The following is a 144179-nucleotide window of genomic DNA, read 5'->3' as shown; positions in this document are numbered from 1 at the left end:
AGGTTTAACACAATATGATAATTATTAGAATACAACATCTATTACAGCTTGAACAATATTAAAACTCTGGCTGTTCGAGCCAGACCAATATTATAAAATATATAATAATAATAACACATTTATTCGAATCTAAGTAGGTAGGTACCTAATGGAAATAATACAATTCAAAGGAAGCGGCGATTAACGCCCACGATTAAATATTACAAGTGGTGATTAGCACACTCTTCGCAAAAAGTGAAGATTTGCGATCACGGATTATTATAAAAAAAGATGCAAAGATTCGTAAGTAAATAACAATAATAATAGTTTGAAAATTCGTACACGTAACGTTCGGTTTGACTAGAACAATATTATAAGAAAATAACTAAGACAATATTATAGTAAATGATAAAAACAAATAAAGTTTTAAAATCATTGTGTTATGTAATGTGTGCGACGTGTGTGTGTGTTGATCGGTAGACGGTAGGTGACAAATATAGGCCACTAAGATATCTGCTGCAGCGCATGGTAGTACCTACACGTTAATATGTACGCCGTACGGGACAATAAAACAAAATAAAAAAAATACTGAGACAATTTTTGAAAGCAATAATAACTAAATATAAATAATATAATAAATACAAAATTTACGGCAAAAGTTACATCAACCTACCGTAATACAAAAAGTAAAATAAATTACTTTTATAAAAATATAGCCATAGTAACATATTAATATATTATAATGTTATACATTTTTCGCTCAGTATCGTTTTTCGTACACAATGATATATCAATACATCATTGAATTCAAATTTAACTCATCATCTCATCCTGTACCAGTGGCGTATTTAGGATTTTGTCAATGGGGGATCTACGTTAACAAACATATAATTTCCTCGACAAAAGGAGGAGGGTACACTTATCATCACCACTGTTTCTAAAAAATGTTGAGAATTTATATAGGTACCTTTATTATCAATAAGTACCTACACATCATAAATACATAAATCTATATTCTTTTATTTTGAAGATTTATAAATCATAGGTAATTTTTTTTTTTATAAAATGGAGAAAACCATACGCAGTACCTATTGATAAATATACAAATTTATATATGAAGGACGAAAACAGTAAAAATAGTGTACCAGACAGTGTTCCGAACTTAAGGTTCTCAGGGCCTCAATACAGCTACTAAAGAAGGGCCCTTTTAACAATCGTTTTAGGTTTATTTGAGTTTTTGCTTTTTGGATTATTATTTAAATGTTAAAATAATTATTGGTACCTACTGTAAAAATGAGTTCAACTTAATGTTATAAAAAAATATTTTATCAATTAATTTTTAAAATATAACACATAAAAAATACAAAAAAAATACATGGCTCTAACTTAATATCCTGTAATTATTCTTGTCAATTTTTATTTTTATTTATTTCTATATCTTACCTAACCACGACGACTTTACTTGTCTAGATAAAAATAATTGCAGACAAAAACTGTGTAATTAAAAGTATGCTCTACCAGACAGCACCTGATTTGTTTTCTCTATAAAATAAAAATTAAATAAAAAATTATACATGAAATAAAATAGGTACATTTTAATAAGTATTTTGCACATCAATACATCAATGGTGTGACAGGTAATTGTGCGAATCCTTTATACCTAGGTAATAGTTTTATTGATAAATGATAGCTACCTAGTTAATGGTAACTCTTTAATTTAACCAGCAATGTATTTTTCTTGTCATGATAGCCAATTTCAGTTTTTTTAATTAATTAATTAATTAATTATTATTATTTATTTTTATCTATTTCTAGAAACAATAAATAAATTTGATGTACACAAATAAGAAAGCTCCATGTTAATATATCATTATTAACATTTAAAATTTAATTAACAACTATATTACGTTCTGAATTTCAACTCAAAACTTGGTCAAAATGAATATTTTATTAGTTATGATTAAACATAATTACTTTTTATGATAAATAGTTTTTATATAAGTAAAATAAAATCTAATTAACAATATTAATACATGAAAATAATAATAATAATATGTAGGTTCCTATACCTTTATGCTATATAATATGTAGTTTAAATGTACCTAATACTTATCTAGCCTCTTGATGTCAAATGTCAATTCAAATACTTCACTATCAAAAATATAAAAGAGCTACCTAAATACTTAAATCAACACTAATATTTAAAAGTGTGATACTTTTATAAAATTGGAATACTATCGCTTCCCAAATCTGTAAGTATATTACAAAATATAATTTAATAATTTATGTTTTTATATTATTTAGTCTATAGACATTTTTAAGCTTAACAATTTTCGAGCACAAAACAAGAACAGAAATATTAGTATTTATCTATTATAACATATTATATAGTCAGATAGAAACACAAAAAAAAGCTGATATAAAATACATTATTGTTGAATTGCAGCGTTAAGAACAAATCTAAATTAAATTAAGTGATATTTTTTTTTACGATAACCATACTAAGAAGGCAGGTTTGGAAAAAACGAAAAGTTATGAGACATATAAACTATGGGTAAAATAAATGAGACTCTAGACCTTTTTAAAACTCGAAGTATAACTACCTATTTCCTAAAAATAGATTTCTGGTTAGTTCACTTAGGTACTTCTGTCCGTATATACAGGGCGATTATTTTATCGAACAACCTACTCGATACGATACTTCAATCTATACGCAAAACATACAACAAACAAAAAATAATTATTACCTACCTACATTTATAAATAAAAACGGATCCGCTTTGAACCGTTCAGTAAATAGACAGAGACAGTATAGTAAGTTATCATACAGGTGTATAGTATATTAATTATATTTTATGCGTAATCAGACCAAAGCTACATGGCGCTGATAAACGTTCGGTTATGAGATAATATAAGCTTATAATTTTATTGTTATTTATAATTATAATACATAGATTGTTTTAAAATTTGAGATGTGCAACAAATCCGTATTATATCGTTTGCTTTTGATTTTATTTTAGATGATTAATCCAACAAAAGTACTATACAGTCTAGAAATACCAACCGAACTATTGTAAATATCTATATGGCTTTATACCTCTGAATATAATTGTTATTACAAGTAAGTAATAAACATAAATATACAATAATATAATAATATATAAAATCATATATGATCAATTACGAATATTACGATTACAATTTAAGAGTTGATATAAATCGTGTAGGTAATAATGATGGAGTCGTGATTTCTTAATATAGGTACTAGGTAGATAAGTAGCTAATATTATTGATTTTTAGGTATACCTATAGAATATTATACTGAATGTTTATTGTTTTAATTATTAATTTCAAGAAAGATTAACATTGGTACAAGTTACAAATGGTTAGAAAAAAAAGTTAAATTTATATGTCACCCACAAACACACAGATAATACACTATACACATACACACATATAACATAAGACTACAGACTATAGTGAGGGAATTAGAAAACTTGTGGAAGCTTAACCCCCTAGAAGTCATTAAAAGTGTTCAAGTAGGTACTTAATTCCCTTATATTTTATACTGAAATTATTTGTCAGTAAGTTTAAACAACACAAATAAAGGTGACAAAAAAAAAAAAAAAAAAAATGAAAATAAATTAGCAAAAGAAGCAATATTATTATTAACAAATTCATAAATTTAACCTGAATATCAATCAAGTCTGATGAATTCGGTCTTATAAAAAACTTGGAGCAATAGTATTAAAATATTTCAAATACTTTTAACTTTTAAGTACCTACTCATTACACATTTTAAATACTTTCTCGGTGTACAGTAGTGCATAGTAAAAGTACTAATACAATACCTACTGAAAATAACTTATTTTACCTACAGATCTCATTATTAGATTATTTTATACTTACTTAATTCTTAGGTAATCAATATAATTTTGTTTTAACAAACAATCGGTGAGTTATCTTTATGTGTGATTTTCACAAGATTCACTGATATTAATTTTAAAAATAAATCAACTCCCGTGGAAAAAAATAAAGTAACAACTGAAGTTTGAAGAAAATATCACTAACTAAAAAAATCAATTTTCAAATTAATATTAAATACTACCAAATCTCACATTCAAAATACATAATAAATTATAAAGTTATAAGTAATTGATATAATAATATCATATTAAATATTTTTAAAACATCCACTTATAGGTAGAGGAAAAGCTTATAAATTGTAAAAACAAATTGCATAGCTATAAATGCTTTATGCATTGTACTTAAGTTTAATTGAAATAAAAAAGAAAATACTTCTTTGCTAAATAAAAATAATAAGTAATAAATTATAATTCAAATTACTGGACATCAGTAGAAGCGTAGCCAGGATTTTTTTATGGGAAGGAGGCTAAATACTTTTAACTTCAGTTATTGAAAATCAAAAACAACAACAAAACAAAAATACTGATAACATATTAACGTTGATTTGCTGTTAACGTATTTACTATTTTAAATAATTAAAATTTATTAGACAATTTCTATATTTAAATTTAAATATTTCAAAATAATATAAAAAATACGGCCAATGGGGGGGGGGGGCTACAGCCATTGGATACCAGTTAGCAAAAATACTAAAGAAAGTACTGATCAATTTAACCAGAATTTTTACTTGTCACATGAATTACACCTAAGTAACATCAGAATCCTTGAAAAAAATAAAGTTATAGCAATGTACCTTAAAAATGAGTAAATTAAAAAATAAACTTTAATACATTATTACAATACAATACTTATTACCAATATCAGAGTAATAGGCAATAGCAATAACTATAAAATATTTTTGATCAAAAAAATTTGTTTAAAATTAAACACTCAAAGGTATTTCACTATTCAAGTAATTTTTACAAAAGGATATTCAGAAGCTACACGGAGACATTAGATAAATGTTTGTAAGTAAAATGTTATTATTTTCAAGGAATGAGAAAGTTCTAATTTTAAATACTTTCATAATTTACATTATTGATAATTTATTACTGTTGACAAATATATTATTTTACCGAATACAGAATTAATGACAATATATGACATCAATAATGTTAGAATTATTTACTAATAGTTTTTAATTTTTTAATTTTTTGATGATAATATATAAAATATCAAAATGGTTATACTGCAATTACTTTCAGAGAAATATTCTAATGGTTATCAACCTATGCAAACAGCAAACATTTGAAAATTCTAAAATTCTATATATTTATGCTTAACCATATATCTACATATCAAGACTCAGTAATATTGTATAAGTTAACTTACTACCTTTCATATAAATATACATGTATAAAATATAAATGAGTAATGATACACTAAAAATGATATCACCCTACATCCCCGCCATTGAAAATAGTATAAGTAATATTTATTAAAGAACAAAGAATATAATTATTTCCATTAATAAATAGTGGTAAGAATTAATGTTTGGTCGACATTGATGACTTTTACTTTATAAATTATATTATTATTGTGAGAAATACAATTTTATTATCATCATATTAATAGGTACTATGGACTTAGCAGACTCTGGTATTAAATTATATCAAGCGTACAATACTACTATTATTTGAGTAGCAAGGCAACAAAATAAACAAATACCATTGTTCTTTTTCCTTACATCCCAAAAATATACACAAAACTTAACATTTTTTTTCACATCTATTATAAAAAATTTAATATTGTAAATATAAAATATTTTGTAATACACATAAAAAAAAATTATAATATAATAAATCAAAAAATGATTTTTTCACATTTTTTTTTTATGTCACTAAATACAATAAAACAAATTTTAAATTTTAAATTTTAAAAATAGTGCTGTTATGTAGTTACATCCTGTTTGGATAATTTTCTATATAGTATATTATACATGTTACAGGCAAAGTAGGAAGTCGGGCACTGTGCACAGTGCCCAATTTTTAAGGGCAAAGTTGGAATAAGTTAACATTGTCTGGGCATTGTATATAGTGCCCAAATAAATTTGAACACTAGGTTAAATACCTATAATAAAAATTAAATAAACAATTTTACAGGGTACAAATAATCATAAAAAAAAAACTGAAATAGACGCTTCAAATATTAGTTTTTGAATCTATTAGGTATCCAATTGGGTTCTTATAACAGTTACAACTGATGAATTAATATTATTAATATTGTGGGCATTGTGCACAGTGCCTGGGTATTATTATACAATGCCTGGATTTCCTACTTTGCCCATAACATATATATATATATACTGAGGTAGACTTAAATAAAAAATAGCTGTTTTGTACCGATGAAAAATTAACAAATATGTACAAAACATATGAAAAGAAGAAATTTGCTAGAAGTAACTTTGGTTTAAACTGTTATCAATGCCCGTATCATTCTGAAAAATCAATTCATACATTCATATTACATCTATTTTGATAAAAAAAAAAATTGTTTATTTACCCATATAAGTAATAGAAAAACGAAAACAGATAAAATGATAATTTTATCCAACCCTCACGTTGATATGTATACAACTTGTCAGCATTCATAATACTTGTAGGATCATAGAGACCAAAACCAGACATAACTGGCCTATTATGATATCTAAGAAAAAAAATCAATACTTTAAAAAAAACAACACTACAGTAAAAAAATATTATATTTATGATAATTTTTTAAAAATATTATTACTTTTTTATATGATAAGCCATTAATGGTATATTAATAGCAAATGAAATCCATTGGCCTCCAAACAAAAACAAAATATTGAAGAAGAAGTGTAGCATATACTCAGGAATCACTAACTATAATTAAAAAGTAAATATTTTTAATTACAACATAATATTAATATATTATATTATAATAAAAATTATGGATTTTTTTTTTTTTAATGGACACTACATATTGGATAATTGATATGTTGGTAAGTTATGATAAACTTAAAGTTAGTAGTATCTATTATTTAAGTTTTTTCTAATTATTATTTCATACTTTTTTAATAATAAAATGTATCAACTTCTATAAAATTATTAAAATTAAAAATAATAATATAGTTATAATTTGTCCAGAACAAAAATTGTTAGAAATTATTATATTACCATAATAATAATATCTCCATAATATACCTATTTACTTAAAATAAATTAATAAAAAAATTAATAATAGCTATGGGTTTATACACAATATACATAATTTGAAGGCTAAAAGGCTGAATATAATACGTCCACTTTTTCAAAAATTGGTTTTATATGTCTAATCAAGAAAACTAGATGCTTTTTATGATTCTGCCAAATATCAAGTGTTCAAAATTATTAAAAGTGCATTATTTATACATAATAATATTTGGCATCATACAAACTGATCATATTTTTGAATGCACAAAAACTATGTCCAAAAAAATTGTGACATACAATTATTTAAAATAGATGTATTAACATTGGTGCTTATTTTAACCGGACAAATGTAACATGTCCAGACACACTATTTGGCTAAACTGATAAATTCAATTTTGGACCGTAGTAAGATATAATAACAACTGTCATTTGTAATAAATCCATTCTAATTCCACTAAAAAATTACTTTAAAAAAATATAGACAGTTTTAGTCATGTTTAGCTAACAATTTAATATTATACAGTAAATTAAACACCATATTATCAAGTTTACACACAAGTTTTACACTTAAAAAAACTATAGGTATTTGAAAAATAGTAACACTTTAAATAGCTCTCCTGAACATTATAGTATTTGTGACATCATATTTGGCCTTTTAGCCATCAAAATATCTATTTTGACTTATTAATGTATGTCAGAGATAATTTTAGACCATATTTTTGTATACTTTTATTATGCTTTTATGTTATATGGAACAAAACGTATTAATTAGTTAAATAAATAATATCTACAATTTATAAACAAAAAACTTTTGAATTCAATACAATTAAAAATAATGAATAAGTAAATAATATATTAAATATTATATTATTTAGTTTTATTTATACTCACTGGATTTAGACTGTTACATTGATCTATTGGATTTTTGCTATCAGTTTTAAGTTCATCAAATGCAATTATCTAAAACAAAAATAATTTAAATTTTGAAGTAAGCAGTTGTGATTAACTTAATAAATTAAGTGGTCTATAATAACATTATATATATATATATATATATATCATAAAATATATAAATATACATTCTTTAAACGTATCTAATATAATCAGGCCAAAATTAATATTAAATGAATAAATAATTCCAAACAAGCTTTACTCATTTAAAAAGATGTGTTATTAAATACAACAAAAATAAATGTTAAAATAGATATGGGTCTTTTACTGTAGATAAATTTAAAAGAAGTAACTATACTCTGTTCAGACAAAACACCTTGAAACTCTCCATCACTGCTACCGACCAATAGACTGATGCCTCTACTCACCCGTCGGTCATTCCCTGTCATTGAAAGTATATGTGAAACTAGACTCTTGTTTTAATTATTCTGAACGGTGTGTATAGTAAAAAATGACCAATAGAAAGCATAATATTATATTCAAAATATGGTAAGACATATTGAGTTTTGACAATCCAAGTAATAAATTCAATACATAGGTTATTGAAACATTTTTTTTTTTAAGAATAGCGATAGATAAGTAGAAATAACCCAGAAAAATATTATTGTTAGAACTAGAAGGGAAATAAAGATCTCTTTATTTAAGCACAAAACATGTTTGGTGAATTTCTCACATACCTATGCTATGTATTCTTTACAAGTTTTTAGATAGTTAAATACTATATCTGTAGATAAACTACCATACACTTTTTTTCTAAGTAGATTGCTTTATACTACTAAGTACTAAGTACTAGTACATCTTTAAACTTTAAATGATATAGGTAATAGGTACCTACTAAATAATACTATAAATTATAATTCAACTCTAATTATATTACATTACAGTACTTACATGGAATATTGAAAAAAATAATAAAAATGCATCTGATATCATGGCCACGATATAAGTGAACGCTGAGAATGTGAAAGACATTGTAGTAGTTGGCTGTACTTAGTTAATTTAAAATCAAAAAAAGCCACTAAATAAATCAATCTAGAACATCATAACCTCAACCACAACCAATGACGAGTATACTAAAAATACTATTAATACAGAGAATATAAATTTATTTTTTTGGCGACAAATATCATTGATCACTAGCGTTTAAAAAAAAGAAAAATAATTGTTCAATAAGCAGTGTGAATTTTCGATCGAATAGATCTCTGGTTTGTCAAAATAATATCAAAATGTACGTAATTACTGTGATAAACTCATATTATATACAATTTTAAAACGTATGTTACGACTTTTATTACAATATCGAAAATTAGATTAATTAAGTAATTAAGTATAATGATAACATATTATGCGTATAAGAACTAAGGATATTATAAATATTTTATACTATTATAATAATAGTGCTAGTCGAGTCACTCGTATGGTATAATTCGTCCGTGAATCGTAAATATTTGTAATCGTTTAAGATAATCGTTATACAATTGTATTATTGATAACAGCCGAGCGCTGGCGATAACGGGTTGGGCGATTGGGCTTGGTTTGACATGGATTATGGAGGTTGATCGCAACATTCGCAATACTTTGTAGTCATTTTACGTATTATTTTAGTCGTAATAGTCGTACATTCGTACTACGTACATAACAATTTACAGCATTGACATAATATAATATTATGTCAATGATTTACAGCCTATATTCTCTAATAAAATTATTATAATAGAAAATAGTATAGAATATCTATACAAATAAGTTTATTAGAATAAATACAAATATTTATCTAATAAAAATCGTAGTGTTTTATACTTTTATTACGTTGCATTGTTTAGGAAATTACCTACTAAGTACCTATTACTACCTATGTAGCCATCTAGGCATTAAATAAACTAAATTAGTGATAAACCTAATGGCTAATAGCGAACTAAAACCTTAAGAGATCGCTTATAAATTACTATTAGATATTATAATAGGTATAACAATTAATTTTAGTCGCTATAGTGACATATATGATTGTATTAGTCTTTGATGAACACTTTAGTGCCATTGCGGAGCAATCGGAGCATAATTTTGATTGTGATCTAAGTTCTAAATATGTAATACCTACGAACCTACCTATTTATTTACTATTTTGATGAGAGGAAGTAGGTACCTAGATGGCCTTGTACTTACTACGAATTTTAATTTCAAATGTGTAGAATACGAAATCAAAAAATATAGATAATAGGTACAACATAAGTACAGCAGAGTAAATAAATAAGTAGATACCTACGTAATGGTTTTCACGATTTATTTATCCAACCCTCACGTTGATATGTATACAATTTGTCAGACATAACTGGCCTGTTATGATATCTAAGAAAAAAAATCAGTACTTAAAAAAAAACAACACTACAGTAAAAAAATATTATATTTATGATAATTTTTTAAAAATATTATTACCTTTTTATATGATAAGCCATTAATGGTATATATTGGTGATATTTGGTGATTTTCAATTTTGCAAAGATACTAAGTGAAGCGAAAAATGTACCGTATAATATATATATTTTTAATTATTAGCTATTGTAGGTATGTTTAATGTTTAGATAAAGATATTTTTTTTCTTTTGTTTGTTTGTAAGATTTAGAGTAAAAAATTGGTGGTGGAGGATTGTGCTTTCTGGTAGATAATTTTAATGTTGTTTGTATTTTAGACAGATAATTTTTTTTTAATTTATCGTATTCATTCTACTGTATCTACTTAATAATTGGAAAAAATAGCGATAATACGGAAATTTACGTAAGTAATTTTTGACGAAAATAGATATTAATTTTTGTTTTATTTAAGAACAAAATTTTTTTATAGAGTCTTGAAATTTTCACAAACTATAAAAAAATATCAATACCGTGACGTACTGACGTACCGTAAAATAATTGTGGCAGCAGTTATTATAAATGCGGGTATACGTAAGTATTAGCTTACAATAAACTTTAAATATTTTTAAAACTGCATTGTACATAGAAAATAATAATAAAGTTAACATATTAATAATATATTCATCAATGATGAAATATTTACAGTTTTATTATATTAGAATTAAGTAGGTACCTATAGGCTATAATAAAATAGGTAAATAAATCATTATTTAATATTTTTCATTTAAAATGTTTAAATATCCAATTTTATGAAAGTTTAAATTACAAATAAGTACTTAATATAACAAAAAATTGCTGCCTATATATTTTCAACAATTTTAAATTACTATAAAAACAATTAATGATTTATAACTTTATAAAAATTTTGTGACTTTATTATAGGAATCCTGTATTTACTCAATTTTCAAAATTTTAATTCTTGAAACTTAGGTACCTAAACAATGTAAAACCATAATGATATATACATAGATATTGACATACGATAATAAATAATTATTATACATAATCAATTAATTATAAAAAAAAATTATATACCTAATACTATATTTTATATTTTAATTCGTCAAATGACAATAATAATTAAACACTATTACACATTTTATAGTTATTACTCGTTAGTTATTGATCAACGATAAGTATTTATATTAGTATGATAGTGTTAATTATTTTTTTTTTCGAATGCATTTAAATTAACCAAAGACTACTGTTTTTTTTTTTATATATATTATATTCTATGAAATGCGAATATTTGGAATAATTTTTTACGACTTTACTACAGGTCACAGACTGTTGGAGAATCGCTGCTATATAGTAGCCAGTAGGTACCCACTGTAAAAATTCTACAATCACAGCGTACACCATATATATAATATAATATTATACGTACAATATTCACCCCTCGTCGGAAAAGCTCGATCGTGCACACGCACACACACTTGAGTCACGAACTGACGCTTTTCCGTTGGCTATAATTATTGTTATTATCATTATTCTAGTAATTATTATTATTGCGCCACCATGTTCTATACATTGTAAAAAATGATGAAAAAGACGTTCGTTTGAAGTAATTTAATACACGTGTGTCTAGCTATACACCCCACGTCGTAAGCCTAAGCAACCACCCCAGGCGATACAATACACAGCATGCGGGACGGAATAAGGAAATAATGAGCTCTATATACGCACCACGAAACGTGCAGATTACCGCTTCCGGTAACATATTAATAGTATATAAACTATAAAGTATGCACAATATACATAAGTATATGTATAACACCGCTATTATAATATTTTAAAGAATTGTGTGTAAATAAATATATAATATAGTGTATTATAAACTTTAGTAAACCACCTCACAATATATCATGACGAAAACTAAATAATATTACTCTCTTTACGAGAACTGTTTGCAGATAGACCTGCAGAGATTGAGTTTTGATTGTTTTGATTATTTTTTTTTTGTTTATGTACTTAATGCTTACATAGTAGTTCGTCTCCCTTAATGACTAAACACACACACACACATATATATATAGCAGGCGTACAGATATAGGGTAGGTCCTATCTATGTGTATACAGTTATTGTAATGATAAATCGTCGTGTGCGTGTAGACTATTAATACTTATACTCATCTACGCACAGAGCCGTCTTAAAGTTTTATCGGGCTCCCAGGCCCAACATATTTCGGGGACCTTATAATACTAAATTATGAATATGATATACACATTTTTTAACACATAATGTATTATTATTTATTAAATATTATATTGTATTAGTAAAAAATGAATTTTGTTTAAATCTCTGTTATTTTATTTTTTATTATAATTTCAAAATATAGGTACGGTCAAAAAATACTTCCCTGTTAATTAAAACGTCAATAGATATCAATTATTCATTCATTAAATTGTATTATTTTGAAACATAGCTAATTTTAATATTTTATCGTTCGAAATTTACATTAAAAACATTTTAAGAAAAAAAATGTAAAATTATGATATTTATAATAATAATTAATGTAATCTATGTGAATTTGGAGCCCTTAAAATTTCGGGAGATGGTAAACTGCGACAAAATTACACCTTTTCTAAAAGTCAATATGTAAACTGCGCAAAAAAAAAAATTAACATTACACAAACTGCGACAATCTAACATATTTTACTGTAATATATATATATATATAATATATAGATACTATGTACATAATACATTTATACATAGCCGATACGAGATATATTACACATATATTACGTTAATCATTTAATTAAATATATAATATGTTATGGTATTGGTATAGCTATAGATTATGATGATTATATACCAAAAATGATTTTTCTTGTAGAGTAATATTTTTGATGTTTAAAACCAATTTGGCTTTGCATGTTTTCTTTGAGCAAATCCATGTCGAATAACCGCTTATTTTGGAATTATATTTAAATTTAAATTTAAAATTGTGAGCACCAATAATTATTTACCGTTTTGGCTAAACATTTGTGTAAGTTTCATTTTAAATATAATATTACACAACACAACACGTACTAACCTAACTTGTGATAACCTTGCAGTACTTGTGAAGGAGCCGACATTTAGTATATTGCGTTAAAGCTTAAAAATAAATTTGGATTTTCCTTACAAATTTGACTCCAACATAACATATTAATTAAATTTCATATGTACATAATAACACATATAGGTATATATCATGTATTTGTAATATTTATAAATACCTATACATATGTTATCGTATCGGCATGTACATAGTATCTACATATATATTATATATTTATATATATAAATTAAATTGTCGCAGTTTGTATAATGTATCTTATCGGTTTTGTTGCAGTTTAAGGCACATGCCTTAAGAAAGCACTACGCCCTTATTATTGGCTACCGGTAAATTAGACTACGTAGGTAAGTATATGCATACAACATAGGTACATAATATGTGTCAATCATAACTATACGCTGCGAGAGTAAGTTGTGTCATACTATCGTTGTGATGCTCAGAAACATAACTTATATTCAATCGAAAAAAAAACAAAAAAGGACTGCACATGAACTGAGTCACAATAATAAAACATTTTGAAACGAACTGAATCACAGGTTATTTTATATAATTTATATAGGTACTAATTAAATTTCGTAAAATTTTAAACATACCTAATACTCATTGAAATATTGATTCCGTGTTTTAATACTTTAATAGTAATCCCGTTAAACTTTTGAAAAAAAATCTTTTTCTCAATTTTATAGGTTTGGTATGCGAACAATTCTACACCTACTTATATTATTAAAAATGTTGTGTGTTTATTTTGTGAAATTTAATTAATATAAGAGTATGTGTGAAATATGTATATCTGATATCAATCAATAGGTAATTGAAATGTTTAAATTGGTTGATATAATATATATATATATATATTATTATTTAATTATTCCAAGTGCGAACTCAATTATTATACTTTACTTATTTGGAGCCATAAAATACGTAAGCATAGATCTATTTGTTTTTTTTCTGTTTAGTAAATTAGTAAATACCTATATTGCTTTAATTTTTAAATATTACAATATAATAATATCAATTATTTTAAGATTTTAATATTTTACACTTACAATTTATGTAATACATACCAATATACTCTATAGGTAATAATCAAATGTAAAAATATTTTTTTATTTGCCTATCATGTTAATCGTCGTCTGTTTGTTTGTCTCACATCTTAGTAGCCAGTAGGTAGGTAGTCTATAGTTGGTTTTATAAATTTATAATATTATAATAGTTAATTGAGTTAATCTAAAATAAAAATAAAAACGTTATTTTACTATGGAATTTTCCTTTCGGACACCAATTGTTTGATCAGTTTGATGTTGTATGTGTTAACACTTAACAATATTGAACGATATACAATTGAATCAGATTTGTAAAGTGTTCATTTTAAAATAGTTGATATATGTAAATAATACGATACCTAACTAATACTGAATAATACCAATAATACCATATGTATATGGACGTATGGTGTAAGGAAAAGTTCAATAAAAAAATCGTATTTACAAAACTATACTCATATATAATGAGTGTTTCTTTTAAAAATAATATTGTAAATATTTTTTTATTGTTATACTTATACATATACTCCAAGTTCCAATTTTACACTTGTAAATATGTGTGTATTAAATGCGATTACCCATTGGTGCAATAGTGCTTACAAACAGTGAAGTGAACGATATGCTACAAAATAACTATAACTCTAGTAAAATACATTTAACAATACTGTACAATGCAAATAAATACAAAAATAATTTGAAAAATCGATTATACCTATAGGAAATATGAGTTGACTAAAAAATTACCTAACACATTCATCTATACTAACAAAAAAAAAAATGATATAATAAACTTACACATTTATAAACAAAAATTTTAAAGTCTTGTCATAAAAAAATTATTTAGATTAGGTATCTTATTTGCCTCAGATAACCTTTTTATTTAAAAATATAAATAAAAAATACTTTAAATTATTTTTATAATCATACGAATTGTATCATTAGTCATTACCTACACTTACATAGTTACATATACGAAAAATATACCTATACTTTACCTACCTAGTATACCCAGTAATGACTTAAGTTTATTTCATTATTTGTAGGCACACATATAATACATACCTATAATGAATTTTTAATCAATACTACTGAAATAGTATTATTTGCTATCAATGCTATTAAATGAGCTAAAGAACAAAGATTAATTAATTTACACTTTGAATTCAAATAAAAATATGGTAGATACGTCATTACACCGTAACTGCATGTCTGCGTCACATGATAAGAGAGAGTTTCCGTATAAAAATATGGCATATCGCGTATTCGCGTATAATAATTTGCGAATAAAAATATATTGACAATATTAAACACTTAGCTAATAACTTTAGTACTATACATAGAACTTGAAATAAATTAGCTTATTCGCAAACTGCAGTACAGCAATAATGTTATTTCAATTTTCAACAATAAAGTTAGGTATAGCCGTATGGGTAACTCTATTGCGTAAGTACGTATCTACTTAGATACTGACTGCTACTGTGTACTGGCAAGTCGGTACCTACTATAGGAACACAATGTTTTAATTTTTAAATATGTTTAAAACATTTAATAGATAAGTACTTATTTGTTAATATTTAATACACATATTGTACTATTATTAAAAATCGTTTACATTTTTACAATATAGGTAGATACAATTCAATCTATAACTATACAATTGTATAGATTAAATATTAAAATAAATTGTTAATATTAAAAATCAACCACACTATTATATATTTATATGTAAAATTGTAAAACTATCATAAAGTAAGATTAATCATTACCTAATAATAATATTACAAAAACAAATAGTTAGAGGTAGATAATAATACTAATAATAAGAATATAAATAATAATTACTATTATTTTATAATTTACGATTTTTATATTCTTTATCATAATTATTATAATCGGACTACAGGTTAATAAAATAATGACTGTATAGTTATTAATTATTATATTATGTTAAAACCTTAGCTAGATGTTTTAGTGTTAAAGTTGAATGTTTAAATTTTGAATTATATCTATGATTAATAAAAATAAAGACAATCGAGTTACGCAAGACAATTTAATATAATTATAGTCTTATAGAAATATATTATAGTATATACCTAGGTATTAGATAATAGTAATTATTAATAAATCACTAAAATTATTTAGAAACTATTCGTATTTTTAATTTGTATGGTGAGTAATAGTGTAGTACCTAAATATTTTATTATAAGATAATATAGATATTTACTTATTTGATGTTATATATAATTAATAATGATAAATTGTTAAACCAAACCATCATATTTATAAAAAATAATAATAAAAAAACAATATCTCGATCAGTTAAATCAATAAATTAAAATGAATAGGTACATGTCCAGTCAGTATTAAAGTCAGTTTTATTAGCAGTATTAAAGACTTGATATTAACATGAATATCTGCCACCTATGTAGATACCTAACCTACTTATTTACATTTACGTAGCGTCCTAGCATAGTCGCAATAAGAAAAACAATTTATATATTTTTTACATAAACAACAGGCATCGTTTCAAATAGTTATACAAACTATATTTAGCCCATAATATTATATAACGTTTAGTTAAATATTTATAAATTATAGGTACCTATTTCGTGTGATTTGGCATAATTTCTACCAGGTGACATTCGTATATTATGTAGACAATTAACAAATTACTATTTCCTTAAATACGAGTAGTAGGTACCTATAATATTGGTCCTACACTGGTTGTAGAGTATAGTAATGTTAATTCAGTTCTCAAGATGAAAGCGGATCACAACGAAAAATAAATAAAATAAAAATAAAAGGCGCCTACCGGCTTACCGATTGGCTACAATACTTATGTATTATAGCCGTATAGATTCGACAGATTCAAAAATCAAAAATGATCGCGTCGAACTGTTGACAGATCCGCACGAGCCCGTTGAACGAAAAGGATAATATTATAAATAGGGCTCGGATTTATATGTATTTATGCTACCAAAATATGTACATAAATATGTGCTAAAAAACTCAAAATATGTATTTTACTAATATGATTAGTAAAATTATTTAAAAAAACGTATTAAAAATTATAAAATATGAATAAAAAAAAGCTAAAAAATAAAAATATTAATTATCTTGATTACAAATTATGATAACATGCATTTTTAAATTTTCAAATTCAAAAGAACATAATAATCAGCGACATAATTTAACCAAGTTTACAATTGGTTGTGGGCGAGGCTTAAATCTTGGTACATATTTTTAAATATTTCGATACGGCTATCGAATTATTATTTTGAGAAATATGTATAAACATGTACTTATGGAAAAATATGTAAAAACATGTAAAATAAAATATAGTTAATTTCATTGAAAATCCCTTGAAACGAACTTATCACTCACCTAAATTAATTTATCAAGTCACAGTAAAAATATGTATTTACAGATAAATCCGAGCCCTAATTATAAATAACAAAATATTATCGTATTATTCGTTTTCATTAGTACTCAACGTGTTTTAAAATTATTAATACGTGTATAAACCAAGCCCCTCTCCGAAGTTCGAACGCCAGCCGAAGGACAACACATGCACCGTTCCTCCTCCACCTCATTACTACCTCCAGGTACGTGACTATCAGCAGAAAACAAAAGAATAAGACCGCCGTCGTTGGAGGGAAACGTTTCGGGCGTTGTAACAACAATAATGTATTATATAACATACATGTGCATTCCACAGGTGGGCAGCGTTTGTGGTTCGTCACAGCAGACGCGTCTACACAGTACCTACCAGTTACCACTACAATAACACTATAGTTATTATCTGCTTCTGAGACGGCTAAACGACGCTCATAACTCATTAATTCATTAGTCATTCTTCAGCGCGCGTCGGTCGAATGGTGTCCATGTTTTTTTATGTTTTAGTTTGGTAAACGATTGCGACTGTTTTTTTTTTTTATAATAAAATATTGTTCTCGTCCGTTTGGCGTTTGATCGATTAACGTTGTAAAGTCACTGTATTTTATTCCCTGCACTTCGTCCCGCCCGTGCGCGGAAAAATAACCGCCATTTTCCGAGATGAAGAATGTTTACAGCGTTCTCGTTGTACTATGCATCAACCTCGGTGAGTATGTTTGCACATATCGATAACGGCGGTGATGACAGATCGACAGACGGCCCGATTGCGGATCTGCTGTCGACTGAGTCGGGTTGGACGTTTGCACGACCGATTATAAGATCGGGCGTGAACGCGTTATTTGGCGTCGTCGAGTGACCCGCTATCAATATGATTTTCTATATATTATATTCTAACATTAAGAATGGTGAGAATTACCGAATCAATTATGTGATGCTGTTGGCGTTAATATCTTGTGCGATATGTATTATGAACATAATTCTATATGTTTATTACTCCAGACTTTGTTACTAGTTCTAGTAAAATACTTTGTTTGTCCATTGAATTCAGTGTCTGGTGCTCTAGTAATGACAAACCTGTAATTGTATTTTCAAATACATTATAGACAAGCTTAGACATTTTGTTATTCCAATTATAAGTTACCTAGATTTGAGGTATCTATAAAAAGTTTATTTCTTTTTTCAGTTTTCAATGTACATATAATCATACATTTGTCACTTTTACTTATATATTTTTATCGAGACCTTTTCAATGATGAATTTTATCACAACGTTCAAAATAGGTACCTATAGGTAAACCTATTTAATACTTTAAAACTTGTGTAAGGAAAAATGTCATCTTAGACACATAAAATATTAAAGCGTCAAAAATTCATAGTGTTTAACTCAAATTTTATCATAATAATTGTTAAATATGTTTTTTTAGAAGTATTCACCTTTGTTTTAGGTATGAATCTATCTTAGAACTGTGTTAATAGGTAGTTGTATTAGAAAATTATCACTATATAATATACTACTATGTGTTAAGAAAAAATTATAATAAAAATATAGCTAGTGGATCTCAAATTTTAATCAGAGATAAATTAAGTTAGATACCTATAACATTTTATATTTTACTTAAATTACTTATTCAAACTATAGATAATTATACAACTTTAATTAAATATTTAATTTAATAGAAGTTTAAAGTTTAAGTTTAAGTTTGAATTATGTATGAAGAATGTACATTATAACTAGAGCGCAGATTTGTATGCACTTAAAAGTATTGAAATATGCCATATAATATGCAGTAAGAATTATGAAAATATGCAGTTAAAATCATGAAAATATGTAAAAAATATGCAGTCAAAATTATGAAAATATGTAAAAAATATGCAAGAATTTATTTATTTAAAAAACTTATAATAATTAATTACTTAAATACTTCATAAAAAAAATTTAGGGAATTTTCTGAACTTAATTTATTTTTAAAATTTTATTTATTATTATAGTGAATAATTATATGCATTTCAAGTTTTTCTTCCGTGAAGCTATGTCATTTATCGATTAAAATATTTTTAAAGACTGAGAACGAACGTTCGACGTCAACTGAAGTTAATGGGGTATATTTGAAGATTACGTCGTAATTGATTATTTATCTTATAACTAAATATATATATAAATTATTATTTAGTGACTATGAAATTTAGTTTTAATTTTTCTACTTGATAAAATATTATTTTATATATTTTTTAAATTTTCATTTCAATATGCAATAAATTTTGAATTTTTACCAAAATATGCAAAAATATTCAATAAGCCAATAACCTCGACAATAACCTTTAAATATGCAGAAATTTGTAAAAAAAAATTTCACCGTTAGCTTCAAATTATGATGATTTGTGGAGATAACTGACAAAAATCCAAAAATATTAAAAGGAAAAAAATATGCAATTGCATAGAAATCCGCGCTCTTATTATAACATTATGTAACTATAATCTTGTCCGAAAACTAATACTATTTATGATTACCTATTTGATTTATGTTAACCCTAGAGCATATGCTTCACGGTATAAAAGACCTGGCTTTTAAAAATTTGTTCATTGTTTCAAAAATTAGAAATGTTTATGTATCTAACCAAAGTACCTTCTAATTAAGTGATAAACTAAATTTAGATATGACTCCCAATTGTATACAATTTGATGTCGGTAATAGAAGTATTCAAAATTCATTATCTATTAAAATACAGTTTAAAAGACTGTGTGCTGTGATATTTATAAATAATTTAATCTTATAGAAATTCAATTATGGGTTATTTTTAAATTATGTTTCCTAATAATTACTGGCCGATAATAGAACAGAATTATTTTTTAGAATAAAATAATTTATAATTAATAAATTAATAATAAAACATAATAACATGTATATAAAAGTTTTATTTGTTAATATTATCAGTAAAAGTATTTGACATTTTTTATTTATTTAAGAGCAATAAAATAATTATCATTCAAATTTTTATGAGTTTTAATTGAAATATTTTAATAAACAGTCAAAAATACTGTATGCGTGAATTCTCGTTAATATTTTAAATGCATGTAATCTAGAGTTAAGAAGATACCATAACTGCTTGTTTTATCTCTATACAAAATAGCAAATTTGCATAGAATTAGTTTAGTTAGTTAGTTTTAATATTTTATTAAATTGAACTATTATAGAATTTAAGATGATAATGTTATCTATGTTGGTTTATTTTTAAATTTAAATTTGGTTATATTAATTATTATGGTATAGATATACAAATAACTCACCTTGTCATTAACCTATTTAACAGCATATTTTGTTCTTAATTTTTTGTAGATCCTAATAATATTCATCTTTTAAGTTGTACAACTTCTCTTCTAATCTCATAAATTGTATCGTTCACCATCAGTAAACAAGTTTAAATATAAGACTTGTATAGAAGACATTTTAGTCTATATGGCATTAGTTATTTTTAAATTAAATAGTAGTAAATTATAATAGGTTATATTTATTTATAAAGTAGTTCATACTTAAATGAAAAACTTAATATTTAAAAATTTAAATTAAATGTGCTAAGGTCCTCAAAAAAAAAAAAATTATTAATAAGAAAATCATGGGCCTTGCTACAATTCTATAGAACTTTTATGAGATCCTCTTTCCATTTTGTTTCAATGGTACACTGTGCCCAACTGTGCCTATCGAAATGTATCCAAATTTCTATAAAATTTCTAAAAATAACAATAATCATTTAAAAATTATTAATACATACATATGAAATTGTATATATTGTATATGAGTAAACAATTGAACAGTTTATTGGTTTCTATAACGAAAGAATGGTGGAGTGATACGGGGATACGCTACAAAATGCTGGTCTACTACCTCACTCATCTAAACTTTAAATACATAGACCTCATAAATTACTCGTCTGAATTTCGATTTTAATGTATATAAATACTTCAAAAAATATTGTGACTCGGACAATAAAATTAAAAATGTATCTTCTCATTAATAGACATAGAATAATAATAAAAAAATACTTAAATTTCAATTAGTACTTACTACAAATATAAAATAGCACTTTTAAATATTAATAACCAAATATTTAATGCATTCATTAAAAATATATATTTAATAAAGTGTTCTAATGGAGGGCATGGTCATTGTGAAATATAACTGATATAAACCTGGGATATATGTTTTATTTTCAATCTTTGGTTTCTTCCTTAAATTTAGCTAAACTTAAAACATTTATGCACTGTTTACAAAACTTTTTTTTTTAATTTGTCAGTGTTTAGCTCTTTCTTAAAGTAACATAAATCCAATGTATAAAAACTAAAAAATATAGTATTCAAATACATCTATACGAGTATTCATATATATATATTATATTCATATATAACAGTTTAAGTTTTTCTGTTAATATCTATTTGAGTATGAATTTTCTAACTTATTTTTCAATAAATATATCCTGAGTTTTTAAAATACAACATATTTTAATAAAATAGTAATAGAAATTGTCATAAAGGTATGAATAACTTATTAAGCTCAATTTTGTGTTATGATTATTTAAAACAATATTATATAGGCCTATATCGTTTATGAATCCCTGCTTATTGAAATAAAAAAAAATCTAAATTTTAAAAATTTGAATTTTGTTTTATACCTTTAATTAATTTTAATTTAATGGTATTTTTTTAATAATATTTAAAAATCAGTAGTGGCCTTGAATACAATATTATACATGTTATATATGTTACCTATCGATTTATTATACCTTATATTTATAGCTGTATTTACCTACTCATTACTGAAAATATATTCATTATTATTAAATGTTATTAAAATTTCTATTTTCTGAAGTATCAATACACTTATAGTTATACCTTATACAGTGCCATATTTGGTGCTCATATTTATTACCTATAATATAATATTATACATAATAATATTGCATAATATAATTATAAATATTTAATTTTAATTTTAGCTTTTTCTCAGAGGACACCCACAATATCTCATATAACTCAAAAACCAATAAAAGATATTGGTGGTACAGCGGAGATGACATGTTCAGTTTTATATGCCATGGATTTTCCTGTTTTATGGGTTAAGGTTGATAAGGAAAAAATAACTGAACCAGTTATGCTTTCATCTGGAAGTACACTGATTATTAAAGATTCGAGATTTTCTTTGAGACAAGACATCGACAGCACTAGTTACACACTACAGGTATTTCATTTAAATCAGTACATTTCCGTTATAAATTAAATGTACTATACTTTTCTTGTATTTGGACATTACTCAATAATCTATGCATTAAGGTATGTGTTTTGTTTCATTTTATTTAATTATAAAATTTGGAAAAAATTAAAATTTTCAGATTAAGGATATTCAAGAAACTGATGCTGGTTATTATCGTTGTCAAGTGTTGCTTGGGTTGAACAACAAAATATCGGCTGATGTTGAGTTAGAAGTGCGTAGACCTCCTATCATTTCTGACAACTCAACTAGATCATTGGTTGTAAACGAAGGTCAACCAGTGAAACTTGAATGCTATGCTGGTGGATTCCCTAGTCCAAGAGTTTCTTGGAGACGAGAAAATAATGCTATTTTACCCACAGGCGGATCAATTTATAGGTACTAACAATAATAATATAATATATATATACGTGTATAAATTAAGTATTAATTTCATATTTTAGAGGCAACATTTTGAAAATCCCAGTCATAACAAAAGAAGATCGTGGAACCTATTATTGCGTAGCTGAAAATGGTGTTGGAAAAGGTGCCAGACGTAATATTGCCATAGAGGTAGAATTCGCCCCAGTTATAACTGTTCCTAAACCTCGTTTGGGACAAGCTCTACAATATGACATGGATCTCGAATGTCATGTTGAAGCCTATCCTCCACCAGCCATTATTTGGATAAATAATGGAATACAACTATCTAACAATCAACATTATAGGTAAACTTAGTTGTTGAGAACATGAATTTGATTATATTTTGATAAAAATATTTAATTTAATTTAATTTTTTCTTAGAATCTCGCATTTTGCTACCGCAGATGAATTCACAGACACTACAATACGTATCATAACAATTGAAAAACGTCAATATGGTGATTACATTTGCAAAGCATCAAATGTATTAGGAACCGCTGAAGTTACAGTTAATCTTTATGGTAAATATTAAGGCCCTCTTAATTTAGGGCGCCATACCCGCATATTATGTTTTCTATATCTTACTAATATACACCATAACAAATTTTGTGATGTTAGCATTAATATTAGAGTAATTATACCTACCATTAAATTTAAAAGTAAGAATATTATCTAGAATATAACATGCTTTTATTAATATTATCATTTTAAAGTTGTAATATTTTACATAGCTATAACTCACTTAAAAATGATAATATCATTAAAAGCATATGTTATATTCTAGATAATATTCTTACCTTTAAATTTTATAATAGGTAAATTTACACTAATATTAAAGCTAACATCACAAAAGTGTTCTACTGAACAACAATTTGTTATGATGTACATTAGTAAGACATAGACAACATATACGGTGCAGATATGTAGTTCACTTAGTTCATTAACATAATGTGTATATAAGATAGTTTTCAACTTTTCAACAAAAACGTTGATTTAAGTGTTTTTGATAAAATTAAAAAATATTAAGTATTATAAAAATAAATTTTAATATTGTTTTTGTAGTATTTTAAACTTGAAGTGTTTCCCTTTTTTTAAATGTTTGATTATCTTATTTTTCAGAAGAATATACATTTTCAAAAACATATTTAAGATATTTCATACATTTTAACCAATGTTTAACATAATCTGATAAAATAAACATGTTCTGTTTATTTTGTTATTAAGAGTATGCTTTCTTGTATGTATGTTTCCATTTTACAAATGTACTACATAACAAATTCTTTATTTAAAATAATCCATTTTATTCTGTTATTTTTAAAATTATTATGAATTGACCTATTCTAAAATTTAAAGGTGTGATTATCTATGATATATCAATAAAAGCCTCTAGATGCCTAATCTGGTAAAATTTTAAGAATTCATGTCAATTCACTCAAATTTAAAAAATAACAGAAACATGGGTTATTGTGAACGTAAGGTTTGCTATGTTGTATAGTTGTTATACAGAGATGATTTATGTGTGTATGGCATCTTGTTGTTACTATTACTAATATTATCATATAATATTATTCATTATCAGTGGTATCTTTATGTTTAAGTATTGCAATACCTTATCTATATGGGTGGTGTTATGAACTTATGACGGACAATGGTAGTCCATAGGATTTAGATATACAATTTATAGATATTTGGATATAACTACATGAAATTTTCCCATATTTTAGTATAACAAATTCACTGTTTATTATTACTTAGATTTATTTTTATTCAATACCATTTGAAACTGTTTTGATACCACTGTATGTGTGTAATAGAAACAACCTTTGATTGCTGTAAACAAATTTAATTAGTTACATTTTTTAGTGTGTATAATATTAATTATCAATCTATTTTTTGTTTTTTCTATAATTTTCAATCTTTATATTAGTTATAATTTTATAAACAAAATTTAATTTTTATTATTTGTTAATTTTATAGAAACAATAATACCAGTGTGTCCACCAGCTTGTGGCCAACCATCTTCACACTTAAGAAGCTCCAGTATCAAAACTGCTACTGTTAATGTTTCTTTTTTGATTGCTACATACTTATATTTTGTTCATTTATATTTTTAAATAAGTTGTTCATCAATGCAGTGACATGACCAGGAAGAATTAAAAGCTATACATAAAGTGCCTATATTATCACATTTGTTTGATAACCCCATTTTTTACTTATCTCGGGCTATGTCACTGTATGAATTTATTACCTAAGCATCACAACTGCTAGTGGTTATATTTTATACTTTATTACTGCATACATTTATACCTAGATTTAAAAATAATTATTCCGTCCAAGAACAAATTATTAACGTGTAAACACCATTATTATTGCTTAGTTATTATCACATTCCTATAATTTTGTTCACTTTTATTTTTAGAATATTTAACGGTCCGTCCAATAATATATATATTTATTTATATATATATTATACTTGATTTTATATGTTTACTATTATTTAATGTAATTTTATACATATTTTTATAAATAATAAATATATTTATTTTAATTATTAGAAGTATAAATATTTTACTTGAATTTATTTGGTGTAGCCGATTAAGATTATGTAGTAAAATTTTCAAACACTTGCTGCAATAATTACAAAAATATCTAGTAGGTTATCTGATTGTATTTATGAGTATATAGGTATATACTTAATTTAAATGATTTTCTTAAAAATTGTATATTCAGTACATTTATCATCTTAAGCTATAGTCAAAGAATTCAATTTTTATGCAATTTTAGTAATCGCCTAGACATTTAGTTAAATGTCTAGTCATTTAACCAAATGCCTATTGTAAATCATGCAAACAATAAAAATGAAAGATTTTGTATTATTTTAAAAATTGAACTATATTTTCTATAATTATTTATTGCTATTTTATATATAAAAAAAACTATATATTTATTAACCCTACACTGCGCATTTCCATATAATATGAAACAGTTTATATTTATTATCATAACTCCTAAATTATCCTTAGTATTTCTATCAGAGCTATTTAATTTGAAAGTAGACATGTTTATCATAATTTAATTATCACCACGAACTAAGATATCTTATCACGATGAAACGTTTAGATAACGTTATGTAGGTTTAAATTTGTTTAGAACATTCTAAACCATGGATGGCCAAGCTGCGGCACGCGTGCCATTTGTGGCACATTTGTTGTTATGGAATGGCCCACTAGAGTCAGATAAAATAATATATAATTTTTAAAAATAAGTATTATTAAATTAGATTATATTATCGCAGTGGAATTTTCCGATTATTATTCCGATACGAGAATTGTTACGGTACGTGTGTACTAGATTACTACAATAAAGTTAGTCGTATTAGAATCGCCGTGCCCGTGCGTTAACGAGTAGTTTGTGCCGTTGTGTGAAATCGTGAAATCGTGAAATGGCATCTATTAAACCAGGAACTTCAGGTTTAGGCGTAAAACGAAGTAAGATGATATTTATTCGCGAATTTTTAATACAGAATGGATAGAAAAATTTTTATGTATAGAAGGGAATCTAAACCATATGCTTGTTGGTTACAGTTTTACTGTGATTACACAGAATAATTATTCTGTGGTGATTATATAAAATCAAATTTAATTGTTAACAATCCGAAAAAGTATGATTGGATAGGAAATATTCTATTTAATTGATAACCAACAACTGGGTTTGGCTAAACATAATTTTGACCGCCATTTAATTAGTTGTTCAACTGTTCCATATACGGAACTAAGCGCTTATAACGGTTAAAAAAACGCCATACCCGCACGCGTTGTCTCTGTCTTGCTAACGTATATCATGGCAAATTTTGCGTTCAGAAGAATGCATTTTGTGATGATAGCTTTAATATTACAGTAAATTTACTTATTATCAAATTTAAAGGTAAGAATATTAACTAGAAAATGACATATTGTTTTTATTAATATTATCATTTTAAAGTGCGTTATGGCTATAACGCAAATTTGTTATGATATACGTAAATACGTTAGTAAAACAGAAATAATGCATGCGGGTATGGCGGTTTTATAACCGCTAAGCGCGCATAGCTCCATGTATGGAACAGATAATAATTTTGAATTTCTAAGTTCAAAAATTATAGTTCAATCAACACGAAAAAAAGTTTTTTGAAATTAAAACTAAAATGTTTTTAATTTGCGCAGTGTAGGGTTAATATGTTTAACACGTAGATACTTACATGAAATATGTTTAATTTCGTGTCCATCGGATTAAAATTCTAAATAATATAACACGAACAAGATGTTCATCCATTGGTTTATGAAATTGTTGAATTGTGCATATTTTATGGTTTCAGAATGAATTACTTATGAGAAATCTTGTATTAAATGTTTAAAACTAAGATATAAAACGAAAAGTTTTTATGAATTATTAAATTGAAAATTGAAGTATTTTATTGACTACTTATCGTGTACATCTGTATAGGTACACAAAAAACACACATAATTGTAGAAATCGATAGACATTCATCGCTCCGTTCAAAATTTAATACTAATTGAGGATCGAGGTGCTAAGTATTTAATGTTGTATGTAATAAGTTTTTAAATACAATTATGAAACGCTCAGGACTTGTTAATACTATTTTTGAGTTGTAATTTTTACCAGAAATACATTGGCCTGGTGTTATAATTATTTAAAATTATTTACAAAATTTGAAAAAAATAAATTATAAAATGAAATTGCAAAGGAACATAATTATATAGGTAAGTAACTGAAAATATAGTCCTTTGCCTTTGGTATACTTAAAAATTCCAAAAATTAGTATTTGAATAAATTTATTATTACAGAAAACAATATTTATTTATCGAAATATAAATCTACTAAAACTTATTGTTATATTACTTAATTATTCGTATAATAAATACAACATAAATATTTAGTTTTGATTAAAATTAATCAAAACTTTCACTATTCAATGTATTTTATTCGTATAAATTATTTTACATAATTTAACATCAAAAATTAAGTTATTATAAAATTTGGCATCCAAACACATCTTCGCTGCCAGCCGCTGTCAACCGGTCACGTTCCTCGTCCACTTCTTTCAGTTGCTGCTCCAGACGGTAAATATCGGTTAGCAGAACGGCCGCGACCATAATTTGAGGCGGGGGCAGCAGCGTACTTCTGGAATCATCAACGTATACTGCTGTCGGCGCTTCCTCCTCTCCCTGCACAGCCGCCAAAGTTAGGGCCACGCGGGGCAAAAGTTTCGCATAACGCGTCTCTATGGACTTTCGGCTGCGGGGCGGCACTCGGTCGAGGACCAACGTCTTGATTGATCTCAGTATGGACACGCGCATCTTTCTCAGTGCATGCCCCCCTTTTTTTAGTGCTTTTTTCGTCGACGACGGCCCTAAGTCATGATGACCTTCCGTTTCCGGTCCCGACGATGACATAACGTATAGTGCAGCGGTTTGGTAACGCCAATGAAAACACGCAGTTGGTGTATCGTTGCGCAAAATAGTCGTTGTTTATCGATAACGTCGTCCGAGATACCGATGCGATTTAATATTCACGAAAGCCAAGCAGTCATCCCATCTGTAGCTTTTTTTTAAATGTTCTCAGTTTTTTATAATTATTTATTTTTTCTGATTAACTATTTATAGTATATTGATATTTTTTTACATGAATGATTAATACATAATAATTAATAATATAAAGATTAAAGGACTCTACATGAATACAAATATTTATTCATTTATCGGTGTAAAACTAAGTTTAAATTAAACTATTATATCTGCAAAGCCATATCTAATCATTATTATATTAATTTCCCATGTCTTTGTGATTCAACGAATCGACAGTGATCATTGATCAGTTCTCTAACTAGTAGTTATTTAAAATATTATTATTTAAAATTATAAGTTATTACAAATCTATTTAATTGAGTGAGTCTTTTCGTGCCAAATTTGGTGATTTATTTACCTCAGCACAACCAAATATTGTAGTTTTTATTTAAAAATGTATTGGTTACGCAGACAAATTATTCTTACATACGAGTGAATTCTGCCAATAATAATGAAAGTAAGAGAATTAGAACTAAAAAAAAAACTAATATGCAATTTATAAATAAAAAAAATATAATCATTATATAATGACAGCCAAATTGATAGATATAATTTTGTAAAAAGTTTATATTTTAAATTAATAATATTTAATTTTAATTTACATTATAATCTTATTACATTTAATTTTATACAGACAACGACTATATATATTTCGTTGTATGTATTGATTATTATTATTTTTATTAAATAATTAGTTTTTAGTTATACCTTTAGATTTAAAATGATTGATATGTTTTTGTGATACAGTGACGGCGCCAAATATTTTTTTATTGAGCGGCGCTTCTGGGCCAATTTTCTTTCTGTTGGGGCCTTTATATATATTACGGCTACTCGATCACTCATTAATTTGTTTATAGTGTTTATATACCACATTTTCAGGAAAGTATTGCTAAAAATATTTAGGTTATATTTCTAAACAAATAAATAAATAATAAAAAAAATACCTTCTATATTGTCAATATTATTATCATAAAAATCCTACAGTAAAACTTCAAATTTCTTCCGTTTTCTTTTATTTGTATGTAACAATGTAACAATACATACATTTTTATTTTTTTATGTATGCGATTTTAAAAAGTGTGCAATTAGTAGGTATTTAGTTTATTGAGTATTTTTCCTTCTGTATAGGAATTCGTTTAATAGGTACAAATAATCATACAAACATTTTTTTCGTATTCTAACACTTATAAAGTTATAAATAAAATATTGCGACTGTGTATTTTTGATATTTTTTAATTTATATAAAAAAATACATCTTTAAAAATGAATACATATTCCGATCTCCGCTTAATTATTTATTGAGTATAAAAATATTTTTAACTTGTAACACGGTACACCTCAAACTATTTCGGTATCATCATATAATGTAATTCTAAAGGGAACCTAAAATAGTTAAGGTAATAAATAAAATACTGTTTTGTAATGCCTGACTTATTTGATATGTAAATACAAAAATAAAAAATGTAGATCATTTCAATGTAATTTTAGTATTTTTATACTATTTTAAGATGAATATTTTAGAAGTGCTTCAGAATTATTTTCTTTTCTTGTCATTATTTATTTCACTTATTTATAAAGCATAAAATTCAGTAAGTTAAATTAGGTATTGATACTTAATGAGCTATCTGAATCAAAAAGTCTTTTAATTGATTTTGACATGTATATGTCTTATGGTTGGGAGTCATTCTAATTTTTATGCGACACGTAGGGCGTATTACTAAGATAATCTATCCAAGATTATCACCACTGACCCCTCTTTGGTCATCTCATTATCCTTATATATTAATTATATTATATTGTTTATTTTATGCTTAGTTTAGTTATCTTATTGGCTATGCATAAAATTATACAAATTGTAATATTATTGGTTAGTTTACCCTATAGTTGCAATATGCTTAAAAATGATTATACTAGCTATTATGGTGTTACACAATTGTTTTATTAACCTAGTTTTTAAATACTAACATTTCTTATCACTACCTATTTTAATTTATATTTCCTTAAACGCTTAATACAAAAATACACATTGTTGTATATGGCATGTGCCAACAAATAATAATGGGAACAATATTGCTTATTTTAGTTAAATGTTTAATTGCGTAATATTAGGCTAATGAAGCAAATGAGCTGAGGCAGCACCTTGTAAAATAATATTTAAGGACGTAAGCACCACAGTAGGGGGTCAGTGCGGGTTTCGAGTGAGAGACGCATATATCTTGTGAGCGATTCATAGAGACCCGTATTTTTGTGTGTTTGTTTTATGTAAAATAAAGTATTTCGTGATAGTGTTAATTGTTTATAGATCTTTTTGTGTGCCTTCGAGAGATAGGTATACTACAGTGGCGCCCAACGTCATTCGTAATCCACTACCCGAATTACTTTTGAACATTTGTGTTTTTGTTTGTTTTTGTGTTGATTAAATACAAGTCATTTTTGTGTGTTTTACTTTTACACATATCGCGTTTTAAACTTTATCAGATTGAACTCTCACGGCAGGAAGACTACGACCAATTGGATCCACAATTTTTGTGTTTTACACACTCGAGGTGAATATTTGTGTTTGGTTATAACTGATATATTCATGATCTATATTTACAAATACTTCATTTATCAATATTTTTTTTTTAAGATTATTTTTAGCGTTAATTAATTATATTTTAATTTTAGTGAGGGTAGTAATTATTTAATTAGTTTTATAGTTTAATATAATTAATCTAGTAGTATAAATTGGCTGTGTGAACACTCTAAATAAATTTTTCTTGCAATATATCTAATAAAACTTTTACTAATTACCTTTTTCGGGATTTCAAAAATGTTATAAATTAAGTATATAATTTTAGTTGTAATTAATTAATTACAGTTAACACATTTTATATGACCAAGTATATATTTAGGATTATTTAAAATAATTTTTTAAATTTATAGTTTAATGAGTCAACTTAAAGACCCTAGATCGGATCTTTCTATTACGATAAATACTGCAACAGATATCTATACTCTCAAAAAACCATTTCTTATACAATATTGCGTAAATAAAAATCTAAAATCTACTGGAACTACTACCGAATTAAGATCTAGACTAAGCAGATATTTAAGAGGAGCTATAACTTTGGAAGACGTGGATGATTCTTTAGACGTTGAAAAACGTAATATAATTCTTAATAATTCGATCACTAATAAAATTGATTTAAACACTTTACTGAAAGACGCTGAGCTATCCGACTCCAGTCCCGATCAAAAAGACAGTAATAAAAACCCATCAACTACTTACTCAACATCATTAGCATTATACGACAACTTAAACAATAGTTTAAATTCATTTTCAAATAGAGTTGAAAAAATCTTAGAAAATTCAAACACATCTGGTAGTAACTCTCAAGATCAAAGCACACAATTATATAAAAATACCTTAATACATTTTGAGGATTCTATTACTTCTCCCGAAAATTCAAAACACATATATCAGGAAATAGTGCTCAACAAAGATAACTCAACAAATAATCAAGCTAATCCTAATTTAAGCATCAACTCTATTCTACCCCCACCAATTGCACCGAGCAAAAGGAGAATGAATGAAAAAACTCTTATGATTAAACCTGATAATTTTACTGGGACTGAGGACGTTAGAAAATTTTTTAAACAATATAATAAGATTAGCGACATTAATGAATGGAATGAAAACGACAAACTAAAATACTTTTCAATTTTTGTAAAAGGCACAGCCAGTACCTTTTTAGAAAATCTTGAAGACCAAAAAGGAAATTGGTCATGGAAAGAATTAGAAGAAATTTTTTTAAATGAATTTCAACCCATAGGACATGACACTATATTGCAAATCAAACTAGAAAAACGTAGGCAAGGGGAAAATGAATCTACCACAAGTTTCTTAGCTGAAATAGAAAGTTTATGTAGGCAGGTAAATAAGCACATGAGTGAAAAAGATATTTGTGGATATATTTTAAAAGGTTTAAAGGATAACATTTTACAATCAATTTCGATGCAAGACAATAATAGCTTAAAAAACTTAAAAGAAAATTTAAAAAAATTTGAACTGATGCAGTTTAGGATAAAAAATAAAAAAGATGATATGAGTGAATACACAGAAATTCTAAATGAACAAGTATTACAATTAAACCAAAAAACAAAAGATATAGAAATAGAGAACAATGAATTGAGAAGGCAAATAAAGGACAGTTTCTCTAGAGATCGAGAGAATAAAATAAATATAAACAAATTAAGTGACGAAATACAAAAAATAAACCTTTTAAGAAATAGATCGGTACATTTTGATGGCAACAATAAACATAAAAATAATAGTCGTGATTATAATGAAAACAGAGGACGAAGTTACAATAGGAAAAGAGACTTCGACGATGATAAACGCGAGTACCGAAATAACAGTCCATACCCATATAGGAGAAATGATAGCGAAGAGAGGAATTACAATAAAAGAGATAATAGTCCTTACCCCTCTAGGTCGTATAATCGATATTCTAGAGATAATAGCAAAGACAACAATTACAATAGAGACAGATCATACTCAAGAGAAAGAAAGAACAACTATGATAGTTCTAGGGAAAGTAGTAGAGATAGAGGTTATGACAGAGATTTTATAACGTATAAACATAGAGACGATAAAGACAGGGAAACAAGAGGAAATTATAAACAGTGTAGTAAAAACATAGACGAAGAAAAACGATTCACAAGAAACCGGCAATACAGCAGAGAGAACAGTCGAGAAAGAGTACCAGGAAAATATAGAGAAGACCGCTATGCGAAAGAATCCGAGAGAGTTACTTGCTATAGGTGTAACGAGCGAGGACACTACGCGGATAATTGTAAAATGCCAAAAAACGATTAAGGTCCGAGTTAGAAAAAAAATCGGATCAGCTAACTCGGATAAACACTTATGAACTAAATAATATAACTTATAAGGAAATCAAGGGAATAGAGAAAAATAATTATATACATTTTATTAAAAAATGGTACGATCATAAATTAAATAAAACTATTGTTAATCAAAATCTAGATATAAGCGAAACAGAAATTGAAAACATGTATTTAAAAAATAACCCAGAACCAGAGTCAGAATTTCAAAACTTCTTACTCAGCAATAATACGAATGCTACTCGAGCGTGTGACTATTTAGAAGTAACCGGAGATATTTTTTTACTAGACAAAACTTGGGCAATAGGCCACTGCGTCAGCAAATGTCTCACGATGTCCCCAGAAATAACGTTAAAAGTTAAAAACAAATTTAATAATATAAAACAGTTAATTAATCAAAATAAAAATACTAACGAAATAGCTCACCTAAAAACAGACGATCAATGGTTATTATATCTGATTACAAAAGACAATTATAATGACAAACCTAAGTATTCTAATATTTTTAAAACTCTAGAAAACACAAAACAATTTTGCATAGAAAATAAAATAAAAAAATTAGCGTTGCCAAAAATATGTTCAGGCTTAGACAACAAAAAATGGGATATCACTTCTAATATGATCAAATTTATATTTCAAAATACCCCTATAAAAATTAAAATACTATCACTACCCGAAGAAAAAGATGACAACCTTTTACAAAACGATGAAAATATATATCCTATCAATGACAACAAAAATGACGGTTCTGCAATTGAAACAAATAAAATTAAAGACATATATCTAAATAACTCTAATAACTCTATTAACAATGAATCAAAAAATATTAATAAATATGTCTGCACCTATGTAGACAAACATTACAATACAAGAGTATTATCAATAATAGTAGAACATGAAGGTATTGAAAAATATGCAATAATTGACACAGGATCTAATATTTCGTGCATAGATATGTCTTTAGTTAACGATATGGAACTCGCAAAAAAAGAGGAAGATATTGTGATAACAGGAGCAGATAATACCAAATTAGAACAATTAGGCAAAATAAAATTAGTGGTAAAAATAAATGGGAACACGTACTCTATTGATGCGTACGTAATCAAAGGATTGAACTGCAAAATACTACTGGGAAATGATTTCAACATAAAAAATAACTTAATCATCAATTTTAAAGATAAAAATTTAGAATTAAATAACGATGTCTTAATACCTATGGATAAACTATGGTATAATTATAACACACAAAGCAAAAACAATAATATAGGAACAAAATATAATATAACAAGCATAAACTTTGACAAACAAAAATATATAGGAAAAATTGTATCAAATTACAATATAAATATTCCACCGAAAAATAAAATAAATATTAAAAACTTCGACATAAACACAAATATAATAGGCACAAGTTACGTAATAGAACCAATTGATCGATTAACCAAAAATAAACTTCTAACATTAGAATCATCCTTTGTTAATAATGAAGACGGTATAACTCTTTACAATTTTTCAAATCTTCACAGTAACATTCCCACAGGAATGACAATAGCAAATATCGTAAAAACAAATACGCCAAATATAAAAAAAATTACAGAATTTGCAGAAAAAAATATAAAAACAATATATACAACTAAGCAAGAAAAATATAATAACGAAAATATTAATGAAGTCACCGATAAACAAGGAAACGTAATTAAAATTTCTCAAGAATTAAATAACAAACAACGTAAAGAAGCCCTAAAATTAATTAATAACTATAAACACTTATTCACTTCAGACCCACTAGATATAAATTGTGCTAACATAGAACCATGCGAAATCAAATTAAAATCAGATAAACCTATATTTCAACCACCATTTAGAGTTTCTCCGATGCAAAGAGAAAAATTAAAAATATTAATTGACCAAATGATAGACGCTGACATTATTGAACCCAGTAGAAGTAGTTACGCTGCACCTGTTTTCTTAATTCCAAAGAAGGAAAAGGGGGAATACCGATTCTTGGTAGACTACAGAAAATTGAACAACGAGACTATAGCTGACAAACACCCAATACCACGATCACAGGACCTTTTTAGAAGTTTAGAAGGAGCCAAATACTACTCTTCTATCGACATGGCCCAAGGTTATTTTCAAATACCAATAAAACAAGAGGACCAAGATAAGACAGGATTTATTACAGATTTTGGACTATTTAATTTTAAAAGGATACCGCAAGGGTTTAAAAACTCAGCTCCAATCTTTCAAAGAATCATTAACAACGTGTTTAGCGACTATTTGTATAAAACCATGATAGCGTATCTTGATGATATATGTTGTTTTGGAAACAGTTTTGAAGAAGCATTAATTAGATTAGAACAAATTTTTATTAGACTAGAAGAAACCGGCTTAAAATTAAAAACAAATAAATGCACCTTTTTAAAATCAGAAATTGAATTACTTGGCCACACAGTCTCTAACGTTGGACTAAAACCTCTCGGAAAGAATACAGAAGCAATTGTAAAATTTCCAATACCAAAAAAAATTAAAGATGTACGAGCTTTTGTTGGACTCACTAGTTACTACAGAAAATACATTAAAGATTTCGCAAAAATTGCAAGTCCTTTAACTAATTTGACAAAAAAAGAAAATAAATTTATGTGGGGAAACGAACAAGAAATATCTTTTGAGACTTTAAAAAAGGCGATAACAACCGCACCGGTTATGGCACATTTCAAAGACGGTTACCCTGTTTTTGTTACCACCGACGCCTCATTAGAAGGACTATCTGGAATACTCGAACAGGAAGATGAAAACGGAAAAAGACACCCGATTAGTTACGCGTCTAGGAAATTGAAAGGGGGTGAAAAAAATTTCACCACTACAGAATTAGAAATGTCGGCTGTAGTATTTGCAACTAATTACTTTAGAGAATACCTTATAGGAAGGAAAATAACAGTCTTCAGTGACCACTCAAGTCTACAATTTTATAAAACAATGAAGAATCCATCTTCTAGGATAACTAAATTCATTTTTAAATTATTAGAATTTGACCTAGAAATAAAACATCGCCCTGGCTCATGGAACACGGCGGCAGATTGTCTCTCACGTTACCCCGTTCATACAACAAAAATAACAGATATATTATATGAGAACGATAAAGACGAAATTAATGCTAACTCTACAAATTTCGAAATTAGATCCGACAATATAAAACCGGAGACATTAAAAACACTACAGACAGAAGACGAATTTTGCAACGGTATAATTTTATCATTACTGGGAGATAAAAAAAATAAATATTTTAAAAAATCAAGAAAATATTTAATAAAGCAGGAACTACTATATTTTAAAAATTGGTCACCTCACGGAATTAATAACCTATTAGTAATACCAAAAAAAATGACTAACACTATTATTAAATCTTACCATGAATCAGTTTTTAGCGGACACTTCGGGATAACAAAAACCTTAGCTAAATTAAAACAAAAATATTATTGGCCCACAATAATAAAAGACACCACAAATTTTATAAAAACATGCATTTCTTGTCAAATGATTAAAAATCCAATAGGCAAAGGCCACGGTTTACTACAACCAATACCATTACTTTCAGGGAAGCCAATGCAAAGACTAACATTCGATTATTTAGGACCGTTGCCCACCTCTAGGGGGAAAAAATACCTCATTGTTGCTACCTGTAATGCCACAAAAATGGCTTTCGCAAAGGCAGTTACAAATGCAAACGGAGCCGCAACAATAAGTTTTCTAATGGACTTAATAACATCTTACGGGGTACCTAAATATTTTTGTAGCGATAGGGGCACCCATTTCAAAAATAAAGAGGTAGACTATGCCTGTAAAAAATTAGGTATTTCACAAATTTTCTCTAGTGCGTATCATCCACAGACACAAGGTATGACCGAACTTATGAACAAAATCATCTGCAATAGTTTATCACATTATGTAAATGAAAATCAAAAAGACTGGTCATTATATTATAAAATGATCATTTTTGCTTATAATACTAGCCCAAGTTCGAGATTAAAAGTAAGCCCATTTTATTTACTCCACGGTATAGAAGCAAACCAACCTATAGATAATAAATTAACTACAGAAGACGAGTTGTTTGACTTTACTAAAGCACTAAAGCAACTTCAAAAAATTAGAGACACTATTCCCAAAATTGTCGAAAAAGAACAAGCTGTTCAGAAAAAACAATATGACATAAGTCACAAAAATATTAATTTCAAACCGGGACAAAAAGTATTAATAAAATTTGATTTCTACGAAAAAGATAAATCAAAGAAATTAGCTAATAAATATAGGGGCCCTTTTACTATTATTGAAAAAATATCTGACGTAAATTACAAAGTAGATTTAATCTTAAAAGGAAAAAAAACCATAGATATCATACATGTACAAAGAATAAAACCTTTTTATGAAGCAGCAGTATCAAACACAGGGGAAAATAATATACCATAATCAAACTTAACACTAGGCAAGTTAATATAAAAAAAAAAAAAGGTTAATTTTTACACAACACTAGCTAACATTTATTTTGGTTTTTTTTTAACAAACCAAAAACTAAATTGTAGACAATAGTGTTCATAAAATTAAAAGCTTATACTGCATTTTATAAAGTAAGTATTTCATTGAAGTAAACTTTAGTTATAAGTACTGTAAGTAACTAGTTTAAGTTATAAAAAATAATTAATACCTAAAAATAATACATATTATATTATAATAATATTTGCTGATGTACTCGGGTATATGTATAATGTATATGGGTGATAATTTAACGTACAGAGCGATAGGAAATTATTTTATAATTATGTTTAATTCAGTCTTTGGTTCTAGATGTTTTTTAAAATCCTCACAGTCGTTACAGTACTCATCAACGCTAACGCAGAAGAAGATATAGCTGTAATTTTATCTCCCGGAGCCTTTTTTGACGAGGTACCAGAGGCCATTCTATATGACAAAAGCATTCCTCTAATCTATACACAGGAATTGCAAGACGATTACCCAGATGACAATTTGGAAAATATAAAAAATAACTGGGGGGTTGAAAAATACTGTGAAAATAAAAACACAAACTACTGCAACATTGTCAACCAAACAATAGATATATTAAGCACCATAAATAAAAACATAAGAGAAAGCGATACAAACACATTAGATTTAAATAAAGGCCTATTAAACAGTAGATCAAAAAGGGGAATTCAATTTTTCGGGAATTTATATCACTTCTGTTGTAATGTCGCAACAGAAAAACAATTAAAAACTTTTTACACAAATGAAGAAATGTTAGATCAACAAATTAACAAATTTAAAAACGTTTTCGCATCAGACCATAAAGATCTAACAAACATAACTACAGAACTCAATAAATACACAAAAAATACTAAAAACAATATCAAATTATTAAAAGATAGTTTTTCAAAATTTATAAATGAAGAAAAAATAAATAACTTACTAGAAAAAACAAATCAGGAGAATATGATTCAAGGTATCCAAGAAATAACATACAATTTAATTTCAGTAATTCTAAAATTTACAAATAATGAAAGAGATACAAATATTCATTTACACTGTAAGCTACATAAAATTCCAGCAAGGATCATAAAATCAAAAATACTGTATAACGACTTAATAAAATTAATAAGGGCAATCGAAAGAGATGGATATGAATTAACTATACCATTAGAACATTTTCATACATATTATAACTTACCAATTACCGAATGTCAATTTTCAAAATCAAAAATTCTAATTAAAATAAAAATACCTATCCAAGAAAAATCTGCAAAATGGAAACTATATCAATACATTCCAACTCATTTTAAGTTTCACGAGTCTACTTGCATTATATACTCAGAAAAAACATATATAGCGATAAATACCATGAATGATGAACACAGGATAATATCAGGAATCGGCCTACAACACTGTGACCCACCAATCACGGACCTATGTTATATTCCAAAATTTTCATCTGATATTACCCTTTCCCCAAAATGTGTGGAAGCAATCTTTAAAAACAAAAAATTAGATATAATTAATCAATACTGCTATTTCCAGTGCATTAAACAATATGATGACGACTCTATAATAATAAAACAAATAGGAATAAACACATACGTCATAACTAACCCACAACCTACCTTAAGCATAAAAAAAGAAATATTGAATATAACCAAAACAGAAGAACTTAAATTAAATTACAATCACCCAGGTTTAATAAAAATAACCTTTCCGTGTAACTATGAACTATTAAGAAATGATATCATTTTAATACCAAAAATGTACCCTTGCGAAACTAACAATTTAAATACATACTCAGTCAAAAGGGTATTACCAGTATCATGGACAAAAATTAAATCATTAAATATAAACCACGAGAATAAAAAAGAAAGTATATCCTTTTCAAATTTGACGGAAATTTTAAATCAAAATTGGATCGATGAAATTCCTAACTTTCACGTAACAAAACAAATACGAGACCCCGAAAAATACTTTAATGATATAATGTTAAAAAAAATACCACAACCACTTATTGATGATTTCTTAGGTGACATAATTTATATAACATGGTTAACCATGCTTACCATAATAATAGGGTTCATAGGATATAAAATATACCCAGCTATTATCAAAATAAACATGTTAACCATGCCCCCTCCTATTCCACAAAGATAATTATATGAAGTTAAATAAACAAATAATTAATAGACTGGTTACACATTAACAAAACGAAATTGGTTATATATAAAAATCACAATGTAAGACCAACTACAAAATACGTTCGAACATCATAATATTACAATAAATGAATAAAATATAAACAATACAATCTCCAATACATACTCAAAAAAAATAATCCATTTCGCACAAATAAAATCATTATAAATTAATCCAAGAAGCTACTGATGTTGTTACACTTATAAAATCAATTTCACAAAAATGTAAACAGTGAGATGAAAAAAAAAAAAAAAAATAATGTATCATAATAATATAATACCTAACTAATATTATTTTGTTAAAAAAAAAAAAAAAAAAAAAAATAATAAAAAAAAATGTAAAACCAATTTAACATAAAATCGGTATCAAAACAAAGGTATAAACGACGACGGTAAACCAACACATCACCAAGACTACTAAATATTAACATTAGCAGCCACAAGAGGATTCAATCTACACAATATACAACGAAGGAGATGAATAAAATAGTAAACTCAGCAATAACCTCCACACTTATGTAATTTTTTTTTTACTCCGTCTAGCGATCTTTTTAATTTTTCCCCATCACACTGCATCCTTTTATAAAAAAAATAATAATAATAACAATATATATATTATGTATAATATACACCTACTCTATAATTTCGAAAACCGCTCAATAGACAAAACAAAATAATCATTGTGTAAACACCTCAAACAAGAAGATGAAAAACAGAGATACTACAATTAAGCATTTAAATAATAAATATTAAAAATAACTAAATATTTCTGATGACAATCAGCATGAAGCAATCACATAATATATGAATGGACAAAAAAAAAACGAATTCTGGTCACAACAGTTATAGAAAGTTTTGAAATATTATAAATTTTACCCTATCCCAAAAGTTTTCCTCTCAGAAAATATAATATATGCTATTCCTATTTACCTTTCCACACTCCAAACACTAAAAATACGTAATACAACTAGTTTTTTAAATTTAATATTATAATTGTATACAATTGCATAGTTTTAAATGTAAAATATGAGGACATATTTTTTTTTAATAACATTAGGGAGTGTTGTATATGGCATGTGCCAACAAATAATAATGGGAACAATATTGCTTATTTTAGTTAAATGTTTAATTGCGTAATATTAGGCTAATGAAGCAAATGAGCTGAGGCAGCACCTTGTAAAATAATATTTAAGGACGTAAGCACCACAGTAGGGGGTCAGTGCGGGTTTCGAGTGAGAGACGCATATATCTTGTGAGCGATTCATAGAGACCCGTATTTTTGTGTGTTTGTTTTATGTAAAATAAAGTATTTCGTGATAGTGTTAATTGTTTATAGATCTTTTTGTGTGCCTTCGAGAGATAGGTATACTACAACATATTACTTGTATCTATCATCGTTTGTTCACCAAACATTTAATTTTTATAATAGCAGTTAAAATGTTTGAGCTTTGGGTATTTATATCACATCAAATAAGTTAAAGTTATATAAAGTAGTACGAATAATAGGTTACAGTAAAGAATAATTTTGGGAATTAAGTAATCGAAAAATAATGTAAGATAATTGAGTTACATACAACATTATTTATTCTAATTCGTAAATTCGTTGTTTTTGAACAGTAAAATATTATAATATTGCAGTATATTAGTATATTATATACTTACACTTAGGTTTATATAACATTATATAGTATATCTATTCTGTATAGTATGATTTCTGTGAAAAATTATACAAACAATTAAAATATTCTATTTTTACAACAATGATCATAGATTTAAAATTGTACTTAAATATCTTCATATTGCCGATAAAACGTACCTAATCAAATTGAAATGTAAGATTTACTGCATATGTTTATGAAAACAATATTGACCAATAAACAGTAGTTGTTACTTATAAGTTATAGGCGCATAAATGTTACTTAGGTTATTCAATGCTTTGTAGATATAATTAACAAATTGACGAATTTAAAAATGATAGATATATGCTCTTCTAACTCGACATAAGAAATTATGAATACATTATGAATACATATGGCCAGGTGAAATTTGAAAATGGCCTGATTGATACCTCGCACACCAGAAAAAAACGAGAAATATCAAATAACACTCCTAAGGTGAAAAACGTTAATGTTCGTAAAAACCTATTAAAATTGTTGCAGTCATAAAAAAAATTATTTTTAAATATATATAGAAATTTGAAAGTACGGTTGTTGAAATAAACTATTTACATTTTTATTAATTTTTGCACTTTTGGTTTTGATTTAGTGATGTTAATACCTATATTAAATAACTAATAAGTAATAATATGTAAGTTATACTTGTTAATATAATGATACCTGTAGGTTGCGATAAACTAAAATTTAAATTACGACCTTGGATGTTAGGTATTATAAGATAATAGATATAAACTATAGAACCTATAGTTTGTAGGTTCACTATATTTTGCGTAAAACGTTAAACATCAGTTACATCTTAATCTCAATTTCGACGTGATATATTAGAGTAATATTTTTTGGAAAATTTGGAAATTATAAAATCAAACAAAGGTGGGTTCAAAATTTCTTGAAAAGGATATTCACTTATAATGAAACATCAAGGACGCAAGCGATTAACATGGAGATGTACGAAAGAATCGAGGAAAGAATGTTCGTTGAAATGTCTATTGTAGGTATTATTCGATATCCATGATTTATTTTTATTATTATTTACTTATTTAACTTAACAATTTACTTATAATATATTTATACTTAAACTAATGAAAAATGCATTTGATGTTTTTTACCTGTCGTTTTTTTTTTTAGAGTACCATATTTTCAGGAAAGTATTGCTAAAAATGTTTTGATTATAATATTTTATATTTCTGAATAAATAATCAAAAAATATACCTTGATTATTATTATCACAAATGTACTACAGTAAAACTTCAAATTTCATTCGTTTTCTTTTATTTTATGTAACAATACTCGTACATTCGTACATAACTTTATTTTTTAATGTATGAGATTTTAGAAAGTGTGCCGTTAGTATTAATTTTATTTAATAATAATAATAATAATAATAATAATGTTTATTTGCAAATAATTTTTCTTTTTACATAGAACATATCTTACAGAAAATTTTAGATTACAATTAATAATGAGTTAAAATAAAAAGATATATTAAGATAATAAGAGTCTGTGTAAACATGTACAACCTCCCGATAAGCTGACAGCTTGTGATGGAGAATCTCTTCATAGAAGAGTTCACAAAAACACTAAGTATACAAATAATAATAATAATGCATAGTCATCAAGTTTATACAATATCAATTTCGTTTAAATTTACAAGTTTTAAAAACAATATAAAAGTCATAAGTTATGAAGTACCTTTACAAATGATAATAATTTATAGTTATAAACTTATAAAGTTTATATAATTTCAATTTCATTTAAATTTATGTGATCTAAATATAATTTAAAATGTCTTAAGTTATGAAAATCAAATATATTAATTTTTAGAATCCTACATAATTGTATAGCAACAAGAATAGCATTTTTGCACCAAAATGTTCATGCAATGTAGGAATTTTTATGTTAATTACTTTTTTGTGTCTAGCGTAATAATCATTCATTTCTAAACGTACAAAAAAGCATATTTAATTTGAATATAAGCCAAACTTAAAATAATATAACTTAAGTCTAAAAATTCTTTAAAGTAATCAATACTATTTTATACATAATATATTAATAATAATTAAATAATTTATAATTTATTTATTTACTTACATATTTTTAACATAGAATTATACAGGAAGAAATGGAGGGGAAAATTAAAATGTTTTGGGGAAGGGCACTAACCCACCCTAGGCCCAGTGTAGCGCGGTCCCTGGGTGTGGACAATTCCAAATGAAGAAAAAATTATTTTAATCCCAGCAGATGAGGTAACTGTTGAACGTAGTTTCTTAGCTATTGTAAGCATTTCATTTGATATATTTTGTTTTGTAGAGATAACTACCAAGTAAGTGATGTTACTTGTTTTTTTGTGTTTTCTGAAAACAAATAATTCTTGAGATGGAAATGCTATAGTGCTTGAATTACCTCTGTTATTTAATTTGGATGATAATAGTTAAAATAATTCATCAATTCCTGAAATCTGTTACTTAGTTTCTTATTCATGTGATAGATTATATTTTAAACTTTTTTATTCTATTTTAATCTCTTTGTTATCATTATTATTTCAATTATCCTAATTATCTAACAATATAATTAACGATTCACAATTTTTTCTTTTTGATTTACTCGAAAAAGCTAAAAGTATTAGTTTTTGTTTCAATCCAAGTACCATCTTTGAATAAAATAACATTTTCACATTCTTCACTTAAATTTTGATTTTGAACTATTTTTAACAAATATTCATCAATTTCAATGTTTTCAAATTTAACTTGTTTGTTACATATTGGACATGACCATATTAGCTTTTGTTCATTAATTTGTAAGAAACTTATTGCATCAAAACATTGTAAATGTACACATTTTACTCCTCGTGCAGGTAGTTTCAATCTTAATTTAGTTAATGGATCCATGATAGTAATAAACACAGAGTCTAAATTAAAACCGACTCTTTTACTCATGAATTTTTCAATAAATTTTAAAGTTATTTCAGAGGTGCGTATTGGTCTTTTTTTAAGTTCTACAAGTAGATGTTGCCAAGTTAAATTTTGAACTACAAAAACACTAGTTAAATAACTATATGGTTTATTAGACCATACAATTTTTAATGTGTTCTGTAAACATGTTCTTAAATCCATGTATTCATTTATATCTATAGGAACATAGTGTTGCCATGAAGTGATTTGACCTAATTTAGGGACGTTTAATATAGGTAACGTATATTGACGATCATTTACAAAAACAGTAATATTGTGAGGTAAACTACCATTGAATGATTTCTCACCAATTTGTTCTAATCTTAGAAGTATTTGTAATTTATATTCTTTGTTATTATTCCATGATTCAATTATCGAATTTTTAGCCATTTCTGTCAGATAATAACAAGCAGTAAAGTTGGTAAAATCAGCATTAATAAAATCATTAAAATCATAGTACATGGGCCTTAGAACTGGCGCTAATGTTTTAAAATAAGGTAGGTTATGTGCAAAAGGTATTGTTTCATCTGGGATTATAGGAATGTGTTGTATAAGATTTGGTCTGAGTGGTCTATTAATTTGATTGAATAATGCAAGTTGATTCTGTGGCTGTGTTGATCGAGACGTATAGACTTCCATAATTTTTTTTTCTATATTATATCTTTGAAATGAACCAGATGATGTTAATAAGTATAAAAGTTGGTAGCGTAAATATTCTTTGTTGCCATATTTTATCTGATTTGATAAGCTTCTTAAAATATTTTGCAGTTCATTAGAATTAAATGTATACACCATCTTGTGAATGAGACAAGTATTCTCCTAAAATCAATAATAATAATAAATTATAATTTAATTAGTAACAAGTATTAAAAACTAACTAAATATTATATGGACACTTTTATGAATTACATGTAATTTAAGTAGATAGGTAGATGCACCATACGATTTATATTTTATGATAATATATTTTACTTGGTAGATTTAGATATAAAATAGTTACATTTGTTCAGAGAAGAAGCGGCCGACGGCCGGTACTCTTCCGAACCGACTTGTCTTCCCGTCCCACTCTGTGCCATTGTGGCGTGGAGTGAGAGTCTACGGCAGCGTTTCCCAACCTTTTTCCCTCGCGGCACACTAATCCCAACCCATATTTAGCCGCGGCACACTTGTCACTGACTTATTTATGTATACACATTTTTTTATACTAGACTTTCATCATATTAATTATTAATACCAAAGTAGTTGTATATCAGTATAATATTTCTATCAAACATTTTAAAATGGTAGGATAGAAAAAAATATTATTACAATTATCCTAAATATTTAATTTATTGTAATGGAAAAACAAGATACATAACAATTTTTATAAAAAAACCTAATCTTAGTGAGAAATTTGGGACTGTTTTCTCTTCATTATTAGGTTCCTTCGTGGTCGAATGATTGATAAGCACACCTTCATGTCGTCTTCCAAGTTCTTCAGTTGTGATCGATTTTTGGTTTTGATGGCATTCGTTGAAGAGAATGCTGCTTCACAAATATAGGATGTAGAAAAAGGCAGTATCGCATTCATAGCTTTTCTTGAAATCTTGGGATACTCATGCAATAGATTTATCCAAAAAGATGAGACATCTACATTTATTTTGATTTTTTTAACTTTGACTCTCTCGCAATATCTTCAACTAGAGTACTGTAGCTTAAGACCACGGTCATTTTTTATATCAATCAATTCACTTTCTTCATCAGTGGTAAACAATGCAGTCTCATATGCTGAGTCAATGAAAGGATTTCTCACCCAGTCCATCGATGAGACATCCAAAGACGGAAAATACTTTTTTATATTTTCATAAAGCAAATGTAGACTTTTTAAAAATAAGTTTGTAAGATCTGAATTAACGTGACAGTTCTTGACAAGATAGAACATATCCCAATTTGTCTGTTTTTCAATTTTTGAAATCCATAGTAACAACTTCTGTTGAAAAGAACTGATCTTATCTGTAGATGTTAAAATGTTCTCTTGCTTTCCTTGCATGCTCTTGTTTAAGTAATTCAGTTTTTCAAATATATCTGCTAGAAAGGCTACTTTGGCACACCAGGAATCATCACTGAGAAAATCAGCATATTTTGATTCTTCACAAGTAAAAAACAATAATAACTTTTCTCTAAGTTCATAAAATCTTTGTAGGACACGTCCACGAGATAGCCATCTTACTTCTGTGTGAAACAAAAGCTGGGTGTGCTCACTATCCATAGCAGAACAAAATTGATTAAATAATCTTGATTTCAAAGGTTTACTTTTAATGAAGTTTACCATTTTGACAACAGTTTGCAATACTTCATTGAGCTCAGGCATCAAAGATTTAGCAACGAGAGCTTCTCTGTGTATGAAGCAGTGAGTGAAAATAATATCCGGGTTTTCTTTCTTAACTAATGCCAAAAAACCTGTTAAATGACTAATCATTGAAGGGCTACAGATGGGTGCTTACTCAAACACTCAAACAAAACTTCCATGATATATTGGCAGTAGTAAAATAATTGTTAACCAAATTAAAAATGCCTTGTCCACTTGTAGTTTCAGGAAGGTCTTAACAAAATAAAAATTGTTCTATCAACTCATTATCGCATATAAATCTTACGAATGTCATGACTAGAGGTTTTCCGGTTACATCTGTAGACTCATCTAATTGAAGGGCAAACAATTCAGCTGCTTTAAGTTTTTCATTCACGTGGAATTCAACATCTTTAGACATGTCTTCAATACGCCTTTGGACAGTGTTATTAGATAACGGAATTTTTCTAACTTCTTTTTCAAAATCTTCACCAAACAAAATTTTAACGATTTCACAGCATGCTGGTAAAATGGTTGACTCGGCTGTTGTGTGAAATTTCATTTTTTTTGCTATCAGTTCCGCGACAGCATAGCTTCCTGTGCCTTATCTGATACAGTTGAGTGTTTTATAAACTTTGAAGCCTGTCTATTTTGATCTGAGGCTAACCTTTTGAAAAATCTAGAGGCTTTTCAGACGCAAAACCATGTTTTGTAAGCAGGTGCCTTTTCAGCTTACTTGTTACCATACTTTCATTAGATAATTTTTCACTACACATGAGGTATTGAGGTATAGGCATTTCTCCACCACTCGACGTGAAACCAAATGATAAATAGCTTTCGTGATATTGTCGAATAATATTTTTTGATCGTACGTTAGCATTTTTACTCGCACTCACCTCAACGTTAGGAGGATTGAAACTAGGACCAGGCAATTCCTCAACATCAATTCTATGAGCATTATTAGGATCATGCAATTCTTCGCTTAATTTACTTTTCTTAATTAAAAAACGATCCATCGTGCGCTACACGTAGTACGAATGATAATCGTAAAGCGAAAAGAAAAAATTTCCGTTAAAATAAAACATGGTAATAATAAATGTACTTCATACGACATTCATACGACTGCAAACGACTAATTAACATTTTAAATGAATTAATAAGAAATAATGAACAATAGCCCCGATAAGAGAATCGTTAAAACTATTTTAACCAATTACTGAAATTTTACGGAAACGTTTATTAATAGTCATGAAATTTCGCGGTATACCCAGATGGGCCTCACGGCACACCAGTTGGGCAACCCTAGTCTACGGTGTCGCGTCGTCGTTGCCCATGGGTCACCGTCAGGTTGTTAGTAGGGTGTAGTCGCTGTGGTGACTGTACTTTGTACCATCAACGTTGCGTACTGTGTTACAATACCAATGGCATAGCCAGGGGTGGTTTGGGTTTCCATGATCCGTTGGTTTAGTATATTAACACAATAATATAATAAGTAGGGCTCGAAAGTTATAAACACTTAATATACTTACAAAATTCATAACAAATATAAATATATACAGTCGTTGCCAGATAAATTGAAACGGCGGTGGCGCTATTCATCAAGTGTAAGCCAAACTAGTAGTGTAATGGTTATTTTATTTTTTTATATTATTATTAATTAATACAATTTTTATTTTTTATTACAATCAGAATATTTGATTTTAAATTAGTAATGTAAAATCCGTTTTAAAATGTTTATAAGTTTATACATGGATATTTTCGGTAATAATATAGTACGGAGAACCTCTGATTTCTCGTTATCGCGCCGCCACCGCGGTCTCAATTTATCTGGTAACGACTGTAATACTATATTTATTAATTTACTAATTATTTATGTATCTATTCTATACTTATTTATTCGTGCATATTTTGCCGATTTTAGGTCCTGCAATTTCAGAGCCCTAATAATAAGATAAGGTACTTACATTCATACGTCGCGTAGAGTAAAACATGGTTTTTGATTCAAGGATGGCCGACAACTCCCTGATGAAATGGTTAACAACTAGTAATGTTGAACCGAACCGATTCGAAAACTGACGATATTGACAAATGTTGTTTTACAATAGTAGGCAGTTCACGACTGATGGAGATGCGAAAATGCGATTGAAACAGGCAAAAACAAAAAGCTGAAAAATATAATACTATAATTTCGACTTTAGTCGGCGACAGCAATAGTGGCCCCTGACCGTCACGAACCTAGCGGTCGTTTCGCCGCAGGGGTTCCGTAATTTTAATAAATTAATTTCCGCGTTCATAGATGAACTTAATTTCGTAATGTCAGTAGTAATATCGATATATATGTATATATTAATAAACTTAATTGTCTTTTAAATATGATTCAGCGCAGGGCCAAATTACATAATATGTTTGTGGCTCTAGGTCCAAAGTTTTTAAAGGGCCCCTAGAAAAGTTGATTTTTATCAATATTTTTTTCTGAAACAATTTTGTTTCTATTACAACTAAAATAAAAACTTCATAAAAATAATACCACAGTTGCTTTAATTTATTAGTTTTTATGTATTTTAATCTTGTATATTATTACTGGGGCTAGGAGAATGATGCATTGAAAACCTACAATAAAGGCATTAAAAAGTTACAAATAATGCTACAAAACAATGCATTTTAACCATGAAAATGCAACAACATAATAACTAAAATGAAAAATTTAACAGAAAATATTTTTTAAAATCGAAAAATAACTGATTAATGAACAAGTTTTTATATTATAGTATTAGAAATTAGAAACGGTTTTATTAAATTTTGGGTACCCGTTTATTAAATAAATTCTCGAACACAACACGCAATTATAATAAAATCTATGCAATGACTACTCGTCATTCGTCAACATAACGTATAAAAACTATACTGAATAGTGGTTCCGCGACAATACGAGCCTTATGGTAACACTCGAATAAAGTAAACAAGTCAATAGATATCATTCCAAAATATTCTCGAAAGTCAACGTAACTACTACTCCCCATTCGGTCAACACTATGACAAATCCAGCGCCATGGTCTTTGCGCAAGCTAAGTAAAAAAAAAAATATAATGGTGGCACGACAGTGTATATTAACTATATTATCTCGAAGCAGGAGTTTAAACAGAGTACATTTTGGTGTTTTTTTTTAACCGAACCTAACTAATTCTCTACTGAATTAATTAATACCTAATAAATTAGACAATATCAGACGGATTGTGCAAATAATCATTTTGAAAAAATTATCGAAATCGTATGATTAGAAATTAAATTATTAAAGGAGACGTGTAAACTTTTTAATGAGAAATTATAATGAAATCTTGAATCACGGCGGCCGTATCTCGCGTCGTCGCACTGTCCTGTTCTCATTATGACGCATTTCATTATTACTATTTCACATTCGCGTATATTATGATTATTATTCAGGGGAAGGGCGATACCGGGCGAAATTTTTTTCTGGTAGGCAAATAAGATAAAATATGTTCCGGGCATAATATGTAACGTTTCTAAATAAATAATTGAAAAATATACAAGACTAGACACGACAAGGTTGGTGAATGTGGGGTCGACCACGAAATGTTATAAAACAGGTGGAGTACAAAGGGTATTTTCCTTTTAGCATTACTAGCGCCGTATTAGTGGATACTTTTGGATCTAGATCCAATAAGATGGTTTTTTTGGAATTTTCAATTTTCAAAGCAAAATAAAGATATTTACTTTATAGTACCTATTTAATTTATCATACTATAATAAGTATAATTATTAAAAATTTTGTGATAATGTGGTCTTAGTCCGTGATGATAACACTGAAGGGGAATAAGTGTACAATAGAAAAAACACAACATTCACGTGACTTCAATGACAATAGTCTCCGCTTGTTTAAGGTTAAGTGACCGCGACAATAGTACCACTGGTCTACTGACTGCTCACGTATATTACGTTCAAGTGGCAGTGCGTAAAAACGAGGGTTAAGCGCGGGGAGGGGGGTACGCGTAAATTTACCGGACAGGACTGTTCGCGTCAAATACACGACAGCATGATACGAGCTAAGCAAATCGGTATGTCGATTGCAATAGCGGATTCAGAGATCACTGAGGGGGGTAGGCAAATTAAAAAAATTAAATTACCTACTTTTATATAACCTGTAATTTATTGAAGGCTAGTTATTTGCATTATTTCACCTATACAACTAAATGAATCTGAAATTAACGAACTTAATAAACAATAACAAAATGAAAATATTTACTTTTTATTCATTTCAACGAGTAACAGTAATGACTTGTGGTAGGTATTTGTCGTTAGTCGATAAATCGGATAAATTAAAAGTAAAACACATAGAAAACTAATAAAAAAATATATAATCGGCACAACCATTTAAATTTGTGATAAGCAGACGAAAACAACCATAGATAATAAAGAATGAATAGGCCATTGCAATATTAACCAAATAGAGGGACGTGTGCCCGAATGGGGAAGAGAGAAAGACACATTCTATCAATGCCTCTCATTCTAACAGCAGTCTTATCATAAATCATATGTTGTGGTTATTATTATATCTATAGTGTTTATAACCTCAAAATATTTTCTTATTCATTCTCGTATGAAATGCACAAATGGCCTATTCATTCTTTATTATCCATGAAAACAACAACGGTTTCGATAAGTTGATAACAACATCCGCGGCACCCATTCGAGAAGCACCGTTTCTGTATTATTATGGACATTGAACAGCTGATTATGAAGAATCGTAACAAAGGACTGTAAAAATGGGAAATAGTTTTACGCGGGCCCGCCATAATTTATGGTCTGTGTGTTATTAGTTGTGTCAAAAAAATAAGAAATAAAAATATATCAGCTTTCAGCTCGATTTTATAATATGAAAACGCGACGACGGACCGTAATCTGGCAAAGGTCGCGCGAACAACCGACTCGTCTATTCGCCTTGCGCGTAGACGCACAATGGCGGCCGACAATACAACCACAGATGATGAGGACGGGTGTCGTCGCTGAGCGCACTATTCGTGCGTGTGCAGTTTGCTCGACTTTTGATAACTCGTTTACTCGTGCGAACGCAATAATAATATTATTATCACAATTTCATTGTACTCGTGTAGTTGTATATTACCATTATGTAATATTATATTAATATTATCGATTTCTCAAATTATTATTCTACTCACTGTACCTACTATCGTTACCAAACAGTAGGTGCCTACCTCGGCTTATAAACGAATACATCAACAGCAGTACTTACAGCCGAACACCTACTGTACCGTACTAACATTTGTTATTGGCTAAATTTAAATATTATTTCTCGTCGCAGTAAACAGCCTTGTCCGAACGACATTCGTGACCGTAAACAAATTGTTTTTTTTCCACATCGAAATCGCTCGCGCCATCTGTCGGCACTGTACGTTACTAATTGATTTGTTTCAATATCGTATTATGCCATTTATTATCGGCGAGACCTACCCACAGATATATAAAATATATTTATTTATGTTTATTTTATTTTATATATCTGTGGACCCACCAGATGGGCCCGTCTATGTACGTCCTAACGTTCAATTCTGTTCAGCATAGTGTGTTTGTCGGGCGTTTTCCGTTGGAGACAGTCGTGTTAACGTTTCTCGTAACGCGAACTGCCGAGGACGTCGTTTACCAATGGCGGCAGTCTGATCGTGTAGTTTTTCTCGCGATGCGGAGGCAAACTACCGGAGCGCTACAGGTGGTTGTATAATCGCTCGGCATGGAGGAGGTAAACATTGGAGTACGGTTCGTACGCATATTCTCACGACGTCTTATCTTTTATTTCATTGTGTTTTGTCTACGTGGAAGAACGCGCGGTTTTAACGTTTGTTGTTTACGTTTTGTCTGCGTCGTAGCGTGTGTCTTTGTTGAGTCGACCAAGCAACTGCACGTACAAATCACTTTTATTACACTTTTGTTTTCGTGCTCCGTTTGGCGTCTGGACGTGTGAGTTTTATGCTACGATTTTTAAACGAATCCATTAATTGATTTTACGAGCACACTACACCCGTATAATTACGATTACACGGGCTACGTATACATAACCTATAACTATTATGATCTACGGTGAGTACGAGCATCGAGTGTGCTTTTAATTTTTTCGACAATAGCAGTTTCAGGAACTCTGAAACTTCAAATGTTATTTTCGTATTATCATTTGTAATATTTTAATTTACAGCGTTGTGTGGTTTTTTTTTATTTGCTGTTCGAATTGCTTGTCCATCACAAAATATAAGAACTGTATATCATATTACAGAATTATACACTATCCGTGATTGGTTTAACATAAACAATTGTTAATCTAATGATAGTTTGGACAAAAAGCAATTTCCTGATTTTATCTTCAAGGATTGTCGTTCTCTGTTGAATCTGTTACGACATATTAAACACAATGAATTCTTCTATTAGAATAGTAGTAAGTACCTTCCAATACAGAATTAATATAAAAATTGTTTTGGTTATTTTATATTTTTAAATCTTTATTTATTTCAAATCTAATAATATGGATGTTTATTTTTTAAAATATGTTTTGAAAACTTAAAATTTGGAGAAATATTATTTAATTTAATTTCATATGTTATGTCTTTTTTGTATCAAGTTTTAAAACCTTTTTGTTTTACCAATATACAATTTATTACAATTACATTTAACTTTTTATACACCAGCATTATCAAAAGAAGGAGATATTTTTGTAAAGTTTTCAGCCAAAATATTATATTATTGTTAAAACATAAATACTTAATCAACTGAGCATAATATATGAGTTACTGTGGTGTATGGCTAATTATAATAATTATATATAATTTTTAAGATTGTGCTCTATGCTGTCTGAATACTTGTTATGATCCTCCCTATGCTACAATTCCATATTCTATTAATGACTGAGTTGGTGCGTGTAATAAGTATTCTTTAATATTTTTAGAAACTGCTTAGTCATATTGTAAAAAAGTATATACTTTACGTAGCTTATAAACTTTCTGGGAAATGTGGAAATTCTAACGCAAATGTTGGTCAAATATTATTCCTAAATATTAAGTTGATGTTTCTCTTTTTAAGAGAACAATTACAATAAGTTGTAGATGGGCAATTTGTTTTATATGGCTCAAGTTCACAATATCTAGAATTGTACTAATTGAGTTTGATATAGTTATAAAATTGTTTTACTTTTGTTCAATATTAAATTATGTAATGAGAACCATTAAACAACTTTTTTTAGAGACAGTTCAGTTTTTTGTATTGCTGAGTACCATGTCTCTCCAGTTGTGATCAATGCTATATCATCTGCATAAGAATATAAACTACCAATTATATTTAGTTTGGTTTAATTCAGAAACATATATAAATATAATGTATAATAAAGGGCACAGCACTGTACCTTGAGACATGCCCGTATGTATTCTCTTTTTTAAATGAGATTTAAATAATGATAATGGTTTGCCTACAATTCCCATTTATTTTTATGTATTTAATTAACTCGGGATGCGACACTGAATCAAAAGCTTTACTTAAGTTCATGAATATCCTTATTAGTACTTAGCCTTTTTTTGAATCTGAATTGCGTTTGAGGAAGTAATTGTTTTTCTCGTAGAAAATTAGAGTTTTATTTTTATTACCCTTTCAAAAATGTTTGAAAAACTTGTTAATAAACTTATTGGTCTTTAATTTTCTACATTATTTTTATTTCCTTTTTTATAGACTCGATTTATTATTGCAAGTTTGAAACTACCAGGTATCTTACAAAGTGTCTATAATGTTATTAATAATATGTACTAATGGGTTGTAATGTAGTTTCATCAAATAATTTAATAATCTCAGTGGATATTTCATCATGCTCAAGTTCCGTGCCGTTCTTTAAGAAACATTATATTTTGAAGTTCTTTTATTTTAGTTTTTCTTTGTAATGACTGTTCATAATTTATTTTTTAGTTTTTAAATTTTGTATTTGTTTTATTGTTTTCTAGGTTAATTGCATGCATTACTAGTTGTTTTTGAAAAATATTTATTAAAATGTTCTGCTATTTTAATCGAGTGTTCTGTATCTGTATAGGTTTTTACACCTAGTTGTATTTGAAAGCGATTAGTTGTTTTTTTTTTTTCTGTTCTTAGGTGGCTTCATTGATAGTGCTCTACATATATTTTGGGTCATTATTATACTGTTTTACTTTGTTGCTATAGTAATGGTTTTTGGGGTTGTTAAGAATATTGTTTAAATTATTTCTATACTTATACCTTATGGTTTTCTTATTTAAGTTCTCGTTCTATCTAGAGTCCTTGTTATGTTCACCTACGTGCTATCTGAGGTGTTGTTCTATTTGTCATGGTTCATGACCTATGATCGATGCTTACGCTTTCCTATAATATGGATTCTAGCAAAGTCATCGAATGTCAGTGACTTTAAATATATATAATATGCACATTACAGATATTATCATAAAAATAAATTTAAGGTTCATGAAATTAAACATTGAAGATCTAATATATGTTTTTTTACACTTCTAATGTTCATATGTATAAAATTATAATTACTTCTATTATGGTCTTTTAATATGTTAAGTTGATGAACTTGTAATTTATTATTCTGAAATTGATTTGTTAGAAAATTAGAAAATTATTCAATAAAATATTATCATTTACCATAGATAAGTTATTTGGTTGTTATATTTGCATTCAATTAATTCCAATTTGATTGCATACACAATTTATTAGATTATGTAATAGTATATATTAATTATAATATGAATATTACTATTGTAGTTATAGCCAACACAATATATACCTTACTGGCATCACTAATAGAGAATATAAATATAATATAAGTAGTCGGACAGTGGATTGTAGGAAAGTAATTAACTGCAATTACCATAAAATTAATATTAATACATTTTAATGAGATGTTTATAGTATTATGTGCATTAGTTTTTGGAAAAGATAAAATATGTATATCGAAAGGACTTGTATATAGCAATGCTATGATAACAGATAAAAATTTGTTTCAAGTAGAGGAGAAAATATAAAATATTTTTTTTAAAGCAAATAAAATAACTATCATTTGATTAGAAAAAGAAAAGATAAAACATTGTGATAAATTATAATGAGATTAAATCTAGTTCCGATTCAAATTTTCATCCCTATGCATTTTTATCTCTGAACTAGTATATCTGAACTGTTTATACAAATGTATTTTCTTTCTCTTGCTTTGCTATACAGATGTCTTCTTTGTTTTGTGTGATAGTTGTTAAGTTGTTAATATATAAACGTTTTTCTTTTGGCCACTGTGGGTGTAAATTGGACTGATAGAGAGATTTATTACGTTTGTAGTTTGCAATAATGGTTGCTTTCTTAAATATAATTTTATTTTCATCATTTACTTTTATTGGAAAGTGATAGGCTTCTTTTATATTTTATGATGATATTTAACTGCTTAGCAATACTTAATAAGATGTCTTTACATATTTAATTTGGTACTGTTGGAACACCAACTATTTCTATAGTAGAGTTAAAATTATTAGTAAATTGTCTATATATTTGAGTAGCTGTAGATAAAGCTTTTAGACCAAGTTGTTTTTAAAAATAGGTATACAAATATTGAAATGGGTGTTATATGAGTGATTTATATTAGCTAAGTTATGCTTAAGCCTGTAGAAACTTAATGATTTATTTATAAAATATAATTTTAAAAAGTTAACAAAGTTATTGCTTTAACACATAGGTTTCAACAACAAAAATTGTATTAATCTATTAAGGGTGATTTTTAGTTGATAAATCATAAGTATGTGAATCATACTTGTCTCCTGATACAAATTCTGTAACTAACAATAAATTGAACAAAGGATAAAAATAAAAATAAAAATTGTTTTAAAAAAGAACCAGACTTCCTGAAATATATAAAAAAAAAATTCTAACAGTATTTGTTAAGTTATTTATATGAATTTTCCATTTTATTTAATTTTCAATGGTAATATCTAAGAATTTTATAATATTAACCTATTCCAATTTTAAACAGTATAATTATACAGTTTCTCTTACATTATATTGTTGTTTTTTTTTATTATAAAATTAGTTAACCTATACTTAACAAATAAGTATTGTCTTTAATGTTATTAATATGTTGCTCAATTTAAATTATCATTATTGGCCTATGAAAAAAAAAAAAAATGAATCCTTAATATCACAGTTATTGTTTAAAAACTTCCAAGGTTTTTCAACAACTTAGTAGATTTAATATTATTTTCAATATCGTTACCAACTGATAAAAAATCTATAAAAACATCACAGATGTCTTTTCATTTTCTATTAGATTATCAATGCTATTTATGCCTTTTATGATATTAATTATTATTTTAACTAGTAACTTCCTTTCAAATTCTCCAAATAAATTTAGATTTCTTACCAGCAGCAAATATTTTTTTTCGATAATTGAATATTTTTGCTTTTCTTATTAATATATTTAGTAAGTTTTTAACTATAATAATATAAAAAGGGTTTATGTTAATTTCAAGTTTCTATCAAAAGGTCTTTTACATAATTTAATGGATAATAGATTACTGTTTTTAATTAATAATCTTCGAGTTATTCATTCTTTAAGTTAGTTTTTTTTTTTTTTTTTAATATGAATTTTAAGTGAACCAGTAAAATTATGAGATGAGTGCAAAATAAGTTGTTTAATTGTGTCATTAAATTGTTATATCTAATATTATTTAATGTGAGTATATTCCCGATATGATAATTTTTGATCTTACTTTATATATTTAACAAATATTTACTATAATATTACAGTTTTTAGTCAGACTTTTAGGTAGAATAAAATTTATTATAAATATATTATAAATTATAAATACCTTTTTACAATGAATAGGAAACTTTTTATAATATAGATTTTTGATAAAAATGTATGTGTACTTAAATTTGTACATTACATTATAATTGGTATTTTGAGTATAGTTAATTATAGTTTAACATAAAGATTATCAACATCAATAATTAAACAAAACAATGTCAAATTAATAATTTTATCTTGGTAATATTCACTATAGTTTTTAAATAATTGTATGAATAATTCAATCTAACATCAGATACAATACACATTAATAAATAATATAATATAAATAATACTATTGTATAATATAATTATTTTTCTTTTTAAGTGTTTTTAATTTATCTCTATATATAAAGAAAAGTGTACTTTATAATAATCAACGTAGAGCCGAACCTATTTAAGTTATCGAATTAAAATTTTGAGGATAGATTAATATTATAATTTCACCGAGCACAAAGAAAGGATTTTTCTAAATTTTGATTTAAAGGGTTGAAATCGGTAAAAATAAATTTGTACGTGTAATTTGTATATCTATATATTATATTCATAATATAATAAGAACAATAGCAGTCGGCCGATAACGGGAATACGGTACAGACGGCACAGCGGCCCGAGGGTCTTACTTTATGGTTTCGTGCTTGCAACCGGACATTTTTTCGTATGTGTATTTTATCGGCGTGTAGATATGAATTGTTCTGAGGCGTAAGACACCGAATAGCTCAATTATATTGCCTCTTTATTATGTTTATTATTGTTTACACTCAACAATTAATTAAACAAAATCAATAAATCATATAAAATATAAATAATTAATAAAAAGTCCTATTAAATAAAAAATATTGGTATAGATATTAATAATATTATTACATAGGTAAGTAGATAGTAATCTACAGTAAAAAAAAGTAATAAAATTACATATAATATAATAGCTGAATTATCCGTCGTTGCCGGGTTTAAGTATAAAAAATGTCTACAGCCCAACTTTAACCGGACGGCCGTAGACCAAGACAGACGATTAATATAGATATATAAATTGCATGTAAAAATTTATTTTTACCGATTTCAACCCTTTAAAATCAAAATTTTGATAAATCCTTTCTTAGTGCCCGATGAAATTATTATAAAAATCTATCCTCGAAATTTCAAGTCGATAACTCAAATAGGTTCGGCTCTGCGTTGATTATTGGTAAAGTACACTTTCCTTTATATATAGAGATAATTATGCTCTATAGTCTATGGTAATCAAACAATACAAGTAAAATCAAAGATTTATAATAGAACATGGATATACGTTGTACATTAAAGTCAATATATAACTGATTTGTTGGATATAAAAAAACGGCTTCGAGATAATAACTTTTATTAAACTATTAATAGTTGTATTAAAGAAGTCAAATAATCTTTATAGGGTCCACCCCAAAAAGGTAATCCATAGTAAACTAAAGATTGAACTAACAGCATATGAATAATTCTCAAATGTTTAATATCAAAATATATTTTAAGCTTTTAAAGTTATAAATAATTTCCTGATAGTATTTACCAATTTATCTACATGATAATTCCATTTTAGTTTTTCATCTAATATTAACCCTAAATATTTAATATGAGTTACTCTTTGAATATTATGTTGACAATTACAGGATACAATTTTATTTTTACAATTTAAGGAATGTGGACAAATGAAAAAATGATGTAAGGTAGTTAAATTAGATACAGGTTTGTAGGTAGTCTTGACAAAAATTTGGAAGTACCTACTTGAAATTATAGAGATGCTTTTATAAATATGGCTACTCCTCCGTATGCGGTGTTGTCAGAGTAATTAGTATTTTGTATTTTGTATTGGTATTTTTTTTTTTTGTAATCAGAAATAATGAAGTAAGAGTTTTTTGTGAAGTGCGTTTCGGTTATTATAGCAATGTCAATTCGTTTATTGTGTAAAATTATTTGTAATTCATTTATATGGTTTCTTAGGCCGTTAGTGTTAAATTATAAAATTAATAGATGCGTTGGTGGGTAAAAGACTAGTCATTTTTTTATTCAATTAAATTGGATACAACTTTAGTAAGCAGAACTAATAAAGGATGAATGAATGCATTGAATTTATCTAAGAAATTTGATATTAATTTATTAATATCAGATGAAGAGGATTCATTGAAAATTGTATGAATGCGATCGTTGGATGATCGTGGCTTGGGCATATGTTTTCTGAGAAGAGGAAAGAGGAGTGGGTGTTAGAATTATTATTGCAACGATTATTAGTTGCAGACTTAAAATTAACATTATCATGTAGAAAGTTACTTTTATTGTTAGGCTTAGTTCGGCGTTGCATCCTTGATAATTAGCTGGGTGATTGTCTAAGCATAGGGCGCATTTGGGTGGACTGTCTCTTAGTTTAGTGCAGGATGAATGTGAGTCTCCGCAGCGGACAAAACGTGTTGAGTATCCACAGTCAGAACGCGTGTGACCGTAATCTTGGCAATTAAGACATTGACTTATCAACTTCAGCTTATAGGGTTCTTCAATTTTTGTTTTGGTATGAAGTATGCTAGATAGTTTGAATATATCATTCGACTGGTCAGTGAGTTCCAACTTTCCAAGTCAACGAAGAAAAGGGGAAGTGGGCATTTAGTGGTTTTGTAAAGTACGTTAGTGATCTGCCTGACCTTAAACAGGCGCAATTCTACCTCAGATTGAATTAGTTCTGTGGATGTAGAAAGATGTATATTGTGGATGACTACTCTAATAGATTATCCTTTTTTTGTTGATAAGTGTGGTATTGGACATTCTGTTCTTTTAGAAAATGTATCAGAGATCTATATATGATTTGGGATTGGCCGTTTGTATTTTTAGGCGATCTGAAGAGGATTTACAATAAAAATTGTCAACCCCAATTAGCTCAATTAAGGCTTCACACATTAGTAAATTACGCCTTTTACAAAAATCGGCAACAGTGGTTTAATTTAATTTAGAATATTAGGAAATTTTCAAGCACTTATTAACGGGTAGCGTCGTTTCCTTCTGAAGATTAAAGTTCTTCCAAGGAGTAAAACAGATTTTTACAAACATTTTCAAAAAAATCGAAAATTGTAAATCAGGTTTCATGCTCATATTAAATGAGGCCGAAAATAATCCAAATCAATAATTAAATAAATTATCTGCGTATCTCGGGGTGTTAATAACATTTCTATTTTTTCTATTTATGAAAATGTCTTCTTCCGCATTTTCCAAAACCCCTAACATTAATTTTTGTGAATATAGATAGAAAAGAAATGGCGAAAGGATACACGGTTGTTAAACTTCTCTTCTAATTCCAAAGCCATTAGAAAATGTATTATTTATTTGAATATTAGCTTAGTGACGCCAATAAAGAATTCTTATGAATTGTAAGTCTTTTCTATCTATACCAAGTTTTTGCTATTCAGCTGTAAAAACTCACAGCTTTTCATGTCTCACCTCGTCAAATGATTTCTCTAAATAAATCGTTGAATCACAATTATTCTTTTTAGTTGATATCTCTTCATCTTTGAACAAGTATTTGTGTACTAATTAAATTCTCTCTAGTTCCAAGTCCATTATGAAAGCCAAATTGTTCTCGGCTCATATATTTTCCCGCTTTTTTTTAAATTCTATAACTAATATATAACTATTAATCTAATAAAAATAATAATGGGATACTGTCTGGCTTTTTACTAGGTTTGTTACTGAATGGATAAAGAAAATCAATAAATTTATTATCGAATATGAAACCATTAAAAACTAAAACTTGTTGATAATATATATATTGGGCAAAACATTTAAATGGATATTGATAGTTATTAGTATCATAAATTAATGAAAAATAATTAACAAATACATTAGTTATATCATTCAATTTATCAACTCTGACATATAATATTCAATAAAAAAAAAAGAGGGGAGAGAGAAGGATATTATAACGAATTTCTCAAAAAGTATTAATTTAAATCCAAAACGATTATAATTTGATATTAATGTCGTTTACAAAAATTTTTATTATAGAGTTATAATATATTATGAATTATATTTTCAGCTATCTTGCAATGCTTCGTATAAATATTATAATGGAATAATGTGAAATGTATTTATAATTATTACTCTATTATAAGTGTTTTAATTATTGGTGATTTTATTCGGGCTTTCCATGATCTGATTATGTTTTATATAATGATCTAAATGTTAATGTTCATAGGTTAGGTTAACAGTTAACCTAATGATCATATTTATTCTTTTTTAAGTTTAAAACAAGCATTAACATACTTTTGTAATAATTTTAATGATTTTTTATACACTAATACAAATATACATAATATTGGAAAACAATTATTTCTAGAAATTATTATGTTGTAAAAAAGGTGTTTCGATAATTTAAATTTAAGAACAATCTTGACTATGATTAACTTATTAAAAGTAACTAAATAATAAATAAAGAATAAAAAGTGGCCCTATGTTTATGAAAAAATATTTTTTACTATTAATACATTACAAATTATTTATTTTTTTATTATGTTTTTAATTACCTACTAGTTAAATTATATTTTTATGTTGTTATATGTTTTTAGGTTGTTGATGACGCCTTACATCATATTGTGCGTACATTTAGTTCAGAAGATATACGAAGAATTTTATGTGTTTTACCAAACCAGGTAATACATGGAGACAAAACGTCATTATGTAACCGTCTTATATATTTTTTAACATCATCTGCTAGTCCATCTCAAAAATCTTTGGCAAAAAAAGAAATTATAAAAGTCTATAAAGCTCGATCAAGACTGATAAAACAACGTAGATTATTCAACAAACCTATACCTACATCGTTAATTCCGACGCCTGCCATTATACGCCCCACTACATCCATAACATTTGAACATGATCTACCATTCTTTAAGATACTAAAAACGGTGTTAGCACCATTATACTGCAGTTCTACTTCTGCTAAATTATTTAGCATCTATTTTATAGAAAAACATATAAAAGATTTTATTGTTCAATCGTGGGATAATCAATCCAAAAAATACAAGCATAAAATTATTTTAAGATTAGACCAACTCGAAAGGAAATCATTCATTGAACGTCTACCTAACAACATTGATGTTTCTCTGAATGGTCGTCAATGTAAGTTACCTGAGTTAAATATGGGTGAATTAGAGGTGGAAGATGAACTAAAAATGGCTGCAATACCTGTGTTAAACTCCCCAACATCAACAGACGACGACAGCATCATTCCATTTCCATGGCGACACAATATTCCTATAGAGTTCACTGAATATTTGAATTTACAAACAGGTATAAATGATGTATTATGTGTGTCATGGTCAGATGAACCAATTAGTTATATTGTTGGTATTTTTGTAGTCCAAAAATTAACTTCGGAAGATCTGCTTGTAGAACTTAAAAAAAGACCGATACGCGCCTATGAAAAAACTATCAAGTTTATTAAGGAACTTAATAAAAGTGATGTCGATTTTAGAGTTAACACTCATTCTGTTACTATCAAGGATCCATTAACTATGCAAAGAATGAAACTGCCTGCACGAGGTGTAGAATGTGTACATTTGCAATGTTTTGATGCAATAAGTTTCTTACAAATGAATGAACAAAAGCAAACATGGTTATGTCCATTATGTAAGAAACAAGTTAAATTTGAAAACCTTGAAATTGATGAATATTTTTTTAAAATAGTTCAAAGTCCAACTGTAAGTGAAGAATGTGAAAATGTTATTTTATTGAAAGATGGTACTTGGGTTGAAACAAAAACTAATGCTTTTTCAAGTAACTCAAAAAGAAAAAATTGAATCGACAATTATATTGTCAAATGATGATGATAATTGAAATAATAACAATGGTGAAATATAGATCATACCAAAATCCAAACGTTGAAAATATAATCCTCGAAAAGAAGAAGAATCTAAGTAACAGATTTGTAGATACTGTAAATAAAAAAAAATAATTTTAACCATTTTACGAAAAGTGATCATTTCATCAAAACCGAATTAATTGTAAAAATGTATAAAAATTTGCTCTTATTGAACTTAATTATTTGGGATTTAATAATTAAATCATATTTTTATTTTTTAGTTTATAAAGATACAGCTTACTGTAGGCTATTGTGATTCCTTCTCATTAGAATATAAGTCTCATTATTGATTTAAATAACATTAAAACTGTCAATAATGTAATAAATATCCATAGGATAATTTATATTAAAAATATATTTTCTAACAATATTTTTACATTGACAAAACTCAATTTAATGTTTTTTATTTAATCAAATTTATATCTAAAATATTGCAGCAATTCTAAATTTTAAAATAGCTTTTAGTTATAGTTATTTTAATTACTGTAATATTTTATTTTATAATTGAATCAAAATCATTTTATAAGAATAATATTAATTTTAACTATTTTTGTTAAGTTTGTATCCATTTTTAATTTAAAACATTAAATATTAAGCTAACCATGCATTATACATTTTTAGTTTATATTTATATTGTAGATAATTTTTATAATACCAAAATGAATATTTGCGCGATTTTTTCTTCTCCGTTTATAACCATCGAACCTTAAATGTGTTTGATTTTCTTTAGTAAGTTGATGTCTTGTCGACGGTGCTCATTTTGATGTTCTTGTTTTTGCTATTTTCGTATGGTATTGAATACATTTTTGGGTTTGGACCTATTTTATTAATTGCTTTATACATTAAATATGTCTGCCTTCTAGAATTTTTTGCAACATTTATTGTATCAAATCTGCCAACATATGTATTATGACCTTTTCAATGCATAATGATAATTTACACGTATACTTTCAAATTTCAATGACTTTGGCAATAATGAAATTATACGATTTAATAATATTACTATCTTCATCAGCTGTTCCCAAACAAGGCTGGTGGCACCTTTTTAAAATTAAGTTTTTCTCAAAGCGCCCCTCCACAAGTCATAGCATTACTATCATAAGACTAAAATGTTAAAAATGTTACTATTTATAAATTACTATTTACTATTGTTATTTTTTTTACATAAAACATTTATTTAATTTATTTTTTAGAAAAAGAAATAAAAGAATCGTTTATGTTTATTAAAATTGTTAAATATTATTTATTACTTAACTTATTGACATTGTTATTACTTTTGAATTAAATTTATAATATTTTTCTTATTTGTATAAATAAGATTAAATTTTCAAATGGGAAATGGACAATGGTTGAGTAATCAAGTTTACATTTTATATGTAATTTAAAATTTGCATATCTTTTAATACAGTATTTTAAACCGCATAAAATGTGTAAAATACGGTAAAATACAAGAAATTATTATACCATAATTAAATACAACAGTATTATACAAAGTTAAATACACCTATTGTTTTACACCCATTCCCTACTGACATATGATTGCAAGCACCCGGTACTGTTGGCAAAAGAATCACACTTTGCTAGGTTACTATGCGAAAAGTGGCACAAATTAACGTGTCATTCGGGACCACGGGTGATGGCAGCTATGATCTCACGACATTTTTGGGTAGTTGCACTTAGGTCGGTGTTGCATGGAGTCATGTCCCGGTGTACAGTGTGTGTGCGGTTGAACGCTCGACCTGTCCAGTCGTTAATGGCCGATTTACCGGCTGCGCGTGTACAACAGTGCAGGCCGTTTGCTCGCGTAGGCGTCGACTTTGCCGGGCCGCTGCAAATGCGCGAACTTAAACTTCGAAAATCACGCACGTTCAAAATATACATAGCTGTATTTGTTTGCTTTACCGTGAAGGCGGTACATTTAGAAGTGGTCACTGAGCTTTCCACCAATGCCTTTTTGTCTGCGTTCGATCGCTTTGTTGCTCGACGTGGCCTACCTAGCGACATTTATTCGGATTGCGGGACAAACTTCGTGGGGGCCAATAAACAATTGCACTCTTTAATCAATAGCCCAGAGGGTCAGGTCGCTGTCGCGAATTTGCGCCCCGCGTGTGAATGGCATTTTAATCCACCAGGCGCCCCGCATTTCGGAGGCCTTTGGGAGGCTGCCGTACGTTCAACTAAAAGGCTGCTAACCCGAATTATTGGTATTCATATTTTTACCTATGAGGAATTTACAACAATACTGACACGCATAGAGGCGGTGCTTAATTCTAGACCATTAACACCCGCGTCCACCGATCCCCACGATTTGGAGTGTTTAACACCGGGACATTTTTTGATCGGCCAGCCTTTATTAGCCGTTCCCCCGAGATCTACTACCGACGCACAGCGAAATATCCGAGATAGGTGGAAATTACTCTATCAGTGCCATCAGGCGTTCTGGAGGCGATGGTCTACCGAGTACTTGACTACTCTCCAGGAGCGCTCAAAATGGACCCAAAGGGTTAACAATATAAACGTCAACGACATGGTCGTAGTTGTCGATAACCATAGCTCTCCACTAGTGTGGCGGCTTGGTCGGGTCATAGAGGTAACTCCCGGGACTGACAATGTCGTACATGTCGCTAAAGTATTGACCAGTACTGGTCCTATAACACGACCTGTGGTCAAACTAGTGCCCTTACCCGTCGATGAGTAAGCGCAAAGGGTACCGTAAGAATTAGCGACCTTAATATAATTATAATTAATATATTTTTTTATTGTCTATTGTTTATTTATTTATCTTGTATGTATGCACTTTGATTATATTATTTAATTGTTTTATTCAACCGGCACTGTTGTCTTATGCGAATGTCTGTTATTTTAAATTTATAATGCCGGTAAAATGTTTGTTTGTGTATACATCATGTTTGTTATTATTTTTGTTTACAAAATTATCAGCTTTTGATTCTCATTTTGTACGGACCATATGTCCATTGTTTTGTTTTTCTATTCTTTTCTATAGTCACCATACTAATGACATATTGTATCAACTTGACCTGAGACCGGTGTCGATCACGCATAGTCTGGTTCACTACTTGTCGCCAATCCAGTATTCAGCTGCGGATCCAATATCTAATTCTAGCAACGTCCAGTGATGCAGAGCCTCACAGGGGGAGGATGTTCGAACACCGATCCTCTTGGCGCGTTTCAGCCGGGTCAAAGGCCACTGCAACACGAGTGACAGTCCGGTCATCACACTTGTCTATTTCCCTACCGAGTGGTCAAGCTGTGATCGCCGCGAACTTGTCGCCGCCGTCTCGGTCGACGCGTGAACTTGCGCCAGTTTTCACACCTTTTCACTTTTTCGTCAACACCGGTTGACGTGTATTGTTGCCGTGGTAAGCTCGACACATTTTATTGTATGTCCGTGTGTGTCCGATTTGTGATACGGTGACACGAAAACCACGTGCCTTTTTTTATTATTATTATACGCAAATGCGCGTCGTAAAGTTACGGTCGCCGATTTATTTTGTTATTGCGTTGGCTCTACACGGTGTACGTGTGTGCCCGGTTGGTTGTCCTGCAGCGACACCAAAAATCACGTGTTTGTTATTACACATTATCCATTAGTACATATGTTACTTATGTCATAATATTATATTTTGCTACATCGTTCAGTCATATACTATCATACATTCATACCAGTGAAGATTGCCAGTTTGAACCGTGGGATCGCCACAGCCACCGCAATCAGGTCATTTATTGTAAAATTCATATTTTAATGTTATTTATAATTATTATTATTTATATGTTATTATTATTTTGGGGCCCCGTGTTGTTATAATATTTTTTATAGCAGAGTGCGACAGTGTCGTCTTTATTATTATATATATATATATATTGAGACTTCACAATTGATTTGTTGTCATAATAATTAATTATTCTATATTGGTAACCTAATTCAAAGTCCACGCGAGTCGCGGCAAACAACTGCTCATACATCGTAAGATTTGTCGCGGCGACCAATCACCTATAACACAAAAAAAATATTTAAAAAACCGCATTTTAACATCACTAGATGTACTGATTATGTTATATACTTGGCTATTTTGTTTGAACATTGGTTATAATTCAATAAAATTAATAACTTAATATTTTCTGTTTAGAATACTTATAAAATGTTTGAGATAAGGCACCTAACTATCTGCTAGTCCATCTCAAAAATCAATGACGAAAAAAGAAATTATAAAAGTCCATAATGCTCGATCAAGACTGATAAAACAACTTAGATTATTCAACAAACCTATACCTACATCGCTGATCCGATGCCTGCTATTATACGCCCCATCACATCCACAATATTTGAACATGATCTACCATTCTTTAAGACACTGAAAACAGTGTTAGTACCATTATACTGCAGTTCTACTTCTGCTAAATTAATTAGCATTTATTTTATAGAAGAACGTATTAAAGATTTTATAGTTCAATAGTGGGATAATCGATCCAACAAATATAAGCATAAAACTATTTTAAGATTAGACCACATCCATAACATTTGAATATGATCTACCATTCTTTAAGACACTGAAAACGGTGTTAGCACCATTATACTGCAGTTCTACTTCTGCTAAATTAATTAGCATCTATTTTATAGAAGAACATATTAAAGATTTTATAGTTCAATAGTGGGATAATCGATCCAACAAATATAAGCATAAAACTATTTTAAGATTAGACCACATCCATAACATTTGAATATGATCTACCATTCTTTAAGACACTGAAAACGGTGTTAGCACCATTATACTGCAGTTCTACTTCTGCTAAATTAATTAGCATCTATTTTATAGAAGAACATATTAAAGATTTTATAGTTCAATAGTGGGATAATCGATCCAACAAATATAAGCATAAAACTATTTTAAGATTAGACCACATCCATAACATTTGAATATGATCTACCATTCTTTAAGACACTGAAAACGGTGTTAGCACCATTATACTGCAGTTCTACTTCTGCTAAATTAATTAGCATCTATTTTATAGAAGAACATATTAAAGATTTTATAGTTCAATAGTGGGATAATCGATCCAACAAATATAAGCATAAAACTATTTTAAGATTAGACCAACTTGAAAGGTAATCATTCATTGAACGTCTACCTAACAACATTGATGTTTCTCTGAATAGTCGTAAATGTAAGTCACTAGATGTACTGATTATGTTATTTACTTGGCTATTCTGTTTGAGTATTTGTTATAATTCAATTACATTCATAACTTAATATTTTCTGTTTAGAATACTTATAAAATGTTTGAGATAAGGCACCTAATTATCTGTTAGTCCATCTCAAAAATCAATGACGGAAAAAGAAATTATAAAAGTCCATAATGCTCGATCAAGACTGATAAAACAACTTAGATTATTCAACAAACCTATACCTACATCGCTGATCCGATGCCTGCTATTATACGCCCCACCACATCCATAATATTTGAACATGATCTACCATTCTTTAAGACACTGAAAACAGTGTTAGCACCATTATACTGCAGTTCTACTTCTGCTAAATTAATTAGCATTTATTTTATAGAAGAACGTATTAAAGATTTTATAGTTCAATAATGGGATAATCAATCCAACAAATATAAGCATAAAACTATTTTAAGATTAGACCACATCCATAACATTTGAATATGATCTACCATTCTTTAAGACACTGAAAACGGTGTTAGCACCATTATACTGCAGTTCTACTTCTGCTAAATTAATTAGCATCTATTTTATAGAAGAATATATTAAAGATTTTATAGTTCAATAGTGGGATAATCGATCCAACAAATATAAGCATAAAACTATTTTAAGATTAGACCACATCCATAACATTTGAATATGATCTACCATTCTTTAAGACACTGAAAACGGTGTTAGCACCATTATACTGCAGTTCTACTTCTGCTAAATTAATTAGCATCTATTTTATAGAAGAACATATTAAAGATTTTATAGTTCAATAGTGGGATAATCGATCCAACAAATATAAGCATAAAACTATTTTAAGATTAGACCAACTTGAAAGGTAATCATTTATTGAACGTCTACCTAACAACATTGATGTTTCTCTGAATAGTCGTAAATGTAAGTCACTAGATGTACTGATTATGTTATTTACTTGGCTATTCTGTTTGAGTATTTGTTATAATTCAATTACATTCATAACTTAATATTTTCTGTTTAGAATACTTATAAAATGTTTGAGATAAGGCACCTAATTATCTGTTAGTTCATCTCAAAAATCAATGACGGAAAAAGAAATTATAAAAGTCCATAATGCTCGATCAAGACTGATAAAACAACTTAGATTATTCAACAAACCTATACCTACATCGCTGATCCGATGCCTGCTATTATACGCCCCACCACATCCATAATATTTGAACATGATCTACCATTCTTTAAGACACTGAAAACAGTGTTAGCACCATTATACTGCAGTTCTACTTCTGCTAAATTAATTAGCATTTATTTTATAGAAGAACGTATTAAAGATTTTATAGTTCAATAATGGGATAATCAATCCAACAAATATAAGCATAAAACTATTTTAAGATTAGACCACATCCATAACATTTGAACATGATCTACCATTCTTTAAGACACTGAAAACGGTGTTAGCACCAATGATACTGCAGTTCTACTTCTGCTAAATTAATTAGCATCTATTTTATAGAAGAACATATTAAAGATTTTATAGTTCAATAGTGGGATAATCGATCCAACAAATATAAGCATAAAACTATTTTAAGATTAGACCAACTTGAAAGGTAATCATTCATTGAACAGAACTACCTAACAACATTGATGTTTCTCTGAATAGTCTTAAATGTAAGTCACTAGATGTACTGATTATGTTATATACTTGGCTATTCTGTTTGAGTATTTGTTATAATTCAATTAAATTCATAACTTAATATTTTCTGTTTAGAATACTTATAAAATGTTTGAGATAAGGCACCTAATTTTATTTGTACTTTATGGTTAAAATGTTTAGTATGTATGTCAAATTTTGTAAATTGTCATATTGTAATAAATAATTATGAGTAGCTCTAGTACAAGTAGTAGGTACATATGTATGAGCATAAATTACTCAGCCTCCCCCGTAATTTCACCAAATTTTCCCTTATGTGTTTAGTTCTATTACATTTTCATGGTATCATTTTTTTTGTGTACGGTTAGGTTTGCCAACTTTTATAATTTCAAAAATTGGACACATCCATAAAAAAACTTTTTTTATGAGTCATAACTGTTAAGCTATTGATATAATTTGACAAATATATTCTAGTTGTAAGGTAAACTGTACATTGGACAGGTACTAGAACATCTGTACTATTCAAGTTTCACCTGAATTGTTGGCAACCTATGTGCGGTATATGCATTAAAAAAATCAAGTTAATTGAGGTTTTTACTGTAAGTTGGGTTTACAGTTACACAAATGTTAAATTAATATCCTAAATATAAGATTAAATTTATATTTTTTCCATTTTGTTTGCATTTCTTCTTTAAGTCTAGCAAGTTGAACACAATCTAAAAACTAGATACCTACTTCAATGTGTTGGATGTAGCAATTGGTTATTTTATTTTGATATCCACTTTCAATAGATGAACAAATTTGTATTTTACTACTGTAAAAAATTTCTAGAAAATAAATATTTAGTACAATTTTATTCCTTTGCCAAATACAAAATCACATGGTAATTACTAATTACACACAACATACTTTTCTGATAATATATACAATATACATATATATTATGTTAAATTTATAAAAATGTGAAATATTAAAAAATATCACAACTAAAAATACTTTAAATTAAAGATTATTTTACATAAATAATAATTTTATCTTATTTGATAAATCATTGAAACCAAAATTTATATTATTATATCTAATTTTAATTTAATTTATGAATTTTAAAATACATAAAAATAATATACATTATTAGACTACTTGGTAAGGTTAAAAGAATGTACTAATATTCATATTTTGAGTATCAGAGTGTTTAGTGTTTTTTGTGATAACTGAACACATGTGTATAGCGAAATTATTGTAAATTGTATAGTAACATATCAAAATCGTATATTTTTTAAAGTCAACCTCAATTTATACTGATCGTCAGTGAAGAAATTTAATGAATTTAAGATTTTGGTATTGTTACAATAAATAAATAAATAATAATAATTACATTTTTTTTCTTTTAATGCCAAACACATGATAAATATTTTACATTTGATTACTAAAATATATTTCATATACTTAATACTGAATGGTTGTGTTGTACATGGACTTAATTTGTTTGTCAATGATATTATAAATTTAAAATTATTTAATGATATCATAATTAGGGCAAATCTATTATTTAGAAAATTATTTATAATTTTATCTAGAAAAATGTTTGTTTCTTCAAAGGATAAAAATAATAATAATTTTACTTCTTTTAGTTAGAAGTCAATTATTAAAAGGTTGGCTTCGGTAATTTTTATGTTCTTAAATTACTCTTTGTTTATTACGTGATCCACTGATAAAAAATTCAATAAAATAGAATAATATATCAAATTAATACTATAATAAAGTATTTTAATAAATATTTTTATTATAAGCTCGATTAATTTAAATATAATGCAATACTGAATAATGAATAGGTACTATTTGCGCTATATTTAGTTTTCTATAATCATTTTGTCTTAAGTGTCTATTATAGTTACTACAAGTTTTAAATTAAAAAATTAAAAATAGATAATCATTTTTTTTATACATCATATGAAATTTCAGAACCCTATATACCTTAGTAATTCAACATTTCTAAGACAATCTATCTGAACGAATGTGCAACTCCCATACTCGATTGGTTTAGTATATTAACACAATAATATAATAAGTAGGGCTTGGAAGTTTGTGTGCAAATGGAGGGGGGGTGTAAAAAAAAATGAATATAGGTACTTACAAAATTAATAATAAATATAAAAATATAATACTATTTACTAATTTAATAATTACTTATGTATCTATTTTATACTTATTTATTCGTGCATATTTTGACTATTGTAGTTCCTATAATTTTCGAGCCCTAATAATAAGGCTACATATACAACAACATACAATAAGGTACATACATTCATACGACGCATAGAGTAAAACATTATTTTTGATTCAAGAATGGCCGATAACACCCTGATGAAATGGTTAACAACTAGTTAAGTTAAAATGAACTGACTACGATATTGACAAATGTTATTTTACAATAGTAGGCAGTTCACGGCCAACGGAGATACGAATATGCGATTGAAACAGGTAAAAACTAAACGCTGAAAAATATAATACTACAATTTCGAGTAGAATAATACACTTATTCACTGATATCACTTGAAGTGTTCTGTAAAGATGGTTAAAACCTGTCAACGCATAATTGAAAAAATGGTCGCAATGCCGTATACATTTGAAAGTAAAAACGATTTATTATATCGATATCGTGGAAGAAAAATTCGATCGAAATTAACAACTATAGTGCCACAGCGAAACTATAGGAGCGTTTCAATCACGATGTAGAAAAGAGAAAGTAATAACACTTCCTGAAAAAAGAGGCACGATTTTACACGGCACTAATTTAGCTAACATGAATACAGCCAGACACCGCCACATTACTCGAAGGCCGGTTACATCAATTATTTACTATTTTTGTGTATTGAATATAGACTTTATAATATTATAGTATTATTGCTCAAATTTCATATGAAATATGATTATATCATACTAGCAAGTTGAAATAAATAAAAATGTTATATATAGGCACGAATTTAATAAAATAAATATATAGAGTAGAATCCAGACTCCAGTCATAAAAAACAGTATTTAAAATACAAATCACCTCCAAATATTGTTCCAAATTTATTAGAATTATTGTAAGAACTATGACTTTAACCATTTAAACGTTTGTTATTGACTATTAAACAATAATTTATATTTTTTTCAAAAGTTTAATAGGTAAATTAATTAATTAAAAATGCCAAATAAGTGTTTTGTATCAGACTGTAAATCAGGATATGCTAGTGAAAGTAAAGGAAAAATATAACATTGTTTCGAGCTTCAAAGGTACTAAGACCACAAGACAAAAAAAATGTAAATAAATATTTTTAAATTTAACGTAGATAATTACTAAATAGTTCCACAATAATATATTATTGTATGGTATACTAATAATTTGTAGTATGATGAATTATTTGTACATGTGCCCTGTTAAGCTTAAACAAACAGTTTAATACGGCCAGATCAAAAGACTTGAACTCGTGCCACAAAGAGTCTAGGCCAGCAACGTAAAGGGAGTACAGGAGAGCTAAACTTAAAACTATTATCGGTATACAGATATCGGTACCGACACGTAATGCCACATCATGTGTACTTCGAATTTGCGCAATCACAGTCGCGCGCTTCAGAGTAGGTATTCAATTTCAATTATTTCGTAAGACGACGGAGACGCTCTTCATCTTCGGCCATGGTAGCGGACACCGAATCCCGGAAAAAAGTCCGATTTTTATTTTATTGGAAAAAAAGTCCTACCAGAAAATAATTATACGGAAAATAAGTCCGGTTTGATTTATTGTTCATATATATGATTTTGTATGATGTAATAATAATTTAATATTTATATAATTTAGAACATTAAACTACAAATAATTAGTTAATAATAATAAAAAAAAATAACTAAAACTAATATTTATTTCGTTCCAACTCTCAAATAGCTTACTAATTATAATTATATATATAATATATAATTACTACTTCTTCCATTTTGATGTGAATATTTCGATGCGAATAACTACGAATGTGGACAACGACTGGATTTCTTATGCATTATCGTAACATCAATTTTATATAATATGATATATATTGGGGAATTCATACTTAATCTTATAAAACAGATTAATTGTGCTATCTTTATTACCGTACCTTCTAATACACATGATTTTTCTATCTATCGTACCTTCTATTTCTGTATAGATTTTATTACCGGACTTTTTTTCCGTATAATTATTTTCTAATCGGACTTTTTTCCCTACTCCCAGCGGACACCACCCTACGCTTCTATGAAAGACTACAACCGAATAAATGTTGTTACGAATTAAATCACAACACGGTATAAACAACCGGAGTGAACGGATAATACCCAAAATGTTATATAAAATATTTCACAGCGACCGGTGCGAATAATAAATAATAATAATGAATAACGATATATCGCTATAATATATGCCATATCGGAGATATCACTTCAACGACGGACGCAATTACGTAGCGTACCTACAACGTTAGTGCAATTGATATATCGGAGATATCAATGCCGCAACCGACACGACTAATTAGGTGTTGTAGTTTAGATATATCGACGATATCAAAACTAACGGCCGTCGCGTATACGCACTAACTTATTGAATATATCGACGATATCCAAGTAATGCGTAGAATTCCCTACAACGTTAATCTAAAGTACAGCTGATAGCGACACCACGACCAACGCGGTTAACTTAATGTTAATAAATACCTATATCAGCTATATATATTATCTGCACTATGCGCGCATCACACATTAAATTAATTTAATTTAACAATACCTAAATAATAATAATAATAATAATCACACACGGGGAAGGCCGGTCAATTAATACACGTATAGACAATAAATGTCAACGTCTGGTGAACACCCAAGCACTGTACTCTGCACCAAAATAGGTACCAGGGCAAAACACAACCAACACACCGCTACCGAACCCCCCAACTGAGGTCGGATAACCACGCTCTGCTACCAAATGTTGGCGCCGTGTCCGATCCTACTTTTGGAAAGTCGCGGTTATCGGACACGACTCGCGAGGTGTTGGAAACCGGAAAAGGTTACCCGGTATATATATATAATATATAATAGCACTTCAATGGTAAAACGGGTGCATATAACACCACCAAAAATGTATATTAAATAAATAGAAAATAATAATTGACACAATCGGACTTAGGTTTCCTAATAAAGGTGGGTGTCCATAAGATACTAATAATAGAATTAATCTTACAGGTATAATAATTATATAAATTAGAACAATGTAAATACAAATAATACAAATAATAATATAACGATACCGACACCACTCGATCTTCGCCTTGTAGTCCGGACACCGCACCGATACACGACACACACCAACGGCGGCGCGAATGTATATAATATAATATATATATGTTACGCCAAATTTATGAAATTGCTGATTTCATGAAATCAACAACGTTGTCACCGAATACGTGAAATCGGCAACTTAAAGTGCATAATACTGCCAATTGCGTGAAATCGGCGAAACCCTTCTTAAAAAATTATAAAACATAATTTAATTTAAATAAATGTATAAAACGCCAGAAATATAATAAAATCAAATTGTAATAATAAATATTATATGTATATAAAAAATAGTTTAAAAGTTAAAAAAAAGTTAAAAAAGTTAAGTTAACAAATCTTGTTAAGTTAAGTTATTGAATGTTAAATGTAATATTAATAGTTTATATTCATAAAAAATAATATTCTTTATTGATTAAAAAATTCCAAATAGGTAAATAGAAAATACTAATTTCCATAAAAAATATCCTATTTTAACCAAAAAATGTTGATACCAGTTACCAGCTAACAAACGTTGCTAATTGGCTGCTAAATGATGGTTCAAGAAAAATTTGAAAATATGATTTCAATGATATGGGTGGGGCTGGGGAAATGTGTCTCCAGCCCCACCCTAAGTTTTTTATTTTTTCCGATTAAAAAATAGGCTTGCAAATTGTTGCTAAATGACTGCTAAATGTTGACTTGAAAAAAATGTCAAAATTTTGAATAGGTGGGGTTGAGGACATGTGCGTGCAATAAAAAGACCTCATTGACCAAGATAAAATGCTTGTACGTATCATAGCGTCTATCATCATAAGTAATAAAGATTACGGCGTGGTAATGCCGATCAGCACGCGTGCAATTATTGTTTATTTATAATCCACTATTTGTAATTATGTCATAATAATATGTTACCGAATTCATGCAATCGGCAGAAAAAAGTCTGCCTAATTCAAGAAATCGGCAATCAAAATTTGCCTATTTCGTGAATTTTGTAGCCAAATTGCCGATTTCACGTATTCGGCGACAACGTTGCTAATTTCATGAATTCGGCGTAACATATATATGAAGATTGTGTATCCACACGTATTATACGTGTATACGTATATATTATGCGTGTATTACTCTTATAATAAGAACGACAAAGCGACTAGATATAAGTATATAACTATGATATATATATATATATATATTAGGTTCTGTGTGTACGCCCACAGACGGCGGCGACGTGAATATAAATATAATATTATTGTATACGCACATACGCACGGCCAAACGGGGCAACGACGTGCAGATAAACGACTGACGACTCGGATCGGCCGACAATGTCCGAAATATCGGGACGAGGATCAATTCGAAATTGGTCACTCGACGGCACACGCGATCGGAGCAAGACGCACAAAAACACTACTGCGGCGACGATACGCAAAGCACACGGGCGGCGAAAAAGTATACCACACGTTGCGGTCAACCGCTGGTAAGGAACGCGTATAAGTTAGAAAAATGGCACAACGGCTTAAAATATGCATACAAACGGGTTGACCGCACACGCGGTTATGCCGCACTGCAACACAGCGCGAGGCGGCGAGCGGACGCAACGGTGCGCCGGGCTCGAACGCCAGGAAAAAAGTGTCATATAATAGGTATCTATGTTGTAAAGGCTGACGGCACAGCTTAATATATAAATTAGCACTCACGGCAGACGGTGGCGAACTTCGAAGAGGGAAGGGGTAAAACCGGCTCGAGAAGATTCGCCACCCGTTGCACGATCTGGGGGGAATTGTCTAATTTCGATAAGGCGATAATCGATCCGCGTTCGAACAATCTGTGTATTCTTCCCGTATTTTTGGCCATATTTTTTCGAGCCAATTTTGTGTTATTTCAGTGTTGACCGAATTGGATTCTCCACTTATTGTCGAAAACACAATATTATGTTTTGATCTAAATATTTGAATCCAACCAGTGGAACAATTAAAATTATGCTTACCAAGACCTTCAGCTAATTCTTTGGCTTTCTGTTGGTCCATTTATTGGAATGCATAAATTTCTTTGATTTTTAAACCATCGTAGTAAAACCGTGTCTAAAATCGCGTACAATTTCTAAGTCTTTTAACTGATAATTTTTCGTTTTGAAACATTTGTTCTAATTTGTCTCGAGCTTTCCATTTGTTAGAAATTGTGGAGTGACCTACGCCTAATTCATTAGCTACATCGGAATTTTTTTCACCCTTTTTTAAACGAAAAATTACATTAGCTTTTTCTTCAATTGTAAATTGCTTTTGTTTACTGTTAGCTTTATCGGTTGTTAAGACCTTCGATAAAATTAATAAACTATAAAGTCATTATTATAGATAAAACCTTTTTCCAATAAAATCAAAAATAACCGTCATAACATCCGTATAGTCACTATACAGACGTCATTATAATCGATACAAATTAGTACATACAATATACGAGTTTTGCTGGGACTTGCAATCTAAGGTCATTACACCTGGTATGTCATTACAACCGGTGTCATTATAAACGGTATTTCTACTGTAAATTAAATTAGGTATTTATTTATGGGCCTGCAGCCCCTATAATATTTTAGACCTAGTTGCGCCAATGCCAAAATACATCACGCTAACACACCGTCCGACCAGTGTATGTTATGTATACATATAATATGTTACGGTCCAAATGGATAAATCAGTTATTGTAATACAATGCCCAAACAATGTACACAATGTCTAAGATGTTTGGGCAAACTGCAAAGTAAATAATACATAGGTATGTAATTCCCATAAAGACTATCACTGTATACAATGTCGTAGTAAACAATGGTAATACTGGGGTGGGTAATGTAAATATAAGAGTAATCTTTAGTATCTAATAATAAATTTGTAAATCGTTAAAAATAATATACAATATTTTTTATAAAATAGTTTATTTCCAAATTAAAAATATCGAACATTTAGGTTAGGTATTCTTCTGTTTATACCAACGATTTGAAAATATAACACTATGGTCTTTATGTTCCTTGTTTTATTTTTTACACTTTTTCAACTTAATTAAAAAATAAAATTTCAACCGCAAATCAAATTAATTGTTTATAATCGTTTCAAATTTGAACTGCTTAATATCTTATTGTCAATTCTAATGCTACTTATTTTCTATAAGTATTTTGACATAGATGATGGGAACGCCCATTTGTTATTAAATGTTCCCCTGATACATTTTTGCGGAATTTATAACTGCCTTTACAAAATGTATGTTTATGTATTGTGGATCTGAAAAAAGACTGTCACCACTCTCAATACTTTATATCATATATAATGAATAATGATTTATAATTGAATCCAAATTTAACATTATTTGTGGGGACTTAAAAATTGTACAATATACATTAACTTACAAACTCAAAATTGTATAATAATAATAGTCAATAATAAAATATCATAGAAATATACAATATTATAATAGTTATTACTTAATTGAATATTAATCATTGTCCCCATTTACCCAACTTTTTTTTAATTTTGCAAAATTTCATAATAGGTTACTTTTTTTGATGTACTACTTTTTTAATGAATATTTGATAGTTGTTTAGTACATTATTCCTTGCTTGTTTTAGTACTAAAAGATATTTATAATTTATCAAGCCAAAGAACTATATATTAATTCCCTAATTCCTGTAATTTATCACGCATCTCAAATTTTTTAAATTATTTACATTACAATAATTTGGTGTAATTAGAATACTGATGCTGGTTTAACAGTAGGTACTTATGTGTAAACATAAGTATAGATGACTTTCATATCACATAACAATATGTTCAAATTATGTTGTTAACTTGACCATTTTAAATTTTTTTGCACATAAAAAAAAATATTTGTATGATTTAACTACAAATTAATGATATTAGAAAATCCATTTTAATAAATAAGAAATTAAGAAAATATAATATTTTAGACACTTGATTACAACTTCCACAGTTCGAATTATAAGTTTGGCCAACATTTTTCAATATAATGCAATTGTTTTCAACATTATTTTATAAAAATACTTTTGCATATTATATAATCGTATGCGGCATTAAATTTATATTTATTTAGACTGGGCCATTGTTTTTGATCAATTCAGACACGTACTTATAAATTGTTGGGAAGTGGGTGTGAAAAATTCTTGATATTATTATTATCTTTTAAAACTCATTTGTGCATTTGTATACACTTATATATTGGTGTTAATTTATAATTTGTTATTTAAAAATAAAAGTAATAAAAATATACAAATGAGTATCTAAAATTCAATAATTTTTAATGTTTAAATCAAAATTTAAGCTTCTTTGATTCTATAATTCTAAATTTTAAAAATTACTAAAATTCAAACAACTAAATATATTTTTTAATGTAGTATAACTAATGAATTTTAATGTTATATAAATCAAGATGATATTTTAAAAAGATAAAAAAATATTTATAAAACTATAATATTAGGTATCATAACATGAAACCATTTTTTTTTTAAATTTTTTAATTACTTATCAATATCAATATTTTTTGCCTTAGTATATGTCAATAAATGAAAGCATAAAATTATCGAAACACTATTTTATAGTGGTACAAAGCTTAGTTTTAACATGTATAACTACAGTACCTGTATTATTAAAATCGAGGCCATATAAGTTCAGTGAAAGCAATAACAAATTATAAATAAAACATTAGAATTTTATTTGTACATTCTACGTTATATTAAATTTAAATAAATACAATTTTCAGAATTACAGATACTTTGATAAAAATTTCAGTTAAATTATAATTGATTATTGTTTTAGTAAGAAATAAATCATAATATTTATTTTGAACATTTTTACTTTTTTTAGAATATGTTTTTTGTACAATAAGTGATACTATTATGTATTATAATTTATTATTACATAATATACTGTATAAGACAGAGTATAATTTGCTTGAGTCAACATCCAGTTGAGGCAAGCTATAGTTCCCACTATGTAAGACACAGAAAAATAAAAACAATATAATTGTATATGTATAGTATTTTATAGTATATCTTTTAGTATATTATACTCCTTCAAGTTAGTATAGGAAAAGCTATTAATATTTAATGTTTTTTGATTTTTAGTGCTCTCATAGTCCATTGTCTAACAAACATTAATGTTTAATTACAGTTTTTATGCTTTAACTTTTGATTTTATTTCCAATCATTCACTAAAAGTATAAAATAAATAAGGGCATTTATTTAATCAAAAAATAAAAATAAATCAAATATAATATATGCATGGGAAAATTGAGCAATAATTTTGGTTTCAATTCATTAATAAATTGTTTTTTAGAGGGTAAAATAATTTAAAAATTGAAATTAACAAAAAATAAATAAGCAGTAATTAAGAACAAAACATTAGCACTTGACATTTTGATAGTTGAGTTTTTCAAGTGTGATGATACTTGACCACAGGCTGGTGGACATACTGGTATTATAGTTTCTATAAAATAAACAAATAGAAATATTAATAGAAATTAGTAGTTATTGTAGTTCAGAAATTCCCAACCCATGGACCAAAGGCAGGCAGTGTGGAACTGGGCTGGGGACCATATAATATTATCATTACTATCGATATATTTAAAATATGTATATAGGTGTGCTATAAGTCATTAGTGGGCCTCAAAGATTTTTTTACAAAATTGGTGATCTGCACAACTAAAAAAGTTTTATACTATAAAATTGTATTGAAAATTAATATATTTAAATATTGAAGACTTGTCTAATGTTTTTTTTAACAAAAAATATTCTGATAATGTGAAAACATAAGCATTTTAAACACTGGAAATAATTGAATGTTGATACAACAAAAAAAGTACATTTTAAGTTGTATTTATATTTTATTTACACAGATTAAGTCAATTAAGTTGAATCACATACAATCTTATGCATTTATTAATAAAATCAAAATTTACCGTAAAGAGTAACTGTTACTTCAGCATTTCCTAGCACATTTGATGCTTTACAGATATAATCACCATATTGACGGTTTTCAATTGTGATGATCCGTATTGTAGTGTCAGTTATTTCATCTGTAGTAGCAAAATGTGATATTCTAAATGCCAAAGAAAAATTACATTATATTATATTATATTACATTATTTTGTTTTCATGTGCTCAACAAGTGAGTATACCTGTAATGTTGATTATTAGATAATTGTACTCCATTATTTAACCAAATAATGGCTGGTGGAGGATAAGCTTCAACATGACATTCGAGATCCATGTCATATTGTAGAGCTTGTCCCAAACGAGGTTTAGAAACAGTTATAACTGGGGCGAATTCTACCTCTATGGCAATATTACGTCTGGCACCTTTTCCAACACCATTTTCAGCTACGCAATAATATGTTCCACGATCTTCTTTGGTAATAGCAGGAATTGTCAAAATGTTACCCCTTGAAGACAAGCATGTCAATATTTAATTTATATATGTATTTATTTTTATTATGTTAGTTGGTACCTATATATTGATACGCCATTAGCTAAAATTGCATTGTTTGCTCGCCTCCAAGAAACTGTTGGGCTAGGATATCCACCAGCATAACATTCCAATTTCACTGGTTGACCCTCGTTTACAATTAACGATCTAGTAGAGTTGTCAGAAATAAATGGACGTCTACGTACAACTAACTCGGTATCAGCTGCTATTTTATTATTTAACCCAAGCACCACTTCACAACGATAGAAACCAGCATCAGTTTCTTGGATATCACTAATCTGAAAATATTAATTTTTGATACTTGGAAGCAAATGTTATTATAAAACTATATACCTGTAATGTGTAACTATTGCTATCCGTGTCTTGTCTCAATGATAATCTAGAATCTCTAATGATAAGTGTACTTCCAGTTGAAAATGTAACAGGTTCAGTAGATCTTTCTTTGTCAACCTTAACCCACAAAATACTGAAATCTGAAGCATATAAGACTGTACATGTCAATTCAGTCGTTCCACCAATATCTGTTATGCTTTTTTGCGTAATACGTGATATAATTGGTGTCCTCTGTGAATATACTAAAAATAAAATTATTAATAATTAGATTATGCAACATTAAAACATTAACATTATTAACATTTAAATACAATATAATAATATACATTCTATTCATAAGAATTTAGTAGTATTTATAATACATTAAATGTTGACAAATTTTTTAATACATTTTTAATAGATCTAGTTAAAATAAAAATAAAATTATATATAATAATAATTTAATCAGAGAACAAAACAAAACACAACATTTAGTGTGTTTTAAACATAGAACACTATATTTTACAAAACTATCTACATAACAAATTAATTTTGTATTATTTTTTTACAAATTTAAAAACTTTTGTATTGTTATAATGTTGATAAAGTACATACTCGACAATCAAACTTATTTTAAGTGAGAACATTTTTAGTCAGAATGGGATAAAAGTTGTTTAATGAGATATTAGAAATTCTTAAAAAAAGGAATAAAAAAATATATTTTTTTATTTTAATTTATTTATTATTATTGTACATACATATACATATTATATACTATTATTTACATATATTTTGTACAATAAAGATGAATTTTTAAGTGAAAAAATATTATTTCTTTTTAACAAAATGTTTACAAAAGTACAAGATCTATAAGAAAACTTAAGTTTCTAACGATGATATTGATAACCTACTAATTTTTAACGTAGTTAATTTGGTCAATATTCATATGGAACCATATGGAAGTGTGGGCGAGTATGTTATCGAAATTAATGGCAATTAATACAAATAAAATTGTGTTATGTCTATGAAATTAACATTATATTAACTATTTTGGTAAATAATTCATATCTTCTTATTTTGCAACATCATTTACAAACATTATATTATATACATATATACTAATTATATATTTAATGTCTACCAATAAATATCTCTTGGGTTTCAGAGAAAAATATGTTAACTTGTTCCAGGATTAGGCTAAACAAGTCATACGAGTATGTAGGTATTAGCTTTCTGCTATGGTTATCTTTGAAAAATAAGAATACACCAGTTTTCTGGAAAAATTATCTATTTATAGTTGTAAATCTAAAATTAATTATAGAATATGTTTAAAATTGTCTCTAAAAATTATTTATATTAGAAGTTATGAGATGAAATTTTTAAAATATTTTGGAACTTTTGAGCTATTCAGAAACATTTGAAAATGTAATATGAGGCTCTTTAAAAATGTTTTACAGCAATTCAAAAATATCAATAATAGGTATACCAATCATATTTTTTCTAAAAGTATTTTAAGTTCAAATTGCATTTATCTTCTGGTTAATTTTTATAGCTATGGCTTGAAAAAATAGTAAATATGGAAGTGGTTCTTACTGGAAATATAATTATAATTGTTATATAATATATGCAATGTTTTTGGAAAAAATAAGTTAAACATACAATATTACTATTAGGAAAAAAATATATAAATAATAATATGAATTATTATTAAATATTATTAAGAACAGAGGTTGACTTACTGACTTCAACTAACATATCTATTACTGGTTTACGCAAACGAAAAGGTTCACTAAAAAATATTATTACACCTCTTAACTGGTTTATTTTTATTATTTAAGACTTACCTATTTATTAATATTAAAATAAGGTTATTAGATAAGTATTTTACATAAATAACAATTGTAAAACAATTATTTGATATTTATAATAGATACGTAATATGAATTAACTAATTTTTTTTACATTTTATAGGTATCCATGATCCATCTATTACAGTATATTTTTAATAAATTAATATTATTTATTTATTAGAAATTAATTTAGATTTATGTTATAACCATTATCACACCCCATTACTAGTTTGTATAGCAGCTATATAATAGATATATTTTACATAATATTTATTAATATCAATGGTAATCAAGTAGGTACTATATCTATATTAAAATTAATATAAAATGTGAATAATTTATTTGTAGTAAACAGATTGTCTATAGTTGTCAAATGTCAACTTGCTGTAAAACAATCATGTTCTTTAGAATCCATTAAATTCAAATTCAGCAGACGTCAAATAAGTTCAATAATCATAGACAAATTAAGTCATATCTAAAGCCTTTGGCTAAGTTTGCATGGACTTTGTTGTTTTTATGTTATTTAAATAATATTATATATTATACTTATATCATTAATAAACTAAAAGCTAAGTGATGTCCAAAAACTTTGATATGTCAAACCTTTTCTTTGTCGATGAGGTTATTTTTTTAAATGTATAATAAATATAAAATAATAATTCAAAACTACAAAAACATTGTTATTGGTCACTGTTATTCAAATTTAATTTTTGTTTTCAGATACCGCAAGCATGAAGAAAAAAACTTCAAATCGTATAACCTATGCGTATACAAAAATCAATTCAAATTGTTTCGTAGAGAATGATCAAGTTGGTCGATCGCGCACAGGCTCGTTGCACGGAGAAAGAATCGGCGCCTCTCCCTTATTCGACAACGCACGCAGAATGAAATGTATGCACAAACATTGTCGTTCGTACCTACATTGTCAACGGATTTGGTATCTGACTTCGATGTCATCTCCGCTATTAGCCTGACCTGGCAAAGTGGTACTCACCGAAATTAATACACAGCACGACGAGGACTCCATACACGTTCTTCATCTCAAATAATTCAAATCCAGGTTATCGACTAACGCCGAACGGACGAGGAAAAATGTATTGATTATACGGTCTTTCGGTTCCACAGAATGTGGAAATGCAAAAACGTTGTTTCGGCGCTAACACAAGAAGTACAGTCAGTCACCAGTGTAGTGCGGTGCGTCTGACCAACGCGCGTTTATCATTTGATCGGGGAGCATCGTTTTCGCATTCGCCAAATTGGTCGGTGGGGTAGGTAAGGGTTCCAAAATATAGCAGTCACAGTAATTCGTAATGTCACAGTGGTAGTACTGTATTTGAGACATTAACATTAGTAACGCCGGTAACGGCGGTAACGATTAACCAGTAACAGCATTTTCAACATCTTCGGTTTTGAATGTTTTGATTTATAAATCAAAAATATCAGGTATCAACAGCTTTACCCTCGGGTCTCGACCTCTGTAAACGTGCGAAAGATAAACGATTAGCAATTTAGTATTTATTGGTTTGTACTTTGTCATAACTGATTAAAAACATCATAGTTACTACACTATAGTTAGTATAATTTTATCATGATTTAAAATAAATTATATATTAATTGTCAGCATAATATTGTTATTGTTGCATGATTAATTTACTGCTAATATTTAGTAATTACAACTGTTAACTGTACCTGATTTAAATTTCTATGTAATAATATTTTTATTAAATGCAAATAAGTTGAGATAACAGTTAGTATATTTTTCATTATTATTACAACATGAATATTTGTAGCAAAAGTAGGTTAACTAAAAACACTTAATTGACTATGATTTAAATGTATAATATTGTATGCTAACAAAAAGTGTTAATAGTGGGAGTGATTCCGAGAATGTTTAATGTAAAAATGTGTAGTGGCTCTTGCTAGCCTTGATGTGTTCAAATTTAAAGTATAAATGTGTTTAAGGCATTTGTTTATTTTATCTTTTCTTGTGTGTATTTATACTGTATTTGTTTATGTATATCTACTAGTATAAGTGAGAATACAATATTTAGTTTTATACTAAAATAGCTGACTATAAAAAAAATTCGACCCAGGAAATTTAAATTTGCCCTCAAATTTGTTTTGTTCTGGATATATTTAGTTAGGATATACTTCGGTACCATAAAAAGTAAAGCAATTGCACTAGTAGAATGGACAGCTTAATAATCACACACAAAATGTTAAAGTAATTATTTTTAATTCATAAATAACTAGAAATTTAGTAGAATTTTATGTAGATACATGTTTTTTCACCTTATCAATTTTGAAAATTTTACAATTTTTAGAGCATATATTTTCTACTATACTATTTCTTAGTATGTATGGGTTTTTGATGATTAATATAATTTTTTGTTGTAATATAAGAAAAACTGGTATATTATATTTTTTCTACCTACTTTAAATAAAATTGAGTTATTAAAGAAACTTTTTATTTAAAATTAGGCCATTTAAGTAATTTTGAATTTTCATGTTAAGACTGTTTAAGTAAACACAATTCTTAATTTATTTGAAAAATTGCATGGGCAGTCTGCCAACTAAAACATCTTCACATTCTTCAGATAGATATATTTGTTTAAAAGACAATATTCTGTGTAATATTTATTACTGGGTAATGGGTATAAATGAAAACGCCCAACATGTTATAATGAATATATCGCCTTAGTTACCTATATGTATACATACATAAATTTTATCTTAATATTGATATCTATTAGTGTTTTTATTGAAACGCTAGATTTTTAGTTTCTGATTTTGGTGAATTTTAAAACAATGTTAAATTTAAAACTCTCGTGAAGAAAATATCATCAATAATTAAATTAATTGACATATACCACTGGGCACTGTTTGATATTGTACGATCTTAACAAATTATCAGTATAAGTATAACAGCTTATTAATTTATTTGTATACCTAGATAGCTAGGTATGATAACTAAGACGTAATGTGATATTATGATGTCATTTATTTTTACAAAATATTCTAGCTATTAATGATAATAATATTTAGTTAAGAACTTTGCTTTAGGCAGAGAAATGCAGGTTGCTAACTATTTCATAAATAATGAATTTGATTTCACTATTATTTTGCGTTGTTATGGTTTATTGTATACATATAGATGATACTATTAGGGTTGCTCCACTTTATTTATGTTTCGCGTTTCGTGTTTTTCGTTTCGTAGTATTTCGAATAATTCGTTCAGTTGTACTGTTAAGAAAAAAAACACGAAACAATACGCAATTATTGAAAACGCCATACACACACTTTTATCACTAGGTAACCATGAAATTATACGTGAAAACACGAAATGCGAAAATCTGTCAAGAAAAAACAATTGTTACAATATTGTTTAAATAAGGAAAATAAAGCCATTGTTAAATAATTGTAAAATAAAAAAAAAATATACGAAAGAAACATGTATCACGTTAAATCGGTAATCAGTGACTAAACAGAAAACACTACGTCTATACACGATGAATAATTGCTTTGACAGTTTTAATAAGAATGCGTCACATCAGCACTAAATACAAATGTTTAATTCTATTTATTACTATATTTAATCTACAGGATGACAGTAATACTTACTCATTAAATATATAGGGTCATGAATTACAATTTAATACTTAAACCATTTACATATGTATAGTGTTTACTATGTAGTTGTGTACTGCCACCAACCAAAAAAAAAAATTAATAGTGTTAATTATTTTGTATATTACAAAATGTATAGAGAACTAGCTAATTGCCCGTCATTACCGGGTTAAACTAAAAAAAAGAAGAACAATTTATTATAAAAAATGTATGTGTAAATAAATATAAAAATAAATAGTTATTATAACGCAACATTATGTGTTTAATATTTAGAAATAGGTAATATACAATAGAAAGTGATTTAGTTTCTATTGTTTTAATAATACTTTATATATTGGAATTCTAAACAATACAAATACTTCATCCGAAATTTTTAACAAGCAAAATAAAATTTAAATTAATTTGTATATTATAATATAGGAGGCAGCAGTAGACGTAGTGGGAGTCATAAAAATACGCATGTCGCTATGTATAGTTACATAGAAAACTAATATTATATTATATTTATAATTATTTTATCACGGTCGGAACCCGTTGTCCAAGAAAGCCAACTATTTTTGAATTTTTAATTACGCTTTTATGTATGAAGTCTTAAATTAGTAAAGTTATAACACTAATAACGAGTAACCGAAGCACAATATGCTAATAAATAATAATTTACAAAATTTTTAAATTTTTCTACGCGTATCTAATCTATACATACCAAAATAATTTACCTAGAGAAGGTACTACAGAAAAATCTCCTTTTTGTAAAGTAAAACTTTTAATCAGTGGCGTTATTTGGGGGGGGGGGGGGGTGCAACTTGGGCATTTGCCCTAGTCTAACATTTACATCAACCTTAAGTCAACACATTAAAAAATTATAAAAAGTCGTATTTTTAACTACTAAGGCCATTGTCATAAATCATAATATTGATTATTGATATTTTATAAATAAAGATTTATTGTTAATTTTTTAAAGAAGTATATTATATTATTAATCAAGATGTTTAGTACCTATTTACATTATGTGACTGTAAATACTGCTAACTACTTGTAAATTGGTATTAAAAGGTACCTATTACCTATTTATTATTTATTTACACATTACTCAATTATTCTATTTGAATTCTTAATTCTAATAAATATATGAAAAAATTGTTTATATTTAATACTTAAAAATCCTATGTGTGACGTTCATATACCTGAAAATTTACTTCCCTCACCTACTATGGCGCCATCCTATGTGAATCTGCGTGGAAAAATATTGAGTCGGCAAATCAGTGAGTAATTGCCCTATAGTCAAACGAAAACTGAAATGACGCCACTGCTTTTAATTTACAATATGGTAATAATGTTGTACTTTTCGTGTAATTTTATTCTATAATTTAATGTGTTCTAACGTTAAACTAGTGATATTTGAAATGATTAATATTTATATTGTATATTTGTATACTTATTTATTTATGTTTATATAATTCGTATTTCGTTTAATATAATGTATTATTTCGACGCTCTGCTAGTGAAATTAATATGATATAGAGCCAATACTATAGGTGAGGTGAGACGGGTATCATTAGAATTTTATAGATTTAGATTCAAGGGCCACAATAAAAAAAATACACATATATATAAAAAAAATGGACAAAAAACGGGATAAGTATTAAAGTAGGTACATAAAGCTTTTAATAATTGCAGGTACCTAGGTCGTAATAATAAAATAAAACAATTTCGAAAAAAAAATAGCACGTATTTATCGGCGAAAGAAATTAATATTACCAAGTAATTGTGTTCACAATCCTGATACAGTGATACAGACGATACGGTATTGTAAAAACTAAGAATATTAAGCAAAATTTGATGACAATATATAATAATACGCAGTTTTGTATTTAGTACTTATCCAAAAATAGCTTGAGTATTTTGTATATTATAGGTAATGTGTTTCGTGTACCAAAATGTATAAAGTATTAATGTTCACCTGTATGAAGTTGCAATCAAAATTTTTACTTACCAATGCCATGTAAACTTATTAATATAGACATGAATTGGTAGGTAGTAGGTTCTGGACGGTAAATAATATAATTTTAAATTTTATCTGTCTAATTTATTTAGTAAGCTTTGTCAATTTTAATTTCAAAATTGAACATTAAATAAAATCTTAGAATGCATAGGTAATTTAGACAATTATAATATTGTTTTAATTAATAATAAACCATTAGTTATATTACAATTTAAATTTGTTTGTAGCGTAATAATACCTAAGACAAAAAAATATGGGCAAGTCAATAGGTACTGTTATGCTGTACAACAGCCAACAGGTACCGAGTATGTCATTATAATGGATGATGTGTTAAATTTGAATTCAATGTAAGAATACAAAAAATGATTCTGAGCGAAGATGGTATATCAACCTATATCCTTATAAGTAAATTTCTAAAATAAAATTGAATATAACGTTTATTATTTGGCTATCCGGTTTCTTTTTTTAATTATTATGAAAATATGTGGTATATCGTATATGTTATACGTTATTAATACTAAATTTGGTATTTATTTTATAAAATTTAAAACTAATGTTGTAGAAGTACCTACCTATAAATTTAAAATACATTATATTTTTTAATAATTAAGCAAATTATGTTTAATACCTATTTAACTGAAATATTTTTAGATATATTTTATACAGCTTAATAATTGGTTTTAGTGTCAATACATTTGGTAAGTACTCCACTATCCTCATGGTAATAATTATATTGAATATAAAAGTAAGATCATTTTTTTTTTGTTACGTTCCGACTCCTCAATTCGTGCATTAACACAGGAATAAAAACGTAATTTGAAACCTATTTTTATTTAATGTTTACTTAAAAAGTTAAAATATAAAAATGCAATAGTATACCATAAGGTGGTGAGTGGTGTAACAACCTGCTTCTGAACGTCTCAGAAATATCTAACCGTCTGCCGAACTTAGGGATAGTCTACCTTTTATGTGATCTTAACATTAAACAGTAATAATAATACCTTTATAATATTTAGTAAGCTGTTAAATATAGCATTTTAAAAAAAATTTTACTATATTATATTAAGATATTTTTTTAAATAAATCAATTAAATAAAAATAAAAAATAAATAAATATAAAATAAACTGAAATTTTTTTAAATATAAAAATTATTGAAAATGAACATATCTATTTATTATATTACCAATATGTTAAAGTAAAAATATATAATATACATATTTTAAAAACTAAAACTAAAAAATAGTATATATGCTATTAAAACAGACTCTTTTCTTCGGAGTTCTATTAAACTAGTATATCTATTAAACCTAAAATCACTTAAAAGTATTAAATTTAGCTCTAAATGGAAAAGCACTCACCAGTAATATTGCACACTCAGCGTTGGTTAACTGAATTTTGTGGAAACAGAGCAAATATCCCAATAGGAACAATTCTTCCACTCAAGATTAAAACAGAATCTAATCTAAATGACAATTATTCATAAAGACCAATAGGTACCTCATTTTTGTAACACAAATTCCACTAATGCAAACATTGATTTAAATGCCTATACTGTTATTCCATTTCCAGTAAAATACCATGACCAAAGCCTTAATGACCTAATATGGAGACTATAGCAATAAATTATGACACAGAAAAGTTTTTCTCGTTGACAAATAGATAATGGGAAATGTGCAAATAGGTTCAATCATAAATATAATCAACCTACTCATTATAAATCTAAGACAGACTCGTGTGAAATATTACTTATATCAAAATCATAGAACATCCCTAACAATTGTAAAATCAAATTTGTAACAACAAACGCATCTGTATGAAATCGACTACCACACAAGAACTCTTGGTTACTCTATAGACAATCCGAGATCATAACAATATACTGTAAAAATCCCATCAGAACATTTACTTTTGAAATTTATGGTAAAGGTCGATTGACTATTACAATTTAAATATTTTTATAGTATTCAAATAAAAATAAAACAATATAAAATTGTACAAGCTAGATCTTGCAGAAACTGAGATTTCAGAAAATATTTTAATGAATGTAATCAGTTTAAATTCATATAGTGAAAATGGGGACTATTAAGTCCTCATGTTCCATTTAAGGGTAGGAGACAGGAGTATTAAGAACTATTGAGTATAATTAGTAATAAATTAGATATATTATGTTTATGTATAAGTGTAGCTGTGAAATAATACAACATATTATAAACTGATTCTTGTATGACCACCAAAGGCGATTATAACTCCTTTCCCATACGTCTGGTCTAAGAAATTTAGTCTGTCACATCGTCGCACTGTTGTGTTAGTCGTTGTTTGTGTTATTTTTTTTATAATAGTAAAAGATAAGTTTAAAAAATACATATCTGAATATGTGTCAGACAATTTTTCAACAGATGGTAATATTTTGTATTGTAAAATGTGTGAGATTAAAATTAAATTTGATAACAAGTATAATGTATCACAGAACATTAAAACAGATGATCGCCAAAAACATGTTAAACGAAAAATCAAGCATTGAGAAAAGTCCAACAACTTTTAACCAATCAAAATTTAGCGAAATCAGATTTTAATATTAATTTGTGTCAAGCAATAGTGTCTGAAAACATTCCATTAAATAAGTTTTCTAATAATATATTTAAAACATTTTTAGAGAAGTATAGTGGTTAAGGTATTCACATGGAAGCGACATTAAGAAAAGGTTATATTGATGATATTTTTACTTCTACTTTGAACAAAATGAAAATGGAAATTCAGCAAAATAAAGTGAAATAAATTGGATCTTAATAAATGAAATATGTGATGTTGGTATACGCAAAGATCTATCTGATCACTTGTAGGAAATCACAAAGATCCTCCTAAAAACTCCTGTCAATACAATACAAATTTCAACTGTTTAAGTGCGAGTTTCTCCGAAAAGAAGTAAACTATCTGGGCCACCAAATTAGCGAAGAAGGAGTTAAGTCTGATCCACAGACGTTTTATGTTTGAATTTAGTGTAAAGATTTCTGTCCAGTGGATAAGAAAAGAACTCTTTTTTTTAAGTGTAAATAGGCTTACAAAATTTGTGTCAATATATTATCATAAACGACATGTAAACGGGTGCTAAGTACCCCATACATTTATTTCATATAATATTAATCAATAATACATTTTTCTCTATTCCTTTGAAAAAAACTTACTCAAAATTGCTTAGAGTGAACCCAGATTCACTATATCCCAATGGTTAGGTACTATGTTTTACAGATATTATTAATTTTCTCAACTATTTGAAATAATATTAAACTGGTTAACGTGGTAGTATATCTACAACTGTGCTAGTTACACAACAAATTGTGAAATGGAAAACAGTACAACCACATTATAAGACAGTGCTATCTAAAAATTGCGAGTCCAACTGATAATTTATGATATTAATTTTGTATTTACTGTTAATCAATGTAAAGCAATTACTTAAAATATAAATGTACAATGTACTTAATTTATTAAATACTTCTATTTAATACTCAATTTCCAATTTTAAAAACATGAATGAAAAGCAATATGAACACATTTTAGCTATCATACTGATACTTTACAAAGAAAAGAAAAAAAACTTAAAATGAGCTGAAAATAGTTTATATTAATTAATTATTGATATATATATTTTTACTTATTACAAATGTAATTTATTATTTTTAGTTTAAAATAATGAAATATAACTAGTATCTATTAAAAATACATAGGTACTTCAATAATACAATTAAAATTGCTATATCTTATAAATATATAATATATATTTTGTATTTAATAATAATATAAAAATTAAATTTTTATTTATGTTTTTATTAACAGTTTCATTTAGAAAATAAATATCCTAGAGAAAAAAAACTTATATTAAAGTAAAAATCTACAATATTTTAATATTTAATAATATTCATACATTCTTTTCTTTATATTAGTTTATTTTATTTTATTACATTTAAAATGTTAGTGATAAAAATCCTAATATAAATCCAACTGTTAAAAATATTCTCAGAAGAACAAAATAACCAGAAGACGTTTTCAAATGGATTGAGTATTATACACTTAAATTGTATATAATAATATTAAGGATAAAGTATTCTGTTCAAAACGTTCAAATGCTATAAAAAAGTAAAGGTTTTGTATAATGTTACAAAAAAAGAATTAGTTGTTTTTTAATATTTCAAAGTTTAAAAAACCATTAATTTTAATATGAATTAGTTATTTATGAACAAATTATTTTGTGTGCAGGTATGGTATTTTTTTTAAAATTTTTTAGTTAACAAGCATTTTATAAACTATTTTTTCGGCTTAAAATTAAAAACGGTTGTTATATGATAAAATATATATCATTATGAAAAATTAAGATAAAGAATATAAGTAGATAATAATTTGAATAAAGTGTATAAATATAATATTATATTGGTAGTAACAGTAAATATTAAAACTGATTGTGATTACTGATTGGTATGTTGTGTTATCTAATAACTGCATTTTTTAAAATTAATTAACTATAATATTTTATTTCAAATTAGTTTATATGAAATGTGTAAAATTTTATAATATAAATTGTTATTATATTTAAAATTCTATAAAATGTATTGTTAGTTATCAAAAACATATACAATGACACTTATTGTTATAAAATAACTATTATTTTTATTTGGTTAAGGCATTAGTTCAATATTTTAATGTCTTTCACATATAATTACATTTATAAGGTATAATTTTTTATTTTTAACTAAATAATAATACTTTATTTTAATTTGTATATTATATGTGTCAGGAGTTATGTACTAATGTTACATGTTTATTTTATAGGTAGCAATTTATGTATTAAATATTTTAAATACAAAATAATATTTACATAATTAGATGATCAATTTCATTGCACAGCTGTAAATACTAATTTAGCTATTTCATTATAAAACTGTTTTTACTATGTACTTTCTTAATTTTAACCTAGACTTATAAACTAATTATATATTACTCTGTTATCTGTACTGTTTGCCTTAAGGGTGTAATCATCTTCAATGATAAAAAATAAATAGGTAAATATGAATGTTGATCAATTAATAATGCATATAAATAATGTAAAAATTTAATTTAAATTCAATACTTATAAATTGAAATTTGAAAGATAGAACAATTTATAGGTACAATATTAATTCAAACATAGAAAAATACAGATAACAGATTAGATAAAACAGAATAATTATTGTCTAATATTATATAAATTATCTCACTTTACAATAGCGTAGAATGCTTTATGGCATACTGTTGGTATATTGATTGGATGGTATAGCAACTGGTGGTTGTTTTCCTTAGGTTAGGTTAAGGTTGTGATGCGAGTTAATGCAGATTTTAGTCATTAACAATGTTCCATTTCGTGGCTTATATCTTAAATTTGAATCCATTTATCCCAATGGTAAAAGGTTCCTATTAACTGTATCAACTTGCATTGTGTGCAGATCTATCAACAAAAGCGTACAATATTGATCATGTTAAGATGAATAAATAACTGTATATAGTTAACAGTTGCTAAATAATATTACAGTAATCCCTCGTTATCCGCAAAGGTTATGTTCCAGCAAACCTGCGCGGATAACGAGACCATAAATCAATGTAAAAAGGGAGGTTAGGTTTAATTTTTTTTTTTATTTTAAAAATCAGTTATTAATCAATTAATGATTTTTTAATTCATACAACTAAAGTATTTATAGTGAAGGGTTGAATTTTGTCAAATGATACTTTGATGTTAACAACACATTCAGCGATGTTATAATTTTTCCATCCTTGTGAGACAGTAAGTTGTAGGTATGTATAATGTGTATGAGTTATACACTTATACCTATAGCAATATAACAACAATTATCTAGAATTGTCAAAAATAAATATCTACAGTGTTCGTGTAATAATGGCAAAACGTTATTGCAATCGTAAGGTTAGGTTATACGCAATAGTATGTTATCGTGGACCCAACCGCGGATAACGAGGGATTACTGTATATTTAAACAATACACAAATCAAGTTGTAAGAGCAAAATGAAAATTTCTTAATATATAATAATAATAATGTATTAAAGCCTTGTATGTAGGTGCTAGAACTCAGTGACTATAGTTAATCTAAAATGTTATGTTTCAGGTTCTCTGATATACAGTGTCCCACAAGGATTAACCCATTGCGATAAATCTCCAGAAATAATGGATATATCAAAATTATGTTTTTTTTATTTTCTAAAAGACTCGCAGGGACAAAAACTACAAGTATTTCATATTTTTATCTGTGAGCCATTAAAAAAAAAACAAAATTATGATATCTCCATTGACCATTATTTTAGAAAACATCAATCATTGGTAAATTCTTGTGGGACACCCTGTATAGATTTTCCTGTACCCCTTTTCCTAGACCAAAGGTTTTACAATTAGTTAATATCCTTTACGTTGTTCTTGAATATACCTACGGCTCTCTAAACTATTAATTCATGATGAAATGATTAGGATTAAGTCTCAGGTTTACGAATAGCTAATTATAATATTTCATTCCTATATGGAAAACAAATTAAAAGTTTAAAATCAAGATATGAATCTGATTTTAATTATTATTGTATAATAACATGATTACGTGTTTATAATGAATTTTAGTAAAATCCTCAAGTGTCTTTCTAATCATTCACATCATGATGAAAAAAATATTTAAGTTTTTAGTACCACCTTATAAGTTTGGTTCAATCTGTGTCTATAACAGATCCAATAGTGTTTAGTGAAAACCAGCTCCAATTCGATTAGTGTTGAAAATGTCCTCTATTGCTTTATATAAGCCTATGATACATTATCTTCATTGTAAAAATGACTATTATTAGAATGATGTCTCAAATCTTCATAAATAACCAACGTCTGTTATGTCCAATATGTATACATGAAAGTACAGTGATCTGCTGCAGTTGACCGCCATGACCAGATACAGTGGTGAAGTCGTATAGATTGTGACCCATCTTTAGTGCTGTGTTGGTTTAACAGAACACCACCACAGCACTGAATCATCATTGTAGTCGTACTGCAAATGTGCTCTTCTAATCGTCTCCTAAAGGCTCGGTTGGTGACAAAATAGCGCGTTTCTGACATGTTATTAATTTACTATAAAATAAAAAAATAGAACGTTTAGTGGTTAAATTTTTTATTCAACACAATAGCAGGCTGATACAAACAGACTACCGACACAACCTGTTAGGCCTGTAGGCTATTGGTTGCCAGCTACTAAGTTAGACTTAAAAACTTTTATTGTTATTTGTTGACTGTTGTTGAGTCGAGTACCTCACATCTCGCGTACTTGCCATCTATGATGACACTACCCCCTCGCCATCCCACTAATGGAAACAATATAATATTTTGTTATTGATAAACAACGAGATAAAGAATACACAGAGTTGATAAAAAAAATATATGATAAAGTTATCTTCTTTCTTATCTATATATTCATGATTCCAGCCAAGTCGTGTGTGAGTTCGTTATTCCAGACGACTGAATTTTGGAACTAATTGTAAATCGATGAATATTTGTATTATGTAACAAATCCATAATAAGCAATAAGTAATAACTAAAATATTTATTTTTATTAGGTGTACCAAGCTAAATCGGGTTTTCGTTATTTTATTTATGTTTTTATTTTATCCTCTGCGCCTTAAACATTTTTAAATATGTGGAGTAATTTAGAAAAAAACAATATAGACAAATCTGAAGGTAAGTGAACAATTTAAAATTTACATTTTATATTATCCAATGTTAATTTATTCAAAGCAATGTATACAATTCCATTATCATATTGATGTAGGAAGTTGATTGACTTTACCGGATTTCTCTTTTTTCTTTGAATCAATTAACTATAGATGTCAAACAAAGTTACTGTGTGAAAATTTAAAATGAGACACATATTATGTAAAATATTTTTTGATTTATAAAAATATTTGTATCAAATACCTTCAATGTATTCAGTGACAATTATAAACTCTATAACCTTATAAACCTGAGTAGGTACCTTATCAGTTCCACAAAATAGCTTTTTTTTGCCATTTGGCTTTTTTTGTAACCAAAAATAGTAGTTAATTTTGAACACTCCAAAATAGATACTTAGTTTGTCTTTATTAAATTCAGAAGAAATAAGTAAAAACTTTATTGAAGATTTTAAATCAATTATGTTAAGAAAATCTGTTATTATTTATGTCATAATAAGGTACATTGTTAAAAAATCTAAATTCAATCCAAAAATATAGGCACAGAAGCAAAAAAACTACTAACATTTATGAATCCAACAAAAACAATATATCCAGTTACTTACCTCTTATTTCTTCGAAGATTGCAATATTTTCAGAATAATTTCAAAACTATTGTATTCAAACCTATTCTTTCAATCAAATTATTTTTAATTTATTTTCACTTTAATCTTAAGTATAATAGTACCAGTAATACCAATTTTTATTGTAAAATATAATAAATAAAGTATAATTTTTGTAAATCATTAATAAATGCATTTATGTGTAAAATGTTAAAAAATAAATGAGATTTAACGAAACGGTCAAAAACACCGTGTGTGCGACCACACGTGTTACAAACAATGATTTGACTCATGGCGGGTTAAACATAAATTACATCAAATTAGTGTAAAATATGAATATAATCTCTTGATTGCAGTTGAATTAAGTATTTAAAATAATTTTTTTTTTTTTTTAGATGCAGTAGCTGGAAAACAAATTCTAACATACAAACAGTTATTAAATAGCCATACAGAAAGATTGGAAAAAATACATATTTTAAAAAAAGCTCTATTTATTTTTAAGTCTCCTGTAAATATAAAGGTAAGATTTCTTGCTTTAATAAAAATATTTTATAATTATAAATTACATATTGATGTACAGTAATTTGTAGGTACCAAATATTAAGTTAAAAATTTGAAATTTGTGAGTAAAATACGGGTCGATTAATATTAAATACATGTTATTTAATTTACTGTAGTAAGACATATTTATTTATACTTAAAAATTTTAACATCTGCTTGAATCTTATTTAGAGATAATTTATAAATATAATTATAAAGTTTCAGAATACAACAGCTTGAATATTATAATAATAATTTTCATTAAACATTAATTTATAAATATAGGTTAAATATAAGTGAATAAACTATTTGTTAAAAATTTGTTATTATTCACTGTTTATAAATCTTAGTTTCTTATAATAACTGAGAATAAAGAGTACCTACTTGTATATAATATCATGTTTAATAGATTAATAAATTTGAATGAATCACGTCTAATGTTAAATTCTACATTCAATAAAAAGATATAGTGTGAGAAGATTAAATTAATTAATGTGAAACCAATTATTGCATACAAATAACATGTATTTAGTTATATAGTACACTATGTACTATATTTTAATATATACTTGAACATACTTTTTAATATTTCAGGTTGATGTTACTGAACAAGTAACAATTGATGATTTATTGGACATTGATAATAATGTATTAAGTACTATATTAAAGATTTTTGCAACATTAAATTCTGAAATTTTTTTTTTAAAAAATGATGTTAAAGTAAAATTATTTAATTCTATACTTTATTATGAAGAATGTGGTATGAATAATAAAATACAATAAATATTTCAAATATTTATTGAACATTTTTATTTACCTAGATGAAGATGTATCTACTGAGGGATTAATACCAATTAAAATTAGCAAATTTCTACAAATTTTATTAGAACTTTCAAATTTTGTTAAGCATTGTGAATATTTGCTGAGTGAAATACATTGTCAATTTGTCAATATTTTCGAGTTTCAACTAATAACTGCTGATATTCATTTCCAGGTATTACAGTATTCTGTGTTAATTAACTTGTCATAATATTTTAATACCATTATTTTTATTGTCTATGTCGTTGTTGTATTAATCTTAAATATTTTAATATATTTAAACCAAGATTGTAAACTACATATTTTAATAATTAATTACTGATTTTAAATGAGTTACTAATAATGGAATGTCGGCAAATATTCTTTTAATTTACTTGTACTAAAATTATTGTGTGAAAGATCTATAGGCTTATAATAATTACTATTTAAATAACAACTTTTGCTTAAATTCATGTAATATATTTTGTACATAATAAAAGGTTATGGAGATCTGAACCTTATTATACTATTATGTCAGACATTATAAAATCATTCATAATTTTTCTGACCTATCAAGATTTGTCAAAACATGATCCAAATCCAAATCTGGTAGATGGTTTCAATGTTTAATACAATACTTATTCTCAATTGTATGCAAAATTAATGATTAAATTAAATGAATTAAAAATATATGATTAATTATTAGAATAACAGAAATAATGGTAACATTACTGTATACTGTATACATTATTATATTATACTTATTAATAAATAATAGGGCAGTGAATTATTTTGTAACCAAGTGTATTTTTACTTATTATATAACAGCATTCTTAACAAAAAAATTTTGATTTTTTTAGGTTATTACTTAATATTGTCTAGTACAGGGGTAGCAAATTCTTTGATCACTACGTGCCAAAAATAACTTCTTTTTTTTTTGTTATCATAAAAATATGATATAATATATTATATTCAATATTGTAAAACAAAAAATTATTATAATTTTATTGTATAATTAATGTAATATTATAAAAAAGGTTAGTTTAGGTACATAATATAATAACACTACTTCGTTAACTATTTATTTTCTTCTTAATGTAATTTTTTTTTGTTTAATACTTGAAGCCAATTTGTTGAAATCTGGTTTATAAAAATACTTTAATTTTTTGCATGTCACCTCGAGCATACATGCCATAAATTTGACATCATGTATAATACATTAAATTCACAGCCCTACTTATATCTACAATAAATCGGTTTTATCAAACAACTTATTTTAGGGTATTTTTGAATATATTGGTGATTTACTATATATTTTTGTTGAATTGGATAAACTTATCATATCACAACCAATTTTGCAACAACATTGGTTTCAATATCGAGGCACTTTAAATACTATAAAATTAGATCCATCAAAATATGATTGTAACATAAATGATATAATTCAATTGGAAAATATATGCAATGATATTGAATCAACATTATTATCTGGAAATATATTTGAAGTAAGTTATATTTTTTATATTTTTATGTGCTTTAATATTGTTATAATTAAATTAAACAAAATAACCTAACTTTATATTAATTGAATTAAATTTAAAATTTTATATTATAACTTTTATTTATTTTAAAAAAGCATAAGATTATTATTTGTGAATTATTATTATTATTTTGTACAATTGAGTATAGATATGAATATTATATGCATAAATATACTTTTTTATTCTTCAGAAAGTATTAACTTCAGATTTTAATGGAAAGAAAGAAATTCAGTCCTGTGATGATTTTGTGAATGAGTTTAAGCTTTATTTGAATAATTCTGTACTGCTATTAGGACAACGTGCTTATCAGAAATCTAACAATCTTCTGCAAATATGGTCACGCATTTGCTCTACTACGGTATTTTATACTTATATATTTGGTGTTTTTGACAAGAAATTACTTAAACAATTTACAGATTTATTAGAAAAGGTACATTTTATTTTATTATTATTAAATTTAAATGATATTAAATATACATAAGGCTTTACTGAATGGTTAGGTAAATCATCTCCCATTGGATGGTAATTTAGTATGGAATCCAGAAATGTTTGTTTTGGGTTTCATAGGTCATTTAATCAAACCTAATAGTACAAGAAAAAAAGAAGAAAATTTGGAAAAATGTAATTTGGAATTAATAGATATTGCAAAGAATTTTTCAAAAACCACTACTAATTATTTGCAACAGGTTAGTAATAGACATTGATTATTGATAATGATGTATTATTATCAAAGTTAATTCAAGACAATATTATACAATATTTTAATTCATTTTATCATTATGTAAATAGAGGTATTATAAATATTTAATTTCATCTCCTGATATATTGACATATTTTAACGGTGCTCAAATATATTATATAGATAAATTGGAATTGAGGGAAGTATAATTATAATATATTATAGTAAAATGAATGTTAAGTAAACATATTATTAGTATTAAGTAATACAAAAAAACTTGGAGTATTAACAACCCACAAATTGTATGTTGAGAACTTTCACTATTTCTTCTCAAGTCAATTGAATCAGAAAAAAATAAATTAGTAAAAAATGCAAGATTTAACAACAGCCTACTTGATGTACTTGTGAATTTTTTAAATGTATATTTTGATATAAATAACTAAATCTAATTAATAAAAATTGAAATACAATTACATAAATAACAATTTTGAAAGTTAATAAGATGTATTTTTGTTTGTATTGCAAATTAATGATGTGAATATCAAAATATTAATTATTAAATAAATCACAAGCAATTTTATAAACACATAATTGGTTGATATTTCATAGAGACTCTTTTGCGAGATAAGCCACAATATGAAAATTCTGGATACATCTCCCTAAGAAGAACCAAGTGTTTTCTATTTAATAAAAAATATCTGTTTTTCAATATTAGGTTGTGTATTGTATTATTTCTAAGTCTCTGTGTATTTAATATGACGATGTTTACAAAAAAACTGATTACTCATACTTAGTTTTTGTTGTCCACAGGACTTATAATTTGCTATATTTAAGTTTATAGTGTTTGATAAATTCTATATACACATATACATACACACATATTATTATACAGTTAACTCTTGATAACTTGAACTTCACTATGAGGAGAGAGGGTATTTTGTAGTATTATCTTCAATTATTGTAGAAAAAATACACACTGGAATTTCAAATTCTTTAATTATATGTTTTTCTCTTTTTAATTTAATTTAATTTTTTTACGTGTGATAATGTTGTCAATTTTCATTTTTGTGACAGAATAATACGTTTCAACACTTTCACACGGTGTACAATTAAATTAACAGATGACAAAAAACTATATCTGAACTCTATTGTAAATGATTTAATTTTACAAATTAGAATAAAATCAAGTCATAAGTGATAAATAATTACAGTGATAAAATGTATTTAGTACTAAATTTCAATATGAAAATTTGAGATTATTGGAAGTTGAAAAATTAAATTAATTTTTTAATTAACTAAATTATTTTTATAGCTATTTTATTTATTTAAGATATTGAAAATTTTAAGTGAACAAGATTCTAGTTATTTAACTTAAAATATCAGACTGCAAAATTACTTTAACTATGTCAAGATCAACTAACCAAATAGTTTAAATAGTTAAATATTTAAATATTTAATTATTATCGTATTCTATTTTTTTTTCTTTCAGGCAATGATTTGGTTTACAAGAAGTGAACAAATAGAATTTACAAACTTTCACATCTCAAAATTAGACTATATGCATGATGTTTGTAACTTTTTAAGTGAGGTAATTTTTTTTATTAACTCTATTAAGCTTTGTATTGAATATTTATATATTTTAAGTAATATGTAAGTTTAGCTAATAAAAATATTTATTATTACAAGATCTCATGTTATTATTATTTTTAATAAGTAAAATGTAATCAATTTTCATTTTAGATACTTTTAATATTTTTAAACCCAAAAGTTTAATTTGTCTACAATTAAATTAATATTTAATTTTTTATAGGGTATTCAATTGTGCACATCCATTAAGAATACAATTATAACTTTAATGAATCTTCACAGTACGCTTGGTAAACCATTAATTAAATCTAATGTTATATTAATCTGTAGATTAATTGAAACAATGAAAAATATTAGTTACGTTTATCAAAACAATCATATTGTAATGGATAAATTAATAACAGATATAATTCAATATTTTGAATTTTTGTGCCTTTCTATTATTGGCCAAGTTAAAGTAAGAATCTTTATATTAAATATATAACTCATTATACTAAAATATATCATTATTAGTATTGACAATTATGCATATTTCCACTTGTTTAATTCTGTTTTTCAACATTCAATCATTGATTTACAAATTAACCAATGTTTTAAGTAATTTTCAGTACTCTTAAATTAAAAAATAATTAAATTATATTCATATTTGTATGCTTAATCATTAATCAATTTTTTTAGATTTCATGTGCAGATGATAGAAATTTTAATACAAAAAATGTAGACAGATTGTCGTCTTTAGAAGTATCTGAAAAATTACTGCATGGACCTCTTGTGAAAAATCGAGCATTATTAATAAAACTTGCTTTAAATACAGCAATTGGTTTACAAGCATTTCCAAAAGCTCAAGTATTGACTATAACACAACATTTAAAGAGAATAGAACTCTTACAAACATTACAAGATGAAATAAAAAGTATTTCAGAAATAAGTTGTATGTATTGGCATCGAGTTGTTTTTCCATTATATTTTAAAAATATAAAAAAAAAACACAACCACTTTAATGGTTTGTCGGTATGTTTATTATAATATTATTAATTACTAAATTAATTAAAATATTTTTTAATACAATTTGATCATAATGGATTTACTATAACTGTTGTTAAATTATTAGTCTAATAAATTAGTCATATACAGCTATGTATGATTTTTTTTTTTTAGTTCTAAAACTAACAATTTATAAAATTAAATGCTCATAATTTTATTTCCCTATCTGACTTATTATCATTATTATTAAATTTAAGAATCAATATTTAAATGTTATAAAATCATATATTTTTTTAACATATTTACTATTGATTATTTTGTAAATTATTACCATCATAATATTAACTTATCTATTTAATTATATTTTCATAAAGACAACATTCGATTTTTTGAAAGATATTTATGAAGTGACATATTTTAGTGACAAAACTACAAAGCAAAATATATATAGTTCATTCACAGATGAAATTTTTGGTTACTTAAACCATCAGGTAATATTTTTTTCTATTTAATAACTCCATGATTGAATAAACACAAAAAAGAACAGACTGACTAAAATTCTGGAATTTAAATTGTTTAATTAGTTATTACTTATTAATCTATAAAAACACTTTTGAAGTTGTTATTTTTAATGATGTACACCAATCAATAAAAATATATAAAATAAAATAGTTACATATGTTTAAACATTTAGAATTACAAATCAGTCTATTCTTTACTGGATTTTTTTTTTTTTAGTTCTCTAAAACAAGTAATACATTTAAATATCTCATTTATTAGATATTAAAACCAATGAGCCCATTAATTGAAAATGAATTACGTCTTCATGTTATGACACATGTTCATAGTGCTAAAACGATGCTAAATCAACCGGTTGATACATATATGATAAAACTTCAACATTTGCAATTTTTGACAAGTTTTATAGACACTAAAAGTATATTAAATATATTTTTTTTAGTTTGAAAACATTTTGGTAAATTGTTTTCATATTTTATAGATAAAACAGAAAATTACCTTAGTGAAACGTTTTATGATTTAACCGCTGTTGCTCTACACGATTGGCATAATAATGGTGTAATGAGAACATTAGCTAAATACAAATTAAACTTGGAGACAATTGATGATAAATTACCAAATCATACACTTGAACAAGTTTGTTTTAATGCTGTTGAATATATTATATTATGTTTTAAAAAAAATTATATTTTAAGGGTTTAGATGTACTAGAAATAATGAGAAATTTAAATTTATTTATTTCCAAATATTCATACAATTTAAGTAATCAAATATTTATTGAAAACTATAGCACAAGTAAACACTTGAACACAATAAATATTAGACATATTAGTAATTCTATTCGAATACACGGAACTGGAATAATGAGTACTACAGTTAGTATATATTTTTTATTATATATATATGTATATATTATCTGTATTATATAAATCACATCAAATAATGAAGATTTCATAAATTGTTTATGTTATTTATCTATACTCGAATAAGATATTTTATATTTAAGGTTAATACAACTTACCAACTTCTTTGTGGAAAGTTAAATGTATTGTCAAAATATTTGTACGATGAGCGTGTAAAATCAAAACTCAAGAAAGAAATTACTTTTCTACATGAAATTCAAAAAACCAATAATATGATATATCCATTTGAACGAGCAGAAAAGTTAAATTCAAGTATGAAAAAATTGACGTTGAATACAAATCAAAATTACATTGATCAATTTAGAATTCTTGTTACTCACATTGGTAAGAAAATGCATCATAATTTAAAAAAAATATATGTATATCAACAATTCAATTAATAACTAATTCAAAGCTTGTTTTTTTTATCTACTAATATTTATTCAAAAGCATAGAAATATTTTAATTAACTGTTTTATTCATAGGTAATGCACTTGGTTATGTACGTATGATTAAATCTGGTGGTCTTAACTTTTGTTCAATTGCAACTTCATTTATACCAGATTTGAAAAAAGTTATGCAATTTGAAGAGATATGTAATGATTCAGGATTTACTAAAAACTGTTTAAGTTCTGGGCATCACCTTGATAGTGTTGTGCATAATATTTGTCAAAATATTGCAGAAGGCACTAATTATTTCAAAGTAATTATGCTGTTTAAATAACATGTTAATTGTTTATTTAGATTCCTTAAGAGTATTGGTAAAACATTTAATTAGTCATAAATTGCATAATTTGTTGTTTGGGTTAAATTAAAATACCAGATTAAATTCTAAAAAATATTATTTTTATAAAATATAAAATATTTAAGATAAAAAAAAATACCTATTACTTTGTACTCATTCTCAAGTGATATAATAACATTTAAATGTTAATAATATAGGGTCACTAATTTTAATACCTAAGACTCAATATTTTTTAAATATTATGCTTGTCATTTTAACTTATGTCATTAAATAAAATTATTTTATTTTATTTGTATTATCTTACAGTTATTAATTGATGTCTTCATCCAAGCTATGGGCAACAGTAATAATTCACATTTGCATAATTTCTACATAATTATTCCTTCATTAACATTAAATTTTATTGAACATTCAATTAATTCCAAGGAAAAAATGTATAAGAAAAGTAAAGGAGCGATGTTTACTGATGATGGTTTTGCCGTAGGTAAGGATATAAAAACTACAAGTATGTTAATAATAATAATATTTACTTTGTACTTGTATTTCTTTATAATATTTCAATGCTTGTATATTAAATTGATTAGGAATTAAAGAATTATAATTTTTTTAATGTAGGTACTTCAAATAATATTTTCATTACTAATTATTTTGTATTATAATATTTTTGTTTATAATAGATATAAAATATTTAATCTAATTTATTACATTTTATTAAAATGTACTATCGTAAATTTTTAATTTTTTTTTATAACCCATGGCAGTAGACAGTACTATACATTATAAAACCATAATCTATCAGTGGTATATGATTGTCATGTCTTTTTTATCTTTATTACATTATATTAATATATTATACTAAACTGTAAGTAAAAATAATTACTAACAATATTTGTAATAATAGAAGAAAAATTAATTTTGATGAAATACAAGAATGCACAATATTTGTATTCATGAAATGATAATAGTTATATTTTGTGTAATTATTATAAAATAAATTACAGTAAGTTGTTTAGATAATATTATTATTTTTTAATAATATTATTGAATTATAAAATGTGGACATAAAAATAATTGTTTGAAAAAAAAAATTTCTCACTATGTATCAAGTTTATAAAATTTATAGCTTTCAATGCATCCTATTATTAAAAAAATTCTTGAGGGCAAAGATTTTTATCTTGTTTATGTATAGAAAAATTTTCAAGTAGGTAAGAATATATTATAAATAGTATGCCTTGTCATAAACGATTATAAGGAAAAAATAAAAAAGTAGATAAAAAGTCGACATAAAAATTAATAACAATTGTTTGATTAAATTTTCTTTTTCAATAATATTCTTAATACTTAATAATAGTTTATGTTTAATGTTTATATAATCAGTACAAGAAAATACATAAAATGTTGATATAATAAAATTATTTGTAATTTAAAATTAATTTTTATATTATTGATATTTTTGTTCATAAGACAATAGAAATTTCATCTATTAAAAAGGATGTTGATAAATCTGAAATTTGTGTTTTTGAAATCCTTCGATAAATCCATTACTACCACTAAAAACCTGTGATATATTATATATATTTATATTAGTTTATATTACTTTTTTAATTTGTTAATCCCTTGATAACAGATGAAAAAGTGCATTAATTTTGGATATTAAATAACATATTTTATTATATTTATGAATTATATTGATTATTAAAACTTAATTTTAAGTTATACATGTTTTTTTATGTCAACTTTTTATTTACTTTTTATTATTATTACTTTTACATAACACCAATTATTACAAAGCATTCTATTTTTAAAATATTATCACCTACTTGATAGGGGAGACATTTTTTCAATACATAAGTAAGACAAAATTCCTTACCCTTCAAATATTTTTTTAATCATATCATATACTGAAAATTCTAAATTCTATCAACTTAATCATAGTGATAAATTGAATTGTTATTTTTTTTCAAACATCCATTTATATGTCCATATATATCATATTCATACTTCAATAATCTATTATTATCTAAATAACTAATCATAATATGTATTATAATAAATACACAAAAGTACAGCTAATTAATGCCACTTCATGAAATATATCCATACTATGTATTTCTGTTGAAATTTATGATCAGGATAAGTTTCATTTCATTGTTTGAAAATCCAGTTTATAAAAAGATTTATTTTCACTAAATGGATGCGATTTACAAATGTAATATATATATATATATATATGCTAAATGATGTTGTTAATAGGTATTGCATATTTACTGCGTATACTTAGCTTAAACAATGAATTTGATTCATTGAAGTGGTTTCAATCAGTATCTGAAAATTATGAAGAAAAATTAAATGTACTAAAAGCTCAAGAAATAAATGCTTTAAAAGATGATGCAAAGTTACAACAACCACTTAGTTTGTCTTATACAAGACTTCAAGTTTATTATAAAGTAAAATATAAATAATTACTGTTTTACTTGAAACAAGTTCTAAGTAGTTTGTTTTTTCAGGAGTTTATGCTATTATATTATAACATTAATAGCGCGAGAATATTTTTTCAGTCCAGAAATATTAATTAATATACATAAATATTGTATTATATGAATTAAATACTAAATCTTTTATAGTCATTTTCAGATGTTATGTTTGGTTGTTAAATATTTTATTTATATATTTTATTTACATACTCTTTGTTAACCATAAAGTTGTGCTTTTATAATTATATTGTATTTTTATACTTACTCAATAAATTTTTTATACGTATTAATCGTCAATATAATAGTATTGTACTTATTTTATCAAAGATAAATAATCAGTAATATGGTAATAAAAAATAAAACAAATTAATAATATATAAATGTAATATTTTATTAATTTAGCTTCCCTTGTATTGTTTTGTAAAACTATTTCACTACTAATAAAATAATGAATGCTCTTACAAAAAAAAACTGCTCCGAGTTAAACCATTCTACCCACACACATACATCTTAGAAGTAGAAAACAATCAAATCTTTTTCATAAAAACTAAACTCTTCTAGTTCTACATAAATAAACATTTAATAATATATCATCAGGGACGTAGCCAGGATTTTATTTCAGGTGGGGTCAAGTCAAAAAATAATAATAATAAGTAATTTTAACCATTTTTATTAATTAAGCAAAAATTAAATTCATAATGACCTACAGAATACTATATTATGTACATATTGTAAAAAAAACGTTGCCAAGTCAGAGATCGGCATGTAAACTTTCTTGATATTCAATTTTTAGAAATTTATTAATTGTATGCAATATGATGTATATACTATAATGTATTTTATTTTCATTTTCATTTAGTAAGATAGATCTCTGAAACCGGAGAGCGGATTTAGTTCTTTGAGGTCTTGTTAGATTTACGTTGTCTATGAAAAGTGCAGTGAAGATTTTCAGAACTTTATCTTTTATAGTTAATTCACTACAGAGCTTCAAAAAAAATTAAAACACATTTTAATGGCCATTTTTAATGTTTTTCAGCTTTATAGCTTTGTAGTGAGTTAACAATTGAATATAAAGTTCTGAAAATCTTCACAGTACTTCTCCTAGCCAATGTGAATCTAACAAGACCCCAAATAACAAAATCCGTTCTCCAGTTTCGGTAATCTACTATGCTAAATGAAAATCTAGCAAAAAATAACTAATTTTTTTTTTTGAAAAGTTTTAATCTCACATTTGTATCTACTTGATAATCCCCTTTTAATGAGCTATCAACCAACTTTTTAGCTATAATAGTTTTGGAGAAAAGTTGAAAAATAGACATTTTGGGACAGTGTCTAATAACCACTGTGGAGCTTCGTCTCATTAGCTGCATCTTCCAGTGTCTTTTTCAATGAGGTTTCAAATAGAAGGGTGCTTTTGGCTTACCTTCCAACTTAGTACTAAGAAAATCTATTATTGAAACCAGTTTGATTTTTGTATGACAAAATATTATACATATAGGTATATAATATATTTTGTCATGGTTATTTATACGCTCGATGTTAAGTAGTGTACTTCGTGTACATTCCAAATTTCCGGTGGAAATAGTGGTAGTACTTTTCGGAATTTTAACGTATTTCCTTGACCGTACGTCTCATTTATGTATATTTGATCAAAATATTCTACCAAGTCATGTAATTCTTCGGGCATGATTTTATTTAAAGAAGACATTCCTTTAAATACATCAGATATTGGCAAAAAAGTCAAATTATCGACTTATCCACAAAACAATATGAATCAAGTGGCAACCAACTTAATTTTTTCAATAAAAATTTTCTAAACCAAACTGCTGGATTTCCTATGCGTGCTTTGGGTTAAATGGTAATAACAACTTTTAATTTCTGGATGTTCTCTCAAAACATTACGAATAAAAAAGCTTGAATTAGGACAATTAGGCTAAATTTAATTATGGCTCTCTCAAAATCTTCATGAATGAATCAGATGAATCAGAAAAAATTGTTCTCTTTTCACATTCACGAAGAATGGCTTTATTATATAAAATCGCGTGGTTATAATATATTTTATATACTATGTACCTAGATAGTGTGTGTACCTACTAAATTTATTTAACCCGAAAAATAGACGATGGTACCTATAATATTGTTTTTGTATATTTTTTTCCTTTTATATACGTAGTTTGGAGCCGAGCGGTGAAGCTATTATAAGTTTAGTAATAATATATATATATATATTATATAATAATAGTATTATCGACAATACGTATCGGTATATCGACATATCGTTGACATAATAACCTTAAACGCTCGGTTTTGCATCAACAATTAATTCTACTTCATAAATCTTGCAATACTGTTACCTCTAAAATCTTTTGTCATATCGATTCATTTTGTTTAAAATGTTGTTCATTTGTAATTTTATATTTATATAATATTAAATCGATATTATTAAATCAAAACGGCAAGATAGCCAAAGAATATTATTTAATCAAATAATATTGTAAATTGTAATATTAACATCATATTTAACTATAGCGCATCAGAATACGATGGTAGCAATATTAACACAAAAATTTATTTTATAATATTTATAATAAATTTGTGTATTCAAATTAACGATCGATAAGTCTGCCATCAGTGTTATCGATAGCTGGCTGAAAGATTCACAATTCGATAGTCCGGGCCCGTTGTTATTAGTATTCCAACAGCTGATGTTCAGTTGTCCCTTGTTCGCCGTGAGCGGGAAAGTGAGATAGCGATACCGACGCTACCGCCAGGCCATTATCTCGCGTAATTTGGCGCCAAAAAACCATAACCGCCGAATGGCCGAATACATGCTATCGGTCGCCTGTGACAAATGATAATGCTACCGCCAATTTAACCTAAATCGTTCGCTGGACAGAACGCCTTCATCTTTTGTATTTTCTCGTGAAGACGTCAAAAAATCAACTGGACTTGTAGGTTTGTACGTCAACCGTCGGTATACTCTAAACTTTCGAGTGTTTTTTGGTTTTTCGATTTCTCATCGGAATCGTTGAGTTTTATTTTTATCATACCCACTATTGCGTCACATTTTTTTTGCGTATACAATCTCAGTACCGGACGTAATAGATTATCTCATTCGACCGAATCAAAAGCACATGGTCTTGACAGACCAGCGAATACGAAAGCATATCGTTACTGACCGACCATAATATAATTTTATGATATAAGTTTGTCGATTACTTTGCGTTTTCCGTGCAATACCGTTTCAGTACGCTGTCGAGTTTGGCGACGAATCATATAATTTAATATAATCGTGTCATCTCATTCAACATGTTTTTCGTATCGGTAAAGCATTCTGCAAAGGAAATGGAAATGATGAGCGACTACGAACGCGAGAGACTTAAGAACATAGCGGAAATAGAACTTCAGGTATGTTTATCAAATTGTCCGTTAAATATGAATTATAATATATACTACCTATCTAAGTACATGCTTGCTGATGTTAAAAAAATTGGTTTTCCCACAGATGGCTGATCCATTAGATACTATACAAAAGAAGGCTAATGAGTTGAAATCTTCTAACATTAATGCTACTAATAGTAGACGTGCTAAAGGAAAAAAGCGCAAATCCAATTCTGATACTGACAAATCTAATACTGTAAATTTTGTGAGACGTTCATCTCGTATTATTCAAGAAAAACGGTATGTATATTATATTCATTAGTATTATTATTAAAACTGGGTTCCTATTGGACTAATTTGAATTTCAGTATAATATTTTATGACCTACCTATTCTATTTCTATCTTAGTAATATTGTAGTGAGCCAACAACTAGTTGTCTAAATTACAGGTCATGTCAAAATATTTCTAAGTGCCCTGTATTATTTTAATTGAAAATATTCTAAGTCCAAATGACAAATTTCTGGTGTAGACTGACATGAAGGTGCTTGCACTAACTGTGGTAAATCACGTCTACCGAGTCCTCTCCAGGGCCCCCTTATTTAGTCAGTATCCTCCAACCTACTACCCATGTATCCTCTTGCCTATTGTTCTCACACTATTACGCATTTCAGGATGCACGTGCGATAATTAATCGATATATGACATCCTGTGATGCTTGCCCACGCACATGTGGTCAGTATCTCTCGAGATTCTCAGAACTTAAGATTAATTTAAAATCATATTTCGATTATAGTTTTACAATGTATCATTGAGTTCGTTCATCTCCGATTTCTGAAAGTTAAAGTAATAGATGCTTTTAATTTTCCTATTATTATTATTCATATCGACTAGGCCTAACATATTACCGCCCAGGTGTGTAGATACTCCCCATTACATGTAGATGTTTATTTCTACGTCGTAATATTCTTATTGTGTGTCTTGTTATTATAATATAATATGGGTAATTGTTATCCTTATACTTAAGCCTACATCATAGATTCATAGTATCCTTTATTGTATACTATATTATTGGTATGGGACATCAGAGCACGTAGCAATATGTACCTACCTAATTTATTAAAAGTGATAAAATCTGATTATTTTAAATCATAAATGGTGTATTACTAAGTTTAAATATTTATAAATATTTAACATGTAATAGGAAGAAAACCAGTGATATATCCAGTTGTTTTTTTAATGGAATATCCTATATACATCTATATATATATTAGGTATATAGATATTATAATTAAGCATAAACCATCTCACAATCAAGTACTGCTGTTAACATAACATTTATAATTAATCCTTAATTAATAATTATTCTAATATAGATTTGGAACTCGTGGTGAGGTATCTAGTAATTAGTATTAATATATCTTATTTAAATTTATTTAAAAATTACAGATAGGTACATAATGAATAAAACTATAAAACGCTTAAATTACTTGAATTCTTATTTAATAGTAAAAAAAAATTTGATTACTAATTTTTCTAAAACATATTACTTTAACATGTATTATTTATAGTGTAATTATAATTGATGATTGAATAATATTATCTATGGATCTAAGATTGTTTTAAGAAAATGCAAGTGTTGTTTCTAATATATTATCAAAATTAAAGGTAATATATCAGTGATTTAGCCTTAGTTTTTATATTTTAATTATGCTAAATATGAGTATTTTCAATTTGTAATATTTCATTTATTCATACCTTGTTTAAACATTTTAATATTGAAATGCTAAATCATTGATAATGTTCTTTCCATTAATTTTGATAACATTATTTCACTTAAGTAGTCAATAACACATAATGAGTTCTACTTAATATGTAGATTGGAAGCGATGATTTCCTCGATGATTCTAACACACACACAACATAAAATTATCTGAATACAGATTTGAATTTGTCATAAAGTCTACTTGAGATCGACTTTCCCACATTTTTGATTTTATCCTCCCAAATTCTGAAAAACGTTATATTAAAAAATTGACATATTTCAATTTTTGGACTAGTAAAAATCAAAAATGTGGGAAAGTCGATCTTAAGAAGACTTGATGACAAATTCAAATCTATACTCAGAATTCTTATCGCTTCATTATATCAATCTGTACGTTGGAAATAGAACACGTCTATAATCCTATGTTTTGTGTGTGTTAGACAAAGACAGGAAATCATAGCTTCCAATCCCCTTAATGTCAATTTGCTATGTTTTTGTTTGTAAGACATAAACAACACATGTAGATATGATATTCTCTTAAAGCCATTATATGAACTTACGAAATAATTTTTTTTTATGATTGTACGAATAAAATGAATACTATGTGAAAATGGCACCAACACAAATAGGGATGGAGAGCTTAAAATTAGGATAGTTCTTACCGGCTATCTTGTCGTATGTACTCTACCATGTTTTATCATTACCACTCAACTATGTTTAGATTTTAGACAATATATTCTTGTAATAAAATTAATGGATGATGTAAAAGTGGTTTTAATGACAAACAACAGTTTTTATAAATAAGTAATATATTATTAAAAATGATTTTATATTGTCATCGTGTATTAATCTCATTATCATACTCATTTGAGAACATTTTTATTTGTTTTTAAACATGGTACCATTTTGATAAATTAATTAGTTTCAACAATTTAATAAAATATAAATACTTTGCCACTTTAAATGCTGATAATAAGTTAAACTTTATTTAGTCATTATTACAATAATACCTATTTTAGTACCTGCCTAATAGTTTATCATTAGTAAAAATATAGTTGGACTGGTCGTACAGAATTTAAAAGTTATAGAATTTTGCAGGTGGTATTTTCTTAAACATTAAAGTCAGTGTACACACTTCTCATCTGGAGATTTTTTAAATAAATACTATTTTTATTAGTTACTACTTAATTGTTTATTAAATGTGTTAAAATATTTGGTGAAATAAAGAAATATAGTAGGTACCTAATTCATTAATTAATCATTATACTGATTCGCTTATAAATTAACAAATATTCAACCATAAAAATTAATTTATTAACTAAGTATGTCAAATATGAAGTTTTATTGTATGAACCTACTTCATCATAATAATAGAGTGATAGTATTTAAAATCTTTTAAATTATAACAATTGAACAAAAAATTGTTGAAAAGTCAATTAGTTTGAAGTCAATGAATATATTTTAGAAAAATACATGACAGTTTTTTAAGTAATGTGCCTAAATGAATGACAACATAAAATGTTGTAAATGATAAAAATTATATATAATAAAATTAGAATTTTTAATAATTTAAATAATGAACAGGTGGAAATAAATATTATCTCTTAACATTAAAAAACACATCATATAATAACTATTTTTATAAAGTGTATAATATAATTTTATGTATGATAAACAATTTTTTAATTTTTAAAAATTTAATTAAACTTATAGTTGATAAAAACAATTTTGTTATGTCAAAAAGCTTGGAAATTTGATACTAGGTTCCTTAGTTTTATTATAGTTATTTAAAAACATTAAATATTTATATATTTTTTTTATAAACATTAGAAGTTCTAATTTTGACAAAATTTGTCGAAATCATGAAAATTTACAGACTAATTTGTAGAACCAAGAAATCTAAAAATTATATAAAATATTTAAATAATATATATAAATTAATTTTTATTAATATTTCAACTTTGAATTTAGACAAAAGTGGATATTTAAACAATGAATAATAATTTTAGTTACTTTTTTGTTATTTTAAAATATGGCTACTAGAAACTTAACTTATATCTCTGTTTAAATATATTAAAGTCATTTTCGCCATACTTATATTAAATCACTACGTCACTTATTCATTTTACTTTCAGTAACAAAATTGTACAAAATAATTATAATTAAGACTTATTAAGTAATTCATAAAATAAATTTGTTACCTGGACAGTTCTGCACAGGCATAACCTGCAAAATTTAAACACTAAATACAATTTTATATTACTTATTCATTTATCTAATAAAAAGAAAATTTTTATTTATTCCTAACCCCTCAGCCCCTCTACAGAATACATTTATTATTGTTCATGACCTGCTAATGAGGTCTGGACACGCTTATGATTAGTAATATTAATAAAACTTCAACAACAAAATCAAATAAGTAATTTAATAATTGAACATGAATGTATTATACTATGTTTGCTGAATTTGTTCTTATTGGCTACTGTGTATAAAAAACTATAAGAATTGATCTTACCAATTCAAGCACTATGATTTAAAATTGTTTAGTAGCTAAAAACCAAATATACAGCATTCCCTTTCCAGCCTATCAGATCTATACTGGATGATTATTTTATTGGACTACATTCATTATTTCAAATTCTATTTGTTTTTTAATAAAAAAATTTTTATCGTTATAATATTTTACTTTGTAAAATGACATCATACTTTTTTAATTTCATAATCAGAAGTAGAATATTTTTCGAAGTACTTTGATACACAAGAATCAAAATTTGGACATTTAATTTATAAGTTTTAAGTATTCAAAATTTAAGCAAGTGGAGTAGTTGACAACATTTTGTGAGATATCCTTATATTTCTCCACTCCACTCACTAAAATATTTATTTTTTCAAATTATTTTAATTTATCTTCATAATACAGTTTATATTATATACTAATACATAATTACTAAAATTATAAAAATTAATTTTTCTTTTATTTATCTAGTTCAAGTGTCTGTCTCTCTCTTAGTTCTATTTAAGGTTTTACCATAGGTTTTGAAATGTTGGGTGTTATTTAATAAAGCAATCACCTTGTATATAACAGTCATATTTTCTGCTGTATACCAGTACATCTAGCTGGACAATATACATTATTATATACTAAAATAATAATTTTGATTGTTCTTTAATGAGAAAAACATAATATTTATAGTATATACGCATAGTGTACATTATAAGTCTAAAATTATATACAGTTAACTCATACAAACTATAATTACAGAGTACTGGATTAAATTATTACAATCAAAAATATAAAACTATTGTGTAATGTTATACCTAATGTAGTTGTATTGCTATAATATTATATTCATAATTGTTTATTTGAACAATTTTTTTTTGTCTAACTATATTTACTTAATTTAATAGACACAGATATAAAAATGTTGCTAATACTTAGATTTTTCAATTTAAATTTTAAAAAAAATTTAACTTGTTAAACAAAATATATTAATTTATTGTTACTTGGTTTGTTTATAATATATTCATATGTGTGTATATTATTTACAGACAATCGACAAATTATAATGAACAAAGTGATGATGAAAATGATAAGAAAAAACTCAAACAAGGATCATTAAAAATCAAATTTCGTTGGTTTAAGTCAAGTGAATATCAAAAATCAGATGAATTGTACTATAGTTCACTTGCTGATAGCGATTTTATTAATGATGATGAAGAAGAATACGATTCTGACTATGAGTTATCTGTAGTATGTATTAATTATTAAATAACATTTTTACTGTCTTTATTAAAAAAAAACTTATAATTACTAAATATTGTATAGCCTGGATCAAAAAGGAAGCGTAAAGCATATGTACCTCGTTTGGCTGTCTCTCAAGTAACAGAAGAAATGATAAAAAATATTTCATATTCTTCATCAGGAAAAGTATATAGTCAATCTGGTACAACTTGTCACCAATGCAGGTAGATCTGTTAGTTTTTTAAAAAAAAAAAGTTTAATTAGTTGAAATATGTATATTTAATCATTATTATGAACTACATTAATTTACATTATGAATGGATTTCTATTTTTAATACAATATAATATTTTTCCTGATTATTGAAACTTAAACTTAATAAGTGAAAAATATATTTTTAAAAATTCTGATTATTTTATTTTTATTTTGCTTATTTATATTATTTTTTTAAAGCCATTTAAATGGCAATCCTAATGAAATAAAATATTACATAATATTCAATTACTTCTAATAATATGTGTATACTGTGTAATAATAATTGTATTATTAATAACTTTGTTGTCAAGGCAAAGAATTTATTAAAAAATTCCATTAATTACTAATTTTCTAATTTTATTTTTTTCTACTAAAGACTAACAAATTATATTAAAATAGAATATTCATAAAATATCTTTAATTTAAAAGACTAAAAGAAATTTAATTATTTTTTAGCTGGTATGGAATAGTTTTTAAAATTAAATTAATTTCTTAACTTGCATCTCATTTTTTAGTTTAAAATTGATGCAAATACATATACTATTTTTTAATTATGTTCCATTAATAATATGAAATAGAACAATATTTATTAAATATTATTTTGTGTTTAGGCAGAAAACTGCAGATCAGAAATCATATTGTCGGTACAAGGGATGTAGTGGCGTGCGTGGAAATTTTTGTGGATTTTGCTTGGGAAGAAGATATGGGGAAAATGTTGCAAACGTTTTAGTTAACCCGGTAATTTCTAGGTGATCAATAGTCATAATTTTTATATACTTATTTATGTTTTTTTTTTGTTTTCTAAGAAATGGGCCTGTCCACCATGCCGTGGGTATTGTAACTGTAGCATTTGCAGACGAAGAAAAGGAATGGTCCCAACTGGTCAATTGGCACAACAGGCTTTGGCAAGCGGATATGAATCGGTTAGGCATATGTTATGTAGCATAGAGGGTGAGAATCCAGATGTTATGGACTTGGAATTTGATGATGAAGATAATAATCAAAATGGACCAGATAAAGATAATATCGATAAGGGTAGCTTAGAGAACGAACAAAACAATCTTGAAGCTCAACATGACAATGACAATGTGTCAGATGAAGTTAAATGCAATGACAGTGATGAGCCATGCAACTCTGCTAATCATGAAGATATATGTGGAACTGAAAATAAAGATACACATGAAATGATTATTGACAAACTGTATAAGCAATTATTATCAGAAGATTAATTAAACAGCCAAAATATCAATCCAAAGAAAACAAAGGGTAATGAAATAAAAATAAATTTATTTATTTACCTAACCTATTTAATAAAATAGTATTTATTTTCAACAGTATTATTAATTTCATTTCATTTTCATTTTCAATAGTTTGTTTATTTAATTTTTTAATTTTTAATTTTTTATTTTTTATTTTTTATTTTTTATTATTCTTTTGTGTATTGCCAAGTTAAAACAAAATTTATGAAAATTAGCAATATTGTTATACTACTTTTGTTAATTATTATTAATGGTATAACAAAGGAAACTGGGTTTAATTGAATTATTATTTATTATTATTATTTATAAGAAAACTGATGGAACTATTATTTTATAAGAAAGTGAATTGTATTTATTTAAAAGTACTATTAGCTATTAAGATAATTCTTTTTTTGCCTTATGCCACATACAATAAATTGATGATCAATGTAATTTTCATATAAAAGTACCTAAGCATTTTCATTTTACTGTATACTACAATTTATTTAATATATTTAAGCCTATTGTCATGTATTTTATTGTTATTTGTACATTTTGACAATATTACAACTTTTTCTTGAATTTCATTGTTATTATATTGGCAATAAAGTAAATATTTATTTAAAAATGACTTAAATGTTAGAAAAACAATGTATTTTGTAAATTGTTCCCCTCTAAGCATGCTATAGAATCCATGGTATGGTGAAGAATTTTAATGATTGTAATATTTAATAATACTTATTTTTCTGTTCAACACAATAATTATGGACTTCAAAATATAATACAGATATAATATGATACTGTATATTATAGAATATAGTTGCTGACTAACAACTTGTTAGCCAATCGAATGGATGAACATTATAAAATAAGTGCTGTAAATCTGGAAAATACAAAACAAAGTAACAACCGTTGATTAAAATATAATATATATAATAGAAATTATAAAATAATTGAATTATTTAAGTTTGGGTTTATTAGTTAGCACAGTAATATATAAATATATAAATTATTTCTACACCGACCCTATTCATGTGAAAACCTGTTTTAGTAATGCACATAGAGAAATGTTTCACCATTACTTAAATAACATTTACATTATCAAATACAGTTTTAATTGGTACAGCCTATATGTAGTTACAATTCTTGAACTCATTTTCGTGTCCGTAAGACCGTAAATATGACACGCAAATGGAACAAATATTTTTTTTTTTAATGTTACGAAAAAGTAGGTAAGTACATGATACTAATTCAGTGTTGATAAACGCTATCTAAATGATAATTGTATTTATTCAAAATAAAGGGCATTGGGCATTGAAAAACACGAGATTTTGTGTGTTTAAGTCATATACCTACTAATAGAAAAATTATTTTTCTTTTCTATCTGTATTGTGCAAAATAATAAATATAATAATACATTACAACGCCAACCAAAATATATTGTGTTTAATTAAATTTTACTAAAGAAATGCTAGAAAAACGTTTCTCCGGAAGTCCAAGACGCGCATATCAAAAACTGGATTTCTTGTGTTTAGGGAGATACACATATTAATTTTTGTTTGCACGAAAAAATTACATAGGTAATACTAGCTTTCGAGGTTAGGTATCTATTAGGATTTAAGATTCGAAAAGACAGTGTTAGCGGAACAAGTACAAACTATATTGTAAATTGTAATGATATATTGATATGCGTTTGAGCGTTTCCACATACCATTAGTTAGAATATTTAAAATATAATAAACCTCGATGGACTCTATGAGTCTTCCTGTTCAATATATTAAATTGCATAACAAATATTTGAAATAGTAATAATGTAACCATAACATTCACATACATATTATACACAATTATCACAACCACAAGAGATAAATGAATAACGCGGAGGCGTAATGATAAAGAATAATACAATTGAACATTCACAACATTACTAAACAAATATAAATATTATACCCAAAGTAGCCATAACAATCTGAATAAGGAATAAGGAATCACTATTGTTTTATAAATTATAAATAAAGGTAGGGCGTAGCCTTTAGCTTCTTGATTCCCATCGACTTATACATCTAAGATATATTCTTCAGTTCGTGGCAATGTACTCACCCGACAATAGTGGGTACCTACTCGATTTAGATTACAGTGTACACGTATCCAATTCTTATGCTCTCTAACTCACTAAATTACCAAGTGTTTTTTGTAAATATTTTTTCTATTTTATTAAAAAAAAATTAATTTTTAGTATAAAAAAATACAAGTCTTGTGTTTGAGCTTTTAACGAAATGTTTGGTGAACACTGGTCACTGAGTAACGGCGGATCGCGGATGGCATCATAATGATTCATGTTCTCACAGACGTGTGAAGGTAAGTTGTTATTATAGATATAGACGAATACTCGAATACAGTTTTTGCATATATAATAATTTAATGATAATAACCGAAATTATAATTGTATTAATTATAGTACCTATCAAATTCGGTGATTGATATATAATTATATTATTGTATATAAATATATAATTATATTAATTAAGAAAACGTTTTTTAGGAGTATTAGGGTTTATTAAAGATTAACTCCCCCTTGACCTAAATCTGTTGTTTTTCCGAATCAAATGTGATTTTACAAAATTTACCAGATCAGCAGTTTTTGCTAACGTCTTTTAATATCAATTTTTTTCCGAAAATATTGCATTTATTATTATTATTATTATACTATTGGTATTTGATTATTATATCAACACACACACACACGTACATATATATATATATGGTTTTTTAGGTACAAAATAATTTGTAATCATTTGCGATTTTAGCAGAATTCATTAAAGTTTTAACTTCAAATGCATAAAAAAATTTTATTTTGCCTATGATTTATTTTAAATAATTTTATACAGGTATAAGAACTTTTGTGGAGTCTTGTATTAAATTTTTGGAAATTTTTACCTAGTGAATAATTTTTTATCATATTTTATGCAAAATTAACTGATACAAATTGAAATACAATAACAAATCAAAAATTATTTAAAGAGGAATAATTATTTTACAGGTGAATATATCGTAAACATTTGAGTTTGAAATGCTCATAAAAATTATTTGGCTTTCCGGGAGAATTTTTTTTAAACACAGGTTGAAAAACTAATAAAAAACTTTGTATTAAATTTTTAAATCTTCGATATAAAAACAATTATTTCTAACTACAAAATAATAACTAACTTTCACGATTTTTATGAATATTGTTAAAATTCCAACTAAAACGCTTATAAAAATATTGTGACTATAGTTTTTAGATACTTTTAAATTCAGAAATTATCAACTTAAGAGATGCTTTGTATTACATTTTCAAGCAATTATATCCAATAAATAATTTTTAACGGACATTTATAAAAAAAAGCTAAAAAAAATTTTAAATTTCGAATGACTAGCAATAAATAGAATAAATATTTTGAAAATTTCAAGTATTTACTAGCTGTTATTGAGCTGTTATTTACTCGTTTGATGAGTTATTACTTATTTTAAAAACAACATTGATTTTGTCGAAAATTGGATTTGCGTAAAATTTCCATTTATCCTTAATCGTTTATTCGTTTGTGTACTTTTCCCAATTATAAAAATAAGTACCTACTAAGAATTTTTAAATTTGACCTCAAACTTTTTTATCAACAATTTATTGTGTACTCATTCACAAAACAAAAATAAACACATTATGATACACTCAATAGTCAATACATTCATCGCTCCGCTTAGAATCTAAAATTATATATTGGGAATATCTATTATAACTGTTCGTTTTTAAGGAGTTACTATAGGCAAAATAAAATAATGGATAATACGTGCGTACAATCCGCGTGGTTGTATAATATAATGATTAATGAGTTATGACATTATGTTATAGTAAATAAGTAGGTACCCACTAACGTACATACACATATACACATGTTAGTTACTTAAAAAAAAAACTAAAGATATTACTTTAAAAACTCTTATCACTTTATTAATTTCATATTTGTTGCGGATACGATCGACAAAATATGTCCTTGTACAACCATATAATGACATATAATAACATATAATGATCGTTCGCTACCAGTTTTATATTATATAAGTATAAGACTAACACTTATTGGCATTTGTATATTTTTATTGATTGGTCAAAAAAAATAGCTAGTTTATACCAAAATTTGTTCCATAACTTGACGATGTTGTATATGAAATTTTATTTTGCATATTATGGTATTTTGTACATTTTAAGAGCATATTTATGATATTTAAGCCTCGACGAATCGAGAATAAACTTATTATTTATTTCACTCATAAAAGTTGTTATGGCTAATTGAACTTATTAATAAAAAAGTGGGCAAGTGGGTATCGCTCTGCTGTATAGTAGAGATGGAGAGTAGGTCACTGGTCACTATAATGGATGTGTTAAATTTGAATGCAATGACGGCCGGTATCATTGTATACGAAAAATGATTCTGAACGGAGATGATTTGTCAGTCAATAATAATTAGTTGGATATATTATATTATTACTTATATTTAAATTGTAATATATCGTTATTTTACGCGATTTCGTGAAAAATTATATTTCATACGCACATAAAATGTTTTCTATATTGACAATGGAATTTTTTTTTACGGTTACTTGAAGGAAAACTTATGGATAACCTAGTATTGGATTTTTGAACCTTAAGTATAAATCACAAAAATTTTATAAATATTCAACTTCAAAATTCTTTGCAAATTTTCGTGATTTTGATATATTTTGTAAACATTTGAACTTTAAATGCTTATAAACAAAAATTTGTGACTAACGATTTTTGATTCTTTTTAACTACGATAAGTACAAGTTATAATAAACCTTGTATTCAATTTTAAAGATTTTTTGGATAGCAAAATTTTTTTTACCGGCATTTTAAGAAAAAAAACTTAAAAATGTTGAACATTTCAATTGTCTATAAGTAGTTAAAAAAAGGTCAAAATATTTTGAAAATTTAATCGCAAATAGATAACACTAATATAAATATTTGTTGAAAATTTCAAGTATTTACAATGATTCGTTTTTGAGTTACAGCAAAATCAAAAAATCGATTTTGTCAAAAAGGTGGTTATGCGGTAAAAATTCCTGTTTTTCCCGACGCTTTTGAAAACTATTTTCAAAACTAAATTTTTTACTTTTGACCCCCCCAAAGTACCAACTAGATGAATTTTCCTTTTTAAAGAGGGGCTGAAGTCAAAATTCGAAGCATTATTACTACTCCAAAAAGTGATGACAGACACAAAAAAAAAACACATCATTGTAAAATCAATACATTCATCACTCCGTTCAGAATCTAAAATAGGTAATATAACTAATCGTAATTGATAACCGAAAATGTACAATTAGTCCAGTCATTTAAGCTTCATAATTGGTGTTTTGAAGAATTAAATCGGAAAGTTTATAAAATTATAGGCTTCTGAATTCTGATTAACTGAAAAAAAGTTGCCATCCCTCCGAGGTCTGGTAGTGTCCTCCATCTTGGATTTTATGTGCGATTTTTCAGTTTTTTAAATTTATCTTTGAAAATACTAATTTTATCTCAAAAATACTTCCATACAAAAATATAGCTAACAAAATTTTGAACAAATATGGTTAAATTATTTTTTTTTTGTAGCTTGAATAGGTTAAGAGAAAAATTTGTATTATAATATTAGACGCGGCGAGCTATAATACTATTTATGTATAGTGGGCAAGTTGGCGACGCGCCACGCCGCACTTGTGTCCACTAGAAAACGCAATATTTACAGTTTTTTTTTTTATATATATTAACATATTACAAATAAACATTATTATTGATATACACTATATTATAATTATTTATAAATAATTTAAATATTATAATCGTATTATATGTGCACCGCATATTATTTAGTAAAATTAAAACCACGATAACGATACTGTCTGGGAATCGACTATTCCTTATATTATTGATTTATTTATAGTTTGGATAATAATTATTATAGTTTTTACTATTTATGATTTATAATATAATCGAAATTTCATGTTTAAATTGTGAACAGCAAAGTATTGAAGACGAATTCGATGATAATGCAAATTATGACGAGGATGAAATAATATTTGGTCCATTATCCAAACGAAAAAAATGAATTATTTAATGTATTATAATGTGAATAATGAATTAGAATAATAATATTAATTAAAAAAAAAAAAAATGTAAATAAAGCAATTTACATTAAAAATATTGTGTTAATTCTGTGAAATATTCAATGCACCTATATGTCCTATATAATAATATGTTATAAAATAATATTTTACTAAATAATATGCGGTGCACATATCTTACCTAATTTTATTAATAAGTTCAATTAGCCATAATAACTTTTATGAGTGAAATAAATAATAAGTTATTCTCGATCCGTCGAATCTTAAATATCATAATTAATATGCTCTTAAAATGTACAAAAATACCATAATATGCAAAAATATGCAAAATAAAATTTCATATACAACATCGTCAGCGGTTATGAAATAAATTTTGGTATAAACTAGCTATTTTGTTGACCAATCAATAAAAATATGCAAATGCCTATATGTTTCAATACTTTCCGATGTAATTCCTCAAAAAATCGTTAAATGACTGGATAACAATATCACATAAATATTAAATACGTGATATTATATTTTATCGTACCTATCGTACTCGTCAGTCCTGGTTCATACTCATGTGGTGCGTTATTAAATTGATAAATAATTTTAAAATTATGAAAGTGAAAACTTCTTACACTTTTTTTAAAGCATATTTTAGTTATTTTTAGGACATAACTGCATACATATTTTATAGGTTTTTTAGGGCATATAATTGTTGGCCTTAATTATAATAAGCTTTATATAATAATTCACAAACAATTAAAAATGTTTTCTTTATATTTATAAATATTGTTTGCTTGAGATATAAAAAAATATAGATATAAACACTGGAGTAATGTAACACACAAGAAAAAATATTGGTTTTAACTTTTAAGAGTGGCATAACGTATTTAAAACAATACTTAAAATATCTGTTTTATTCAGGCGTGCGTCCGGGATTTTTGTTTGGGAGGGGGCTTATTGGGCTTAAACATTATCTTATATACTTTCCTTACACAAGTAAGCAATTATCACAATTTTTTTTTTTAATTATTAACATATAGTACATAATATGACATTATGACAATATGTTATATTATGTATTTAATATTTATAATTATACAGATACATATTCTGATATTCAATACAATAACTGTCACAACAGCAAAATAGAACGGACTGAATTGTCCAAACGAGATTGTTGATTTTTTTATAGTTGTTAAAAATATTGTTTGCTGAGTCAAAATTCTTGAATATGTAATGTAAGATCCCACATAAGTTTTTCTTATATCTATATATAAAGATTTAAAAAAAATATAGACATACATTTTTTTATACGCATTTACGCATTTATAGTTAGAGTTTTGACAGTTTAAAAACGCTTAAAAGTTTTGAAAATTAAATACAATTAAATACAAGAATAGAGTAGTTCATACTGAAATTAAATAATCTACTTTTATAGATATTTTAATAATTTAAACGATAAATAAAATAATAATGTTAATTATTTTGATATAATTTAAAAACATTATTTTTGAGAATGAGGACGCCATACCCGCATGTATTGTCTCTGTCTTATTAACGTAAATCATAACAAATTTTCGTTCAGAAGAATACATTTTATGATGTTAGCTTTAATATTAGAGTAAATTTACCTATTATCAAATTTAAAGGTAAGAATATTATCTAGACAATGACATATGCTTTTATTGATATTATAATTTTAAAGTGAGTTATAAACATTTCAAAGTTGTAATATTTTACATAGCCATAACACTTTAAAATAATAATACAGTGGCGTGGCGTGGGTATTCAAAGGATGTAAGCAATGATATTTTTTTTTCAAAAGTGATTAAATACTATAGAAAATGAGTTAGTTCCAAAAGATTATTGTAATAATTGTTCTATAATACATTTACAATAATTATTATCGTTTAAATTTAAATTTGAGGTACTTGTCAATGAATCCATGTTATAAATTCGATAAAATAAAAAATGTATATTACATATTACTACAAAAGTTTATTTGGCGAATGACAGTGCACTGTGTAAATAAGAAGAAACGACTACAGTAGTACAGTCTACAACGCGTCGGATTACGTGCTGGTCGCTACTTGTTTCTCGCGTAAGCAATATCAAATGTGCTTACAAGCGTTAGTTAAATACGTGACCCCTTCTATGCCTCTATGACGTTATAGGCTATTCGTAAACAACAGTCCCGCGTAAGCAATTTCAGAATGTGTTACACTACAAATCGTATTATGATATGGATTAAAAATAGACCGTCAATCGATAATTTTCCCTAAATATAGTAAACAGTGCACGACACAAACAAAACAATAGCAATAATCATTATTTAGTACCAATAACTTTAAATATTTTATAAATAAAAATAAAATTTTAAAAATTTTATCATTTATTATGTACCTATAATATAATATAATATTATATTCTTATTATTAGTCGTGATCTAATTAATTATTCCTTTGATTTTAAGTGTAAGCAGTGCTTACAGTGCTTACATGCACGCTACGCCCCTGAATAATATCAATAAAAGCATATGTCATTGTTTAGATAATATTCTTACCTTTAAATTTGATAATAGGTAAATTTACTCTAATATTAAAGCTAACATTATAAAATGTATTCTGCTGAACGAAAATTTGTTATGATGTACATTACTACGTTAGTAAGACAGAGACAACACATGTGCGTCCTCTTAAACTTTGTGTGTGTACGATACCCGCCATAATATCAAACATTTTTAAATTTAAATAAAGTGATGCATTTAATTAATACAATGGTTTTACAAAAAAATTATTGCAATGTATTCCCAAATATTTTAATTGCTCTTAGATCATAATATTTAATTATTCTAGTTGCCAATTGTTTGGTAGAAAGAGCATTTTCCATTTCTAAGTTAACAAGATTAAAAAAAAATTAAATATAGAACAATTATTAGGACTTAAGAAAATTAAACATTATTAATAATATAGCCATATATAGGTACTTAGTAAATGATATTTTGTAATTGATCAATTTCAGTAAAACTTTATGTTACGTACAATAATTTGCAAAAGAGAAATTAAGGGAAAAAATCTAAGTTTTTAGTAGTATACTGCAGTGATTTATATATATATATATATATATACATACATATATATGTATAACATTATGACGTGTATAATATAATATTTAATAAATATTGATTTATCAGTCTTCAGATATGTATATTTTTTTTGTTTAGTATAAAATTATACAATTCTACAACCGTAGAAATGCCGTAATACAATTTTTTTAAAGTTTAAGTTGAAAAAGATCCATTAAGTGTGTAGTGTCCCGGGTTCTAAATCCGGGATGACGGTCCTTATAGGTCGATTTAATTTTTGCCAAAAACATTGCAATTATTTTATTAATAGGTACCTACCTAAATTTTTTATGAATTTTTAACCATAAAATAATTTTAAAATATTTAACATCTTACGAATTTCGTAAAACGCTTATTGAAAACTTCTGTGAACATGTACTTCGATATGTTTAAAATGGTAAATGAAAAACTTATGAAGAACCTGGAATTAAAATTTCATGCATTTTGACCCTACGAATAGTTTTTATTGATAAAAGAAAACTAAAAAACTTGAAAACTATTTTTGATAAAGGAAAAAAAACCTCTCGATCGCCACTTTGAGATAATATAAGCCGTGTAAAGTAAATATATTATTATTATTATTATTATTATTTAAAACTCATTAAATGACACGTAGCCTATATTATAATTGCGGCAGCTGCAAGTTTCTGTGTGTGTAATGTGTATGTGTGAGTGTGCGACAGTTGGGCTAGGAGTAACGACGGCTGATAAGAGAACACGAAAAGCCAAAACCGTTTCGCCTCTCGCCCTCCCACCACCCGATCGCGCAATGTCCACATTTCCTCAATAACACGCCTTAACAGTAGCAGCAGCAGCAGCCGTCGGCCGTGTCGTATTGTCACTTACTACTTACCACTTAGTAGTTATTGTTTTTTTTTTTTTTGTCGCATTATCGAAACATCGCGCTTCGCAGATCTACCGAATTATTACAACAATATATGACAATAATAATTTTACGATAGCAATTATTAATTGCATTTGTTGTTAATATCGTTATCATCTACAACCTATATTGCCGAATAACAACAATATCATAGATAATTGCTGTTTGGTGATTACCGTTCTTTTCGCGTCGTTTGGACGAATCGTCCCGCAGTCGTTCCGGAGAAGCCATCGTCGGAGTCAAACGGACAGCTGAGGCCAGAGACTCGAAATACTGATCACGTTGCTTGTCACCAGCGACCGTCTGCGTGAATTCGACAATGGGTAAGGACGAGAGCGCGCACAGTTGCGTGTAATGATTCGGTCTGCTGTCGTTAGTGCTCGCCATCTCCGGCACGGGTCGCAGGTCCCATAAGCTCTTGTAGACTCGATATCCTTTGGACGGATTAACCTGTCCGCTTAGACTTTGCTCTGCGATGTTCGGAACAACGTAACCAATCATCAATGGTTTATTTTGATGGACGACCAAAAATCTAAATCTGATTGTATTCTATTGTTTCTGTGATTCACATTCGTCACGTTCCAATTATCCCAATGCTAACACGATGAAAGTACTGTTTTTGATGTCTATGATTATCAATATTGTAGAAAGTGTGTCACAATATTGGTCATACTGAATTGTGCTGAAATCCACTTTTCTTATACACATAATAAGGGCATAGAACTACAGGTTCAGTTCAATGTTCCTGCAACTCAAAGTCTATCGAGTCAAAATATTAAATATTACTAATACCCTAAACCACCTAGTTTGTCACGACTACCACAATCTTAACAATGTCCACATACTATGTTTGAGGACTCAAATTCATAATTACAAAAATGATTATTATTAGTTTTTTTGATATTTATTCTAGTTAAAAGAAGTTTAGCAGTCTTACTCTGATGTTATTATAATAATTACACTTTTAAAGATTCAAAATCTGTTTACTTTATTTTATAGTTAATTTTTATTTACTAAATATTGTTATCTACCTAATATCGATGAAACAACAAAAGGGCTGCTTAAACATAACTTGTTTACATTTTAACATTTATATTTACATTTTATATCATATGTTAAAACACTATACAAAGAACTAAGTATGATTTGTTAAAAAATAAAAACGTAATCTATGATTACGAGAAAATAGTATATTTTGATTATGCTGGATAATAGGATTATGACATATCATTAAACAAGGTAGATCTCGTATAATATGAAAGTACAAAATATTCTATTAACTGGTTTAATGGTATTTTTCAATAGTTCAATACCTTCTATATTTTTAATTGTATTAGGCATTTATACTTTTATATGAACGCTTAGTATATTAAGGATAATATTGCTGTTAGTAATAATTTACATAAGTTCCTGTTTTTGGTCAGTATGAGTATAAATATAAAAAATCGATTAGAATAAAATGTCTTATACATGACAACGAATAAATAATAAAAATTTACTAATTTACAACATTGAAACTTTAAACAACAGTAATTGGGCGGAAAATAATGTGCTATGTAGCAATTCGTAAACGTTCAGGAACAATTAAAAACAAAAACTGTATTAAACATTTTTTTTAATGTTATTTGGAACGCACATAGCACGTTCTTACATATTCGACTATAACTCTCTACCATTATTTTATTTTTTTGTGTAGGTACATCACTTAGATGGTTAACATCACTACTAGATAAATTATTTAGACTTATCATAGTTAAATAGGTAACACAATTGTGATATCCGCACGTCTCGCGTCGCGTTGACTTACTGTGAATAGTAAACGCTTAACGCACATAACACGTTTTAATAGTCAACTAATCACCGGTTTCTAAGTTGTGTATGATAAAAACATTCTGGGAATTTTTCGATTCTTAAAATATATTGAGATTGCTTCATAGCACGTTATTCCACAAAAACATGAAAATTAAAAAAATGTTACATAGCACGTTATTCCCGCCTACCCTTCAGTTAATAAAACTCAAATTAACCAGAAATATTAATTTGGTATCTTCATTGCGAATATTTAAGATACAACATATAGATAATATAGCTAATATTTTTATTATAAAATTGGCTATGTTTATATTTTTGCCTCAATTTTTATAATGTCTTCATAAGTATGGTTAGGTTTTTGTCAATATATTATTTATTCATAATGGATATTATTCATATAATTTAATTTTTGATGTGCCTGGAAAAATAAATTCTTTGTTATCCTTTCACAGGATCAAATAAAAATTGGAATGTATGATTAATTGTTAAAGCTAGAAAATGAGTTAAAATATAAAAGCTAAGAAATGGGTATTAATATTATAATATTAAGTTTATAAATTGTGTTTGTTTTGTTGTAAGATAAATTACTTTTTCAGTATATTTTTAGCTTAACTTAGCTCAAATATTGACATTATCTAGTAAATTATTAAACAATTAAATTTCTAAAAAATCATTAAAATCTTAATAAAACTTTAACAATTACCTAAAAGAGCTATAAAGACAGGTTCATTAAATTTTTATTATTGAAGTAATTATTTAGTTTTTATAAAAATAATTTATTTTAATGAATTTGATTCTTATTCACAAAGACTACTAAATTTTAATTTTAGTTTATAATTTGGAGCTTTTGCATTTAGAAAAATACTATTAGTTATTACTGTTTTTATAAATAATTAATAGGCACACTGAAATTGATGAAAACTCTTAAAAGTTTAGGTAAATAATAAAAAGCATAAAATCCATTAGGTTTACCTAAAAATTTTAATTTTAAATATACATTTATACTATCTTACAAAAATCATATTTAAACTTTTAAAAATCTAGCAGAAATAAAAGCAAAAGCCATCACAAATCATACTCTAGTTATAACTAGAGCTGTGAATTGAATGCATTAAAAAAATCTTAAAAATGCATTTAAAATGCCAAAAATTATAGTAAAACATGTACTTAAAATAGCTTTTAATTTACTTTTTATAATTATATTGATATTGGTATATTCTAAGCATAATAGTTTATTTAATAAACAAAAAAAAAAAATTATAAAAAAGTTGGTTTAATTTGAATTTTGATTTTGTAGTTGATTGATTATTTAATAATGCTATTCACATAAAAGATTTTCAAAGATTGATGGAATTTAATTAAAAATACAGGAAAATTAACTAAAAAAGAAAACATCAACAAAATTAAGAATATCAAAAAATGTAAAATAAAAGTTTCATAAATGGATTTGTTATTACATAATTCAAATTATGTACTTACAAAGCTATGTTTCACTATCACCAAAAAAATGCACGTTCCTTCAAATTCACAACCCAATTCTGCATGGTATTTTGATTTCTAATTTTTCTACAAGTGTACGCGGGGGGCAAATTAAATCCCTGTTAAATTGACAGTGCTATATTTTTACATCAAGAACACCGTTAATTCTGAACTGAAGTTTGATTTAGTGTACTATAGAGCTATGCAAAATATAAATATTCATTCATGTTTCCTATAAATTAAAATGAATAATTGTCTTGTATGATACTAAATAGTATCTGTGATTTTTTATGTTTATCTTTTTTTAAGCAAAACAGTATGTTTGGTTCTTAGATCATATACTACTTGTATATGATCTAAGGTTTGGTTATTATTTACAACTACATAAAATAATTATTTTGTGTTATAATTTTAGCTTTATAATATATTATTTAAATTATGTACAATGTATTAAATGTATTAATTTCTGATGCTTTTAATAAAAGCTAATTATATAAAACTAACTAATAAAATATATGTTGTAATAAAACCTCAAATTCTTTCTTTTAATTTTTAATATATTTTATATTAAAATAACAAATCAAATATAAAATATAAAACAATCACTGCTAAGTAAACAAATACAACAAAACATTAAACAGATAATGGGTGGATAAAATACTGTCTGAACCAATTTTAAACAGATGATATTTATGGATTATGAAAGTATTGTTTTGTAGGAATAAATTGTTATATTAATATTATATACTATATAATTTTAAATATTTACATTTCAAATTAGCTGGGAATTTTTGTGGTTTTGTGTTATAAATTATCTCCTGGTTTTTATTCAGTTTATTTAAGAAGGAACAAGTTGATATTTTTAATAGCCACAATTAACTAATTTATGTATAACATAAAAATAATCATTATCATTGTTAAATAGTTTTATTTTTTGTATTGTATACAATTTTAGTTTAATGTTCAAAATTCATAGAAATAATAGGTTAAAACAAAGATTACCAGTTATTTTAATTGACTGAAGAAATGTTTATAAACTTTTTATTTAGTGTTTGAACATTAGTTGGTTATTTAAATTCATATTTTGGTTATAAATATTTTATACCTCAACTTTTAATTTGTTTAAAACACATACATATTATGTGAACAATTAAGTAATATCTAAAGCAATAGCTATAAGTCTTATTTAAATATAATAATTATTCATGAAGTTCTATAAATTATATTATTTTTTTATTTGATTTAATATTTATTAATGTTTATTTTTTCTTTGATAGATATTTATTTACTCATTAACAATATTAGTTATAAAAAAATTAAAATGTAAATAGAAATAAGAATTTTTTGATTATTTCTCAATAAATAGTATAAATCTTAATCTATTTAAAATTTGTTATTAATATATTTATAGCCAAATAGAATAAATGTAATATATTGTATGTAAAAAAAATATAATATTTTAATTTAAAAATATTAAATATATCTTATATAAGAATTGTGAATTATAATTTTTCAGGAGGATTTTACAGTTATTTCAAGAGTCTATTTGGTGAAAAAGAACTGAGAATTTTAATCTTGGGCTTAGATGGTGCAGGAAAGACAACAATACTGTATAGGTTACAAGTTGGTGAAGTTGTAACTACTATTCCAACAATAGGATTCAATGTTGAACAAGTTACTTATAAAAATATTAAATTTCAAGTTTGGGATCTTGGAGGCCAAACATCCATTAGGTAATATTTTATTTTAATATTAATTACTTACAGAAGATTTCTTGAATTATATACAATAATAATAATAGGTAAATCTATTCTAAGATCATAAATTTGTTTGTATCCATGAACTGTATACTATTATAATAAAACTTTATCATTTATATTTTGTATGGTTTTGTAAAAAAAATAATTATTTAATAAAAAAAAACAATACTATGTTTTTATTCTAGAAATAGGTGTTTTCATAAATTATAAGAAAAGTATATAAATTAAAACATATTTGTATTAATTTTTGTTTCACTTGTTTTATAGGCCATATTGGAGGTGTTATTATTCAAATACAGACGCTGTAGTATATGTAATTGATTCAGTTGATCGAGAAAGAATGGGTATAGCCAAAGATGAATTGATGTATATGTTGAAAGTAAACTATTTAAAAAAACAATCTTCATGTTAGTTTAATATTTCTGTTAATAAAAAAATGTTTATGGATTTATAGGAAGAAGAACTAAATGGTGCTATATTAACAATATTAGCCAACAAACAAGATGTTGAGGGTTGTATGAATGTTACTGAGATACATCAAGCTCTTGGATTAGACTCTTTAAAAAATCGAACATTCCAAATATTTAAAACATCAGCCAAAAAAGGCATAGGACTTGATGAGGCTATGGATTGGCTTTGTAACACTCTACAAAACCATAAATAATAAAATACTTTGTTTATTCTATTTCTTTGTAATTAGAAAATTGTACAAATTAAAATGTTATAACGTTTAATTATGTCCTCTCTATTTAAGGAAAATGTTAATTCCATTATAAAAAGTTGGCTACTAAATTTTCAGCTGTGATATGAATCTTATTTTATACTCCACAGCTATTTTTTTTTTTTTAAATTACAAAAATTTTATTATTATTTACTATTGACTATTATATATTATTAATAAAAAAATATTTTGGTAGAGTAATACAAAAGTTCAAATAATGCAATAGGGCGGTTGAAGGCAGTTATTTTACGCATTTAGATCATTAACTGAAAAAAACCAAAATCATACAGTAAGTGGTACAATTTGGATTTTGAAAAATAATTTGAATTTGTATGCTCAATTATTTAAAGTTTTGTTGGAAATAAATGTTCAGTTTTGTCTTGTCCATTTAAGTATAAGTTTATTTTTTTACTAAAAAAAGGGTAATATTGAACACCATAATAAATTATGAGTAATTAGTTAATTTATTTATAAAATAATTATGCAAAATTGAAAATTAATTTCTTACACAACCTTAAGAAAAATAATAAATAATAAGAAAAATAATAAATAATACAACTATGTTTTCTAAATAAAAATTGGGAGGTCGGTACTTGTGCTTTTTTTATATTAGTTATATAATGAAAACATTTTTTATTACAATTTTTAAATATGACTATTGTACTTGCAAACATTTTTAAGAATCTTAGTTGTTACTACCAATGATATCACTAATGAGAATATGTTTCAGAAAAGTCACACATAGTTTTGATAATTCTATATACACATCGCTTCAGCATGCATATTTAAAATATTTTTTATAACTAACTCCTAAAAAGAAGGGGATGCTTTCAACCGCCTTAAAAATGGGCATATAAAATTTGTATATGTTAGCGGCAATTACTAGGAGGCAATAAAATTTAAGACTGGATAATTCAGTAAAACTAAAGAAAGAACTTCTTTAAAAATAATTGTTAAGTTTTGTTATTTATTGAAATAATATACATTAATTTATATTTTTTTCATGTATAATAATATGAGCTATCAATATTTCATAATATATTGTGTCTATTATTATCATAATATTTATATTTTATAATTTGTTTGTGTAATGATTATCAGTAGATAATAGGGTGTATAAAATAATATATTTTTAAAAATAATCTATTTTTATTGAAATTAGAAAAAAAAATAGCATCATCATAATATTAATGTCATATTGTAATAGTTATTATTTTTATTTGTAGGATATTTTGGTTATTAACTAATTAATTATTGTATGAATATTTCATTGCCAGAGACAGTTCTATATTATTTAAAACAACTAAACAAAACCTTATTGACTTAGCAAAATAGACGATTTATTAATTGGTATTTTGCTAAAATGAGACTAAATATTAATATTGCTGCTAACATATACACTTGCATTTACAATGCATGTGTACATATATATTTATGATTGAATAAAATTTGCTATTTCAAATTATATTTATTTTGATATTTGCATTACCTTTTTTAATTTCCACTTAAAATATATTAAATTATTTAAACACTTACATGAAGTATATATTTTTTTTTGTACTTTAAAAGTAAATGTATTTATAATATGATATTTGTTTGAGTTGATTGTTCAATAGTAGGTTTACACAGATAATTACTAGTCTAAATAACTATTAGTGCATATTAATAATGGAATATTGAAAAATGTAAAAAAATGTAAAAAAAATGCATTAGTTGTCATTCTAATATACTTACTATAGGTATTAAGAGGACGCCATACCCGCATGTGTTGTCTCTGTCTTACTAACGTAAATCATAACAAATTTTCGTTCAGTAGAATACATTTTGTGACGTAAGCTTTAATATTAAAGTAAATTTACCTATTATCAAATTTAAAGTTAAGAATATTATCTAGACAATGACATATGCTTTTATTGATATTATAATTTTAAAGTGAGTTATAAGCATTTAAAAGTTGTAATATTTTACATAGCCATAACACTTTAAAATAATAATATCAATAAAAGCATATGTCATTGTTTAGATAATATTCTTACCTTTAAATTTGATAATAGGTAAATTTACTCTAATATTAAAGCTAACATTATAAAATGTATTCTGCTGAACGAAAATTTGTTATGATGTACATTACTATGTTAGTAAGACAGAGAGATGTGTTGACATGCGGGTATGGCGTCCTCTTAAGAAGATTCGATCTCGTTTGTGTTGTCTACCAAAATATAAAAATCTTTAGTTTTTGTGAATTTTCAACAAATATGCCAATATTCAAACTTAAATCACATTTATAAATTTGGGTACTACTTATGTGTTTTTAGTATTTTTAATTGGTATATGAACAACTTGTGGGAAAATGTGTATACATTTTCAAACAGTTCTAAGGAAAAATTTGGATCGACATTTATTAAATATAATCTAAAAATGTCTATAGTCTATAAATATGTAGGTAGTTCAAAAAGTGTCAAAATATTTTGAAAATATTATCATGTACAAAAAATTCTAATATAAATCATTAAGTACTTAAGAGGATGTCAGCGCACTGTTTGTTTTCTCTTTCTAGCCCTCCCGCAACATAGACAAAATGCATTTACTCATTCTGAGTAGAACTCGCTCAATTCTAGAGTAAATATACCTATTACAAAATTTAATTTTGATAATATTTCTGAGTACAAGACGATTAGTTTTTTCCATTATTCCCAATACAACCTTAGTTATATTGTTTAGAAATAGCTATAAATTACATTTTTAAATAACTTTTAACTTTTCAAAATTTTAATTTTTTTACAAAAAACTCATCGTCTTGAACTCAGAAATATTATCAAAATTTAATTTTATAATAGGTATATTACTCTAGAACCAAAATTGAGCAAGTTCTACTCAGACTGCGTAAATGTGTTTTGTCTATGTTGCGCGTGGGCTAGTGAGAGAAAACAAACAGTGTGCTGACATCCTCTTAATACTCTATTACTGTAGGTACCTTAAGTATAAAAATTTGGAAATAATACATATTGCCATATTGGGATATAATAATAATATGTGATGTGTTTGTTTTTATTTTATTTTGTTATTTAATAGATATATTTTATTAGTATTTATATAATATTAAGTACTATATCATATTATATAGGGAAAATGAAAAATAGATATACCAAAAAGTTAATAATAATTGTTTAATTTAATTTAATTTCTTAGCATTTCCATAGAAACAATAATTAGAACAATTGTTTTTTTTTTGAGGGAGTAAAAATTATATAAGGTCCACAAATTCAATTTCATTGGAAAAATAAATAACCTAGCGTTTATTGTGTATATATATTGTTAATATATATATATAAATACTAAACTTGATGAACTTAATACAAATTAAAATGTATTTTTTTAAATAAAATATTAATAAATATAAAGTTATGAAAAAATAACATACTTGCTCAAGAAGAGCATTTGAAAACCTATCTTAATACATCAACACGTGTCACCAATTTAATATCTTTCTTAGCTAAGAAAAGTCTCCTATGCACTAGAAGAAATTTGTATAGTGAAAGACAAAGACAAAATATGTATATTAATTTGTAGATATCATTTAAAAATCTATAGCTAATTGTTTTTCCTCAAAACTCTAAAACAAAGTTTGATTGTTGTATGTGTAAATGTGTTTATTCATTACAGTTTTTAACTACCTACAATCCTGAACGAAGAACATCTACATCCACTTTTAGGTACAAGACCCTTAAAATAAAATAAGAGGTACCTATATTAAACTAGATACAACAAATATAAATTAAATTTAAAACAATAAAATATTTACTTTATAATATCTGATGAAATGTACATTTATTATTTAAATCATAATTTAGTTTATGAAAATGATTATTAGATAACACCATTTTAAAATTTCAAGTGAGAATCTTTTATTTGAATCAGTATCTATATAATCAGTACAACATTGGCAATAGTTCAAAATAAGTGGAGGGATTCCTAACTATTCAGATTTCCTCATTTCATTATAACATTCTTTCCACTTTGTTTAATATTTTTATTTTTATACATTTAACAATTGACCGACTCACACATGACGTACCTACTATACACATCCACTTATCAGTTATCAACAAATAATTAATAGAAATTAAGTTTAGATATTTTAGCATAAAACACGGAGTGCCACAAACTAAGATATATTAGTAATTTCATTATTGTTCTATGATATTTTATTTTATTTTTATATAAAAAAATCATATAATTTTACATTTTAAACGCCAATCGGATTAAGTTAGAATATATTTATTAATTATATTACATTATTGGCTTTAAACAAGGCTGTAGATACCTAATATGATTGCAAAACGGTCTATACCTACTAAGTAACACAGTAAATGGCAGACGTGATGTACCTATTATAAATACATATTGACAAACGTGCATACTGCATATTATTATTGTTTTGAAAATAAATAATGTTTAGCCGAATTAATAAATTAATATAAATATATAATATGTATTTAATTATAATATGTTTTGGTTATTGTATAATGATACATATTAATACCTATACGTTTACCTATATAATTTGCTGGTATTATATTGTTTTGAAAGTGTAATAATAATCCTGCTTTAATTATTATCGCGATGTCCCGTTTTAAGTTTTGGTTTCGGCGTAAATAGGGGAGCCAAGTGGTCTTACTGTCTTAGCCCCAATATAAACGTTTGTAAACCATCTATACACTTTTAAAATTATCGGCTATTGGCATGATTATAAGTGTGTAAGTCATTGGTGTCATATGACCATAGTCTGTACTCTATAATGCAAGACATGAACACGGGATGAATGGTCCTACTATTAGGTGCCGACAGTCACTGATGTAAGTAGTATTCATTTGGTATTTGTCTTGTAATATTTAAATTATTTTTGATTCTTAGTGGAGCAAGAAACTTATTGATTTTACAATGTTTTTTTTTGTGTTTAGAGACACCCCAGGCAGTAAAAATGATTCGATTTTCAACTTCTGCAACTTTTCTGGTAGGAAAGTGATTCTAGATGGTACTTAGAAGGGGGGTCAAAAGTAAGAAATGTCCAGTATTTTTCTTAATAATTAGTATAAACCACGGTTTCGAAAAAATCGATTTTGTTTTTAGATGTACCTAACTCTAATAATAATAAACGTATAAATTCATTAAATTTTCGCCGACTGTTTACATAGTTACGCATTAATTACAGGTATTTAAATATTAAAACAATTATTTTATCCTCAATTTTTTTTTATTGGTATGCATTTATTATTAAATTAGTTTATAATTTTAGTTTTAATGTTTTTTATTTTTCGTTAATAGTTCATTTATAATATAGTTAAAATTTAAAAAAAAAGTTAATCAAGTTAGTTTTCTTCTGGTAAAAGTGGTAAAACAAACCATCTTTTCTTTTAAAAATGTATGTTGGATAATTAAGATTACCTACGGGCTACGGGCGTAACTCGTTAGTCGTTTCCAGTGTTTCCATCTGATTCCATCAAAATATCAAATGAGATCCACCTAATTTAACCGCATCTTTACTAAAACAATTTGTATACTATGCTAACATTAAAACTTTTAATACAGTACCTAATAAGTTTATTTAAAATACTAATGGTGGGTTGAAAAAAATGATATGTTAGTGTATAATTTAGCTATGTATATATTGTACTCGTATATATAATTGGTTGATATATTTTTTTTTAATTGTAGAATACATATACTTTTCATGAGTTTTTTGGATTGATGTAAAATCAAAATGTATAATGTATATATTATATATACACATAATAATAATCAATGTATATATTGTACGTTTATCGTATTTGGTTGTATGCAAGGTGGATATATAGTGTATACTGTATATATCCACCTTGGGCCAGTTGTACCGTCCCCGATTAAAGTCAATCACAGTTTAATCGGCCGAATTAGCCCAGTTAAAATATCTGTTCTCAGTGATTAAGCGTAATCGGAGCATTACAACTGTGTGTGTAAAAATAAAACGTAATTTTTAAAATGTATAATTCTGTGACGGTGAAAGTATATGTGGGAACAAAACTGAAAACACTAGTAATAAACAACTTTAAATTTTTTATTGGATCAGTTAACAAATCTAATGAAAATATTCGTTGTCGATGTATTAAAAAAAGTTGTTTCGCAAAAGTGTATACTGATAATAAAAATGAAGTATTATCGGATTAATCAATTGTACATAACAACATAACCACGAATCATATTCAATAACGACAATTTAAAGACAAATTATAAATTCGAATTGCAACTTGCAAGAGAAAAACAGTAGATGATCCGTGTACTAGATCTAAAAAAATAATTTTGAAAGAAATATCTGAAATGGAAGGTACATCTGATTTTACAAATAATGATGTAAAACGATTAAGAAAAACTATTTACGACGCTCGTAAATAAAAACGTGCTACCAGAAAATCCAAAAATTATTGCAGAGGTACATGAAACATTCAGTAACATAAATACGAATACGAAATAAAGTGAACCATTTATGCAAATGTTCACAATTCAATTGGTTTTTTGTTTATTACCCGATAAAAATATGAACACGTAAGTATATAGATAAATTCAAATTCATTGTTAATAAATGTTTGTCGATTCATCTACGTTTATCACCATAAAGTATAACCACTGACTTCGAAAAAGCGATTTTAAATTCTGTTTATGAAATTTGGCCACAAACAAAAATAATAGGATGTCGATTTAATTTAAAGCAGACTTGGTATCGTCAACTGCAAAAGCTCGGATTGTCGACCAAATACCAAAATCAATCATCTGAAATTGTTATTTGGATACGTCATACTTTTGGTTTACTTTCTTTAGAACTGACTGAAGTCACTGAATGCTTTGTTGAAGATTTTATGTCAAATCGACCTACCGATGAACAAGACTTAGGGCGGCTATGTTAAGTAACCTACAACGATTGAGCAACGCATGCGAGTCAATTCATTCGAGATTCAATAAAAGTTTTTTTAAAGAAAGTCCTCTAATTATAAAATGGCTAACCATTCTAGTAACAGAAATTTAGACAGATGTGTACATCAAATTAAAAAATAGCTAAATTATTGAACCTACATATTTTTAATTGAACTCGAACTGAACCAATTATCTAAAGACTAGTGATCACCTTATAAAACATTAAGTTATTAAATAAACATTAAATAATAAGAAATATAAAAAATGGAATTTACAATTTAATTTTGTTAATACTAAATAGTAAATACATAAATATTAAAGTGTACTCGTACTCATAATTTGGGGTATGGAATACACTATTAAGTGCTACTAACTTTTATTATTTTTTTTATCAAATTTGAAATTATATATTTAATTTATATATTTAAATATTGTCATGTAAAAACACCAGTTTTTCAACTGATTGTGGTGTCAGCTTTTGTCTCCAAGCTGTTACCACTTGTCTAGCTTTGGAAAACATCCGTTCGCTGCAAACTGATGTTCCTGGAATACTAAGGTACTTCAATGTAACAGGAACCAAACTTGAAAAATTCTCAGCATTAATTTTCCACCATACAAGTGGATTTGATGTAAGAGGAAGAAGTTGTTGTTGCAAATATTCTTGTATCTAAAAAAAAAAAATATATTTTAAATTTATTAACACCAATATGAAGTAATTTATAATCATAAAAACAATCTAACAATCATTATTAATTTATCAGTAGGTATATAAATATTTTTATTAGTTAATCCAATTAGATATATAATTTAATTATTTAATTAATAATTAATAAATAGGTAAA

General features: G+C 26.5%; 13 protein-coding genes and 1 pseudogene across 15 annotated transcripts; 8 read left to right on the top strand and 6 right to left on the bottom strand.

Moving 5' to 3' along the window:
* Window positions 1-5654: 5654 nt before the first annotated feature.
* On the bottom strand, window positions 5655-9505 carry LOC132927200 (protein cornichon-like). Its single transcript, XM_060991687.1, has 5 exons — window positions 8943-9505; window positions 7992-8060; window positions 6679-6791; window positions 6448-6591; window positions 5655-6382 (listed from the first exon to the last, which is right to left on the bottom strand). Exons 1-5 carry the CDS (start codon window positions 9021-9023, stop codon window positions 6355-6357), a joined length of 435 nt encoding a protein of 144 aa, XP_060847670.1. The 5' UTR covers window positions 9024-9505; the 3' UTR covers window positions 5655-6354.
* Window positions 9506-18278: 8773 nt separating this feature from the next.
* On the top strand, window positions 18279-26189 carry LOC132926685 (lachesin-like). The gene is made up of 6 exons (XM_060991084.1): window positions 18279-18669; window positions 22952-23193; window positions 23345-23601; window positions 23667-23930; window positions 24007-24146; window positions 25603-26189. Exons 1-6 carry the CDS (start codon window positions 18624-18626, stop codon window positions 25737-25739), a joined length of 1086 nt encoding a protein of 361 aa, XP_060847067.1. The 5' UTR covers window positions 18279-18623; the 3' UTR covers window positions 25740-26189.
* A 5094-nt stretch (window positions 26190-31283) lies between these two features.
* Window positions 31284-41121, top strand: LOC132927590 (uncharacterized). The gene is made up of 2 exons (XM_060992146.1): window positions 31284-31795; window positions 38979-41121. The coding sequence occupies exon 2, from the start codon at window positions 38979-38981 to the stop codon at window positions 40818-40820; it is 1842 nt and encodes a 613-aa protein (XP_060848129.1). The 5' UTR covers window positions 31284-31795; the 3' UTR covers window positions 40821-41121.
* Window positions 32179-34110, top strand: LOC132924804 (GATA zinc finger domain-containing protein 14-like). The gene is made up of 2 exons (XM_060989248.1): window positions 32179-33428; window positions 33519-34110. The coding sequence occupies exons 1-2, from the start codon at window positions 32179-32181 to the stop codon at window positions 34108-34110; spliced, it is 1842 nt and encodes a 613-aa protein (XP_060845231.1).
* A 3964-nt stretch (window positions 41122-45085) lies between the features above and the next one.
* LOC132924803 (E3 SUMO-protein ligase PIAS2-like) lies at window positions 45086-47055 on the bottom strand. The gene is made up of 3 exons (XM_060989247.1): window positions 46939-47055; window positions 45282-46304; window positions 45086-45184 (listed from the first exon to the last, which is right to left on the bottom strand). Exons 1-3 carry the CDS (start codon window positions 47053-47055, stop codon window positions 45086-45088), a joined length of 1239 nt encoding a protein of 412 aa, XP_060845230.1.
* A 105-nt stretch (window positions 47056-47160) lies between these two features.
* LOC132924802 (zinc finger BED domain-containing protein 5-like) lies at window positions 47161-47943 on the bottom strand. The gene has a single exon (XM_060989245.1). It carries the CDS (start codon window positions 47941-47943, stop codon window positions 47161-47163), a length of 783 nt encoding a protein of 260 aa, XP_060845228.1.
* A 33-nt stretch (window positions 47944-47976) lies between these two features.
* LOC132924801 (zinc finger BED domain-containing protein 5-like) lies at window positions 47977-48827 on the bottom strand. The gene is made up of 3 exons (XM_060989244.1): window positions 48479-48827; window positions 48119-48408; window positions 47977-48066 (listed from the first exon to the last, which is right to left on the bottom strand). Exons 1-3 carry the CDS (start codon window positions 48825-48827, stop codon window positions 47977-47979), a joined length of 729 nt encoding a protein of 242 aa, XP_060845227.1.
* A 232-nt stretch (window positions 48828-49059) lies between these two features.
* On the top strand, window positions 49060-64572 carry LOC132924800 (E3 SUMO-protein ligase PIAS3-like). Its single transcript, XM_060989243.1, has 2 exons — window positions 49060-49158; window positions 63250-64572. The coding sequence occupies exons 1-2, from the start codon at window positions 49060-49062 to the stop codon at window positions 64480-64482; spliced, it is 1332 nt and encodes a 443-aa protein (XP_060845226.1). The 3' UTR covers window positions 64483-64572.
* A 1617-nt stretch (window positions 64573-66189) lies between these two features.
* LOC132924799 (uncharacterized) lies at window positions 66190-67242 on the top strand. The gene has a single exon (XM_060989242.1). It carries the CDS (start codon window positions 66190-66192, stop codon window positions 67240-67242), a length of 1053 nt encoding a protein of 350 aa, XP_060845225.1.
* Window positions 67243-81933: 14691 nt separating this feature from the next.
* On the bottom strand, window positions 81934-98369 carry LOC132923901 (lachesin-like). Of its 2 annotated transcripts, none has more exons than XM_060987894.1 (9): window positions 98219-98369; window positions 97709-98131; window positions 96242-96468; window positions 86357-86837; window positions 83534-83775; window positions 83222-83478; window positions 82893-83156; window positions 82674-82813; window positions 81934-82201 (listed from the first exon to the last, which is right to left on the bottom strand). In XM_060987894.1, the coding sequence occupies exons 4-9, from the start codon at window positions 86400-86402 to the stop codon at window positions 82065-82067; spliced, it is 1086 nt and encodes a 361-aa protein (XP_060843877.1). In that variant the 5' UTR covers window positions 86403-86837; window positions 96242-96468; window positions 97709-98131; window positions 98219-98369; the 3' UTR covers window positions 81934-82064. The 2 variants fall into 2 exon arrangements, with proteins under 2 accessions (XP_060843877.1, XP_060843878.1); XM_060987895.1 differs by having other exon boundaries at window positions 98203-98365.
* Window positions 98370-98441: 72 nt separating this feature from the next.
* LOC132923899 (WASH complex subunit 4) lies at window positions 98442-110397 on the top strand. Of its 2 annotated transcripts, XM_060987890.1 has the most exons (20): window positions 98442-98534; window positions 98614-98734; window positions 99722-99846; window positions 100461-100626; window positions 100688-100860; window positions 101945-102169; window positions 102396-102635; window positions 102706-102891; window positions 104374-104472; window positions 104695-104928; window positions 105150-105482; window positions 105830-105946; window positions 106236-106392; window positions 106456-106610; window positions 106670-106849; window positions 106981-107221; window positions 107362-107579; window positions 107928-108105; window positions 109875-110068; window positions 110129-110397. In XM_060987890.1, the coding sequence occupies exons 2-20, from the start codon at window positions 98692-98694 to the stop codon at window positions 110195-110197; spliced, it is 3333 nt and encodes a 1110-aa protein (XP_060843873.1). In that variant the 5' UTR covers window positions 98442-98534; window positions 98614-98691; the 3' UTR covers window positions 110198-110397. The 2 variants fall into 2 exon arrangements, with proteins under 2 accessions (XP_060843873.1, XP_060843874.1); XM_060987891.1 differs by lacking the exon at window positions 98442-98534 and having other exon boundaries at window positions 98541-98734.
* Window positions 110398-111325: 928 nt separating this feature from the next.
* Window positions 111326-112468, bottom strand: LOC132924798 (uncharacterized; annotated as a pseudogene).
* A 475-nt stretch (window positions 112469-112943) lies between these two features.
* On the top strand, window positions 112944-120988 carry LOC132923900 (cell division cycle-associated protein 7-like). Its single transcript, XM_060987893.1, has 6 exons — window positions 112944-113503; window positions 113601-113776; window positions 118789-118990; window positions 119066-119205; window positions 119846-119972; window positions 120041-120988. The coding sequence occupies exons 1-6, from the start codon at window positions 113405-113407 to the stop codon at window positions 120461-120463; spliced, it is 1167 nt and encodes a 388-aa protein (XP_060843876.1). The 5' UTR covers window positions 112944-113404; the 3' UTR covers window positions 120464-120988.
* Window positions 120989-130507: 9519 nt separating this feature from the next.
* Window positions 130508-137857, top strand: LOC132926748 (ADP-ribosylation factor-like protein 1). The gene is made up of 4 exons (XM_060991139.1): window positions 130508-130943; window positions 135428-135644; window positions 135939-136050; window positions 136126-137857. Exons 1-4 carry the CDS (start codon window positions 130940-130942, stop codon window positions 136333-136335), a joined length of 543 nt encoding a protein of 180 aa, XP_060847122.1. The 5' UTR covers window positions 130508-130939; the 3' UTR covers window positions 136336-137857.
* Window positions 137858-144179: the final 6322 nt, after the last annotated feature.

The sequence above is a fragment of the Rhopalosiphum padi genome, chromosome 3 (assembly GCF_020882245.1).
Source record: "Rhopalosiphum padi isolate XX-2018 chromosome 3, ASM2088224v1, whole genome shotgun sequence".
Classification (NCBI taxonomy): domain Eukaryota; kingdom Metazoa; phylum Arthropoda; class Insecta; order Hemiptera; family Aphididae; genus Rhopalosiphum; species Rhopalosiphum padi.
The sequence above is the reverse complement of the archived record's forward strand: the minus strand, read 5'-3'. Positions and strand labels throughout refer to the sequence as shown.

What these genes read in the sequence shown, in the direction of transcription:
- LOC132927200 (XM_060991687.1), bottom strand. Translation starts at nt 9,023, where the DNA reads ATGTCTTTCACATTCTCAGCGTTCACTTATATCGTGGCCATGATATCA. An exon ending in TATTTTTTTCAATATTCCAT is followed by an intron (nt 8,061 to 8,942) that starts GTAAGTACTGTA and finishes TTTTTGTTTTAG; the next exon opens with ATAATTGCATTTGATGAACT. An exon ending in AATGTAACAGTCTAAATCCA is followed by an intron (nt 6,792 to 7,991) that starts GTGAGTATAAAT and finishes TTTTAATTATAG; the next exon opens with TTAGTGATTCCTGAGTATAT.
- LOC132926685 (XM_060991084.1), top strand. Translation starts at nt 18,624, where the DNA reads ATGAAGAATGTTTACAGCGTTCTCGTTGTACTATGCATCAACCTCG. An exon ending in ACAGGCGGATCAATTTATAG is followed by an intron (nt 23,602 to 23,666) that starts GTACTAACAATA and finishes TTCATATTTTAG; the next exon opens with AGGCAACATTTTGAAAATCC. An exon ending in AGTTACAGTTAATCTTTATG is followed by an intron (nt 24,147 to 25,602) that starts GTAAATATTAAG and finishes TTAATTTTATAG; the next exon opens with AAACAATAATACCAGTGTGT.
- LOC132924804 (XM_060989248.1), top strand. Translation starts at nt 32,179, where the DNA reads ATGAGTCAACTTAAAGACCCTAGATCGGATCTTTCTATTACGATAAAT. An exon ending in GAGAACAATGAATTGAGAAG is followed by an intron (nt 33,429 to 33,518) that starts GCAAATAAAGGA and finishes AAACCTTTTAAG; the next exon opens with AAATAGATCGGTACATTTTG.
- LOC132927590 (XM_060992146.1), top strand. Translation starts at nt 38,979, where the DNA reads ATGTTTTTTAAAATCCTCACAGTCGTTACAGTACTCATCAACGCTAAC.
- LOC132924803 (XM_060989247.1), bottom strand. Translation starts at nt 47,055, where the DNA reads ATGAATGCGATACTGCCTTTTTCTACATCCTATATTTGTGAAGCAGCA. An exon ending in ACTTGGAAGACGACATGAAG is followed by an intron (nt 46,305 to 46,938) that starts GTGTGCTTATCA and finishes TATTGATTTTAG; the next exon opens with GAGAATACTTGTCTCATTCA. An exon ending in GTCCAATATGTAACAAACAA is followed by an intron (nt 45,185 to 45,281) that starts GTTAAATTTGAA and finishes TTTTATTCAAAG; the next exon opens with ATGGTACTTGGATTGAAACA.
- LOC132924802 (XM_060989245.1), bottom strand. Translation starts at nt 47,943, where the DNA reads ATGATTAGTCATTTAACAGGTTTTTTGGCATTAGTTAAGAAAGAAAAC.
- LOC132924801 (XM_060989244.1), bottom strand. Translation starts at nt 48,827, where the DNA reads ATGGATCGTTTTTTAATTAAGAAAAGTAAATTAAGCGAAGAATTGCAT. An exon ending in GCCTCTAGATTTTTCAAAAG is followed by an intron (nt 48,409 to 48,478) that starts GTTAGCCTCAGA and finishes GATAAGGCACAG; the next exon opens with GAAGCTATGCTGTCGCGGAA. An exon ending in AACCTCTAGTCATGACATTC is followed by an intron (nt 48,067 to 48,118) that starts GTAAGATTTATA and finishes TATTTTGTTAAG; the next exon opens with ACCTTCCTGAAACTACAAGT.
- LOC132924800 (XM_060989243.1), top strand. Translation starts at nt 49,060, where the DNA reads ATGAAATTTCGCGGTATACCCAGATGGGCCTCACGGCACACCAGTTGG. An exon ending in TGCCCATGGGTCACCGTCAG is followed by an intron (nt 49,159 to 63,249) that starts GTTGTTAGTAGG and finishes ATATGTTTTTAG; the next exon opens with GTTGTTGATGACGCCTTACA.
- LOC132924799 (XM_060989242.1), top strand. Translation starts at nt 66,190, where the DNA reads ATGATCTCACGACATTTTTGGGTAGTTGCACTTAGGTCGGTGTTGCAT.
- LOC132923901 (XM_060987894.1), bottom strand. Translation starts at nt 86,402, where the DNA reads ATGAAGAACGTGTATGGAGTCCTCGTCGTGCTGTGTATTAATTTCG. An exon ending in GCAATAGTTACACATTACAG is followed by an intron (nt 83,479 to 83,533) that starts GTATATAGTTTT and finishes TAATATTTTCAG; the next exon opens with ATTAGTGATATCCAAGAAAC. An exon ending in AGTAACAGTTACTCTTTACG is followed by an intron (nt 82,202 to 82,673) that starts GTAAATTTTGAT and finishes TTTATTTTATAG; the next exon opens with AAACTATAATACCAGTATGT.
- LOC132923899 (XM_060987890.1), top strand. Translation starts at nt 98,692, where the DNA reads ATGTGGAGTAATTTAGAAAAAAACAATATAGACAAATCTGAAG. An exon ending in ACTTTATTATGAAGAATGTG is followed by an intron (nt 100,627 to 100,687) that starts GTATGAATAATA and finishes TTATTTACCTAG; the next exon opens with ATGAAGATGTATCTACTGAG. An exon ending in TTTGTAACTTTTTAAGTGAG is followed by an intron (nt 104,473 to 104,694) that starts GTAATTTTTTTT and finishes AATTTTTTATAG; the next exon opens with GGTATTCAATTGTGCACATC.
- LOC132923900 (XM_060987893.1), top strand. Translation starts at nt 113,405, where the DNA reads ATGTTTTTCGTATCGGTAAAGCATTCTGCAAAGGAAATGGAAATGATG. An exon ending in CGTATTATTCAAGAAAAACG is followed by an intron (nt 113,777 to 118,788) that starts GTATGTATATTA and finishes TATTATTTACAG; the next exon opens with ACAATCGACAAATTATAATG. An exon ending in CTGACTATGAGTTATCTGTA is followed by an intron (nt 118,991 to 119,065) that starts GTATGTATTAAT and finishes AATATTGTATAG; the next exon opens with CCTGGATCAAAAAGGAAGCG.
- LOC132926748 (XM_060991139.1), top strand. An exon ending in GGAGGCCAAACATCCATTAG is followed by an intron (nt 135,645 to 135,938) that starts GTAATATTTTAT and finishes CTTGTTTTATAG; the next exon opens with GCCATATTGGAGGTGTTATT. An exon ending in AATTGATGTATATGTTGAAA is followed by an intron (nt 136,051 to 136,125) that starts GTAAACTATTTA and finishes ATGGATTTATAG; the next exon opens with GAAGAAGAACTAAATGGTGC.